The sequence below is a fragment of the Lipophrys pholis genome (genome assembly GCF_963383615.2).
Source record: "Lipophrys pholis genome assembly, chromosome: 18".
Lineage (NCBI taxonomy): Eukaryota > Metazoa > Chordata > Actinopteri > Blenniiformes > Blenniidae > Lipophrys > Lipophrys pholis.
In genome coordinates, this window is record NC_137646.1 from 12,376,760 (window position 1) to 12,520,938 (window position 144,179).

Genomic DNA, 144,179 nt, shown 5'->3' on the forward strand with positions numbered 1-144,179 from the left:
AATTGAATACACAAAGAAGTTACATTGTAGCCTAAGAGCATTTATGTTTAAGATTTATTTATTTTCATTATTGTATTTGCACTTTTTTAAGGACGTATTTTCAACTCAACCAGTCACAGACACTTTGAAGTGGAATTGGGTTCTTCTGATTGATTTAACTGAATACTGGGTTTCATTTAAAAAAGATTTTTATTTGCCACAAAACCCAGGTGAAGTTGTTTAAGTTAACATAAAGAGATACAAGACTGCATTCGTTTTTTGTTGTTGTTATGACTGAATAAAGTTTAAATAACTTCTTAAGTCATTCTGAGAAAAGATTTTATGCAATAAGTGAGTTTTACAATAATTTCTAGCTAAACAAAGCTTCTGCCAATAGTGCTTTTAGCTTCAGACATCTTAGTTGCTCCAAAAATAGACTATTGAGTATGTTTGCAATAGCAATGTAAGTATCGGATTGGGAAAGTATCGGTATCGGCTAATACTCAATTCTGAAAAATCGGATCGGTATCGGGGGTCAAACAGTGTGATCGGGACATCCCTACTAATTACAGTAGAATAATGCTCCCAAGTTGGAACTTGTGGAACCTCGTGTACAGGTAAAATCACGTAAAATGCACATTTTTGAAATGCTGATACATGCTAATGTGTGCGCACCACGACAATAGTATATAGCTGTCATGACTCCGAGCCCATATTCTCTTGGGTAATTTTATAGTTGACTCACCTGTAATAACAATTCAACTTCAATGTCTGTCCATACAAATGTCCATGTACTCGCCATTGTTAATGTTTATTGCTCATTTTACTTTCTAATGAAGCTAAAGAACCGAGGTGGAGAAAGACACGCCATAGCTTTGATTATCGCAAGTACAAAGCCTGTGTAATCATGTAGCACAGCCATGAAGCTTCATTAGCCTTTTGTCAGTGTGGTTGATCGGTGAATTTAAAAAAGAAGGAAAGAAAAACACAGTTTGTAATTAGTTAGCCTGCATCCTTACAGCCACATCCATTGCTGGTATCGTTATCGAGGAAACTTCCTCCGGCAGCCTTGTGGGGTACAACCCTCTCTTTAGCTCAATACTTATTTATGTATGCAGGACAAGTTAATAGGGAGTTCAATTACCGGGGGGGGGGACTCCACCCACTTCCTCTCTCCACCTCCCAAACACACAATCTGCTCCAAGTCACTTCTCCTCCTCCCTTCCTGGTTGCCATTGCAGATATGGAGCAATTATCACCATGATGTATGGCTCCCTTTTGGTATGATCTGCTCTTTGCCCCAGCAAAGCTCCGTCACAGTCCGACCACAAAAGTTCAAGTCACACAGCGCTAAGCTAGCATTTTCTTGATATTTAAATTGCTACCGTCGACGAGACGCATCTCGTTAGCATGATTTCAGACACTTCTGTGATCTGGATTTCACGCCATGAGGTCAAATTCTGCTGGAATTACAAGGACGGAGAAGTGTATGGACCATAAATCAGTTTAGAGGTAGATAAAACTTGTAGACACAAGGCTAACAGAGAAGCTAACGACCAATGCAGCTGCAGCTAAGAATGGATGTCTCGATTCAGCAGACACGTACTTCTCAGCCTTCTGAAGCTTCGTTGTCTTCTGAGTGAAGCTAAAATAAAATAAAAATATTTGATGGGGCATTTCAGGTCTCATCGGTCTCATCGGTTTCTTATCCCTTTCCACATGTTGGTTAGGTATGGTGTTTAAGTGCCCCTTTACAATGATATTTCAATACTTTGAGCCGTTTGTTTGCGCATAAAAGAAGCTACATGTCACCAAATATATATTCATTATATATATATATATAATTTTATATAAAAACTCCGGCAAAAGTGGAGATTTGTAAAAACTGTGTTTGCATGTAGACGGGAGGCGAGTTTAACGTCACAGTATGAGACAGAAGCGTCATCAGCATCACGTGTGTGTCACCTGCGTTTACAGTTTGGCTACCTTGATAACAATGGATGCTGTTATAGCAGAACTTGTTCTTAAGCTTTGTGCAAATGCTTTTGGCTTGTTTGCATTCACAGTCACACATCGTCCAATCTCGCCATCACCATCGAAGGAACAGGAAGTAAATTGTGACCTTCATTATTGTTGTGTTTTTTTCCAGGATTCTGCTTGGCAAGCGTGGCTTTATGCTACACTGCCACCAATAGCTTTGGCAAATTCATAGTAGCTCTTAACAAGGTTTTTATGCAGGTTGGTATAAATGAAATTATTTCTTAAAATCATCTGGTTATTTTTGGAAATGTAGAGGGGGGGCATATAGATTTTTGCAAACACCCGGCTATGTGTTAACGTGGTCACGCTATGTGTTAACGTGGTCACACGTTATGTTAATTTAGAGCTATCAATTAGGGGATCTGTGAAGCTGCCAAGGAAACACGCTGGATCCTCTGTTGTATTGGAAATGAAAGACACCATTAACGGCTGCATTGTCAAGTTGTGAGAACCACACGTGCCACGAACAACCAATCATCTGTGTTGTAGTGGAAAGGAAGGTGTTGATCCCTTGTTGGCCATGATGAAACCGATTACCCTGGCATGTTGGGGGAAACATCTGTTCATGCCACATAGTGCTAAAACTCCCTCTATAGGATATAAATGGATGAGGTTTGACGCCAACGCCCTGACTCCCTGAACGCAGATTCCGACTGCCCTCCCAGTATTCGCTCGCCTGAGGCGGGTCATTTTCCGCTGATCTCAGGACTCCTCTGGGACTTTGGTTTTCTGCTTTATTCCAATATATAGAATGAAAAAACGTAGGTGGGGGGGGGGGGGGGGGGGGGGTGATAATGAAAGTGAATTAGGGTGTAGTGAGTAGTAATGAGCTAAGCAGCTGTTTTTGAACACGGCTCCGTTTGGGGCTGCCAAGTGGAAAAGCACTGCTGCATCAACCTTTCTTCCTCATAAATAGTGATGTACTGCGTGCACACCGCTGCCAAAAAACGGATAACGCCTAATTTTCTGTGACACTCCTGGATATCATTGCTGTCACCAGCTTAAAAAATACTGGTAAATGATATCCCATACAAACCATGGGCATACATTACCTTACGTGACTGCTGCTTATCTCTCAAAACCGTTGGCGTAGCTATTTATTTACTTCCGCATCTATAAACGTCCCACTTCTTTTGTTTCAGGTGAATTAAAAAGCCTATTTGTCAAGCTTCTGGGTATTACACGTGTGTTTACCCAGGCGGCAGCAGCATTAACCTTAGTCCTTGGCCACTGTCTTCGCAGGACGTGTTCAGGCACAACCACCGTTTATGTAGGTCGCGGGCGTTTTGGCAGCGCTCCGAGCCCGATACAAGCAGTGCAGCTGCACACGTGAAAGAGAGGCCACCTTTAAAAGGTTTCAGGATGCAGGCGCATCATACATATGGCATGAGTGAAATGAAAGCTGTTACCTGGCCTGAGCAGGAAGTAGTTTCAGGCAGGTGGTAAGACTGAGGAACGTATCTGCATTGACCTACTGCTCATTTTCTAAAATGGAAGTTATGTATTTGTGTATTCCTCAGAAAGAGCTTGCAGGGCTTTTCACACTACATGCCACACAGTTTTATATCTTTTTTTGGGTGCATGACCATTTCTGATCATTTCGGACATTTTTGTGTTTTGCTAAAACTGTTATAATTGGATGACAAGCATGCAGTAATCATTATAATTTTCAGAATTTTTTAAATCTCTTTTGCAGGATACTAGCAGATTAATTACATGTTTGACAGTTTTTTTTTTTTTTTTTATGATATCCAATGATGTTTTTCTCCCCAGATTATTTAAATGATGAACTGTGATCTATGTAATTTTTGGTCAACAGTTTTACGCTTCCCAAAACATTTTTCTGATATTTTTTACATTTTGTTTTGTTAGAATTATTCATGACCTGAATGTTGTTTTACTTTTTCTAATTCCAACAGATTAAACTAAATGTGTTATATGTGTGTTTCTAGGTTTCTTATGTATGCAAGTACAACTTGTTTTTCTGTAAATTTGGTGTGCATATATTAATAAAATACTGATTTGTTTCTTGATATAGATTTATTTCCAAGATCTCTCTCTCTCTCTCTCTCTCTCTCTCTCTCTCTCTCTCTCTATCTCCATATACATGTATATTTATTTCATATTTTTTGTATGTGTCTGTATCTTGTATATGTTTTTACATATCTGGGATGAATTAATAATAAAGAAACTGCCCAAGTTGGAATACCTTCACAAACACATGTGAAAATGTTCACAGTTAAATATTTAATCAAGGAAATATAAGTACTGTCACGTTCAATTGGTCAATATTTGGTCTTTGGGCACATTTGCACATAGCTGGGTATTTACAACTAAATGAATATTTCCCCCTCTACATTTTGAATTTAAATTGAATTTGAATTTTATTTCAGCCATCTTCACAAAAAAGAAACCATTACAAAACAAATGACACTCAATTGTGAATTTCTTTAGCCGAAAGAGTGTAGGTTGAAGCAAAGCTTATATATATATATATATACCTACCCCATCACAAAAAACAAGGTTCTCTACATAATATAACATAATTTCACATTCAAAAAATAATTTTATCTTTTTACAATATACATTCAATATATACTGTATTTTGCACAAGTATCATACATTTTCAAAACTAATATTATTCACACCAGATCACATAAAAAAAATTAAAAAAAATCTAAATTTACACAAACTCGCATAAAAACCTTGCAAGAGCTGCTCTGGGCATGCCAAACCTATAGGCGGCAGTGTAACAAGAAGCATAAAGCCTCTGCTCCTCCACATAACGGAGCATTTGTGATTGTAAATGCAAACAATCTGAAAGCGTTACACAACCGGAGTTCCTTAGCATCCAGCATCACAGTAGCCAAACTTTAAACACAAGTAGCACAGATATGATACAGATGACGCTTCTGTCGCATATTCTGATGTTAAACAGAGTATTCAGATATAATCAGTTTTAGTTATTTGTAGCTTCGTTTGCGTGTAAAACTAAAAGCATTAAATTATCATGGTCAACTTGCCCTTACAGTGCAATGGTATCCGGTATATGTCTGTGATATCCATCTTAAAGATTAGTACCCTTATCTGCTGGTAGCTTCGAACACTTTTCCACAGTTCTACCTTGGGAAAAAGACGTGTTTAAAGTTTGCAGAGGCTATTTCTTCAGCATCAGATTTCAGTTCTCTTCAAAGGCTGTGCAGTTGGCTGTAACTCAGGACTCATTACTGGACGTTTTAAAACCATTTTGATACATCTTTTCCTCCGTGCTGCTGGGTGGGCGCTCGCTAACTGATTTTTCTTTAAAGTCTTGTCGTAATAGGCATGTTTCAATGATCCTTTGATCTGGTTAATACTTCCGGCAAAAAGAAGCTCTTCATGTAAAAAGAACCGGACTGATTTAAATGTATCTGAAAATGATGCAAACAACAAAAGGAAAACTGCTTTTTTCTGTATAGAAGTTTAGAGTTATAATTTCTCCACCCCTCCTCCAGAAATCAAATACATACATACTTAGGTCTCTAATTGATTCTCATATCCAGCAGTAATAATCGATAAATTGAAATATTTCTAAAGAGCTCTGCCATGCTCTGTCCATAAAACCATTATTCCATACAGGCTGTGGTGCTTCTCTGACACTTGTTGGTTTTATGCGCCTTTTCGTTTGCAGTGCTGCTGTGTTCCTTGGCCTTGGCCCGTGGTGTCCTGTTTGGTTTTGTGTTTCAGCAGAAACTCCCACTGCCACAGCTCTTCTTTTCATCTTGTGTGCTGTTTTTTTTGGTGGGGGGAGAAGCTTGTGGAGAACACGACAAACTGTTGATGTGGTGTTTTCAGGATGTACAAGAACAGCTTTTTTGGACACGTTCAGACAGCTCTCTGCTTGTGGGAGGAAAAAGAAAAATCACAAAAAGTATATTTCACGAGTTAATTCAGTATATTTGACCAGTCACAAGAAGAAAGTCCGATTTTTTTTAGATTGTGTTAGTAGTGTGAGTTCTCCTTTAGTCACTTTAGTCCATGTACACAACGCTTTCAAGAGAAAACTTGGTACAAGATAATCCGATAGTCCGTGTCCTCGCCATTGTTAATGTTTATATTGTTCTCTATACGCAGCCAACAGCACCCACTAAAGGCTGAACATGACAACGCAAAACGTTTCTCAAACAAGGACACACAAAAAAATGTATTTTCATTTGAAATGTCGCGTAAATGGGGCCTTAGAAATTTATAAGAATGTTTCTGTAATTTTAAACAAACAACCAAAATATTCTGTGAACAATGGGTAAGAAAATGAATATTATACCGAAACTTGTCTTGACATTGTATTTTTGTCAGTAACACTTTAATATTGAAAAATAGTTGAATATTTATTGAATACAGTGAATTGAATGTTTATATTTAAAAAAAACAAAAGTGAATAATTATCATGCAAAGACTAAATATAGTCAGTTAAAATATATGAAATTGCTCACAATATGAAAAAAAAAAAAAAAAGACAAATATCTCCAAAGTGAGATGAACACCGACTCACATTGCAAATTGAAAGACTGCTTACAATTTGTTGGATACATGAATGTATTATTATCACAGCACTCCTTTTCACAGAGCAATTTAACCTCTAATTAGCCCGACTGCAGCGCTCATAGTTGCCTCGCCCTGCATTGCCTTGTGGAGGTCAACACAAGAACTAACACAGGGTCGGGATCAATTACAAAAACAAAAGCCTGCAGAGGCACGTCGCCGCTTTAATTACAAGCAGCTAATGGTTAAGAGGCATGCTCATAACTATTACTGAATGCAACCTAATAGACGGTTACACCGTGGTAGACGCACCTATATGCAGTCATAAAGCACATAAATAATTCCTGTGCTGTGATGAAGCTTTTAAGTGAAGCAAAGAGTTCTCCACGCTTTTGGGTCACCCTAATGAGCCATAAGGTGATGTCAGCATTTGATTCTTGACTTTTCCGATTGACTTCCCTTTCAAGCGAAATGCCAGCGATGTATCTGAGTAAAAATACTATGACGTATTACTACGCTAGACGTGGATTGATGTGGCTAAGAGTTGAGCAGAAACATTTTGAAAGTGGAGACTCTACGGTGCCGCGTAATGGGAAAACAAAACTGTACTTAAGGGAGATGAAATGGCACAACCTCCTTAAATGACAAAAACCTCAGCCGTCATATTCAATTTTCACATTTTTACTGATTCCACTTAAGGACTGACATTCATCATTACTAACGATTTTCAGCAATATTTTTGTAGTGAGTCAGGCCTTGGTAGCTAATAGCTTCTATTTTAGTCATCTGTCGCAAACTGCATTAGGAGCTGTCACAGAATGGATGTTGAATGTGCATCTTCGGAGAACAATGCGGTTCAGATCACACGGTTGAAGCTTCAAGTCTTTTTCCGTTCCATCTCCGCATCGAGCAGATCTGAGAGCCGCCGTTTTCATGTGTCAAACTTCATCCGCTCTTCGGTTCACTCTAATGTGTACATCAAAGTCTGCCGCCTCTGAAGACTTGGTTTCACAAGCGTGCAGCTACTATCAGTAAAGACGGTGGAAGGAAAAAAAAACAATAGTTTTTCAGACGTGTGTGATCTGTTCAGATCACTATTGACATGATCTATATTTCTTTATTTCATGCCTTTAAAAATCATTCATTAATCATTTATTTTTTTGACTATATCTTTATTACTGCACGGTACTGCCAGCATCAGTCCTCCATGTGGATAAATAGTATTGATGTGTTTTTACTGCTTTTGATGAAAAAGCTCAATACACCATGGGCTTTGAAAGCTTTTAAAGTTATGTTTAAATAAAGAAGATGTTTAGTTCAAAATTGTTATGGAGTGGCGTTTTGAATAAAATGAGGAATGCTTGAAGGATATCAATAAATGAGACAGGTTGTATAGGCTTAAACGATTATTGGTGAATCAAACCGATCAAAATCAAGTTATTATGTTTACTTCGGGAGAAAAGGGCAAGGGAAGATCAAACCTTCAGGACTACATTGGACATCATCCAACACTTAAAGGAAGCAATAATATCTTGAATATCGCATCTTAATTTGAACTTCTCATTTCCAAACAAGAACACATTTTAATGCTACACATCATCAAGTCATAAATTCATCCTTATTTTGAACTCATCCCAGTTGGATGAAGCTGGAGCTCATCCCAGCTCACATTTTGGGCGGAGTACAAGCAGGTCTCAAGTGCCTCATACATCCCAATGTAGAGTCATCAATCAACCTAACAAGCATGGCTTTGCAACGGGCAAGGAAATGACTATAGAAAACCCGCACAGGCACAGGCAGAACATGTAAACTTCACTATGAGAGGTGGTGACCACAAATCAAACACTGGTATTTAACCGGTGTGCACATGCTAACCACTACACAACCATGCCACTCACAATTGTGGAGCCTCTCCCAGCTTGCACTGGCAGGAGAGTACATAGGGAATACTTTGGACAGATCATCCATCTACTGCTGACCAGCAGGAAGAAACAGACAATGATCCAAACACACAAAACGGGTGAGTGCATGATGAAGTACATGCAAGCTCAGGTAGAAACGTCTCATTAAAAGATATGGCCTGGGTTCGAACCCGAGTCCTCATGTATGAGCTAACCACTGGGCAAGACGAGTACAATGAGAGCATAATAATCTACAAATATCAAGAGATCTATATCATAACGGTTTTCACATGCAAACCACTTTTTAGGAACTCTAAACAAACAATTTCCGCAGCATTGAACGCTGTAACGTCATTACACAACCGTGTTCAGTGGCAAACGGGTCCAAATGGCTCTTTGACTGTCAAAGGTTGCTGATCCCTTTACTAGACCATGCGACCCATTAATGCTTTTCGTCCATTTTGCTAAGTCAGTTAAACCCATTCTTGCATAGTTAAAACATGGAAACTCCATATATAAACGTCCAAACAACATGCTTACCAGCTTTTGCACATCATTTTCTGGACAGCTCCAATTATTTCCCTTTTTTTTTTTTTTTGGTGCAAAGATGTAAAGAAATCCTCATGAGGCATTTACATTTAATTATTACCAAAAATGAACAACTTGAAATATCCAACAACCATGGACCCTTCAGCGTTCATATTATTACAGTCATTAAAATTGGCTTTATGTTTAGTTTTTCATTTTATTCTTATGTATTTTTTATTTTTACATTTTCGTCACCTACTATATACTCTGCACCACAACAAAGGTTTAGAGTTCAAGGTTTTTATTGCACTATTTTACTAGTACGGCCCACTCATGACCAAATTGGGCTGTATGTGAGTGAAACCCCCTGTTCTAGGGTTATTTGACCTCGGGGCGTGTCATTGTCTGACAGTCAGCATCTCTAATATCAAGGAACTCGCCTCTCGCAGATTATCTTGTGGCGTTAAGATATTGTGATGCAGATTTACAAAGAGAAGAACAAACCAAGTGTTGCACTGAAATCATGAAAGACAAGTTAGGGCAGGACAGATAGCGGACTCCTCATTCTAGTTCTTGTTATATTTCCATGTGCATCAGGGGTTTCAGTGTTTTATACGCATATCCAGAAAGAGAAAATCCTGACCTCACTTGTATGCAGGGCCACTGGGGTTCTTATTTGGTGAATAACTGAAACCCTCATTTAAAAATTACAATTTATCTGTGTGTTTTATTCGTTTAAAGGCACTCTTATGTGGCTGTTTCAAAGGATGCATATCCTTCAATATCTTTTCTTTTTGTGTAACTACCCAGTGTCCATGAAGCACATCTTTTGTACTTATGTAGGAGCTTTTTTTTTTTGTCCCATAAATTCCCATCAGCTGTTGCTTTGGGTGACTCACATCCCCATCGCTGCTTCTCCTACCTTCGTCGGAACAGGCTGTCTTTGGCTTATTTCCGCATAAAACCTTGTTTTTGGGGTGATCAAGACGCGCCGCTCTGAGTGGCAGCCGGAGGTTGGAACTGATCAATTGCAGATAAACATTGAAAGAAATGATGGTAAAAAAAAAAAAAAAAAGCCATCTTTTAGATCACAATCACATATTCAACAGAATAATTTAAATCTGCAACTGATCTCAGTCTGTCCTTCTTGTTGGTCCATTTGTTTTGTTACTGGCATAATTTCTGGAGTGTCTTTCTTTTTAAACGGCCTCTGTAGTTTTATCTACCCGATACGGTTGCGTAGATAATGATTTTGGTCTGAAAAACACAGGAAATAGCAGATCTGATAATGAAGCCTTCCTGTCTTCTGAGGACTTGCAAAGGGAGTATGGCACACATTCAAAATGTTTTTCTATCATCACCGTGCTCAATGAGTGGTGATGCACTTGCAGATGTGTCTCTGATACAGCGGTTCACATGAACATGCACAGTCAGGAAGTTTGAAAACCAAAGGCATAAGGCAGTTTTTCCCAGGTCTGTTGATTGTAGAAGGTCTGTTATTATAGTTTCCTCTCATATATAGTCCATCCATCCGTCTCTTTCACTGATTAACCCTGTGCAGGGCTGCAGGGGGCTGGAGCCGACCCCAGCTGACTGTGGAGGAGAGCAGGAGGAAACCCACGCACACACAGGGAGAACATGCAAACTCCACACAGACAACCCAAGCCGGCCCAGCCAGGGGTAGGAGACTTTTAGGATCCTATTTACCTCCACTCCGTGTCCACAATTTGTGCATTATTCTTGAGAGATTTACATATGTTTCTCTCTTTTTTTCAGCTTCTGATGTATACCCACCTTTTAGTTTTTACCTGTCAAAATGGAGCCTATTTTAAATGTTATAGCTATACAGTACATTTCTCTGCTCTAAAACCAGCTAAGCCATGGAGAAAGCTCAATACATCCAAAAGAGAAAAAGCAAATACAGCTATGTTTCTGAGTGAAGAGACATTTGACACCAATCTAACCTCAATGACTCTTGGAAACCAAATCGTTTAGTTAAGCCTCTCATTGAAAATTACATTACATTCTCAAAATCTGTTGAGTTTCTGATCAGTTAAGTAGGCTACATGCATTTTGGTATTTGGAAGTTCGTTTGGTTGTGAGTTGTCTTTGGAGTATGCATTAACGCCTTTTACGTTTTTGTAGGCGAGGCTATCATATTTACTTTAATGTGTCATCACTATATTATTACTGCACTTGATCGCTGCAATATCTAGTGCTGTTGGTCCCAGAATTGTCCACATTTCTACCATTTGGGGGCCTAAACCCCACCATGTATGTGGCATTGTTCGAGGGTACTTCTGCATGTTCCCTCAAACAACATGCAAGATTTATCAAGGAATGTTTGCTCCTTTCCCTATCCAAAACCATGCTTGTAGAGTGAACTATTAAACGTGAATTAACTTAAGCCCACAACAGCCCTTGTAAGTGATGGATGGATAATCTTCATTCCACCAGACTAATCCAGAAAAAAAGTCTTGCTCTTGACCATTTTAACCTAATCTAGGACGACGTTGTTATTCTCCCGATTGTAAAACGTTGCAAAGGAGCACTTGACTAATTGATGATCGTCCATAACTCGTCTCGAACTACACATAAATACATCGATATGAGTGCCACTTTCCATCATTAGAAATGGTTTCTCATTAAAAGATGTGCTCTCTCCCTCTGCAGTGAGCAGGCAGCAGAGCTTTCCTCCAACACAGGCCCGAGCTAGCACGAACAAGAACACCGTTTTGTTAGTGGAGACATCTAAAGTACCTTAAAACCGACTGAAAGGTAGAGCAAAAGACCTTAACATTCCCACCCACGTGTGAGATAAAACGAATAAATACACCGCTGCTCTGGCAGGCGACCATAATGACCCAATTTGCAGTCCTCAAACCAAAGAACAGCTCTGGAAATAAATTAACAGAGTAAATGAATATCTTCATGTTGCCCCTCTCGTTCTTGCTCTCCTCCAACGCCATCGCTCTCTCCTCGATTCCCTCATTGTGTCGCTCTCCTCCTTACCTCCATCAACATTCTCTCCCTCTCTATCCTAGTCTCTCCCTCTTTCTCCATTTCAAAAGGACAAATGTTTCCTGCAGTCACTGTAGCACCGCATTGGTATTCTGCGCTCAATTTAGCCGAAAGCCAGGCAGCAGTATCTGCTTCCAGCAACCACAGAGCAATCTGACACAGAGCGGGCTGAGATAGAAGGGGAGAAAAAGGCTCGAAGAATTAAACGAACTGTGAAATATGAGACAGAGACAGAAGGGGAGAACGAGGAAGGCAGACCTATGTGGCTGTCCGAGTAAAAGTGGCTTCACCCGTTCCGTTATCGGGCCTCCAAACATCCCGTCAATCGTAAGAATTGAAGAAGCACCCTGCTTATGTCGGCGCTAAAGCAGCTGCTTCAGACTGCTCTAAGCTTCCTACTTCAGAAATGACTCCCACAGCTTTGATTTTTATTTTTTTTTCCCTTATCGCCTCAGATCTATCAAAAGCAATACGCCAACCGAAAATACGAGCTAAATATTTTTGTTTGACTCTTTTTTTCTTTTTCTTTTTTTTTGTTCTTCCACAACTGTCAAAGCTTATCTAAGTGCCGCAATAATGCACAACTTCAAACAATCGACATGACTCCTGGCAAAATAATTATCTACCTTTTTGAACGCTGTGTAATTACAAGTCATTTCATCACACGGGGCAGAGTTAGCAAGCTCCCGAGCCTATTGATTATTCCGAAAGTCGCGATGTAATATTAACAACAAGGCGCGGCGGTAATGTAGGATGAAGGGCTTTCTTATTCCTTTCCCCACGCTGCCCCTCCTGTTATAAATGATCAAGACAGAGAAAGCCATTTCTGATGGCTGCATGAGAGGAATAAGAGAACGCATGGACGGGGTGCCGCGATGCAGACAGATGAAAGAAACACGGAGATAAACGCGGGAGGAGTAGCCGGCGTAGGAAGTGCTGACGGCGGGTAAAGGTGAAAGACAGATAAGTGGAGTAGGGGAGTAAGCTTGGAACAGACAGGGGGTAGTGAAGAGAGGTGGAAAGACTCAGATAGCCTTGAGAAAGGGAAGGGTAGCAGGCGAGACGAGGAGGAACAGGGGAGATGGATGAACGTGAAGAAGAGGTAAGGAGGGGAAAAAAAAAAAACATAGATATGGAAATGGGATGTGTCAGTGAAGGAGGGAGCCGCAGGTTTTAGAACAGAACCGAGTTTGACGTGAGCTGACAGCGCAGGAGCGTATCCCAAGAGCAAACCCATCGAGAGCTGGGTGCACGCCGGAGACAATAGGCTCCGAAAGACAGAACACAGATATAAGGAAGCAAAAAATAAAAAAGGAATAAGAAGACAGAAAGGGGAAAAAATGAAGGAAAGCAGGCCCACGCTATGATCGCACGTTTGAAATATTCACCAGCTTTGATGTTAAATATTGTTTTCAAATAAATCCTAGCCACATTCAAAGTAGCACCTGCGACTCTCGCATGACTCACGTAATCCCTCAGAAGTGTCTTTCTCAACAAGTCGACTGTTCAGGCAAAGTAACTTATTCAAAACGTTTTTTTTTTTGTTGTTAAAGGATGGAATACTGAAACTAAATGTCTGCCTCAAGCAGCCTCCGCACAAAGATCCTCAGACGATTCTTCTGAGCCCTCACCAGGCCAGCACCTCCTCTATTAAACATCACGAGAACACAGAGCACCCTCCGCTCGGCTCCAGCCAGGAAGGTCTCTGACCTTTCCGTTGCAGACTGAGAAAAGGTTAAAAATACACAAAAAAGTCAAAATAACATGTTTAAGCTCCTTCACTTCTGAGAACCTTAAATGACCCCAAACGCTGAATATACAGAACAAATATTCGTCCCCTGATGACCAAGACCTCATTTACATAAAAACATGTCTTGTGTGACGGTATGTAAGCTGACTCCTCTATGAAAACATTCAGAACTAAGTTAGACCCTGAAAAAAAAAGCGTATTCCTGAAATGTTTAGGTCTGTTCTAGTAAAAAAAAATAAAAAAATTTAATAAAAGGTGGGAACTTCATATTACTAATGGGATGCACCAACAATTGTGTCTAACAGCCATAGGAAAAAAATTGCCTTCATGAATATAGACTGCTCAGTGTGTGTTCTGGATCAGACAAAGTCCGAGGACAAGTTGTGATGACAGATTAATGTACAATGCCTGAAATCATTTGCTTTCTCATTGTCTGGAGGTACAAATTGGCCAAATCTAGCAGAGATCCTGCTGGTGTTGTGGTTAGTGATGTTTCCTCGGCTGGCTCGCCACAACATTCATTTGCTGAGTAAATTTATTATTATTTTTTATTTAAATCCTGCATCAAAAATGCATCTGTGGCTCTTCTTGTTTAACCCCAGTTTGGACTTGCAGGCTGATCATATCCCACATTGCATTTTTCTTTTTTGCCATTTGTTTTCATTTTTCTATTTTACTTTTGGTCACTCTGTCCCTCAACACAGCTCAATAAGCACACAGTAGCACTTACTGATACTACTTTGGATTCTCTGTATTGGCTGTCAGGCAGCCAAAACACTAACTATGAATTTTCTTTTTAATAGTTCCTTTGATTAAATTATCAAGGGGACCTTTGGAATTGTATGAAAACCATGAAAGCACTAGCAAATTTGGATACATTATATAGAACACGTTAGTTTTTGCTTAATACACAACATAGCAGCAATGTTCTAACCTACCACCGAGAAAACAGTCTGTTGTGTGTGGATTTACGATATTGCCATTATTGTTGTCTTCCTGATCGTCTAACTTACAAGCTTTCTCCCTCCGTTGCAATAAAAAATGTACTTTCAAAATATCAAGCATTATCCACGTTGGAGCTGGTTACCCATTACACTTCTTAATGACAGCAATAAATGAGGTCCAACCAGTCATCCTTCCTCATTAAATAGACTGAGTGCTTTACATAACAAATAAGCGAAATATCTTATTTTTGCAGTTATGAAACTAAGGAGCAACTCCCACGGAAACAACTGAAAAACATTGCATGAAAAATTAGGGGAAAACAGTGTGATGTCCCTTACCTTCCTTGCAGTATTTTCCCTTGAAGCGAGTGTGGGTGCAGTCACAATGAACTTCTCCAGACTGAATAGAGCAAAACCCTCCATTGAAGCATGGGTTCTGTTTGGTGCAGATGTACTCCAGGTTGCTCTGAATGCCCTGGCTGTTTAACAGAGTGGGAGGTATCTCCCCCACCTTCAGATTGGAGATCAATCCCTGGAAGGGTGGCTCGTACTTCACCGTGCTCGACGTCAGCGCCGAGAGACGCACATCCGGAGGGATCCCGCCCACGAACAGGTCACTGACAACCGCCATTTCCTTCCTCTTCGACTTCACTTCAGCGACTTTCGTCTCCCCGTCCACCATGAGCAGGGTCTCCCGAAAGTTGCGAGTGAGCAATACCATGTGCCAGCGGTCATCGTTCACCCGCGTCTCCATGTGCAAAGTGGCCGGCTCGGCGCAGTGGATGGCAAAGCGCAGCTGGAGACGTCCGCCAGCGATCAAAAGCTCCAGGAAGTCACAGTTGCCGCCGTCATCAAGGTAGAGCACCAAGGCTTTGCTGATGTTGGTTTTGAGACTGAAACTCAGCTCTCCTACTGATCCGGCCTCCCAGCGCACATAGCGTGCCCACTGGCCGGGGGCGCCGCCAAATTCCAGCATCTTCACTGTGGTGAGCAGGCTGAGGAGGGTCAGAGGCCACAGGGGCCAACACAGAAATCTTAACCCTCTCGTCATGCTAGAGTGTTCCCTTCTCCGTTTGATTCCTTAAAGGTTTATTTTACCACAGAGCTGAGGCCTGGCTTCACTGTGGGTAAATGATTTGAATGTAAACAACTATCAGTATATACCAGTGAATTGGAAAATGAATAATCCTCACAGGAACCTTATACCAATTTCCCTGGCCAACAAGCAGTTTATCCTCCTCTCTCTGATGCGCTTATTCTTGTCCTTATCCTGACTCTCTCCTTCGTCTCTCCATCAGTTGGTGCCTCCGGGACTGAGGAATAGCGGAGAGTAAAAAAAAAAAGGGGAATATGATAATTTCAACACAGCCGTTCTCTCAAAAGCCTCTTGGTCTATCCTGGACTGAAAATAGAACCTTCGTCTCCAGAATCCAGATCTTGTTGCAATTTCCAGGAAATGTGAGCTGCTGCCAAAAGCTTGGGGGAAAGATTGTGATCTTTCTTCAAGAGGAGTGCAAGCAGAGGAAAATGAGCAAGAGAGGGAGGGCGGCGTGGCGGAGAAGGGTATCAGAGCCTGCTGGTGTCTGCTTGAGCATTCGATGCGTTAATCATTTTCACCATGGACCCATTCTCCTCCTTAAAGCCACCGCACGTGAGACTCACGCAGGTATTGTCTCCATGATGATGCTGCAGGTGTTGACTCTGGAAGAAACAACAAAAGAGAGGCTATTCAGGACAAATATCTGAGAAAAATCACCTCAAGATGATTATTTTGAAAAAAATAAGCTAATGCACAATTACTCTTCCTCTTTCGATATCCACGTTGCCTTGTGTTGCTTTTCCTGCACTTTAGGACACTCTGCACTATTTTCATAATGTGTTTTATACAAAAATGCATTCTGTAGTTCAAAGCTGACACTCCAAAAAGAAAAAAAAAAGATGTTTTGATCGAAGCAATAAAAAAAAAAAAACTCTGAGTTTTCACTGGTCTGAACATCCCAAAAGAACCTCAGCAAAATGAATGTCTTATTTCATCTGCTTGCTCTCAGCAAAGCAATATAACAAACATGAACATGCTTCACATCTTTGTTTTGGCAGGAAACACTGTATTTGAACAAGCGCAGTCTTCTACACATTAAGGACATGGTTATGCAAACACACACGTTATTAAATCAAATATGATTGAGAGTGGAGCGCTTCAGAGTCAACAGCGTTCTGAATAGCTCGCCATGACCTGGGGGCTTGACCTAATCCCTAGCCATTAATTCTTGAGTGAGATTTAATTTCCATCACAGAGAATCTACAATTAAAGCAAGGTTCACCCTTGCTCATACTCCCCTGTGCTATACTGCCCGGCTTCAAAGTGACAACAGCAACGGCGCTGGCATACAAGAGGGGATAGCAGGGAGGGAAGAGAGAAAACATCGAGGAAGAGTCGAGGAAGACAGAGGCTGCATATTCATGATCTCAGAGGGGCAAAGCTTAACGTCGATGGAGAAAGATTAGGGAGGACAGTGGGGGCTGGCAGCTGGGAGAAACAGAAAAGGGAGGAAAAACAAATGATATTGAGGCTATTTTTCTTGAGGCGACGTTCACATTGGTGAGCAAGAAAAATAATGCTGCCTTTCACGGGAATCTCAGGAGGTTATCTGTTCAACATGGGTACCACTGCGCAGACCGGGCTTGGCATTTAAGTGTCTCAGGTTGGGAGGAAACGCATCAGTCCCCAAATATAAGAGCATGTGCGTCTGCCCGTTGACATTTTTAAAAAAACAACAACTATGGAACAAATGTCAACACGCTTGTAGTACCTTCCTCTTTTTAAGTGGTGCGCAGCACCTCAGAAACTGAGTTCTAAAGCAAAGCCATTATGGCAAATTTACCCACTGCCTAATCTGTTAGTGCAATACAGACACAAGATGTTACAAAGACTTTGATGTACTGTTTCTCTTCTACTATCTTGGAGAAATGTCCCTGGTCCTTGAGTTCAGGAGTCAGTCTAAGGGCCTGTTTATACGATGTTTTCAAATGAAAATGCAAAACTTTCCTTGCTTTTTGTGTGCTTGTTTACACATCAATGGTGGCCAGAGCCACTAAAAAATAGCTGGAAATAGCACTCCAGCTTCTTTGTCTGTCCAGACGGATATCCGTGTCCTCCCATTGCTAATGCATATTGTTCTCTACTTGCATGTGCATGTGCATGGAAGAAAGCTGAAATGTCTCTCAACACAATAACCAAATAACATATAAGATTCAAAGGTGTTAATTACATTATTGTACACTCAGCAATGTTGCGCTTCTTTAAGTCCTCCCAGTATTTTATACAATTAGAAAGACATCCCATTAACACCAATGCAAATGTGCTACATCAATAGTTTGCGTGATATGCATTTATCCAGTAGTATGCGAGCAAAATCAAAATGGTGCTAATTTTTTTCACATCAGATCTTATATTTGTTGGTAGAAAGTCGCATTTATTCAAGGTATATCGAGGCATCTTTGTTCTTGATATTGCGATCACAAGCCCAGGTGGACTGAACAGGTAAGAGATCAATGAAGGTCATTTCAAGTAAACAAGAAAAAGGAGACAGCCCTTGTTTGGCAATTCATCACGAAGCTTCATTCACTTTCTCCTCAGCATTTAAACAATCCGATGTGCTTCATGTTTTGAAACTGTTTTGATTAGCTTTAGCTTGAAAGCAATCCAAGCCCTGAAATTAGTCTGTACACCGCTATATTAATTTCAAAATTTCCAGCGGAGATGTGATTTACCGACATGAGTGTCTGACAGTAACAGGAAGGCCGAAATCCTTTGTGTAACACACAATCTTACACGCGAACATGAAACTGTGAAACTGTAGCTTGTGTATGTGAAACTGTTAAAGGCAACAAACAGCCAGATGAAATGTCTTCTCATACGAGGCGGCTGCAAAATGCCTCGAGAAACAATAAAAACTAAGCTGGTTTATTTTGGTCTCACTGCTTACTGAGCCCATCTTTAAACATGATTCCGTCTCGTTTGCACACACGCGAGCGTATCCACATATTCATTAGTGGCAATTCTATGAGGGCGCATGTGTTCGGTCAAATGCACGTGCTGACATGTACACCGAAAGTACTCTACAAAAACTCAATATTAGAGGTAAGTGACAGCGACTTTATGAGCTCCGAAAACAATGACAGCAGTCGATTCAGGCACATGAACAAGCAGGCAGAAATATTCAGGTCAGAAGTATGAATATACATGTCGAAGATTTCATTAAGATAGAAACTACAACATATATGTTAATGAGCAGCACTGAAAATGAAACATGTACATCTACAATCTTCATAGAAAGTCCACTGCTACGGAATGCAAGGACCGACTCCGGGTGCAATAATCAGTTCCAGGAAAGATATCCAATATATTCTCTAAAATCTGAATGTATAGAAGTTTTAACATTTTCTCAAGCCAGAATTACACAGTCGGTGCTTCTGAATAACGTGCTTAAACGTGATGTCAGATATGAACAATATGGTGAAACGGTTACACATGACAATCCATCGGAAAATGACCTGGAAACGACTGAAGGCTGCAGAACCAGAGAAGATCTGGGTAAATCTTGAGTTCGACGCTTTTTAACTCGCATGACGATTAGGAGTTCTCAGTGCTTCCTGTTGAATGATTTCAATATCTGTCTCTCTTTTCTGTCTTGTGTTTTTGTGCACTGTTTGTATTTTGCACTGTTACTTGTGTGTTTTATTTGTATTTATGTTTTCATAGAGTCCCTTCTAGCTTAAGTCACAGCTAGGAACGGGCATTGCAAATTAGCTTTGGCTATGAACGCTATAAATAGTATGTGGCACTGACTTATATTGCATAACTTGCCTTATGCAAATGCAAATGACAATAAATAAAAAATCACTCTAAAATGATTGCGGTATCGTTTTAATAGGGGATTCCATTATATTTTATCCCTGAGACCTCATTTTCAGAACAATTTAAGAATCTTGTTTGGATAACCAATTTCTAGGTGCCTTGATAGGTAAAGGAGGCCAGACTGATCTCTCGCTGCACTCATCACCCTGCTGCATTCACAGAAGTTGTGCTGAGTTCCAATGTGTTTTCTATGCATTGTGTTGCTAGTTATTAGGGGATATTGCAGGGTTTGCCTGATGTTGCTATTAAATCCCAAGGACACTGAGGAAACATAACAAGCCTCGAGAGATAACCCGAGCTCAGAGGATTGTGCTGTGAAGGAGGTTGTGATTGATTTTAGTTGCATGTGCAGCTGTCTGCATCCAGCACAGCGGCTGTCCTTGTGTGACAGTGCAGTGTTCGTGTGGATGCGAGCGTCTATATTTACGCCGACAATGGGGATTATGTTTTTCTCTTCTTTTTTTGGTCACAGTTAGAGTGAACAATGTTTTCTCCACATTACGTTTGGCCACGCAATTGTTTGACTAGATGACACTGTAGCTTCAGTCAATCCAAATAAAACATCTCCTTTGCCCCCCCCCCCCCAACCACGAGCACGATATCCATCTGCCTCGATTCATTCTTGATGAAAAATCCCCCCGACAGTTTGTTGGTTCTCAGAGCATTGGCTGAGCAGCGGCAGCGCTGGGCAACTTGACTGAAAGAGCAATCTGTAAACAGCCTGAAAACACCCTGCCCCGGCTCCTTGTCCAAAGCGAGGCTCTGCAGCCCTCGGGAGGATAACTGCCCGGTCATGTGAGCCACCGCCGAACCATTTCCCTCTCACATGTTCCCACGGGGGAGGCTGGCACGGCCCTGACAGGAAACTCTGCTCCAACTCTTTAAGAGTGGTTGGCTTCATCCACACTGCAGTGGAAAGTGTCCCATTTTTTTAAATATTTTTACTTCCCCACTCGAGACAACGATTGGATGTTTTACAATCGATGAAAACAACAGAGGACACAATTATTTTTTTCGAATGCAGAATCCGAATGGAAATAATACCCAAGCATTACCATGACAGTAGGTTTATGCTCAATAATGAATTGAGACCAATTGATTCATTTTCAAGCTGATTTGAGTCGGGCAAAAGTTATTGCGCTGAGCCAAGAAAAACAAGCTGACTCGACTGTATTTACTGTTGTTTAAGGAAACGACCAGATTAAATGATGACCAGGGGAACTTAGGTACTCTTTGAGGCACTTACATCATTCCTTTGTGCACTATTTCTTGTGTTTCCACTGTGATGGCCTGTGATCACAAAAGTATTGTGCAAGTCGGGCTGATGATGTAGAGAAAAACAAAGAATGTCAATGACACAGCCAGTCCAGTGAGCTGACAATAAAAGACCAGAGTCATGTCAAGTCACTAATAGAGAGGCCAGCATCATCGTTGGACAGATTGCAAACATAGGGAAGGTTCAAAGTGGACCATTTTTAATGGAGCTTTATTGTAAATACAGAAAAGAAGAGTGGCACTTCTCATGCATTTGTTGCTCGTACTTTTGGAAAAGTTCCTGCTTCAACGCACCAGATGTGCATCAGGTGACAAAATTATGTGGATAATCATAACAAATGTGGTTACTTGGATGCATGGATGCATTTCATTAAGCTTCTAAAGACCTGTTATTGTGGGTGGTAGAAGATGGGTTAACCAACATTGGACATATTAGATTTCTGAACTTAAAAAACTTTGAAACATAAATAATTTAATATTTATCATAAATTGCAACAGCTGTCGGGATTTTCATGTATAAATGGAAACATTTTTTCCTTTTCGTCAACTTATTAGCTTAACATTTTAAGTTACATTATCACTAATTTTATAATATCTATTGGTGCTCAATTTAAAGCATTAGCTTTGAATAAAGTCATGAGATTATAAAGTTCAGTAAGAAATTATAACAACATCAGAATTTACTCAGTATTTTGTAGTTGATGTTATTATAATAATTTAAAAAAAAAACCTTCACATTATATATAAAATATTATGTCACAGCTTGGATATGTTTTATGGCTAAGCCCAGCTCTAATCTAGTTTTTGGAAATTTACTGTCTTTACTGTTGAGATCCGGCTTAAAACGTTACATTTTGATAAAGTTGACAATTGAAGCCGGTTCAGGCCATATGGACCATTTTCTGATTTAGCTGCTATAGGTTTCTCTAACATTGTTGCAGCCTGTAGTCTGTCCTCTCTCCTCTCTGTACCTTATTGCAGGAGCTTCCAGCTCCTCTCTGGTGGAGGAACTGGAAGCCCCTGATCTGTGCTTTCTGCCCAACAAAGTCCCGTGTTTGGATTGTTAAACTATTTACTCTCGTTGTCTGTCTTGTTCCTTTTTCTGTTCATATTCCATATTCCCAATTGGAACATCAAGGAGTCCACTTCTGTCTGGTTCTGCCTGTTTGTTCCTGGTAAAAGGGAGTTTTTCTTTTCCAATATTAACTATGCTTACGCATGTGGGTCTGTTTGGTTTTACTTCAAAAAATGTCTTGAGACGACAAACATTTTGTTAAGATACGGGTACGTACTGGATAAATGTAGTACCAGAGAAACTAGAATGGGCACTTGGTAGAGACCATTTCTTTGCCAATGCCATATTTGTCACCATGGAAACCAATGGTTTACAAGGTCATTTGATTCACCACACCACTCATTTCCATCATTTGTCATGGTGGATTGAATTGCTTCATGCTATCACTGTTTGATACAGATGTACACACATTTTACAATTTCCATGTGACCCCCGTCTGACTTTTGACCCCCAACCGTTAACCAGGGTAATACTTTTTTGACCTTTTCATGATCTAGACCTTGACCTTTGACCCAATTGCTCCCAAAATATAAAGGAACCATACTTAGATACAGACCATTCATCCCTAAAAATGTCATGCAATGATAGTTTTTACAAAAAGTTGGTTACATACATACATACATACATACATACATATATACATACTTTGGTTGCCAAATGTAATCCTGACATTATTTCTTGATTCAACAAAAAATGTAAGAAAATTTTATATTCCGAGGGAACTGCATCATTTAAGAGTCTAATGCAAAATCTGGTACTTATAGCTCCCATTCCATTATTTGCTCAACAATGTAGAACAATGCAAGGAGGCCTTTCAGCTTCAATAAACATATTTATGTAAATAAATGTAGAAGCGCCCGCGTTTATCTTTTGCATGAATATTTTATTGTTTGCTAATTGTTTGGTGTACATGTGCTCCTGTGCACTGATTTGTGGCATAAATGTGTGTTTTTTTTAAAGTGTTTCATCCATCCCTTGCAAAGCTGTTGGTCGGCCCTGGGTCTTCAGATTCCCTGCAGACCGGACTACACCTGTTGTGTGGAGCTGAGCCAGGCTTTCATCAGACAATCAAGTAAGGCCTGCTCTGAGTCTGCCGCTGCCCACCAACTGCTCTACAACGAGTTCGCCGTTGTGCATTTTTCATTTTCCGCCTCCTCAGGGGCGACACTTTAGAATTGTAAATATGACAATGAAACAGTTTTCGAGTGGCCTGAAAACGGCTGAAGCGTATGAAATATTTATGCAGTGCAATAATCGAGACCAAAGATAATACAGTCTGTGCAAATATTTACAGGTGAAAACCGTTTTCTTCCGTGCTAATACGTCTGCGTATTTCGCCCGCGAACAGATGCAAACAAGTGGACACACGCAGACACGTGCACGGCATATTGAGGAGCCATTAATCCTGGTCTGTGAGAAGGCTCAGCAGTGTAGCCTCCGTCAGCGTGAGGCTGCTGATACCTCCGCTGTGCTCTAATTAACCAAAGAGGCACGCTGAGACACTTTTAATATCCCTGGTCAAGATGGAAAACAAGAAACCGAAAAAAAAAAAAGGAATGGATGGAGGGGAAACCAAAAATAAACACGGGAAGAGTTACACACAGTCAACATGTTCAACAAAAGAAGTACACTTATTTAGAAGAAAGCTGTATGTAGACTTTTTGCTTAATTCTTGCTCATGGCGATGCAAGAAAGGAGAAACTATTCTCACTGTGTCCCGAGGTACAGCTAGCTTATCAGCCGCCCAAAATATTAGCACATTATTAACAATTGTGTTTGCAAACAATTATACTGTTTTTCTCTTTTAAATGAGGGGTAATTAGCAGTGACAAGGACGTCTTCAAATCCCGAGGGCTGTGGCGCCGCTTCTCCTAAAAACCTACATTTGCTTGACTGGCATCACTGGAACGTAGCCGTAGGATTAACAGAAAGATTTATGACTCAGGGATTGAGGGAAAGAGGAATTACAAAGGCTAAGAATAACGTGGCGGGGAAAAAGAAAGAAAGAAAGAAAAAAAAAAGATCAAGCCTCCGTTTCAGAGAAGAAATGCAGGAGAGTGAACACCTGAAAGCTGACGGGAGGAGGAGGAGGGGGATTCAGCATTGTGATGGCAGCGATGCTAAACGCCGTCTTCCAGTCATGTGGACCGTGCGAGCGAACACAGACGTGAGCAGGCCTCTATATTCGGCATCAGATTACCGCCTTTGATCAGCCTCGTCAGCTGTAAGCCGCGAGTGACTAGCTCTGGCTGTTAGTGCTAACTGCATTTAGCCCTGATGAGGAGATGCTAATGAAACAGATCAAGGGCTTTAGCCTCGCTGTTAGCTCCGTAACAGGCAGATTAAGAATGACTTTAGTGGGAGTCCTCGTCGCTGCTTTTGCTGCGTGACACCTTGACAGGGTGAATCACGGCTAGTAAATGAATTTACTGTTCGAGGATTTGGAGCACGTGCAGTCGTGACAGGTTCGGTGATGTAACAACAGATGACTTCGCATAACGCTAAACTGTAAAACCTGCATACAGTATTCCGATACAGTTTTGCAGTAGTGGGTGTGTCGTCATCAGTGAAACAGTTGCCATGTAGAATTAGGCCCCGTTTACGATACAAGTTTTCAAGTGAGAACGTCTCAGTTTTGGATCTTTGTTTCATAAAAGTTTCGCCTTTACACAGCAACATTGTGACAACGATGTCTGTTAACACAAAAATGGCAGAAACAATCAAAAAATATAGTTCTCATGTAGGGCCACTAGTGAGTGCTGTTGTTTGTTTTTATGTTGAAACCACACACACACACACACACACACACACACATGCTCACAGAAAACGAAACGTGATAAACATTAACAACGACAAGAACGCGGACACTTGTATGCACAGACAACTAAAGTTGGACTGTAACGGTGACGGTCAACTATAAAACTACCAAGCCCCAGGAGAATATGGACTGGGAGTCATGACACTCTGGAGGGAACATTGTTCTTATTCTCCATCTATTTAGCATTTGTAGAATAAGTATTTACTATCGTTGTGGTGTGTATGCACAGCAGCAGCTTTTCAGAAAAGTCCTGTTTCCATGGCGACGGAGTCGGAGCGTTTTTTAAAAAAGATTTGATTTTCAGTGGTTTTAAACGCTGATGTTTTCCATTTTCACTTGAAATCATTGTCCCATAAATGGGGCCTAAAATTGTTACCTTCAGTGATAGCTCGAAGTGAACATGCTGCACATTTTTTTGGATTCAAGCTTGGGTTTTAAACTACAAAAATATCCCTAAATACACAATTTAACATACATAAAAGTCAGCATACTAGTTTCACAATAGTACGTTGACATCCATTCTTTAAAAACTAACAGCTTAATCCACAATTCTATGTTGAATCATTGTTTCTGTCAGTTGCTTTTGTTGTTATTCATACGTTGAGGTTTATCTATTTAATTGAGATTTATTTTCTCTTTCTTTGCTGCCTGTTTACTAAAAAATAGGTTTCTCAGATGAAATAATGTTGCAAAGACGCAAAAAGTGGGTCATAGAGTAATACAAATGTGAAGGTAACATAAGAAAAATGGGTGAAAATAGCGTTATTTGTACAACTCGTGACTAAAGCACTAAGATTAATTTCAAAAACATTATATTTTGCTGAATTGCTTGTTTTGTAAATCAAATGCTTTATCAGTGAGTCAACGTAATCAGTTCAATATAATTACATTACATTTTATCTGTATAATCTTGATGTTTTTTTGTAGAAACTGACTGATCCTCTAAGTGTCTTCCTAATGAAGTGAGTTGATAACTGAGGCTATTTTCAACTAGTCAGATATCAATTAAAGACATTTCCTCAGCGGGAAACATTGCATGGAGACAGCCAGTGACAGCAGAGGCCCGAGGAAGCAGACCTCTCAGCATTAGCGAGTCACTCAGAGGCATCATTACGTTCATAATCAAGTTAACAAAATGGCCGACCGAGGGGGAGAGCAGAGGGGGAGTGGAGGGAGACAGACTGAGCATGATGACATGAAGGAAAAAAAGAAAACCAGAGAGTGGACGTCACTCCTGACACTCAGCTTGCCGCGCTGGCTGAGACGCAATCACACTGACATCCACTCACGGGCCGGCGCCATTAGATCTGCACGCCGTCTGCCAGGTTCATCACACCGACTGCGTAATGTACCAATCGGGGAAACGAAGGGAGACAGAGAGACAGTTTTTTTGCACATGTACTGTGAAATTATGACACGGCTGAGTGCTCATGCTGGCTCTAAATACCTCGTTCACTTGTCCCTGCGTCCCTCCGTGAAGCTTTTCACTGCCCCATGGTGGCCCGCCCTCCCTCTCTCGCTTTGCCCGCCCATTTGTCACCATTACACACCGGTTCTACCTACTTCCACCAGCTCTCAGGGACGGGAGAGCTTGTAAAATGCAGGTGTGTCCAGTGCTGGAAGAGGAAATTCAAATGAATCTGACTTAAGTGCATTTTGAAGCGGGATGAATTGGAGGTTTGTTTGCGCCCCGGGGTTACTTTGTCATGTTATCACTGTTTGTGTGGGAGAGATGGTATGCAACTGCTGGAGAATAGCGAGCAAGCAAAGATACTTTAAATGCTTGGAAGTGTAAACTCGCACATACCAGACGCTACAAGTAATGCACACACGATCCCGGCCAAAGGCCATTCGCTATTTTTTAAATACTATTAAGCTTTTTTCTATTCAGTGGAATTCAGAATGGCCAAGACGACAACAACAACACAACACAATCATTATAAATATACTGAAGAAAGAAACCAACAGATTTCCACATACATACTGTAAATACACACCCCTTTTATTGTGACATCAAACATGATCATGTGAAAAAGGAGCTTGAGGATAACTGAGACTCTTAAAATTTTGAGTTTTTCAAACTTCATATATTCCTATCCTGTTCCCACAAACAAATCCCAGCTTGGCTGTTTTATTTAATCATAATTTCTAGACTGTTTATGATGTCTCGAAAATTCAAAAACTGAGACAGAACAGAGTAATAAACCTTTTTGACCATGTAATCATGAAGCAGTATGACCTTCCTGTTACAGACAAGAGAATGTCACACATTCATAATTTGACCTTCTCAAAGCCTCACAGTAATACTGCCAGAGAACTGCCAGATATTGGAAGCGGAAGTTATCTTGGAAAAAGTGGCACTCAATATTCTGCTATTCAGTTTTTTCGCGGCACACTAAAAAGCTTTGTTTCCAAGTTTGAAACAAACGGTGGTAAAATTACAGAAACTTGTTACAACTCCGAAAGAGTAAACAATAACACATCCACAGAGTCAACGACACATGAATCCTTTTAAATGCATTGAAAGTTTTCCCAACAGACGGCTGGTCATTAACCAAGAACCATATTAAACATGAACTCAAGTTGTTTTAGAAATGATCAAGAAGTTATTTTCTTTTATTTACAAAACATTGCAGAAGAATTTTGAATTGCTTTGTTGTGCTGCCGATGTGTACAGCAAAAAATAATGGACCCATAAAGGAACCCTGTGGGACGCCTTTGTATTGCATACAGTCTATTCATTCAAGCAGCCGGGGCTCTTCTATTAAGACATTTTGCAAACTTTTGGAAGGATATTACATCTTGTAGCGCTAACGTCTTCATGTATAAAGTGGCACTTTAAAGCTGCACGGATGGCGCTTTCAGTGCTTGTTTATCAAGAGTTACATCACGTTTGAAGTTGACATGGGTGGACATCTTTAAGTGCTGTATCCTTGAACTGCTCCTAGTTCACCCACCATAAGTTTCTTTGCATGTGTGAAATGTGAAATGTTTGCTGGGGGTGTTTGAGTATGAGAGCGTGTGTGTGCACCCAGCAGCATGCGTGTAACTGTCTTGGTGCCTGCAGATGTTTTCGGTACGAGGGCTCACTGGCCAGGCCTCAAGACTCTTTCGTTCCAATTAACCAGCCCAGCAGCCTGCAGCTCTGCCGGCCTTATCTTGGAGAAAATAAGGAAAAAAAATGAGATGGCTGAGAGAGAGAAAGAGAGGGAGAGACGAGGGGGGGATGCGCCGCATCAGGACAGGGGAAGACAGAGGGCTAGGCTCAGAAAGGGACGGCAAAAAGGGAGGGACAGCTTGTCTTAGCCAGCTGCCTTTCAACTCCTACCCAGTCACACTCAGACAATCACTTATTTCATCCTTTCTTTATCTTCTCCCCCCATCTTGGCTGGAAACAAAGACCTGCCCACTGTGGTGGCTCGGTGCATAGGTAGGTAGAACTCAGGCTGGCAGGGTGTCTGTTTCAGTAGGAGAACACTGCACTGTCGATACAGTCGACAGGACATTTCAATAGTTTCTGGCAACAAGAGGAAGGAGAGAAGAAACATTATTTCAGCATCAACCACTTATTATACGCAAGTCCCTTGGTGAAATGTCAAACGTTTGATAAAGTAAGGATGACTTTTATTGCAAGGATGGCAAAAGAGGCAAGTTTTATTTATGAAGGTGAGACAGCAACTGTTAAATAATTACTTCAAAAAATAAGATTAAAACTACTCATGGTGATGAGCATTCTGGGTTAAATCCAAAAAATTACACAACAGCAAAAGTGCTGCAATGGGACAAGTAGGGTAGGAAATTACATCAAGCCTTAGGGTGGCCTAAGGGAGTCTCCAGGGAGGACTGATGTTGCTCCAAGTTAATGACAATATCATGAAACCCCGATCGGCAACAATATGTTGTGAATTCCCCTTGTTGTTGCTGTCTCGTGGCTAAAAGGGGGCTGGAATTTGCTCCACCACCGATATCAACCACACAATTTAAAACCTCTTGAGACTTCAAGGACACCTTGAGAATCTCGCTGATGGAGCCCTATTGTTGCCATCTTATGTGCTTGACATTTTTTTTTTTTTTTCAATCTGTCACAATTTTTGCCCCACACATTAAAAACAGACTTAATGCTTTCGATGTTTGAGAGTTTGAACGGTCTCTGTGTGTGTTTGGGTTTTCACCAACACTCCGTTGTCCTCCCACAGTCCAAAGTCATGATGTTAGGTTGAATGGTGACTATAAATTGCATGTGTGTATGTAAGTATATACGCAATTGTTTATCTGATAGTCCCATATTGGGCAAACTGCAATTTGCATGGAGAATACTGGACCTGCTCCAGTTATGTAAGTAAAGTATGGATAGAGGATCAATGAAGATATATAACTTATTAAAAAAGTCTATTGCTTAACTCCCAATCAAATTCCTTCAATTGACCATTGCGGAAATTGTTCTAAACCAAGGCTTATGTGCACAGATTTCCAACTTCATCAATCTCTCTATTAAAGTATCCAGATTGGTATATTTTACCCTGTATTACTCAAGTTGCTTTATTTGTTAAGAACCATTTGTCTTAAAAAGATTTGCATTATTTTGTCGAAAGGCTGCGGAGACTATCCACTGCTGAAGACTAACCAAAACAAAAATTACAGCTTCTACAATTGAGAGTTGGAGCTTTATAATTTGGTCCATAAATCCAGAATGTAGCTGCTGTACTCCAGCACAAACGAGGCAGCAGCCTTCCAGAATTGGTCACTAGGGTCGGTTGTAACTAGTGCATCGGTGAAGAAAAGTTAGCTGTGAAGTTTTAGGGCAGGAGGCCGACAAATGGCAGACTGTGGGTACGACCACAGCACTGTGAACCTTTTGAACTTCGGCGATCGTGTGTGTGTTTGTGTGTGTGTGTGTGTGTGTGAGGGGGGTGTTGGGACTGCTTTAATCTGCCTTACTTGACATTGCACGTCCTTAAATGTGATTATGATGTATCATAGTGCTGCTGCTTACTTTGTCTTAAAAAAAAAAAAAAGAAGTGAACTTTACCAGTTCTTCATTGTTGTGGTACAGAGTCTACGTGGTGAAACTGTCCATATTTTCACAAAACCAAACAATTGGCACTGTAAATTGACCACAATCTCAACATAAAATAAAGCGAAATATCCACAAAACGTTTCCAATAGCTGTTGTACTCTGCACGTTTTTACAAACTCACCCTGACAGCGTGGCTTTGAGGCTAGTTTGCGAGCAACGAGATAGCTATTGTTCATGGCAGAATCACCAATATCTCAGCTCAGATCTCAGTGTTGTTTTATGTCCACTCCTCTTAAGAATTTTTTTCAAATTTTTTACAATTTGCTTGTTGACTTGATCCGTTTTGTCCCACAGGCCTTATGAATTATAGCCATGCTCGATAATCTTGAAAGGCTCCTGATGCTTTGGATAAAGGCAAATAACAATGTTACTAACAGTGAGCCATATTTCAGGAGGACTGAGTTAGTTCCTATTTTCATTATTAAGTATGAAAGCATTGTAAGAAGTGGACAAATTATATATATTTTTTAAAACTTTTACCAGCAGTGGGGGAAAAAAAAGAAATTATCAAACACAGCATTATGTTAACTGCAATTCCATGTTATCGATATTGCCATCATGAGTAATAGACATAATTAAAAGCCAGTGCTGAGTTTTAATTAACCAAAAATAACCGTGTTTTATCTGCCCAAGAAGCACCAAAACCAAAAGCACAGAGAACAAAAGTTTGTGTACATTAAAATTGCAGAGAACTATGAGTACACTGCGTATATGTTGAAAACAGGGATTTTAAAATGTATTTTTAAATTTCCCAGATGGCTGGACCCAGTTAGGGTTGCTGTATATCTTTACACATGTCACTGTCTGTTCATGTTTGCTCTGGAAAAAAAAAAAAAAAAAAACTGAAGTACAGAAGCCACCACTCTGCCACATAACATTCTCCTTAAGCCCAGAGCAAGTGCTGGATTTATGAATATAATATTGAATTCCATCTATTATTTGACGGGGACAGTGAGGAAAAGAGGGGGTTGGGTGGTGTATTCCATAATTCACAGATGAATTATGGATGAATAAGACAGGAGAAATGAGAGGGACAGCAGATAGAAGGCGTGAGATGGAGCCGGGCGAGGGAGGGACACTCAGGCTCCCGTAGCAATTCACAGAGAATTGGCTGGTGGTAAATGACAGTCGATTACCATCTTAAATATACTGTCAGAAAGCAATTTGCTTTGCTCATGCCACAGGCCTGATATTTGCACCTTATTAGGAAGCCGGGCCTATATTTTCAGAACCCAACCTTCCGACCTCCATAAGTTCAAAGCTCCCCATAAGACACCTGTAAAGCAGTTTTTATATTGAAAGCCGCGAATAGAGCTGGGTGATGCTTTAAGAAAGTCCAATTAAAGCACTGACAAAATAGACCCTGTAACAATCCTGTTAAAGTTCCCCTATGGACTGTGAATTTTTTCAAATCCTTACGACACAGCACCTCATTAGCTTTTGTAAGAAGTCCTATCAAACTCCGTTGAATCGGCGGTAACTACCATGATAGATGTCGATACAGTAAAGTCAGGGACTCAAAAATAATTGCCACGGGCTAAAACCAGCTCCCAGAGGCTCCGGATGCAAAGTCTCCGCTTGTAATCATTTAATCAACTTACTTGAGGTAAGAATGACACGACGACGAGACTCGAGCTAAAACAATGGTGGCGCAGCAAACTTCGAAACGTTTACACAAAAATTCGACACACAGGGAGGATTTAAGTTCAGAATTACTTACGTTTCCAACATAACTGGAGAGAGACATTGCAGAAGATTTTAGATGTTTTAACAGATTTGTGGATCTGTGTTGAACTTATTTGAATATAGAAAAATGTAATGAGACACTGCAAAAAAAGTATAATATCATCATCACGTCATTTTCTTTGGAAACTTCAATGATTTCAGGTGTAAAAAAAAAACATCTTTATTGCAGATTATTATGGCACAGCAGTGCAAGAGCTGTGTTTATTAGAAGGGTACTATGGTGAGATTTTACTGGATCACCCCTGAACTGAAATGAGTCTTAGTCCCGAGTGTCGTCCATGCCTGCTGCCTGTGTGAGTGAATGAGGATGACCACACGTGAGGCCACAGTTCTTGAGGCGGTTAATTGGAAAAGAAGAAAACAGGAAGTTTTTACATTTGTGGGAATTCAACGTCGAGTCTCTCTCCAGTGGTATTGTGATGGCAGTCATATTCTGAGGTTTGTTTTGACAATCAACCTGAATTTTTGACATTGTTCGACTAATATTGTATGTCACGCCTTATCTGTAAATCTCTCTCATTGAACAATTCAAGACCACAGGGACCCATATTGTTGCAAATGTTTTTGTCCAGATCCACCCAAAATCAAATCAGAGTTCCCTGGTCATTCGTTCATGAACTGTCATCCTGTCCTGGATGTTCTCTACCTCCATCCATCAGCTTCAGTTCCCCACTACCCTGAAGTGGAAAAAGCTGCATTCCCAACATGCAGGATTAAGTACTCCCGTATTTACAATACTATGTTAGGAAAAAGTAGTTCTGACGACAATCCTTCATCTTCAACATCTTCAGTCTGTCCTGAGTTAAATCAAATGGTGCCAAAGGTAATTTGGAAGGAGATTTAACCCAATTCATCGATGATGTTTGATTGTCTGATTGCTTGATATGACATTACAGAACAAGTATGAACAGGCGTTCAAAGGATGTAGACTTGCTATGATCAGACAGGTTTGCGGGGTTTGAGCTCAACATCAGGAGCATTTCAAACCTGCCTAATAAACCTTCTTTGAAAGATAGCTGCAATTACTTCCACTTCTCTTAACACCTATTGGCCTTGTGATCAATAGCTCAGTCAATCAGAATGACAGAACCTGGGAAACTGTGAAGGCGAAAATCCAAGGTTTTAAAATGAAATAGACATTTCAATATCCTGGCTGAGGCTGACAAAAGGGCTGTATTGTTGAAAACAAATCAGAGAAATCAAAAGACAATGCAGGCGCGGCGGGGACCTTTGGGACCGACACAAGCAATAAACTGGGAGGGCCTGGATGTTCTACTCAACATTCGAGGTTAGCAATTTCCACAGATTTTAAAGTGCCGATATGATTACTAAGAGTCGAGGCCCACCGGTATCTGTAGCAGGTGAGCAATGTGTTTAATTCCGCAGCCCATGTAGACTCGCCGAGCTCATTATTGGCCTCTCAATTCACTCAGTGCACTTCCTATGGTGGCATATTGATCCAGGCAATATGGTTGAAAGCTGTGTCATTACAAAGGACCTTCTGCCTCCAGCTCCTCTTGTATGCAGCCCTTATAGTATCAAGCCTTCCTCTGCCCAGCTCTCTGTTCTCTTTTGAGGAGCTATAAAGGAAGTAACTAAGAATAACCGATGAAAAATGGAGCTGACGCCGCTCTGAAAACATCGATTCAGGTCCCCTTTGGTTCAGCTCTAAATCTGAGGGAGCGGGAACATGCACTGGCATGCGGTGCCGCTTTGTGACTCAGAACAAAAAAAAAAAAGTGGCAAGAATTTGGTTTTGAGAAGATACGAGGTGACACGCAGCTTGGCGTGTGCGCATGCACACGGACACACACACACACAGGGAGCTGTGAGGGGAAAAAAAAAAAAAGGCTCCGGAATATGTATTCACAAGTCTCTGGGCGAAAGTAGGTTAGGCTGACGACAGAGGAGAGGAGACACAGGGGCTTTTTTTTTTTTGGAGAGGTGGGGGGTTAGTTCAGAATAACGGATCAGATTATGTAAGATAATGCTCATTCCCTTGCAGGAAAGTTTGAAATAAAAAAAAGCACAGAAATAAGAGGGAGGACTTTCTTTTTTTTTTTTTTTTTTTTTTTTTTTAGAGCATCCAACCTGAACTCACAAGATAAACTGCATCCTCCTCCCAACAGCCTCTGCGGGGATATTACAGACAGGATAAATTATGACCCCTGGAATAAAATAATATTGCACCGGCTGCCTCGGAGGCCAATTGAAACCACTCAGTGCACGAGGATTTACAATCGAAACTGAGTGGAAAAGCTAAAAGACAGTGGTTTAGCTGATCAATACAAAACGCACCCACCGTGCCCTTGTAAAAAAATCTGCCCGTTGCGGACGAGGAAGATGTTGTCAAAAGATGTTGATGATCACGTTATTACGAGATGGGGTCAATACGTTCACCTATTGATTCGACGTGAACGCAGACGCTGGAGTTATGTGCAGTGCATTGGTAATAAATGCACGTTTGTGCAGCATGCATTAGACGTGCCTGCTTGTCCTCAAATCACCCGATAAGTCAGCAAAGGCTGATTAGTCGATGCATCATTGCAAGGAAAACTAGATGTAGTGGAGGCAGTTACTGGTGCCGAGATTAAACTGTGTAATGATGTGCTAAGAAAGGGAAGTGAATAAAAATAAAAAATGAGTCCATTTTGCCGCACAGGTAATGCTCACTCAGTGGATTACATTTTGCAAGTTGCCGTTATAAACCTCCTGGGTGAAGTCATTTACTGATTCGGCCATTCATTCATTCATTCATTCATTCATTCATTCATTCATTCATTCATTCATTCATTCATTCATAAAATCCATTCAATGTCAAAAAAATATATATATAATACATGAATATTAAAGAAAAAAATCACATTTTAGCTTTAACAAATGAATGGAAATGTTGAATAAAATGAAAAAGTAACAAATAAAAGAAGATATGTCATAAATGTGATGATGAAAAAGTTTACTTCTCAAATAATTCAAAAAGTGAAACTGACTTTAGATTCATTACACATGAAATTATATTTTATGTCAAGCATGCGACACAAAACAACAAATCATCAGAAATGGTTGCTTTTTTTCAACTTCAGGCCCTAAGTGTTATAATCACGATTCAATTACTTTTGTTAATATTTTTGTGTCAGTATGAATGTTATTTATTTGTTTGTTTAGCTACATACAGTACATATGTACGTATTATTCTTATTTTTTCATGTCTATTAATTATTGTAGAATTTAGTTTTTGCCGCACACAGGAGGTTTACTCAGACTCGGAGAAAACAGACACCAGTTGATTGACTGAGAGCAAGGCGGCAGGTCTGAGTAGAACTGTAACTAACTGTCTTTCTGGTCTTTCCTCCGGTTATATAGAAGCAACAACCTCCAGAATAAGATATGTTGTCCATTACAGGACAGACACACAGAGACAGACAACCACACACACTCACAATCACACCGAGGTGAAGTTTAAGGTCCACCGTGTGGCCCGTGTCCGTTTCAACGACACTTAAAATCTAAACGTGCAACTGAAACTCAAACAGTCCCTCCAAGAGATCAATAACAAAAGTGAAATGAAGAAAATTGGAGGCATACCATAAATATCAGCCCTTTGGCAAGGTCCACACGTAGTTTGTTGTGACGCTGTCCCAACTTCAAAACACTAATAAGAGCTTATACTTCATAGTAGGCTTTTGCCTTGGAACCAGAATAAAGCGTTTATACAGTTCCAGGTAAGAGCCAACTGGTTTTAATTCATCATAACTCGATTTGCATTAAACAGCTGAAAAACAAAAGTATACAAAACCAGTTCCTAGTTTTCCTTTTATTCTCTTCATCTCCCCTCAAGGTACTCCTTGTCAGTGCTCTGATAGTCTTTTTTATTTTTTTTGGGAGACTTTACCACTAATGCTGAACTGCTTTTACTGCGTGACTATGGTTCAGTGTTGGAGCTCAAACAGGGAGTACACATGTCATGTTTGAATCCTCTGTATTCCTCACATGAAGTGTCTCTCTGAAAGATTTCCAGGAGGTATTTGGGGGATTTGTGACTTGTTGACTGAGAAAGACTCAGTCAGAAAACACAATGATGAAGGGATACGGGCCTGGTTTGAATTTGGGTTCAGGGGCTTCCCGAGTTGAATTTGTTTTTTTTTTAAGTTTGCGTTATTTTGCTTTGGTTATTTCCAGCCAAATGCTGACCGGGCAACCTGCACACTCTGTAGTGTGCTGGGATACACTCCAGCACTAAGTTAGATGAAGCTGGAATAAAAGATGTAAGGGGCAGATGGAAAATTAGGAATTTGAATCAAAAGCTGTGAAAGCTCTCAGCCAGAAGCTGGTGTAAAGAGCCACTGTGTCAAGTTTTGAAGTGTCAAATTACAATTGTTAGTAGTCCTCAGTGTATCTTCTATTTCCGTGAATGAAAGGACTCCATCACACATCGCTCGCTCAATCTGCCTAAATGTACCCCAGCCTCTCTGCACTCCGTCATGTTCCCGTCAGCCCTCCGAGCGGGTTCTCCTTCTCCAGCTCAACAGCCAACGACTGCTAAGTTCCAACAACAGCAGGAGCTGAGGAAGAAAGAGCCAACTGGGGCATCGGTGAAATGAAACAAGCTCTCGCTTTCATCCTCAACCGTTACCAGGAGAGCAGAGGCGGGAAAACGGAAAGGGGGTGGTGGGGGGTTAGCTAAAAAAGGTGGGAGCAAGTGGAATGAAGCAAATGAGAGTGAAGTAGTGGGAGAGTTAGTGTGACGGAGGGACACACAACAATAATAAAATAGAGGCACCCTGCTACGCCGACGGGATTCGGTGCCTGCACGTCGACGCTGATGGCTTCCCAGATGGCAGGAGGAGGCCAAGTGTGAAGAATGAGGCGAGGTCGGGAAGACTTAAAACAGGGAGTCACAGCAACAATAACCCCGCTTGACGGATAAGCGGCGATGACAGCGGCGGCGCCGGGGAAGAATAGAGGGAAGTCCTCTGGAGAGGCTGCCGAGTACAAGCGTGCCGAGAGCTCTGGGTTCCAGAGTGAAGCGTTGCTGGGCCGAGGACATGACGGCAGGGGCCGTCTGCTGAATGACAATCTGTCTGAGCTCGTGTAGAGCTCCAGTGTACACCTCGTAACACTGCTGTCAAGTACGGTGGGTTTGGGGGTTTCATGGCCATCCATTAAAGTTGGGAATGCACAACACATTCAGGAAACAGGTAGAGGAGACACTGTAATGGCAGCCGCACACCTCTCAGAGAGAATCTGGGCAATTGTGAGAACATCTGTCGCTATTGGCTTAAAATCTGTGGTCCCTTGTCGAACAATAAGAAGAACTTCATGGACAGGGGACGTCTACTGTTACTATGTCACAAGTTGTACCATGGTCAAATAACTACACAGCAAAATACTACATACAACTAAACAATCCAAAAGCAGTGGAATATGACATAATGACAATCAAAGAAGTTGACAGAATGCAACAGAGGTGAAAGCTGTGAGCGCATAAGCTTAGTTTAAACATCGCGTCATCCAGCTCCTCCTCTGACCGCCACATCATGGTGTTGCAATGTCCTTGCATATCCTCACAGCGGACGTCACCATATGTCTTTGGACGTCGAATCTGCGCCAGTGGAGGTCGACATTGTGCAGTGAAACATGTTGTCATATCCAAATTCATGAAATACACTTCACACAGTGTATCAGGTTAACTCATAGGACTGATGGGACATTATAGAGGCCTGGACACAATAAGGTCTTCGTTTTGGAGAAGGCAGTCATAGTGAACCCCTTCCTTTATGCCCCATCAAGGAAGAAAGCATATTTTATAAATCATTTTGGATTCTGTATTTAACTCATCTGATTCATAATAAACCTCAACGGTGAGCTACCACAGTGCGACCTTCTGATCCCGAGTCCACATGTCTAAACTCCAGGCCACCGCTGACCATCACCAATTTAAAAGCATGCTTTTGGATTCAAGGCAAATCTAATGACAATAGGAACATTGCTGTTTAATCTTTGCCAGGTAGCGCAAGTATAATTTAGCCACATACAGTACCTAAAATAAAGTGATGCATTTAAAGATAAATAAATATAAGTACTTCCAGTAAAGACGGGTGAGCCACACATCTGTGTGTGTGTGTGTGTGTGTGTGTGTGTGTGTGTGTGTGTGTGTGTGTGTGTGTGTGTGTGTGTGTGTGTGTGTGTGTTTTTAATACATTTTGATAATTGTACCTATAAGAATGTAGCATCATATGCTAAGGCTGCAAAACAGGTATTTTGAAAAAAATGCATTTCAGATCTATAGACAAGTATTTGTCAATATTAGAAACTTTTAGAAATCTTTTTTAAATCAGAAATGTTTATTATTTTCAACAAGACGATTTGATGCCGAGAAAAGCCTTGAATTTGTCACCTCGATTGTTGACGCGGAGTTAGCGCCAGTGGCGGTATGCGAGTGCTCCATTTAATGTAACCAGGTGTGAGGGACTTGGATGTGAGCCTGGGAATGTTTTCAGAAAAAAACAAACAAACAGAAAAAGACACACAATGCAAAGCATTGTAACGAAGAAACGGAGGAGATAATGGAGAGCGCCCGAACCGTGTTGGGAGCAGGAAGCTAAGAGGAACGGAGCGCGGAGAGAACATCCAATTCAATTTGGAAGCCGTGCCGGCTCAGAGTACAAACACAAAGGCTTCATTACGGGCAGATCCCTGTTGAAGGCTGGAGCTAATTCACCGTCTTCGAGCGCGAGGAGGGAAAACAGCAGGGAAGGAGGGGAGCCCAACACGGCAAAGAGGTGACATGAAGTGAGCAGCAGTCATTCTTCTCCATAGGATAGAGAGTGTTCAATACCAACATCGCCACTAAGAGCATACTAATGTCCCGTTAGAACAGAGCGCTGCCCAGGAGAGTGATGGCTTCCATTATGTGTCCCTACATATGTGAGGACCAGAGGCATGTTATTGCATTCATAAATCTGGTCACACATTAAGTGATCAACATTATAAATAAATAAATGACTGGATGCGCAGTGCAGGGACGGGGGCTAAAAGCAGGCTTATTTACTGATGGTGCAATAGGCTTGTCGGGTGTAGATTTGTTGGGACTTCACCGGCCGCACACCGGCAGTCATTTTCGGTGGTTGTCAGGGCTCAACGCTAACTTATTTTTGCTCACCAGCATCTTTGTCTAGTTGGTCCGCAAAAGTTATCAGTCACTCGACATTGAGCTGCAACTCTTTTATTGTGAAATCAGATTGCCATCTGAAAAAAGTTGATGTTGCACATCCATCCATCTTCTATACCGCTTGTTCCTGTTCAGGGCCATGGGGCTATCCCAGCGACTATGATCGAGGGCAGAATACACCGTGGATAGGTCACCAGTCTATCCAGGCAATGTTGCAAATCATACAGATCAATAATAGCCTTATATTTCTATAAATCTTTCATAAAAAAAATTAAAAAAAACTGCCCCCTGAAGAAATTGTTGTCCTTGTTCTTATTTGCACACCAGATATTCCCCTCTGTCTTGGATAACTTTCATTCACTTAAAAACGGGCAAAGAACTGGCTCCTCCTTTGTTGGCCTTTGCTGGAACACCTGACTGGAAGTGCTTCTGGTTGGATGCAGTTAGTAGAAGAAATCAGAGCATCTGATTGGTCGAGAGACTGACCGTCGATGGCTTATAATTGACTCGTGGTGAGTACATAGACATTCTTATGTGCAGATAACCATGTTGGATTGTTATTACAGTGACTCTCAATGATAAAACTACCACGTTTCGGGAGTTGTGTAAACGGACGACCCAAAACACAACAGGAGTTTTCTTTTTCCATGTTGTTTTAGCTTTTGTGTGTTTTCACAAATTCACAGATGCCAGTGTATCAGGTACAGTTAACTCAAGCTTGTTCCGCCTATATTTTTCAGTCTTTTTAAAACAGTGTTGCCTCATTGGAGTCAAGGGCCTGGGCCATATATGTCTGTTTAGCCTGTTTTCAAAATGCAGTTAAATATTAGCCAGTAAATAAATATACTTAACTATTTGTACATGAACAACTGGACTCTGAAACTGAGAATTTATTCTGACGAATAAAGAAGTCTATTGGTGGTGAAGATGATGGTTCAACAAAGTGTGGTAAATCTTCATCCTCTTACAAATTTAATACAAAGGATTTTCTCTTTCTTACTGAAAATAGAATCGAAGAAATTCATCTAATAATTTGCTCCGACACTTTTCTTCCAGCACACCTTAAGTTGAGCAAATAGTGTTCATTCTCATTTTTAGGGAAATACTTATTAATATTCATTAAGAAAAGATAATTTTTCAAGTAAAATGGATCTTAATAGTAAGTTAAACTCCACCGTTGTTAGAAATCACATGTTTTATTGGGAAAAACATTTGAAATTCTGCTTTAGGTAAAAATAAGGACTTGGCATGACGCAATGCGTGTAGCGTGAGCGGGGTTTGAGGGGCGTCTTCCTCTCACATTCCCAGAACTGCTGGAATGTTGACTGGGAAATACCTTCAACTAGACACCATTTATTTAATGACAATTTGGAAACTCATCTGCTGTTCCTCATTATTCGTCAGATTTTTTATTTTTTATTTTTTTTAATGTAGTCTTCAGGCGTCATTCACGTAACAAGGTTTTTTTTCTCCTCCCCAAATAAACAACCAAGTGTGGTTTCAAAGTAATTATAAACCTCATCAACATGCTTTATCAATTTGTCTATAACGATAATTTTCTGTTCTGATGAGAAAGTGCTTCAGTAATCTGGATGCATTCAGTTTCCTCCTCATTTTCCCCGACAACAAAACAACTAAATATCCACCGGTTGTCGTATTGACAAAATCATTGATCTGCTCACACCAGAGACCGATGTCAGCTGGTGACCAAAGGACTTTGGGGAAGCTGCAATTAGCTGCAAGAATCATTGTTTGCCTGGAGAAACCTCAGTGTCTATATGAGAGGAAACATGAGAAGCCTCTTGGTGAAAGATGAAGGTCAACAGATTTTGACCTTTGACCTTCACGACACTCGTACCCCCACCTGAACCAAGCTGCAAAGCCCCGGAAGTGCAAACTACACAGGGAAGGATTTTGCAATGGACACACATGCACAGTGGAGGTACACACACTCACTCACGCACACACCCAGCACCACGCCAGCGCCAGGGGCAGGAAGAACACCGAGGTCTGCGGTCCCAGGTGTGACGCCTCTTGGCTGGGTGTAAATCACGCGTTGGCCACGGCGACGAAAGACAAAGAAAACAGAGTCGGGGAGAGGCGTCGGCAGAGAGACAGACAGACAGAATAGTGTCAGAGTGGATTAAAAATTCAACGCGTTGTCCTGCTGACGCAACAATGGATGCCCTCATTCGTCGTCTGTCACCTCATCAAACACGTGGGGCAGAGCGGAGGAGGGAGAGGAACAGAGCCGAAAGGCGAGCAGAGTTGCCACTGACGAATCACGAATCACTAGTACATGTGTGAAAATATTGAGAATGATTAAAACGCTTATTATGAATGTTGGAAGTTTAAATGGGATCCGCCGGGTCTGTTCAAACGCAACATAAAGTCCCCCGACACCATAAAAAGCACCATTAAAAAAATTTGATATTTGCAAATCCATACTTGTGACCTTGCAACAACATGACTTAACACCAAGAAGTACGAGCACTAACCCCTCCTTTTGTGAACCTGTTATCACCTCAATCAGTACATCACAGAGAAAACAGACAGTTAGAAGAAAAAGAAAAAAAATCGAGATGACAGGTGACAACATTCCTTTGGGACCGTTTCCTCTGCGACCTTGACAAAAAGGAAGCTATCCTCTGCAGGGTGATGACAAAGCGCTTCCAGAAAGCCGAAAACAAAGGAGCGAAGGCGGATTATAGATGGCTGATGACGGGGATATCCACCCAGGGGCTTTTTAATTGCACGAGGAGGCCACTGCTACAAGTCACCTGTGCTCAGACACGCAATGTTACGAGGTGATAATGACGGGCCTAATAGCACACATTAGATCTCTGCACATGCACCCTCTTTGTTGTCGCATTCTGAAGCTGTGGCATTAACTGGCAGCACTTGAAGTAAGTCAAATCACTTGTGATTTATTCCCATTCATTCTTCAGTAAATATTAACAGAACCTCAAATGCCCCGTTAATGCCCGGAAAGCCCAAACTAACATTGAAGGATAAAAAGAGTTGGAAAAAAAGAACCTCTGCTCCAATTACTTTTCATGTTTTTCCCCAAAAAGCCTATAAAGTACCAATCAATAAATCATCAATGCCTCATAAAGTAATGAGAGCAGAGGCAGCAAAATCTTTTTAAAATTACATTGATTAAAAGTGCATGACACTGTCAATTTCTTAGCATTTTGGGGAGGAAAATCAGGAAGTAATGGAGAATACGAGGCACAGCGTTCAATGAAATGATTTTCAGCTCTTTATTTATCATGTTTCTAAATCAGTTGCTCCATTACCATGCAGATTCCCCTCAAAACAAGATGCGCAAAAAGTGAAAACAAGCTTGACTTTCTTGAGGTTTTATGACTTAAGAACACTGTTGTATTATTTCAAACGTGGCTGACATCGGTAAACATGGACAGGTTGCCACGGAATCACAGGGTATAACACAGATAACCACCCGATGCTTCGAGTTGTTACAGCTAACTATCCAGTCATTCAGACCATCACAGGGAACCCATTAGTTAAAATCATGAGGATCTCCAAGAAGTTCCATTCTAAAAGTCTTTCTCCGATATAGTGAGCATGCTGGGTACTACTGAACCCAGAGCTCAAGTACAGACGAATATGCTGTTTCTTGTTTGTTACGATCTCTCCAGAATCACCATTTTTCCCAACAATAACCAAACACATATGTTAACGAGGGAAGAGCTTTTCTTCCACTGAAGGTCGTAATACTTAGTATTAATCCTGCAAGCTAAATATTCAAACGTCAACAATATCACATGTTTATCCCAAAAACGAACCAACATTATCCGTCTCCCTCATGTTACTCTGTGTTTGAGGTTATCTGAGTGCACAGTCTCACTGGAAATGATTGAAAATGTATCTATTGTACCAAGACATCAAGTACAAAAGGCTTAAAGACAACAGAAATTAGTTGAGGTCACCTCTCGGTGACGCAGGGCAGATTTTGCAAAGACGGAAGGCGCCCAAAGCTTGCTCATCAGTATCAACAGGGATTCCAGCAATTAGATTAAATGCATATCCAGTGTGCAGGTGTTAAACCTCACACACACACACCAAGCTAAAGTTCTGTAAAACGCAACCTTTGGGCTATTAATGAATGCAAAATCAATAACAAAATGCAAAATGTGGCTTAACCTCAATCTATATTTCAGATTTTTGTTCACGGGCTGTGAAACCTAAAAAATAAAATAAATAAAAAAGACAAGCATTTGACTGCTTGTTAATGTGTGAGATTAGATTAGAAACTCATCTCTTGTAAAATTGGCTCTCACTTTCAAACTGTGTCACATCAGAGAACTCTGTGGCCAATGTGCAAATGAGGGAAGCTGAGAAATAAAAGGGAATCTCACTAGTTGCCTGGCCTCTAATGGCACGGGGTGTCTTGCATAACTGATCAAGCGTGTCTTCGGTAATGGGTCCAATGACACCTGTAGGACACTGAGACATTGCAAAGAGCCAGCAGCAGTCAGATTTAAAAGAAGTGGACCATCAGCTCTGAACTATTACAGAGAATGAACATATTGTGCATTATATATACTTGATGAAGACATAGTCACATGTTTGGGTACAGTACAACCAGGTCAACAACCTCAAATGAATGCAAAATGATACGATAGAATACGATACAATACCACATGACACGATATATGATCTGATACAATAAGATGCAGTACGAAACGACACTACACCACACGGCGTGAAATGATAGAACACAAAACATTACGTTTTATATGATCTACCACAGAGTCTGATATGATAACGTACAAAATATGACACTATGTAAAAAGATACATCAAAATATACAAAAGAATTTATATCCACCAAGAGGGAAGCACTATGTAAATGTATGTGCTGCAGTTAAGTATCAATTAACAACCAGCACAATCCAGCGTACTGCCAAATTTACAGTTACACATTTCACTATAACAACTTTTCTCATGAACATAAAACAATTTCAAACCATGCATATAAAAACTGAAATCTGGCTTATTGACAGCTTACTGCACAGCAGCAAGCACAGGTATGGATATATTGATCATATATTTGATATTTGAGCTGTAATGGCAACAACACAAGCACATCTATCACCTGGCCAATGTCAAGTAAATGCTTGATCTATAGTTTACTTGATCTAGTCCTCCCAGATCTACTTGCATATAAGTACTACCCAGCTGTAACAGGGAACCTTTACTCATACTGAAACGCATATATTTTAATTAGATTTGGCCTCATTGCAGATGAACCCTTTAATTCTCTCAATTACCAAGGCCCATTGAATTCAATGAGCCAGATGATCACCAATAAAGCACAATTCTGGAAAAGACAGACTTTGTGGAGCTTTGTTTCAACACATTAGGCCTCACTTTATCGAGAGTTCAACCTTTCAGCAGTTCCTATAATGCTGTGGTACTTTCTACTTCCTTTTAACAATCTACCTCTGAGAGACAATTGCATTCAGTGTTTTTCTTTCTGCAGCAGAAATAATAACTTTCTTGAGTGTGGAAGCTACTCACAATTTTAGACAATGAGGTTTAAAGAAATGGTTAATTTTGGCTAATGTCAATTTGCTATTCTTGATGGCAGCGCCTCTGGATTGGAGCCTCTTGTGGGCCGGTTAGCAGTTGTGGGAAAAGATCATAAAAGTTGGTGTACTTTATGCATCCACGCAAATTGTTCTATTTCAGGAATGAGTTTCTCACAGAGAGGGGAAATCATGAAAACATCCCCAATTAACTAAGAGTGCAATCAGAATATGTGTGGTTACAGCATTTGAGCTGGAACAAAGTGAAGTCATTATCCTCGCTCGATTCATTGTTGACACATTATGTGAAGCGCGGATACAATCTCCAGAGAAGCCGTTTTTGGCTAAATTTGAAATTATCAGCATGCCATCTAAATTCTATTATTCCTTAAGAATATCATTAAAACTATTTAGAAAGACTAAATTACTTTGCTGCATAAAAACTCTCACACTATGTTTGTGAGAGCTTTTTTTTTTGGTGGGGTGGGGTGGGGGGGGGGGGGGGGGGTGTTCAATAATGTTAAGTGACACTGTTAAGCCATTGTGGGATATTGAAATAATTTAGACAATATTCACTGTTCTATAATTGTTAAGGGTTTGCACAGCTGTTAGGGTAAATAGGCAACACCACCGATCAAAGAAGGTCACTGTTGGTAATTAGTTAACCAGATGGTTAGTGGGGATCTGCGATAGCGCTGATCTCCTATTGGATCAGACACCACGTAAAGCCAACACGATACCGATACATCGTGGAGAAGCCTAATGAGTGAGCTTCTGTTCCAAGATAAAGACAGCACAGCGATTTTTCAGATTCTTTATCTTGGCTGTTCAGTCATCGTCTGATCATATCTCCGCCTCCGACAAAACAAGCTTGACTTCCAGCGTGTGGGCCCGTTTATAGTCATATTAGCATCGCTAATCACATGTGAAAAGAAACAAGTAATTATGTCAACCAGCAGGAAATCTAAAGAGAACAATAACACATTGTTGAAATTCGACCCTGAAGCTCAATCCATAAAATAATACATATAGGATATCATGACTATTCTTTTGTTTTACTTCAGGGACCAAATTCAGCATCATTTCGTCTTTAGTGGGCCCGGATGCTAAAATAGTGCCATAATAACCATTAAATATTAAAGTTTTTCTTTGTTGTGGCAAAGAGAATGTCGATATTTTACCCCAAAAAATTAAACAATTACTTCTGGAAATGACTAAAATCTCAACATTAATCTAATTTCATTGATAATGATTTTAATGTCTAAAAGTCTCTCCATCTGTTCCATTATGCATGTTTTTACACACTCATCATGGCTCCGAGGCAGTGTGCTACCTTTCATGGCAGCATCTGTCATATCCCAGCGTTGTGTCGCTACTCTTAAAAAAATCGGTTAAAAAAATAAATCAATGTTTTCTTTGACATTTTGCTTGTTTGGTTTGGTGGGTTGTTTTGGAGCCTCTTGCAGGTTGGTGTTTTGGCTCCCAGGCCTTATGTTTGACACCCCGAGGTTTGAGTATGTGTATGTAAAAATGTTCAGAGTTGAATCTTTTCAAAAACACATGCCAGCTACATCAACTGATGGCTCTCTCGATCCCGCATTCTAAATCTGTGGTTTTCGTCCTGTGGTACCGGACTCCTGTATACAGATTATTTTCTCTGAAGTGAGACATTTTCGAAAATCTCAAGCAACCTTGCCATTCGGAAGTTTGGAAAATCTGAGTACAAAGAGGGGATTCACACCCTTTTCTCGGAAGGCAATCTCGTCAGTTTTCTGGGAAAAACCTGAAACTGAATTGTGTGTTTGTGCAGATTGTCATGAACTGGCATCCTCTCCAGTCTTTTATCCAATGATAGTTTGAAAAGCAAACACCCTGTGCAACCATAACTTCAATAAAGTGTGCGTAGAAGATGGATGGGTCGGTTTGGACTTGTCAACACAAGCCCTGCCTTTGTGTTTTGGTGAGTTTGATTGAAGACAGGACGGCATTCTGCCTGGGCAAAGACACAATGAGAGTGACTTGCTCCACAAGCAAAATAATGAAATTGGTATTTGCAGTGACAGCAGCTATAAACGTATCAACCTACTAGAAATGCCAATATGTCATTTGTCTTTTTGGCTGAATTGTTTTCACAGATATAAATTATTAAACATCAAACTGCCACAAAGTTGTCAGACATTGTATTTCAGTTTGTAATGTGACCTACTTTAATATAAACTGAATGCCGTGTGCACGGCTATATGGGACATTTTATATGAAATAAAAGTTTGTCTACAGTTAGAGGAGGTGGACATGAAGGGCAGACATCGAGGTGAGGGACTGGAAGAGGATGGAAGAGGAGCCCCGGGCATGGGGAGGGACAGAAGATGCGGATGATTAACGACGCCGAGCTGCAGCAGGATGAAAAAGCGCAGGTGCTGTCCAGTTTGCATTGCCGAGGAAACCCAGAGGCAGAGATATATGTTGCCGATGTTGACCCCCAGGCGGGGGATAGACTCTGACAGTGAGGTACCGGCCCTTAGGGGTCTTCCTCTGCTGCAGAGTAACTCCTGGATGACCTTTCAAGAGCAGCACACAGGCATTCAGAGCATACCTCCATTTGTCTTAGATAGATGTGTGCAAATCAGATTCCATTAATAAAAAAGAAAAAACACAGTGTAACTCCTATTCCTTTGAATTAGGATGATCAAGGGCGATATGAGGGTCGACATCACATTCAAGCATAATTACCGCTTGACTTCTTAGTCTTAGCATGTTTGGTGAGAAGCACGTCGAGCAAATCATTTGGGAAGGAGGGAAACACGATTTCATGGAAGCTGTGGCTTCCTCAGAAATCGGAGGGGGAGACGGAGTTGCTCAATCGACTGATCACTGCCTTTGAAGCTGATGGACTTGATTAATTATTAAACAGGATCTTTTAACGAGGTAAAGTGCCTGGACTCGAGGCTATAAACCGGGGGCCATAAAGCTATGTATAGGCTGTCTGCACTGAAGAATAATGCATACTAAAACTGACAATATGCAGCTCTTGAGTGCACCGATCGGCACCTTTGGACATTGGGGTTAGTGCTTGTACCTGCAAATGTTTCATTAACCTTTGACCTTGGAGCGGGCCGGTTACAGAACAAACACATTATTCAAGGGCAAGGCTGATCTTAAATATCCCCCAAGGGCAGAAGCTATATCCAGGAATGTGTGCATGTTTTACTTTTTCTTCACAAGCTATTCAAGGTGTTCTTGATCCACACAAAGCCTCACTGAATAAAAAATAAGTAGAGTTACATAAAGACTAATCATTATCTTGTATGTAAAGTTGTTTCTTTCTGATCTGAGTGTTATTAAATGCAGCAATAATCCACCGTTCTGCTGTCAGTACCAGTTGGCATGACTCTGCATGTCCGCTCCTTCCACAACTGGATTATGCCCACATGCTGTGACATCCTGCGTAACAATAGTACAGTATTCAATAATCTTTTATCTGTATTGCTCTGCATGCCTGTCTTGACTAAACGTCATTCCTTTTTTTCTTTTTTTTGGGGGGGGCAATCTTTTTTCTCTTGATATCTATTCCTATTTCTGGTCATGTCTAAAACACATGAAAGGAGGCCATTCTCAAATATGGACACGAGGCATCACAAAGGGAGTCTGAGTGCAGAATCTTTGTAATTGCTGAACAACAAAAAGTGGTTTGTGTTTGACGTTAATGGCTCAGAGGCGTCAAAAGAACTTAATTAAGGCATTTTCACCTCGTTTTCGGCACTTACTTGCAAGGGAACGGCACAATACTTGACAACACAAAAGCTTGTGAAATAGGGTGTAGTTATCCCTCATTGTGCGTGTGTGCATGTGTGTTTTGCATGATAATGTAATAACAACATGTATGTCATTCACCACTTCATATAGCCGTTCATTTACTTTCATTTGGACATTCTGTGATGATTCATGAGGGTTACTTTAGTGTTCAATTATGGAGTCCCACAGGAGACGGTGTTAAGACTCACTTTTTACTTTATAAATATTTCCTTTGGTAAATATTATCATTTATAGCACAACCGCTTTTGCAGATCTATTTATCTAAGCAAAACCTATCATTCACCCCAGTATGTAGCAATGGCACTTAGACCTGGCTCCATTAGAAGTTTATATATCTGAGCTCTGAATAATTAGCATGTTAAATTATTTGGCCCGAGTCGTCAACAAAGAAAACATAAATTACCTGAGGATTTCTGGAGGATGTTACTCACCCACCCAGCACCACATTTCTATGCAATTGATACTTTAATTATTACAATTTCTTATTATCATGATGTCCAACAAAATAATGTTTCAGTTGATCCAGAAAGAAGCAATAAGACGAATATGTTAACTAGGAGGAGCATGTCTCATGTTGGTTAATCGTCAATATTTTCCTGTAAAGTATAGAATCAAATTTTCAATTATTCTATATACTGTATAGATTTAATATAGGTTTAGGAATTATTCAGTCATGTAATTGTGTGCTTACTCGTGATCCAGACTTTACTGGAGGTTTCTCACGAGTTCTTAATAAGTTTCATAAGAAATGTGTTTCTTTCTTTCTACAAGTGATTTGTACATTAGGAACTTAAGATCACTGTTATAATTGGTGTTATAAGAGTGGAATGAGGATTAATTGAGTTTCCAAAGAGCCTATATAATTTGACCAATACTGAACATGTCTTTAATAGCCTCATAATAAGAAGGCGCACATCTCTTCATCTCATCATTTAACATGCGTCCAACCTTTGATGCCGCAGAAGACTCTTTTCTGATTCCCTCCCAGCAACATAAAGGCACTGCGCTGTTTGTTGGTACTGTTAAGCAATATCTAAGAAATGGCAAAGGTCTCGTCTGACTGAAATGGAGACGACAGTTCACAAGAGGAAGGAACATGGAACGGCAGCTATGTCTGGAGTATGCTAAACAGTGGCACTTTGAAAGCAGCAGGATCCAGGCTGCAAACAGCATGGGGTCTACACACTGTCCACAGCGGAGAATTCAGCACTGCAGACAAAGATTGACCTTGACAAAGTCCACATACACACAGCGGAAGAGCTTGTTTCATTATTATCGTTTCAGCGAACACCACAGAGCCTCTCCTCATCTATTCTCTATGAGTATTAAAGCGGAATAGAAGGACACGGCACAGAGGTTTTAGCATATTTTTGTGCTTGCAGAAATCATGTGACGAGTAGTACAACAAAAGTAATACAATTAAGCTTTTTTCATTCATATTTTACTATTAGTTTGTTATTTCTTCTGCCACATTTTTACAGAAACAGCTCAAGGGAAGACGATGCCTGAAGGAATATCTTCCCACAATTAAAGACATTACATTGTTCTCTCCAAACAATTTTTCTTTTCAGCACACAGCCCTAATTGAAAAAGAAAAAAAACAAACACACAAAAAAAAAAAAAAAACTTGAAAAGTTTCACGTCTGACACGCCATTGGAAGGCAGAAAAGGTCAATGAGGTCACAGCGAAAATGGTCAAACTCGCGCGTCATACTTCATTTACTTTCTTCTCACAGCTCTCTTTACCAACTACGCCTCCACAACAGGCAGCTGAGTTAATTGAGCAAGGGACAGCGAGCAGGTTGAAAGAAAAGATTAGATATAATGAGAGACGAGTCTGTCTGCACAATTACAGCTTTAATTAAAAACCAGGAAGGACGGCGGAGGCATGGAGGCCACAGGCCAATAAATGTAAAGGTTATCTTCCTGGTGGACAAACACCAGGCAAAAATAATCACCACTTTGGAATAAAGTCATTAGTATATGATGGGGTTTGGCAAATATGAATGTACATTGTCTGACCCTATTTTAAAAACACTACATCAAAGCTGCAGGTGCCGGGATATGGATGGTCGCCCTTTCTACATCACCCACTCTCCAGAAAACAGTCTCTTTAGCGCCACGCCGTGATAGATCCTAAAAGTCAACAACAACATCAGCCGCAGCATCATTATCGAACATTCATCCACTTCAGATTCAGAACATTTCAACATGAGCGAGGAGAGGAGATGGTGGGAAGGAAAAGCTCAATTCTAACAGGAAGAAACCTGCAGAACCGGACCCAGAGGCGGGGACTTTCTGCCGTTTCTGTTGGAGTTCGGGGAAACAAGGGTGGGACAGACAGACAGATTGAGGGGAGGGATTCAAACCCTGGTTCAGGTAGTGGGGAGGGATTCTCTGTTCAAGTCAGCAGCTATAAATCCACGCACTGTTAGCGTTGCAGGATGGCTCCGAAAGTACAAAACAAATGAAAAAGCCTCAACATGAATAATCCAAATGCTAAAGCCAATAACATCAATATTAAAGACATTTTAGGCACATTTCAATTCTACAGTTTCTCACTGTAGGTGGTGGTTTTCCTAGTATGCCATAGGACAGGGTTCTCCAAATCCGGGCCTCGAGTTCCTGTGTCCTGCATGTTTTAGGTTTCTCCCAGTTGCAACACACCTGAATGCAATAAGGCCTCATGACTTGGCTTATTAACAAGCTTGACGATGACATCATCATCAGATTGAGGCGTGCTGAAGCTGGGAGAGAGCTAAAACGTGCAGGACACCGGCCCTCGAGGCCCGGAATTGGGGAACACTGCCATAGGCGTTAAAGGGAAACTTAATGGAAACCTGCAACATTTTACCATCTTAAGGTGAATCACAACCACTCTAATGACAAGATGAGCACCATTATATTACTGTGCTGCTCAGTTGTAGTGAGAGAAAACATTACAAGAAAAAATAAAAGCTAAAGGAAGCCCATATTACCGATCCACAAGTCTCCAAGCCTGATGTGCTTCAAAGCTATGGACGAAGCCATTTTCCAGACGACCATGGCACCAAGTGGACATAATCAAATTTGTGATGATATATGCAACAAAACTTTAGGAGGTCAGATCTACTCTCAATTGAAAACCAAATAGAGTGGCTATTCAACAGCACTTGTGATTAGTCAAACCTGAAGTTTTTTCAACGTTTACTTCATGTTAATCGTCAATTAGTCAAACACAAAATCTTTAATGGCTCCTAAATAAGGACGAAACCCTCATCCCTTGTCTCCAATGGTAAGATTTGTAAAATTACCTTTATAATGGAGTAAGAAATCTCTCTACGCCTGACGAAATTAATTCAAACACGTCTTTCGCAACACAGGCTTCCCAATTGAATCGCATTTATTTGTTTGGTCATGTTTGTTGTCAGTGGAGATTAGGCCGATGAATATTCATCTGGGGACAGGTGGTGAGCCACGGGCCAATCAAATGCCAAATCCCTTGCGAGTATTCACATGCATTCTCGGTCAATTCATTCCCAAGTGCGGTAAACCATTTCACACATGATCATGCTGCAGGATAAAGAGGCTGATTTTTAAATTTTTTGTAATTTTGTGTGTGCAGCTGAGCAAGCACAAAGCACTCAGGTCAGCTCCACCACCAGCAATACCTCCACAAGCTCCAACAACTCACAACCAACATGTGGTTTATGACTGCAATGATTGGGGGGTTGGACAGATTATTAATGGGAAATGCTTGACAAGATGACAAGCAGTAAGAAGACAGCAAGTGAGGAAGGCCAGCATACCCGATCTATATTGATGCAATGCTCAATAACCACCCCCCCCCCCCCCCCCCCCCCCACCACCACCACCGCCACCCTATTCAATACATGCGCTTATGTTGTGAATGGCCTTAAAAGCCCTGTCTTAAATCTTTATGAGTGGTGTCCCCATAAACCTCCCCACAAATACATTTCTCGGGGGAGGCTTGCTGGTGCCTCGGACACAGCTTTTATTAAGAGGTGTCCAAACCCCTGAACTTGAAACGGAGAGGAGGCAGAGGACCGTCCTTATAAAATTTTAAATTCGATTTTTATGGAATGAGTTTTCCAATAGTGTTTTCTGGAGATGGCAACAATATGGCAATAAAGGAACCACATTTTTCTGATGTGCAGTGATAGTTACAGACGTATTATTAAACGCATCACCGGTTGCCTCTGATCTAAATTACTTCTAATTCAATCCTTTGAGACAAAGGTTGTATTAAACGTGTGGTATTGCTCATATTCAAAAACATTCTGGCTGATACAAGCCCAACGTCATAGTGATGGAACACACGGATCACATAAAATAAATTGCACTGCAACTGCACTTATCCTGGCAACCAATTGCTTGAGTTGCTGCCCCCTGGGCGAAGAGCACTAAAGGCCACACTCTTGAACAGTTTCACTCCTGTTGTGACAAATGTTTTAAATAAGCACAAATGCTGAACTGTTTCATGCACTGTTTTTATAATATCTATCTATCACTGTGTGTCCAATGCATTTAGTACATGTTGTACGATCGTAGCATGACTGGTGTGTCCGACAGGAGCAGCACAGCAAATGTCGATTACATCAGATTTTATTAGCCCCACATGGGAAAATCCAGTCATTGCAGCAGCTCCACATAGCACAATTATTTAAAGATAGTCAGGATGGTGGTACACAAGAGAATGAACTATGTATACATAAGTAGATATTTAGATAACCATATATTTATATAGACACATGGAAGTACAGGAGACCCAGATGGGGAAAATGCACATAGTGATATTTACAGTATTCAGCAGTGCCAGGACAGTGGTATTGCAGATTCAATTTTTGCCGGACAGTTTCAGTCAATTGAATAAAATCCAACTATGAAGTTTCGGCATCTATGCATGTTTATATTATTATAAAAACTGCAAGATCATTTAGCTTGACCTTGGTTAATTGGTGTAAAATAATGCTGGTGCAAGTTTGCACTGATCCCGTTAGACATTGTAAAATATTTGTCAGTTTCGCTCTGCTTTCTTTCTCTTCCCAGGACTCTTTTCTTTTCCGCCTTAGTTTTATGTTTCTGCGCACAACTCTCTTGGCATACTTTTTTAACTTACCCCCCCCCCCATCCTGATTCATTCTACAGTTGATTGTGACCTCTTATCGGATGTGATTCAATCTCTTGTGATTTTGTGCTCCAGCCTTGTCGTGATTAACACCAATTTTGATTGTTTCTTCAGTGCCTCGTTTCCATGTGTTTTTGTGCATCTTGAAGTCTGATACGGTGCGTTTGTCCATGGCTTCCGGTTTCAACCGGTGTGTTATGTACACCTTTTCCTGACCATCTTTATTTATTTGTTGTTTTTTTTTCAAAGTTTCCTTTAGTGAATCTGACAGTGAAGCCCAAAAATGTAAATAGATTGAAAGATTCTCACTAAAAAATATGGAATGAAAAGACTGTTGGCTCACTAAACCATGATGTTTTTTCATGTGTTGCACTCTGCAATTTTTTTTTTCTGTGAATCACACCTTTTACATAATTTATTAATGGGCAGTCCAAGCTCTCGGTAAGTCCAGATCTACGACCTTCAACTTTTTACTTTAGCTTCCCAAATCTGTATTGTTCTGCCATCAAGGAGCCCCTACTAATCCATAAGATTAGGTGCATTGAGGGCACATTATGTAAATACTTCCATCATTACATGCTTGGTCTCCACAGCTTGTAGTACACTGAGTGGCTGTGACCCTGAGTCACCTCTCTTCGCCCCCCTGCCAGCAATTTGCAAGTATGAGGAAGAGTCCGGCCAAGCGTGTCGCCGAGTCAGGGCGAATGCTATCCACCCACACATAAATAAACTCATTAATAAAATGGCTTCCGTGCTGTCTCGCATGGCATCAAAATGTAAAGTGCTGATTCCAATGTCCCCTTGAGGCCTCTTCATATTCTACTTAATTATTGCCTCAAGAGTTTGTGCCCTCTCTCCTCCGCCCTTGCTCTCTGTCCCTCCCACACGCTCCACAATGCATATTCACACTGACCCACTTTCTGAGACTCCCAAAGACTTCAGATTTCTTCTCCTTAAAAACAACAGCCGCTGGATGAGAGAACGTTCTACTAAAAGGTAGCAGGAGTCTTCATGCTGCAGTACAAATCACTGCATAATCCTGTAATCCTTCACCGGAGAGCTGACGAGGTTAGCCAAGATGGAGGCCCCGGAGTTCAGGAAGTCGTCGTTTTCAATCAAAAGGTCAGCAAGGATCAAGGTTGCGAGGAGGCATCTTGTGTATCCAATAATGATCCTGTGACTTATTATCGGTATTTCTTTCCTGATCTCAAGATTGGTACTCTGCCTGTCCAGTGAAGCACCTTCAACAGCAGACAGGTCTTTAGCTGTGAGATTGAAAACCAATAGTGCTGCATGCAGAGATTTGCTTCAAGACATTAAAAAACAACGGCAATCTAATTACAGCTGAGGACTTTCAAGTAGCAACGGAAGGAAAAACCCAAAGCTGGGGAGGAGACATCGCGATTGGATGGACTATTAATTATCGGGAGCGTGGTAAAGGTAGCCGTGAATGTAAAGTGAGACTTCTCTTGGAGAGATGTCTGGTTCTGGTGAAACAAGTGCTTTCCTATTGAGTGGAAACAGGAAAGTGGAGACTGGAGGGAGGAGAAAAAAAAAAAAATGTTGGTCTCATGCCCAGAATAGCACTACCTCACCCCTCGGTCAGTCTGCACACTAACACCACCGCTTTCATCCACCGAGTTTTGTCTTCTGGTTGTAAGCTCGAAGGAAAACATGAGGGAACAGCTCTCTTTTAGTGTAGTCAATTGTGATGCCAACAGAGTTATGTCTCTCAAAGTTACTTGGCACAAGACAGTAGCGCTTGGAATTCAATCCAATAATGTGTAGTATATAAAAGCAAACAAAACAAAACTTTTTCACCAAACTACAAGTACATACAAGCTGCTCAAAAATCTCAAACTCAATGTTACCACAAAGGCAATGAAGAGAAGAGAGGAAAGAACAGGAAGCAACTTTTCCATTCATCTAACGTGGTAGCGTCGCTGCCCAGCAAGCACTAATGAGCTCGAATCAGCTGGATGCAACCTGGAGATAGTCACTTTAGAGCAGGAGCTTGTTTATCACACTCGGCCAGGGGTTACAGCTAACAGTCGTTTGAAAATGTTAAAAAAAAAAAGGAGACAGGCTGATTTTTCATACATGACACAACTCAACTGTCAATCAGTGAAGACATACACTTGTTTTATTTTCTTTAAATATAATGCAGGTGGTTTACTGAGCCCTTAAAATCTGTCTTAGGCTTGACCTGAAAACACATTTGTTGTTGCGGTTAGGTTTTCCATTTACACGACACGACATAAAAATGCTTTGATTCCGTCTCCATGTAGAGGGAGGAAATGGTGCTATTCCACATGAGCACCGTGGTCGTGGTAAATAGATTTTGCTTGCACACACGCAAGTGGATGGACAATAAAAACAACGGCGGCCTCCAGAGTGTCATGACTCCATTCTCCTGGGACTTGTTAGTTTTATAGTTGAGGCCATCAGAATAACTATTATAGTTTCGACGTCCGTCCATAGGAATGACCGTGTGCTCCCCATTGTTAATGTTTTTAGCTACATGCTCGCAGCATTATTTTCGGCGTTCCTGCCATTTCTGGATAAACGAAATGATGCGTTTCCACTTGAAACACTGTCGTGTAAATGCGGCCTAATCAAGATTTGCATGAAAGTCATATTGTAGTGTTGCTAGAACACAAAAGCTTGTGGACGGAAGGTACTTTATCATTTGTTTTAGCTGTTCTCAGGATAAAGTGGTGGTAAAACAGCTGAGCTGGAAACACACAGCTCAGAGGAAGAGAGGCTGATGGTATTTTAAGCCTTCTGTAACATTCTAAGTACTGAAGAGACAAAGGAAAAGTTCAAGCATGCTGAAGGATTCCCCATCTAGTACAGTAAACGTGTTGTTAATGCAAATTAAATGTGAATGCAGAGGCTAACAGCTGGACTTTGTGCGGGACAGGAAGAGACAGCAGCTCTGCAACATCGACTGAAGAAATTGTCCTGATGGCAACAAGAGATCTGGAATGAAATCACTATATGACTTAAATATAAAAACACAGCTTGTGATGTTAATTCGTGGGTTTTGTTTTATTCATATAGCAGTGCTCTTTCTTATCTTGATCCGACTTTAACAATAGCTTCATTTGTTATTATCATCTTTCCTTTTCTGACCACATGCAGCATTAATGATTTTGTTGTTTTGAGTCAAAGTAAATTTTATTTGTTAGATTTTTTTTTTTTTTTTTTTTTTTTTTCCTTTTTTAATCCTGGTCTGTTGTAATAATGAGTTTTCAAGACAATCGAGCGAAGCACAGCTCCATCTGATTGGCCAAATAAATTCACATGCACAGTACAGGGAAACATAATTGAATCTCGTTTAATTTCAGTCTTTTCCAAATGTAGCAGCATAACAGGAGCATGTTATTTTATATTAGTCATGAAACAAGTTTGTGTTTGGCTTTATCGCTGCCATAAAGCCCATATCATTACAAAAAACCCAAAGCAAAACACAAAAAGTCAACTTTTCTGCAAAGTGGTTGTGCAAAGCCAGCACATTGCACACTCTACCTTTAATTCCTCATTAATAGCTCACATTGGGCATCTAATTAAACGTTATATTGTCTGTGATTTTTACACCTACATGACTCCCAAACATCACGTAGCCCTTGATCACAATATGATTAAAACAGTTTGTCCCTATAAATTAAAGAATAAAAACATTTCTTTACAGCAACTGTGTGAATTAGTCACCAATTCAGATAATAATAGAGTGCTGAGACCTGTTGTTAAGAATGTAACGTTTAATTTTCATAGGGGAAGCAAACATAACTGCAATCAATCCGTGCAAAGGTAGACCGTTTTTTTCATGCAACTTGTAGGAGAAAAAGCAAGATGTAACTTAAAATTTTGGTGTCACCCCTTACTAGTGGAAAGTTCCTAGTTTGACAAGATTGAGGTGAGTGTCTCCTCTTTGAAAGTGGGACCTTTTCCATCTCCCAGCGACTCATTATTGCACCATGAGGTTGTGTCCTTGTCAGTGAGTGCGCTTCGCCCTCTGTGCTCCTTCTGGTTTCCTCACCAATGAATCCACCTGGTTGTCTTCTTGTCAATCTGCCATCTGTCCTCACAATTGTTTTCAGCACCTCATTTCTGTGATCCCATTTTGGTTTTAATTATGATTGAAAAATGCTTTCTGTTCAGACCTGCACCTGCTATTTGAACCCCACCGGTCAACCTTACTTCTGAAAAGAGCAACATTTGTCTTTGGCCGCTTGGTTGCTCGTTTATGGTTTATTGCTGGTCTGACATTAGACTGATGGTCCCATGTTGGTCTGGTGGTCACTTAAAACCAGTCCAATTCTAGTCTGAACGCTGGTTTTGGGGCAATAAACTTTGAATACAAGGTTTTTGGACTAATGAAAACCATGTGAAAGTGTTGAATAGCTGGATAATATGACCCCTTTAAAAGTGCCTACACACTGCGATTTTAAAAGTCTTATACGTTCCCAGCGAGCCACACTGTACAACATGAATCTAATAAACTTTGGGCGCGACATGAAGTTCGCTGTGTGAAGATCGCACGATGAAAACGCAAGCTGAATTGCAGCCCACCATAAACATGAGTCAATGGAATTGCACAAGAATAAAATCTTCATTAGTGTCCGCCATCCCTTTACCAAAAAGAAACCAGTGCCGATAATGCATATCAAGCACATCACAGCCGCAGTTTACGACCACCCCGAATTTCTGACACTGTCAGAAGTGAATTTTATCGCAGGACACTATAACAATGGCCATCCTTAATCCTTAAAATCCTTAAAATAAGAATAAATCAGTTACTCGTCAGGTTACCTTGACGTTCCAGTTACCATAAAAGAAGCTCAGAACATCATTGTGCTGTTACAACCCCTGATTAGCCAGGTGTTGATCGGCAGCTAGTGGCTGATTTTGATAGAGTTCAAACTGCAGGTGGATACATGACAAAATCATTTCACCAGTTGGAGGATTTTGACTGATAATGACAGGTCGGCACAGAAGGTGTTACAGCTGCGTTTTTCACTCATCCGCCTCACAAGTGTGATGGAGTGGATGCACTTCTGTTTTAATCAATCCAGCTGTCGGCACAGGCAGAGGAACCACTTACATCTGAGTTAGGAACACAAACAAGACCCCAACAGGCTTTTACTTAAGTCTGTCTCTTTATTTTTTGTGTGCGTAACGGCCGTGAAGGTGCATTAGGCACCGAGAGATTATGAATCCTGGGTGACCTACAACTCGGCCCAATGTACAGACTGTAGATGGAGGAATTACAGATTGCAAATTGTTGAATGAGTCTCATCAGGTCATTTTTGTTTGTTTTTACAATTGTTATTAAAATAGACATTTTGTTTATAAACTTCTCTATAGTTTGGACTGCTGCAATATTCTAATACAAAATGCTTCATTGCCCTTAATTACAAGTTATGCAATGCGTTGTGTGCACATTATCAAATCTATGTATTAACTCTAGTTGCGTGTACAAAGACCAAATGATTATACTGTATATGTGGTCGCAGTAGAGTTTTTGCCCCAAATCTTCCATTAACAACAATGATGGAGTACACAGCCAACCGATCAAGGACTTACACAGGCTCCACCAGCAATCTGCGAACAGTAAGCATCCTGTTTGTATTCATCTATTGTAAATAAGATTCCTGGAAAACTTTTCATAAAAGGGTCAGTGTGTGCAAGAGAACGCATCCTCAAAGTGATTACTCGTGCTGTCTATTCAATCTTCTGAGCCTGAACGGTAGCTATGGAACTCGACACAAAGGAATCTTCTTCAACTCATTGTATGGACCGTGTGTGCCGATTTATGAGCACGGTGGCTTTAAAGGAAAAGATGTAGACATGAATGGCTCATTGTCAGCTGCCAAACACAGTATGACTTAATGCCAGGCGATTGTACAGCAAGAATAACACTCTCTTTATTCTGTGATGTTGAATTTTAAAAGAGGAATGATATGTGTCACTTATATATTAAAGCCTTTCTTCCAGGCATCTTTGGACAACCGCTTTATTGAATAAGGATAAACGGGCTGAAGTCTAGCACTGCACACAAGCCTGAGTACACCCTCGACAGATTGCTGGACAAACCCACTGCCCGATCAATTGTGCCTGTAGGCAATTAATAAGCGGAAATGATGTGCTTGGATTGATACCTGCGGAAACACCACTCAGGCATTGGAGTAACATGCAAACGAGCCCACAACCAAACTCATTTATGTAATGCAAACCCACTCTTCTTGATGTAAACTGAGAGATCTAAGCTGTGAGCGAGACACGATTCCACCGTGCCACCATTGTATGTCACACAGTCAACAAATAGAAATCCTAATTGATTCCCAGCATTGTTCAAAAACTCATCAAAAAACAACTCCTGTTAACTGCTCAAACCTCGATCCTGTATGTTAAATGTAGTTTATGTGTTTGGTTAAGTAAAGCCTGAGCTCAGCCATGTGTCGAAAAGCTGAAAATATTTCTTCACACACTCGCATGCACAAACACAAAAAAAAACAGGGAGACAAAACATCTCATGCCAAGCATCCACCCACCTGCCCACCCATATACATGCAAAACATGCCATTTGTGCCACACAAACACATCACAGCATGACTGTGTTTGTGCCAAGCGCGCCACTGCGCCGCATGTGTGTTCCAACAGATAATACAGAGGAGGAACAGAAGCCAAACACAGCAGCTGTTCCCCCGCTGAATGCCGAGGGGCTGATAACGGGGAGGCGCCGGGACCTGTGACCCCGAGTGCGCGCTCTCATTCCAGGCTGGGAGAGCATCTGAGGGTTAGCCCTCGCCGGGCATGAATTATTCCACGTCCACGGCTCCCTCAGTACCTGCAGCCGGCTCTGCGGAGTCGGAGTCAAGGGGGCTTTGACTGACAAAGCCTTTGATCCCACAACAGCCACGCACTCTATGATCAACGGCTCTCAGAAGGCGAGAGGACCACAAGTCTCCTGACATTCTCTCCCAATGAGCTCTCCTTTTTTTTCACTCCATCCATCCCTCTCGCTCTCTCTCTCTCTCTCTCTCTCTCTCTCTCTCTCTCTCTCTGTCCAGCTCTCACTTTTGATCTGAACCCTGAACTCCATACATCTATGTGATGCAACAAACTACCAGAGACACACTGAGAAGTCTGCACTTGCATTAATTAGCTGCAGCACCGAGCCACTAAGTCAAAAAGAGAGCTCCGTTACGCATCCAAATCTGCATACCAGGCTCAGTGCTGCTGAGAGCATCCGGAAATCACCTCTTACTGTTATATCTAGAAACATCCACAGCCCCGCTGTTGATAGCGGGCAGGCCTTCAACCTTTGGCCACCACAATCCGACATTGCAAAGCGTCAATTCTTTGCTCGCCCCTGGTGATTCCTTTAATCCGATTATTACATAAACCAAATGTGTGTCCGTCCCTGACACTATAAGGGTTGCTCTTCTTTTTCAAACACACTGTTCTACTGGCGTATCCAAGAGCAGAATATTTTTTACCAGAAATACTGTGAGGAGTCAGGCTGACTTGCTTATAGGTATACACTGAACTCCAGATACCTTTTTTCTTTATTTCGCTAACTCTGCAAAGAGTATTTGTGTTGCGTTCTACAACTAATTGGATTGTTTTCTTAAAATAAAAAAAAAGTAATAAAAAATTTCTATATAAAAAAAACTTATATACTATTACTAACTTATTAGTATTAATACTTATCTTAAGGAAGTTGTGACTCGTGCAAATTAAGTTCATTCTTTGTGTTTGTTTGCAAACCACAGCATTTTTAGCAATTTAACTTTTGCATTTATTTTATACTGCACAAACCATAAATGCACATAATCAATATAAAAAAAGGAATTTTAAAGTACCAGAGTATTACAGGTTTTTGGGGGTTTTTTTGCACTAAAATAGCCACAATCTTCTTGAAGTGGATTGAAATTATATTTTAATCAACTATAATGACTTGACCCTGCGACCCTGAACATGTTAAAGCGGTATAAAAGATGAATAGACTTAAATAATGAATTGAATTCTCCTGCCTGAAGAAAGTTGTGACTTACGTGGCAGCATTTTTTATTCATGGAGTGCACACGTGTTGCACACACAAGATATGCACATATCCTCGGCGGCACATGCGACTTCAAAAGGAGGTAAGCGTGTTAATCACAGTTCAAGAAAATTAATTCAATTCGGAACAATTAGAACACGCAAATCTGTAATGTGCACCTCAGTAGCAGCCATACCAATTATATTTGCATTAATTTTCAATTTATTTATCTATTTTTTGCATCGATGGACATTCACTTTTAATCACCATCTGATAGTGTTGATATCAATAATTAAAATTAGTAGCTATTATTTCTGAGGCAAGCTGCTGTTACTCACCATGAGGTAGAAAACTTTATTATTTATATATAGTTATTGAAATTGGGAAGTGTAATTAGCAAAATGCTTAATTATGTTAATGCTATGAATGTGTTCAGAGCATGAGCACAGTCATTTCCTCTCGGTAGCAGGTTTGGCAGTCGGAGTCAGCACCCAGGTAGCGAGGCTGAGAAACGGGGTCTGGGCGTCGTTAATGGTGCATTAGCATTTCCTCTCTCGCTGCATCGGGATAATAGTGCACCATCAGCTCACCATCCTCCATTTAATTTGTTCTCCTCTTGCATGTTTGCCGTTATAGCCAAAGGGAGGGTTGCGGGAGCTCTGTCACATCCCCGGCCCCAGCTGCATGGCCTGATAGCAGGCAACAGGAAAAGGGCTAGAGGGAGCCGGCGAGAGCTGCCGAAATGAAAACGCTGCCAAGCACAAGGACACAAAGACTAACGGGTGAGTGTGTGGGCATATGCTAGTGGTTTGGACTATTTCTCCAATGCGGAGAAAGTCAAAATTAAGACAAACAAAACAAACACGTCCCCAAACTTCTTCACACGCGTCCAAAAAGTCAAGGATAGGGTGTGCTGCGTTGTTTAACATATCTGCAGCACGTGGGCACAACTCGCCAAGAGTTACACAAGCCAACAGCATCTGGGAAGTTCATCCACCAGGGATGACACGAGGACGGCTTCCAACACAACTCCAGCAAATACTCGACAGACAAGTCAGAATTTATTAGGACCAGGAGCGAAATCTCATGCATGAATAATAAATGACGACATACTGTAGAGCAATTTGGCGTTGGGCTAATGGGATTCTGCATGATGTAATGCTGGAATGCTGCTGCAATAACAACAAAACACACACAAAAATAAAAGTCAGTGAGCACACTCCTGCCCGTGCCTGCGATGCATTTGCGTTGAAAACGTCTGTCACATATAGAACAACGCACGTCTGTGCAGTAAAAGCTTTTCCTAATTGGTTCATCTATATTTGATCACAGGCATGATGGGGCAGGACCTAAAATTACACTTTTCCCTCAAGGTTTTCAGCTAAAAGTCAATAACCACTAGTAAATCTTTACATTAAAGTAAAATTCCTCATGACCTTCACAGCAGACGTGACTCCAGTATGTAGTTATCTTTACTGGCTAACTATCGGCACACGCAGAGATTTATACGCTCATTAACGACATGAACTGCTCATGTTGCACTACAGGAGGATCAATCAAAAAATGTAAAAGATTGATGGAAGCACACAAGGCTAAACTGTGTATTACAGCTAAACCCGGTGAGGAGTCTTAGTAGAGAAATCGTTACATAGATACAAACACATTTCCTCGTTATGCTAATGGGTCCCCTATGGTTCCCTGAATGGCGCCTGACTGTGTGAGGCACGCTGCCCTCCTAACGCTATGACCCAAAAGGCTTCACAATGCAGCGGAACTTAATTATGTCCACGAGGCTACGTGGCACTGGGAGTATGACCTTTATGTACAGCTAGGCTGTTGCAGTAGCAACGTTTCTTCTTTTGTCGTCTCCAAAAGAAAAGCCTTTTCTGTCTGGGAGACAAGAAATAAGTCGCAATTACAATGTCTACAGTCCCAGACTCATTAAAATGTGCAATTCACGAATATGGTGACCTTCCTGACCTTGCTCAACTTAATGAAACTACATTTCGGACTGCTGTGTTGAGAAAATGCAATCTTTGCTGCATTGGTAGAAATCCTGTTAGAAAAAAGATTACAGCACAGCCAGCTCAATAAATAAATAAATTCTGACTTTCTAAATATAGACGTATATTGGTGTTTTTAATTCATCTACGCATGTAACCATTAACCCTTGTATTTACAATACAAATGTCTGTGTGTTGCCATTGTTAATGTTTATAGCATTTAGTTCTCTAGTGCATGTGTGTGGTTTCATCACAAAAACATCCAACAGCACCCACTAGTGGCCCAACATGAAAACTACATTGTTTTAAGAATTTACGTGGAAACGGATGGCGTTTTCAAAACATTGTCGTGTTCATTCAAACCTTTTCCTAAATGAAAATGGAAAAACAAAGCATTTTCAATAGTCGCGTAAACAAGGCCTTAGTCTCAGGAATGTTGACTGTAACTGGCCACATGGTGGTGAAGCGGGTAGTGAACAAGTCATGGGTTTGACTCCTTTACTCAGTTTGCATGTTCTCCATGAGCATGCGGTGGTTTTCTTCAGGTAATCCGGTTTCTTTCCACATTCAACAAGCATTCAGTGTGTGTGGCTAATTAAACATTTTAAATTAGATTAAACCATAAGTTTGACTGCAAGTCTCTGTGTTCTGTGATTGACCCTTCCACCACCCCACCACAATAGCTTTAGAATATAGAAGATTGACAAATGTTGACTGTTATTCAAATGATTTGCTCCACTTGCTCCACACTGAATTAGCTGAAACAGCCACGTCCATCTGCAGCAAAAGGTCAATCCAAGGAGATTCTTCCTGTCAGACTGAGAAACCGCCTTTCAAGTATCGAAAGTATGGGGCTCCGGCTGTTTGAGGCGTACAGTGTTCTAAATCCTCGCTTTTCCCACATTTGAAGAAAGTAAATAGTGGATGCTAAGACAGCATGATCCACAGAGCTGTCACAAGAACGGGAAATAAAGCAAGTTGAAAGAAACTGAAATTACGCCTTAAAACCTTCTTCTGCCTCCATTATGCAAATGCTTGTTCTTTTTGTTCTTTGACATAAACAAGTTGTCTTAAGTCTCCAGTTGGTTGCTGCTAATCCATGGCAAAATAAGAAGGTGCTAAAAGATGATGTAAGAAAAAGTCACCAGTCAGGCCTGAAGGAGTGGGAAAAAATAAATTAATTAAAAAAACAAATCAGGCACAAGGCATTTACACTTACTTGATATATTAATTTGTGGAAGGTCACAGTTTTCTCATCGCAGCAGACAATCTGATGTTTTCATCAGTCACCTTGCCTTTGAGTGATGTTTTTCATTTCTACATGCACTTAAAGTGCAATTAAAAGTGCTTGTATACCTTAGCTGTCCTTTTGCTTTTGTTTCCTGGGTACCCCTCATCCTCTTCAACTATAAGAACTCGGGATGCAACGATACCACTTTTTAAAGTACGAAATCAAGTACTAAACTTTTAAGCTACATGCTGATACAGAGTACCGATACGAGTACTTAATAAACGTCACTAGGCCTAATTCATACTTGATACGGAAATGATATGTGAAGAGCCGCAAACCTCCTCCGCACAGCCTCTGCGTCGATGCTACGCACAACTGTAACATCCTTGAAGGCTCCGGTGTACCACTATGTCTACAGCACACATAGCGCAGTGCGGAGCATCTATCTACACACTGCCCATTGACAATATAGAGACTAAAGAGATTATAGACCGAGGGGCCAAGCTTGATGTTACTGAGGGAATCAGTCATACTGTCATGTTTAGCATGTAGCATAGTGAAGTGAAGCAAAACACTTGTGGACACAGACAAACACAGAAAAGCAAGGATCATCAATCATCAAGAAACATTGGGCTGTGTTTCAGGTTATTTGTGGATTCTTAAAAAATTGGACGACGACCACTCTACCGATTCTTTATATAAACATTTATGATGGAACAAAACCGACACCAACGATTCCATTCAGATCAATGAGTCTTTTAGGATTATCTTCACATCTACAAAGTAGATGTAGATCTGTGATAGATCTGCTCAAAATGTGTCATAATACTAACCTCCTACACAGATATATTCACATCCCCCTCATATCAGCCTATTTTCCTCTTCTTTGATGGTACAATCACCTTCAAGGTAGATGGATATTGACAGCATCAAAGTAGTCCACACATTAATTTTATTAGTCACCCGGCCTAAAGACTTGCCACACATGAAAATGGAAATGATAGGCTCGATTTTGCAGATGAGGAAGGGTCAATTACAGTGTAATGCATAATCCCAGTGGAGTTATTATGCGTATATTGCCAGTGATAAGTCAGGGACGATGTCTGCTTTTTATGACTGCACACCCAGCATCAGCTCAGCAGCAGCATTAGTAGTAAAACTCAGCCCGTCTTGAGAGTGCGTTTCCGCCTCATGGGAAAACGCACAAATCCAGAAAGAACGAGTCCCTAAATGCATAAAAAAAACAACATGAATAATGTATTCGCTTTAAGTACAGTATGTATTTCTGCCTGTGCATGGATACACAGAGACATTTCAAGAAAGAGCTACATGTATTAACTTTTTTTTTTTCTTTTAGAAACTCGGACAATTAAAAAAAGAAAACGAGAGAACAAGGTGAGAAAATGAGGCAGAGATAGACAGAGCACAGGTTGGTGTGCTGATTCAATATGTCCGCGGTCCCCCCTGAGAGAGCTAAGCCTATTAGCTAATAAAGAGGAAGTGGATGAAAACAAGGCAGAGGTGGCCTAATCAGGTTGGCCTGAGGTGTCGAGGCTTAAGTAGCTGCGGCAGGAGACCCCGGAAGATGTAAGCCGAGGACCTTTCTCACAAGTTACTCGCCTTTTACACGCTTCTCCTGAAACTGACACCCACCTGCAAAGTCTGCGCTTTGTGACACCCAAAAGAGATTCAGTTTCAATTATAGCAGCGCTCTGTGATGGGCAATGCTACCTTTATTCAAGCCGGAGCACAGATGAAAGAAACGAGGCCACAGTTACGGATGGGGGAACTAGCCTTACAGCGTGTTCTGAGAGCAGCTGCGGATAAAGTCGCTCAGCTGCTTCCACTTCATCTCCTACTACCTGACATCATTTCACAAGTTTTAATAAGGGATTTAATCGGATTTTTAGGTTTTCCCGGCCCTGTGACGCTAAATTTGAGACAGCAGACATTAAAAAAAAAGGATGGGTGGATGGTTTTCCAGTGATGAAATGTCGTGTAAATTTGGATAAATGACCCAAACCATGAAGTTGGAGTCCTGTAAAACAAAATTTAGACAGTCCCACATGGTATTCCACCAAGTCCTGACACAGTCTGGGATAACAAGACCTGCAATTGTGCAAACCTGCAATCTTTTATGAGAAAAATGGAACAACCTCCAAGTGGAAGTACCCCTGAGATAAAAGTTGTGTGCTTGTCAAGACTTGAGGGCTCAATCGACAAAAGGTTTATGAAAACTGTTGCAAACTGGATATTGTGTGTACACATGGGGAAGCTGATCTACAAATGGCACGCGCTGAGACTTTCACAAGAGACGAGCATTTCACATGCACTAAGGCCATGTTTACACAACCAGTGAAAATACAACCTTTTAAATATGTTCTGACTCTGTCTCCATGGAAACGGGGGAAGATGCATTTCTTCTGAAACTAGACATTTGCACCACGACCAAAGTAAACAGATCTTCTGCACATGCTCAGTAGATGCATAATACGACAACAGTGGCATTCAGAGTGTTATAAATCCCAGTGCATAGTCCAGGGACTTGATAGTTTTATAGATGACAGTCACCGTAATAACAATCCAACTACCGCACTTAGTACAGGATCTGTTAGGCCCAAAGAAAGGTAGAACTAACGGTTTCTACAGATTTACTGGCTACACTTAATAACCCATCTGAATCTTCCACCACAACCCTAAAGGTGCTCGGCTAGAGAGATCTGGTGACTGTGGAGGTCGCCCAAGTCCAGTGAACGCATCGTTGTGTCCAAGGAAGCAGTTTGAGATGAATGGAGCTGAATGGAGCTCTGACATTGTGTCAGAAGATGGTAAACTAACAACTAAAAACAGGATCTGAGGTTGCCCAACAGGAACTGGCACCTGCTCTGATCTTCTGCAGCTGTGGTGCACTGCTTCAAGGTGAATTAAGATAGGCTCTTGTGCAGAACATCAAAGTGGCATCTTCACCTGCTGCTCACTGGATATTTTGTCTCTTTCATACTATTGCCAGGAAAGCCAATTGACTTTTTTTTTTTTTACAAGTAGTTGGAAGATTTGTTAAATACCAACAACTGCATCACATAGTACGTGTGGCTATATTCAAAAGGTCTATTGAGTGATATCAGTAGCTGTTATTAGATTGGATGATTAGTGGTTATGAAGGCTAAACAGCTGATGTGTTTTCATGTTTACTGTCACATGAGGATAAAAAGAAACAAAAAAAGCTTGTGTTACGGACTGAGCAATGGCTTCCACCAAGGAGAGTAAAAGGGTTTGTCTGCTTTTAGATCATCAAAATTAAATAATGTGCCAAAAGGAAATAGAAACAACTAAGGAAATGAATCCATCTTAGTCCTGACAGCCCTGCACAGGCGGCATGTGTGAGTCCCAGGTCTGCAAAGCGAGGTGAAGCAACAGAGACAACACCTGTCAGCAATGGTGTGTGGTGACCAGCCACAATATGCAGCAGACAGAAGCTGCAGGGCGATAGAGAGACTCCCTGACAGTTACATTCACACACACAGACACAATCAAAGATGCATAAAAACAGTCATGGAAACACAAAGTTGTCAGTAAAGGAAAGCCAATTGTTCCTGCACGGGCTGCACACAAACATACATCCAGAGCAGAGAGCGCAGGGACAGCTGAGCGTAACCAATTCTGTCGCGCATGTATTAATACGCTGCCGGGTAGGAAGGCGAATTAGAACTGGCACATACAAGAAAAAAAAAATGGAAGGCACTTTCAAGTCCCTGACAGGAGAAGGCACTCAGGGATCTCTTGCAACACCATACATATTTCAGCAGGAGAAGAAAGACGGGGAGAAAAATAAAAAAAATACAAGGGACAAATGTCATCGTGGAGATTTGGAATACCGTGTCACTGTGACGAAAATGTCCCTGCATACCCCTTCAAGGTAGACCATGGAAAGCATTCAGAGGAAAAAAAAAAAAAAAGATAAAGCCAGGCATGAAATCTGTGAATAACTTAAAAAGGTCGAACTAGGAGGATTAAAGCAATAAAAAGAAAATGCTTTTTTTTTTTTGAAGATTGAGATAATGATTGATTCGCTGTGGTCACTGGAAAAGGAAGCAACCATTAATAATTGACAGAGGTGTCTCCGTGGCAGACGTTTCATGTATTATTTCAAGTGGAATGAAGAACTTTTATATTGGCAGATGGAAATAAATTATTGAGAGGCCGTAACCATCACACTCTCCTTCCATCCCTTGTTTTCCTCCACTCACTGGGACGAGTGGCTGACGGCGTACAGTTTGCTCTGGGAGCGCTGCCTGCTATTGACCTCAGACAAATGCTCTCACAAGCCAGACACCACTAATATAGTCAGATATAAAGGAAAAATGTTTAAAAATTTTAATTTCAGTGCAGAGCATCATGACGCGTCTCAAATGGAAAAACTTTGAGATGTGAGGAAAACAATTGTCGACAGCATGTCTTCCACTGTCCAGTGCTAACGGTGAAAGATGGTGAGACACATGTTGGGTCATCTCAGGTGAGAAACGACGAAACAAGTTGATCTTTTCTGTTTTGTGCACACAGACAAGCGGGTGGTCTGACATAATACTTATATTCCAAATGGAATGCAACAGGAAGTTATCCATCCATCCATCCATCCATCCATCCATCCATCCATCCATCCATCCATCCATCCATCCATCCACACTGACTAATATGACTACACCCAATCAGTAGTTTTGTAATCCTCATGGAGGCAAATTTTCTCTTTCTCTTGATTTATTTCTCCCTGCACAGCACTGGGGAGTCACAGGGATGGTAGACACCCTCAGGCACGAGTGCCACAGTTGGCACGCCGCGGCTTCCTCACTGGCACACTGGAAAAGCCCTATTGTCTCAAATCATCTGCCATAAGTGAAATCAGCTTATTACAGTCACTCAAACAGGATCAATGCTTTTCGTTCTTTGTCCCGACTTCATATTCAACTCCTATTTTCTGGCCTGTTTTGTTGTGGTAGAATTATGTTGCTGTTTACTCATGTCTTTAAAACTTTACTGTGGATGTTTAAGATGTATTGTGTGGCTTTTTGATACATTGATTAAAGTCTCTTTTTTTCATAGTTTGTTCCAGTGCAATATATTTTAAAGAACCTACTTAAAACAGTAATTAATAATGGAATCCTTGCAGATGTTTTCTTATATTTCAACTGATAAAAACGGTATGTTTTGAATAATGGGGGAATGTTTAGTTGTTGTAACCTCAGCATCAACTTGCTTCTCTAAACATATAACACTTTAAATATTTGATGCAACGTAGTCCTTGTTTTTTCTAGATACTGTAGGGAATGCTAATAAATTACACCGACATCGATGTCACTTGTTTGCTATAATGAATGGAGACATGGAGTTCAATATTGATGGAGATATTTTATTTTTCTGGACAAAGGTATTTTCATCCTCTGGCCTCCCCTCACTTAAAAGTCTAGTTCAACCACTGTCCCAGTGCAATCTGTTTTAAATGAGTGTATAAAAGCAATGTTTTTGAAATAGCAGCATCATAAATAAAAAGGAACTCTTTGATAAGGACCTTTCAAACTGCCCCTCCATATTAAAGAGGCTGCAGCAGCATATTGCTCAGTTTATGTTGGATCCAGGCCTATTTTGCAAGTAATATATGCTCAAGATTGCCCTTTACTTTGTATTCAGTCTGAGCCACTCTGCAGTTGCAGCTTTTGTTTTGGTGATGAGTTTTTACTCAAGAGAAAGGCACAAAGTGAGAGAAAGTCACTCCTTTCAAAACAGATTTTTAACTCCAAACTCAGAAGGGTATTTTCTGTTTTCAGGGCAACGACAGGTTAAAAACCCATACATTTTTTTCCCCATTAAATTATTACTTTGGACAGTGCCGAGTCTCCTGGATTGCCTCAAAGAAAAGCTTTTCTACAAATCTCCGATTTTCCAAACACGTGGAGATTCTAGAAAAAGGTTTGTTATGGTTTCCTTTGACATGTGCAAATCTAATTTCGACAACCTCGGAGCTGTCAAAGCCTCGGGCCTCCATGTCTTCTCTGGAACTCACCACCCAGGAGATTGGCAATCACAGGCTTAAGAGAATATAGAAACAAATGCATTTCTCAGAATATCTTTCCTCCTTTAAAATGAAAAAAAGAAAACTCAACTAGTGAGACCAGCCCGAGCTTCTCCAGCTACAGGAAGGATCAAGTCGCCTCATCGTACTTCCCCCGAGGGTTCAACCGCTCATTGTTTCTGGACTGTTTTTGTTGTTCTCTCTTTATTCATCATTGTTTCTCCCCCTGCAGTGTGTTTTGTGGGCCTGAATCATTTGTCACACTACACTGAATATGATAGTGGGAAGGTAAAATGTGATGAAGAAAACATGCCCATGAAGAACTATGAATAATTCAACGTGATGCTTTTTTTGGGGGGTTGATTTGTTCCTTCTCTGCAAAACATTTGTTCTTGTATTTTTCTGGGAGACCGCCGTTGGATTTGGGTGCTGCTTCTGACCTGTTGGGGATGAACACAAAATGTTTGGCGTGGTCTCATGACTTACAAATGGTGTTTCTTTTGGGGGGGAGCCTCAAAAACAGACACAGTCACCAGCACTAAAATAAAACCGCAATCTCTTAATCCTGGAGAACTTACATAATCAAGGAGTCATTAAGTCTTGAATATTTGATATTGAAACTAAGCAATTAATTCACGAGAGAGGGACGTTTTACCATGGGAAGCTGGGACAAAGGGTTTTATTTTTTCAATCTGTATCCCTTTAAAGGTAAAACGCCAAGCATATCCAGGGTGCTTGATGTTTTTTTAATGGCTGTCTTCAAAGACATAGACCAACTGCTTTTGATGGAAGACTTTCTCCATGCTACAAAACTAAAACACAAGACAGGGGAAAGAAAAAACATATTTTAAATATGATTCCATTCACTAGCCACTTTATTCGAAAACACTTGTACAATTTAGTGTGGTCCAGTATCATTCCCTCAAGAAGAAGCCAGATCAGGAGTTCTTAGGCCTGAACGGTAACCCAAAACCTCCCAGACGGGGTCCAGGTGTTTGTTAACCGATGCCTGTGTTCCATCCTCGGGATCCGATGGCCATTGGTGATTCGTGATGAGGATCTCTGGGAGATTACCAACTAGGAAAGAGTGGTGCCATCTTGGAACCCAGAGAGCAAGAAAAAACAGGGTCACACTGAACAGAGTTGGAAATGATCAGTGGAACAGCAACTGTGTCAAACTGGCAGAAGATCGTCAGATTAGCTCAAGATTGTTTTGGAGAGGAGTATTTTTGTGGATGTTCCATCCTCCTCTTGGGAGTGATGGAGGTAAGATAAGAGGAGGTTAAACACCTCTGCCTTAAAATCTGCATTTGCAAAGGTCTTTATGTTCACTTTTGCTGTTAGAGAGGTTTTGATCTCGGTAAGTGGTTGACTTTGTTGTTTACACTGCCCTATTTCTCCCTATTGCCTGATTATTAGCCTCTTAGTCCAAGTCTGTAATCTAAATAATGGGCATAGGTCAATTAAAATCTCCCGCAATATCCAGCAAACCTGCTCAAGTTTACCCTTGTAAAGGCTGATGTGATAGCAGAGCTGTTGTACTGGACCACAAAGGGTTGCAAAAGTGACAAGTCAATAGATATTAACTATCTAAAAATGAAGAAAGCCTACTGTCAGTCTCGCAGACCAGTGGTGGAATTCATTCCTCTTTTTTTTGATTGTTTTGAAATACAAACTTGTAAAAGCAAATACTGCTTCAGCGTTGCTTGCTATTATAGCTCCTTGATGAAAAGATAAGAAGAAAGAAATGCAACAGTTGTCTTCTAAACATGGATAGGATGGTGTAAAGACGATGAATGGTGGGAGTTATATTAGAGACAGTTAAACAGATAAAAGCAATTACTTAAATCATAGATACAAACACATTTCATCTATGTCTTGCTGCCATTTTTGGAGCATGTTTACATTACACAAAAATCTAATTTAAATCAGTTTCAGTTTAATTTAGTTTGATCTAATAATTGAAATAAATTTAATTAAAATTCAGTCAACTGTCAGTCAAATAGATAAATAGAATAAGTGGGAAGAAGTCACTGATAGCTTTTTGAATTAACTAAACAGTTTATAATATAAAATCCATCAGGATAATGGTGTGTTACCAGTAGGGATGCACCAATACCACTTTTTTGGTATGAGTACAATCCTTTAGCTACTTGTTGATTACCGAGTACCGATACAAGTACTGAGTAAATTCCATTAAGTCTAATTTATACACCATACACAAACAACCTCTGCACAGCCTCTGTGGCAGTGCTACGTGCATCTCCAACAGCCTGATGTTGCTGATGGATGACGCCATGTAATACCCGCTGGGTTGTATCTGGGAGTTTTACAAGTACAAATACTCCATGAAAGTATTGGACCCAATTCTGGTATTAGTATCAGTATATCCCTAGTTAACACAGTGGATTTCTATAGTGATACGCGCAGTGAGATCAGCACCACTCTTCACACAGAGAAAGGCCAAAGTACAAAGTACAGGACATAAAACAGACTGCTATACTGGCAGCACGTTGTACAGCATGCCTAAATATGCAGCGTACATCCATTCATGTAGTCTCTGTATCCACTTTGATCTAAAGAGTGAAGGCAGAGGGCTGGAGCTGTCTCAGTTGACTCTGGGACAGGTATCATCTATCTCAAAGTTTTAACCCACTTTACAGTCGATCACATGCTGCAGGCCTGCACCCATTACACAAACAGTAATCACCAACACATGTGTACACAATACACATGTATCTGCTTAGCCAAACAACAAAATGATTCACAGCTCCCGTCCATCTAGTCAACTCTTCACTAACATTAAGCTTTGTTATAGTGTCTAATGGTTCCCTACTGGGCACAGCAGCCTGCAAACACAGGCCGCTGCCTCTAACCGTTGCAAGTATAACGTGTCGGGCCATTTCATCATCTCAGATAAACTCATTTTTATTATTTGGTATCGGGGATAAACGGGGGGCTAGGGGGGGGATTTATTTTCCGACCTCACTGGTTTATCACATAAAAGCGTGTTGTTTTATTGCAGCTGACAATGATAAAATATGTGTTGTAGGTGTTTTGCTATGAGGAACACCTACAGGAGACAATTCTCTCTGCATTTCAGCCTCAAAAATTACATTTCTTAATATTACGAGGGGATTATGATGATGATTATTACCAGGGATCCACCGATAACGATACCAGTACTGGGTATCAGGGCTGATGCTGCATGGAGTACTTTTTAGAGTGCTGGTCAGTAATTCCCCTTTGACACTTATCTGTAACTACAAGAGCTTTTCGAACCTAAAAGAGACAATTCAGGCCGTTTGCACTGAAAGGGTTTACTGCTGTTGTGATGGACAGAAGTTGTTTTGAGTCTTGTCACGCACCCTCAACCACACAGCAGTCAATTCTGCTTGCTGGAGTGTCAGTATTGCTGGAGTGCAGTGGGTCCCAACCTTTTCCCTTGGAACCCCCCTTACAGTACGTCGGAGACATATTACAAGGATGCCAGGGAGCCTTTGAAAGAAAAGCCAATGATACACAGCATGTAAGAAAAGAGTCCGATCGATGGCTTCACAGACATGTAATTCTGTCTGAAATGTGATATTGTAACACATGGGGCCGCTATCGGTCACTTCAGCCTTGAGTTTGTCCTCAGGCTAATGAAATAAAGACTTACCAGGTTAGAAAGGTAATGCGAAACACCATTAAAACGCTCTTGACTTTCAGACAGAGGCTAGACTTTCTCACCACCGCCCCCCAAAGGACAAAAGTGGTACTGCTGAAGCGTTACATAACATACTTAAACATGATCAGTCCAGTAGATGATTTAATCGTGTACTGCCAAGTGGACATTTGCGAGCGATAGACGAACTTTGTGTTTTATGCGATTTTAATCTAGTCTAAGAAAAACATTTAATCTATGTGTGTTATACAGCTGCTGCTTCATTCATTCATACAAATCTGTCTTTGCTGGAGCAGTAGGATCAGCAGGTGAATGAAGCATGGGATGTGGCGAGAGATGTGGGGGGCACTGAAGATAAAGTCAGCCGTGTAACCTGAGTGTCTGGCCAAAGATCCCCCTGGTTTAGGAGGGCAGGGACCAGTCCAGGGGTCCTATTACTCTGCATAGGTAATGTCCCGAGATGATCCCTGCCGGCGCCCTCGGTGGGAGTATAGAAGAGACGTATCCCATTATACTATCTTTCCATTTATTGTAAATCTAGTAAAATAAATGTGTGCCACTGCGTCAGTGAGAAAAGAGTTAGGTTACAACTTTTCTCTGTCCAGTGATAGAACTTTAAACTATACCATTAGTTGCAGATGCCGCAGCACTATTCACACCACCTGCCTGCTGCAGTTACAGCATCACTGACATGACACAGTGAAAACGCCACCAGCCTTACCCAATAATAGTGCACGCTTCAAATCCCAAAAACAAAGTCCCTCCCTCTTTTAAATCATCCACACAAACACACTCAGCCCACACCCTGCAGGGTGAAACATAAAACTGTCTTGCCCCAATAGAGCATGTGCGAAAGTGATAACAAAGACTCCTTTAGCAGGATAATAGAAAGTGGAGTACTTACAAGTGCTTATCTTTCCATCCGTCTGCAGCTTTCACTCTCCCTTGCTGTCTCCTACCCCACCCCACCCCCTCCCCCCAGCGCAGTCCCTGGTCATGTGTACATGTGTGCAGCGATGGGGGGGAAACCTGAGCAGGATCCATTGCACTCACAGACAGGGACGCCACAATCACGGATGTGCGTGCATCCGTTTAGGATGAAATTCATGCAATAACTGGACGCAAGGAAACACCCACACGGGTGAATTTGTTATTTATGAAGTGTCGCCAGTCGATTTGTATCCAGATCATTTTCATTCTCAAATAGTCATTTTGTAACTGAATTAATATCCAATTCCTCAGAAAGAAGGGGTTCAGGGAGTGGTGTTCAACTCATTTTAATTTGTGATTCGCATACAGATCAATTTGATAAACGCCTCTAAATACTGGAAACTCCTCAGTTTTTCTTTAGTTTCAGTGCATACAATACAAGTACATTCAGAAGATATTCTCTTTTAATGGACATTTTATGAACCTATACTAAGCAACATGACATCTCTTAAGAAGAACAGGTGAACTTCTAGCTACGACAGTGTTTCTCTTTGGAGCGATGCAGAACAAAGTTTTCTTTTTGCACAAGGAGGCTTCATCATGCGCGTAAGTCACATCTCTCAAGCAATATGGTTTATAGATTTCAATGCGGTATCAGTGATCTCTTAGGTCCTGCTTACACTACAACTGGTGAAAGCGGCTCCCAAGGTGGACCTTTTTGAAAACACTCCGACTCTGTCTCCATGTAGATGGCAGACGCGTTGCTACTGCGCATGCACACCACAGCTGTAGTAAATAGTTGTTACTAAAGCAAAAACAAAATAGACAAATAGACAAAAATAACAATGTTTGCCTCCAAGAGTGTCATGACTCAATATTCTCCTGGGACTCCTGGCAGTTTAATGGTCGACAATCAACGTAATAGCAATTTAATTTGGTTTTCTATCCATAGAAATGTCTTGCACCCTCCATTGTTAATGTTTATAGTGTATTGTTCTCTGCGTGCATGTGTGTGTGGTTTCAGAACAAAAACAACCAGCACCTACTAGTGGCCAAATATGAAAACTACATCTGATTCAACATTCCTGCCATTTTGTGTAAAACGGACATCGTTTTCAAAACGCTGTCATGTATAAGTAAAAATTTCTGAAACAAAAATAAGAAATAAGAACAAAAAAGATGCATTTCCATATGAAATGTCCTGTAAACAGGATCTTTGAAAACAGCAGTCATTTAGTTTGATAAACTACTATTTCTTTTTTTGAAATTACTTTCATAATGTTCAATCTTATCCTGTGAGCTGAATGTCAGACATCCAGCTCGGTTAGGATGTAGGTTGTAGGTTGTAGGTTGAGAGAGACCTAAAACATGCAGGACAGTGGCCCTCCAGGACCAGCATGAGACACTTCTGTTCAAAACAGTACATTCAATATGACCTGAAAGTGATGGTCACCAGACCTAATATACTGCCTTTAAATCCGCTCTGCAGGCTCAAACACCTTCCTACACCGATCAGGGCTGGAGCCAGAATTTCAGAAATACTCATTGTGAACATGTATGTGTGTGAATCCACTCATAAAACCATTAAGTTCCAATACATTGTTTTAACTATTTTTAATTACATTCACGTCGGAAAAATACCGAGGTCTCGACCTTGGTGTCCTCACTGGTAGCTACGGCCCTGACACCAACGACGACTGCTGTTACTCAATCTCCATTTGGTATATTTTGAGATTCAGCTTCTTGCCCAAGGACATACCAACAGATGGACAAGACGAGATTGGGGATCGAACCGCCCACCTTGGGATTGGAAAACAAACAACTGTAGCAAATGAGCCGCATCCACCCCATGCATGCCCCTGAATCCCTGTTAAAGTGGAACTTGAAGGAAAGAAGCAGCAGGTGGGTAGAAACTGGAGAGGGTCTGTGTGCATCGTGTCAAAGAAGGAGTTGGTCAGTGGAGGACTCGTAAAGACAAAGCTCCTCTCTAACTAGGTTATCGGAATTTTTTCCTCGTCCAGTAGCCTGGTAATGAACCGCTGGTCTTTTATGACTTCCCACAGTGGCGCACGCTTCCTTTTCAGCTGAGCAAGAGCAGAGCGTTCCTTCAATCAGGCGTTCCTGAATGGGACATCCTTATCTTCACAACCAAATAAACAAGAGAGAAGCATTCATATATTCATAAAGTGCGAAAGCGTCCTCACAGTGCTTAAGTGTTAGCGGCAGCAAGCCGGAATTACAAATACACATCCTTTCTTGCTACTGTATTGTGTTACCTTGGTTTTCAAAACGAGAGGGAATATCTCAGCTGAAGACTGTCAGCGGAACGCAGCTGATTGCTCTGACAGAATCTCAGCCACTGTTTCTGTGAAGACACGTTGCCGCTGTGTGTATTCACTGCCGACAGAACAAATTCAGACGTTCTCATCCTATAAATCTCAGGCGAAACCCGAAACAACAACAAAACCACCTCTGTGGTGGATCGCAGCTGATCGGCGCAGATCAGCTCGTCGGTGGTTGACAGATTTAACTAAGAAGGTGTAAAATACACTTTTACACACTCGATCTCATGTTTTGAATCTATAATTCACCAAATACTAGCCCTGCATTGTGAAGATCCCAAGTACTTTGTGGTAAATTGATGTTGAAAGCGGTTGACTGTGATCTGAAATAATCAAAATACACATTTGAGCCTTGCACCTATCAACCAAACTATCTGTTCTCTACTATTAGTCCGTATTACAAGAACAAAGAGCTATACATCCACTCATCCAAGATGGTCTTCTCATCTGTAATGGTCAGTTTGACAAAATTGAGCTGAATTCTAGATTTTATAATCAACAAGGAAAAGCCTGAGATTATTGTGTGAATTACAGATTTCAGCTTGGTAATCACTGAAATTTACCGCTGAGATTCCAATCAAAGGCTCGTCATTATTCTGTACAAGATCCATGTAACCAAGCTGGTATTTATCTTCGAATTAGTAAGTCAGAAATTGTCATATGAACGAAGCTGAGTATTTTGGAATCAAACACATCTTCGATCCCTTTAGGTTTTTCAAAATCTGTGTTTCAAGTAAATCTATATTAGTACCAAAATAATAAGTCCTGATTAAGGTATGGAGTGCAGATGGACTACAAAGGCTGTGATGAAGCTTCTGAGGAAGACATCAGATTGATAGATGAAGTCAATGAGGACTTAACAGAAGAGAAATACTAAGAAGTTGAAATTACATAGAAGCTGACAGTCATAGCTCGTGAATGATACTAAATCCAAGTTGAACATTTGGTTCATCAAACATTAAAACTCCCATTGAAAGCTTTTCTCAGCTTTCCATCCAACTTGGCTTCATTCTGGTCTCCAGAAATTGTGACTTGAGCTCAGTTGGGTCCTGGTTTTTGTAATTGACACACTCTTTACTATTGATGTGAAGAATCATCTTTATGGATAATGAATTTGAAAATGTCTCTTCAGATTGTGGTGAAAGTACCCTGATATCGGTCGATTCCCTCCAACTTCTGCAAACACGACACACACACACACACACACGCTCAGCTCAGCCAGCGCCTCAAAACCTTTCAGGTCAGCAAAGTATTGTAGCAGTGTTGCTTACAGTAGTCCAAACAGTGTTTCTTCACTCTGCTGGTTCGATTGAAAAGACCCTGCACAGCTGAATGGCATTCCACCGCCCTTTTGACATGAGCAGACTACATCGGAGTCAGCAATAAGAAGATCAGATCAATAGCCGGCCTGCAGACCGCTTGTGTGTATGTGTGTGTTATGTACACATGTGCCTTTCTCCTCCATCAATCCACAGCTGGACGGCGGCTTATTCTGCCCCGAGGCTACATCAACTTCAGCGGCTCACTGTGGGAGAAGGGCTCCAAAACCAACATCGATACAGAAGCATGCTGAGACACTCGGAGAATGGCTGATTGAATGAAACCTTAGACCGGTATCTGAGAGCAAAGCCTCTGACAACAACAGCTCAGGCTGTCAGCCTTCCAAACAGATGAAAAGCCCTGACACAAAGCTGCAAGGTTAACAAGAACAGGGGGGGAAAAAGAGGATGATTCACTTTGAATAAATGCTATCATTAATAGCTTTGAGGTGAAAAAGGGCAGACTGCTAATAAATCTAATGCGCCGCAGTGTTTTGAGGGTTGAATATTGTCAACTCCAACGTTTGCTCCACAGAGGACTAATATGTGCTTGCGGGACAGTTTTTCTTAAATGTTTCTGTAGATGGTGCAGTGGTTTGCACTTTTACCACAAAACAAGAATACTTGGGTTTGAGTCTGGACTATGATGTTTCTGTCTGCGTTTCCTTTTAGAACAATCATTATAATTAGGTTATTGTTAATATGGTGTGTGTATGAAGCCACGGAGTGAGCTGGGGTCTATTTCATCCCATCTGAAAAGGTATATCATTTTGTGTATTTTTCTAAAACCATTTTATCCAGGTTTATTTGCTATTTCAATGCGTTTTTCTTTTTCACAACCTTTTTTTTTTTTCAAAAGTTAATCGAATGTATAAATTGATTTACTTTTATTTCACAGTTTTGACGATCACTCTCAATTCATATGTCAATGTTTGTTTATGCGTTTCATGTGTCTTATTGTTTTATCTCTGTGTAAAGCACCTTGAATTGTGTCCACCGGCATTATAAAGTATTTAAAAAAAAATTATAAGATCATTTGTGAATGCATGAATGTAAACATATATGTTATTGGTAACTATTCCAACAGTATAAATGTTTCCTTATGGCACCGAATTCAGCTGTGAAGGTTCATCCCATTATTTATTTTTTTCTTTTACAAGGATTTGAGACTGAGCGCTAGTAGAGGTTTTGATTTCCTTTTTACATGCAACACAGCAATCTGGGTATTCCTTCGCATACATAATAAATACGACTAATAGCAAATTTAGAATGATTATCCTTGCTGGATTATTAAGAATCAGACATCTTGTTCATAACAGACTCAGCATTATGACGTTCTAACATTTTGATGATTTTTTCTTGTCAGTTAAGCATCAGGAATGTCCTTCAATTCCACTTCAACCAGTCGCCCCCATGGTGAAAATCCTGATAGGCGGGAGCTGTGGAAATGTTTAGAAAACCACAATTTGTCCTTAATTCCAGATATCATGTGTCATGTGAAAACCTGGAAATAACTTGGAAACCAGTTCAACCTCCCCAGTGATTGTCGTGGACACAGGGTGTTATGAAACATATCTATGGGTTTGCTTGTCCTGTTTTTGAAACTTTTGTTTATTTATTATGTTTACAGGTTTGTTTTCTGGGAGAGTAGAAGGCTAACCAACAAATCTCTGTAGGTTGGCTGGGGTGGGGGATTTTATTTTCTTCATTTTGGCTGACTCGTACGATTTCTTTGGTCGACCGATTCATTGCTCTTATCCTGATTGTTCCACACACATCTACATTTTTCTGGTTCATTCCTGATTCTTTGTTTCTGTGAAAGCGGATCGTTTTTGTGGTTTTGTTTCAGAAATGTTTACATTGCGCTACATTTACATTCTGTTTACGAACACGAGGCAAGGTTTCGAAAACAATGTCCGCTTACGTGGAAAAGCCAGAAACACTAAAAACAATGTAGTCAGCATGTGGGGCCACTTGTAGATGCTGTTGTTTGTTTTTGTAAGGAAACAACACACACTTGTACAGAGCTATAAATGCTATAAACATCACCACTGATCATTCCTATGGACAGATGATTAAGTCCCAGGACAATATGAAATGGGAGTCATGACACTCTGGAGATGTTGTTTTCCATCTATTCGCACATTCGCAGAAGAACTAATCACTGCCGCCGTGGTGTGAATGCACAGTAGTAAAAGTTTGTATTTCAACGTTCCTCAGAAACACATGGTGAAAGGCTGTAGCCAAATATCAGCGTTATCAGAGTAAGGTTTTACACACACACACACACACCCACACACGCGCATGTGGACATATTAATAAAACATTGTGTTTTTTTATCGAGTCTCCACCTAGGCTCAGATCCAGCAACATTTTAATGCCATCATCGTTTTGCAGATCATACTCATCAAATGAGGGGATTATGGACTAGATCCTATCTCCCTGGTCTCTTGGTCTTCATCCCTTTTGCTTCTTTAAGCAACTGATTGAACCGTTGCCAGCGTCGCTGGAACCATTTCAGCCACAGGAGACCAAGTGCATAACTCCGCTCTGTGCTACACCAACAGAGTCTCCCCGACTGTCTCGATGTGCTGGGGTGGTTTTCAAAAATTGCAGACTGAGTGGGGCCGCTTTGTAGGAAACCTAGATTTAAAATGAAATAAAAATAAAACATCACATTTTCGGCATTTAAGTTTTTTTGATGATTGAATCTCTGTTTGGATGGCAGAGGAAAAAGATAATGACCTTAAAATAAAGACAATTTAAAATTGTTCTCTTGGTTTAATGATAAAACATCCAGGCATACTGAAAATGTTTATGCCCTTTTTGTCTGCTCATTAACCTGTAACTACTTGCTTATTACCAATAAGACCACGGTGATGTTGCATTCTTGTTCAGATCCACCAGTCTATTAATCATCTGTTGTCTTTATCAGACATAAATAACTTTTCCTTGGATATTTTCTGCATAACAGGTGCTCAATTTAGCTTCTCAGTCTGACAGCTCTGCTGCTTCCAAACAGTCAAACCGTTTTGGTGGTGAGGCAATATTTGCTGTCTTTGCTCACCACTTTTCACTAGAAAGCCTCAGTAACCCTAAAGTAAATATTCATGAACCATAAAAGGTTTTAGCGAACAATAATACATCATGTCATCTAGCAATGAGAGTCTTTTCAGTAATTCTGACATGAAATCTGACATATTTTCAACACGGGTGACATGAATATGGTAATGGTGATGTTGGAATTAATGTGACTACCTCACAGAAATAATATTCTAGTGAGTGCAGAGCATTAAAGTCCAACATGAATAATCTAAGCCAATGTGCCCAATTGATAGTAACCAAACAATAAATTCTAAAAGTAAACTGTTGTTTCTGGTCAACAAACAAATGAGTGAACCATCAAAACCAGCATATGAAGAAATAAATCAACCTATGAGCCAATGTTCAGACCATAGTTTAAACCAACCTACACGTCGCATGTAAAAGTAAACCAGCAAACGACAACACCAACAAAGCATGCATGCACACACACTCTGTGGGACACACTGTGTTACATTTAAGAACATTCAATGATCCCAGTTTCCAAAACTGCCAGTGAGTCTCATGAAAACAGTCACAATTAACTATTTATAATCAGCCTGATTAGTGGTACAAATGTGTTTATCATATATGGATAAACAATGATTTAATTATCAACAGAAATAAACAGAAACTCAGAAATACTCCCATAACTACATATCATCTTAAAAAAAAATCACTTCAAGGTTATGAACACACTGGTTTTTAAATGTAAAGAGCAGAGCAGCAGCGGGCCTGAGTGTTCTCAGGAGGCGTTTGGGGACTGTGTTGGACATAGGTCACCTGCCTTTCAGAAGCACTCATAGCGCGTTATACACACTAAACAGAAGGAACTAAAATGGTCTTGATGGCAGAAAAATGTGCCTCGGGTTGCGGCTCGGAAACACCAAAGGAATTCAGCGCAAGCAGCGACACTGTGAGGAATAAAATGTGCCTGATACAATAATACCAGCGTCACATTTCGGAAATAAACCGATTTTTTGGGCTGTTAATCATAACTGGCAATAAAACCTCTTATTATCAGCACAAGACTGTAAATGCAACAATGTGTTATAATCTGAACCATTAGTCGTCTTTCAAAAAAAAAAAAAAAAAAAAAAAGCTCCTGGATCAGATTTGTTTTGGTGAAATATGTAAAAGTACGATGACAAACACAACAAATGGCTGCACACTCAATTCCCAGTGTTTATTCTGTGAATGTAATATTAATGTTAGGCACTTTTGTGGAAACCTGGCAAGGCTGGAAGCACAGTATTCCCCAATCTGCACCATGTTTCAACGGGGAAACCAAACAAAGCAGGCTGAACAACACCACATACCAGCGGCAGGGGCGATCTTATCACCCTCGCAGGGAGGAAAGCTTCTCCGTGCTGGATTCACCTGAGGAAACCCCGCAGGAGGAACCGACACGAGGCAGAGAGCTCCGCGAGGCAGGCGAGCAGGTGCAGCCCGCGTCGACCTGGCCGCCGTCTTTTGTTGCGTCGCTGCCAGCTGACTGCTAACCAGCATCGCAGGGGAATGGCACTGCGAGCGGCCAGTGGGAGGGCGGCCATGCTCAAGTTCACGCAGAGTGACAGCTAATGCCTTTTGAAAAAAGTGGCCACGGTGCCAACTCAGGAGGGAGGAAGCAGTGAAAAGTTCAGTCTTCACAGCTCAGCTTACCGCCCCCCCCCCCCCACGCACACACACACAGAATTTAGCGCTAATCTGACAGCTGCCGTACGTCAAAGGCTCTTCTAGTTTTAACTCTCCCTTTTACAATTTTTATCTTCACCCTCTAAGGGAAGGTCTGAGACTACTAAAAAAAGTCATGAGGTAATATTGTGCTGTAATGCCTCTACTTTGGTGCTAATAACCAAGCAACTATTAGGAAATTAGTTATTCCATCATTTAGTATGTCTTTTATTTTGTTGCAGAGCTGCTGTCTCTCTTTGTCATTTGTTGTTTTTTTGTCTATAATTATAGTTTGGCTTATTGTTGTCACAACATTGTCTGAATGAATTGTACAAATTTTCATTGGTAAAATTAGGTTTATGTACACACATAGATTACTGACTTGTAATCAACAATGTGTGTGATAACTGTGACGCATTAGCATCCTGGATTACGACACACTTTCCTCTAAATACCTCATATAACTTTTGCTTTATTCAGTAAGTGAACCGTTCTTTAACTCCTGCAGCTCCACTACCTTGGGAAATAATAACTGTGATCAAGTAGTCATTTTCGGTAACGCTGCACATGACCGATGCTATTTCAATCTCAACCTGCCAACTGATTGTTGGACAATGTCAACTAATGGGGCAATTTTCAGCGAAGGTTCTTCAGCGCTCAATTCTTGTTATTGATGGAAAACGACTTCTTGGAAGAGGGTGACATTACCAAGTCTTGGGGATAAAAACAGGCTTAAAAACCTTATTGGCTTATAATTAATGACCCAAACGGCCATTGTGATTGAAAGACTATGGTCCGACGCCTGCTGGAGTATAAATAATTAAAGATTGGAGTTTCTGAGTGTTCCAGTTCAGTTCTTGGTAAATCAGATAACGTCAGTGGGAACCGCAGTAACTATCCCGCCGTTCCCTCGGTGCCTGTAGCGCCACACACAGCTCATTACACTGATTGAAAGGTTACCGCAGTTAAACGGCTTTGGTCTTTGCCGTAGCACCTCTGTATGATTGATTCATGGATTGATTGATTTGCGGAGAGTGCTGCCACCGTTTGCAGTGCGAAAATGCTGATGCGGTGCGGTCGCTTGCTCACAGCAGCCGGAACACATTGATTCATCCTCTTGCTTTTGACAAAACAGCAACTTGAGCTCACACCCACGCACGTTAACCATCGGGTGGGGGGTGGGTGGGTGGGTGGGGTGGGACAAACATCAATTGATACGATGCAAATATTCTCCCCGCCGTCTCTCCTGCTGTCTGCTTCCCTTCCTCAGCTCTCGGCCCTTCTCAACCAGCCACCGAGGGACCGCTAACAAGATGTTGCCTATTAGATCCAGGGAATGGTGGAAGTCTTTAACTGTGATGTGTCATCAACATGCCGGCTTTATCGCAGCTTGGTGATTGGAATATTCCCTTCCACTTCGCCAATAGTCGGCTAATTGAGAACCGGGGACTGATGATTAATCATCCCGTCCCTCTGCACTGTTTACCGAGATGATCGCTGCTGATGAGGGGTGATTAAAATTGAACTGCCACTCATGTTCAGGCTCAGTGTGGAGCATTGTGCAGATGTGGTGATGTTGTTACTGTGGTTGCTGTTTGTAAACTACTGCGAGAACTTCATCACGCCAGTCCTGTCCGCGTGAGTAATTTGATGGATAATGCTAAGCTAACCTAAAAATAATGCTTCAGTATCATTTCCTGACAAAGACTGGCGGCCTGCTAATGCTGAAGCAAGTTTCAGATGCTTTTCCTAAAGAATCTTCCCTCAGGCTTATGTTTTCCATATATCAAACTCATATTAGCTGGTTGGCAAAATACAAACCAGTTTGATCTCGACTGCATAAAACAACTCCAGAAAAATCATGATTCCTATAATTTAGAGCAAACAGAAAGAAATGAATGAACAAATGAACCAACAGAGAAAAGAAATGAATGAACCAACAAACGAACCAGTGAACAAGCGGAACAAACCATCCAATTCCTTTTTAGCCAATAAGTTGAGGGCAAATAAGTGTTACTGTTTCTCCTGGTGCGTCTTGGTGAAAAATAATCCCCCAAATCTCCTTTTCTCCGTTTACGGCCTTAAAAATCGCTTGCATCTAAAAATAACATCTAAAAGTGGCTCAACGTTGTGCTTGGTTTGGCAAATCTGATGTAAGATTTGATCTTTGATAGTAATGATGTTGCATCACTCATCTCTCTGCTTTTCTCTCAGTGTGGTGTTGCTGTTCACAGAACAGTGTGATCCTCAGTGAATTAAGTAGAAACAACAGGTATTTATGTTGAAAAACAATTTTTTTTAAAAAACATTTAAGAAACTGTCTTTCCCAATTTTAGCACGGAAGTGGACAACTGTGCTAATACTTCACAGAAGCAACACAATACCATAAGTAAAACAAGTTGCTTTATTAAGTAACTAGTTACTGTTGATGTGCAGCAACAAGTAAAGCAACCCCACACCTTTAAAATGGCAAGCAATTTTAATCCATCACCAATTTGCAGTGACTTGCACGTCATTGAAGTTCACAACATTATGATTATAATTACAATGAACGCGCACATTAATAGGCAAGTGTCCCTCCACACAAATGTTACAGCAGGTGTGACATTTCCATATTTTGTTTTTACAAAAAAATAAATAAATCTCATTTAAGGCAGTCACTTTGTTGTTCTCGCTAAAACCTTGGAATGACAACAAACCAGTTAAAAGTAGTACTTCAGAAGTCAGGTTTTCCTCTAATGCTTTCAGGACCCATGAAAATATGTGTAAATATTGTGAGAGGTTTTCTCATTTCCACAGTCGCATTTAAATCCGGCAGCGAAGGGTGCCCGCCAAGGACACAAATAGGACTTATTGGATTCTAATGGCCGCTCCATCTTCCTCCCATCTGCAGACGGAAACGCGTTGGCCAAAAAGCCGCGAGTCTCGAGGAGAGTGTGGCCTGGCGCGTGTTGTTGGCCATTAGGCGTTTGATGAATGTCCCCGGGACTGACACACAGGGAGGGACACGTCGCCTGAGCGGCGGGCGGCCATAATGATTCGCCGCGGATCATACAAACAGATCAGTCACTGGCCAAAGCAAACAAGTGCCAAAGTATGGGAGGCAACCCAGAAGAGGGGGAAGGACAGCCTGTGCTAACAGCTTATTCAGTTTACTTACATGCATTATTTCAGGATTAGTGTTATACATTTCATTTATTTTTCTTTAGAACTGTGAATCCAAGGCACATACAGGCTTTATTGAGTCACCGCAAAATGGCTGCAACGCATTCGGGCTCCATCATTAACACTTACACAGTCTGTCACAAAAAAAAATAAAAATAAACGGAACAGATGTTTATTGTTATGTGCAATTTATTTCTATTTTATTCAGTAACATTTAGATGCTCTGGCAACAGTAGGCAGGGGTAAACTGAGCTGGGCTGAGTTGAAAAGACAAGCAGAGAGGAGAAAAGCTGGCCGCGCGGATGCAAACATTCGCTGGATGCATCACAATTAAGCCCAGACGCGACGCGCGAGAGTCAAAGTAGCCGCTCAAGCTGATTTCGCCCGGAAAACACAAGACAGCGCTACACACTGGCTCTGTGGGAGAGGAGAGACAACAACAAGGCAGACCAGAGGAGAGAGAGGAGGGGAAGCGAGGAGAGAGGGGGCCGGTTGTTGAGAGGAAGCCAGAGGGACCGGAAAGCACAAGCTTTTTTTATTTATTTTTTTATTTGAATGCTATTTGAATATCAAATGATAGCAATTTTCTCTGCCCATCTCCTGCAGGAATCGCTCGCACAGAGCACTTTTGTGGAAATCCACAGCCACCACTGTGAATGCAGGCCAGACTTCACATGGCTCCGCTCACAATGACTTCCGACATTCTGTCTCGTGAAATGTTGTTTTCCCCCTTCTGTCCATTTCCGAAGCCCCCAAAGCCCCCCCCCCCCCCCTCTAGCCAAGTCACAGATAAACTTCCTTTACAGGTAGTAAAGTAACATTACTGGTTATTTCATTTAAAAAGAAACTACGGGAAGAATAATTGCATTAAACTGCGTACGTACAGGCTCTTGAATAGATGAGTTTAGAAATAATAAATGATAATGAGAAAGGTAACATCTCTTTAACTTCAGCCACCATAAATGTGTTGACAATTCGATAAAAATAATCACCTACTTTGCAATAAGTCTAAAGGGACTCTATTTCAGGGGTGTCAATCATATTTCAGTTCAGAGGCCACACACAGCCCAAATTCACCTGAGTTAAATAGTGCCATAATAACCTTTGTTGAACTTAAACTTAAACTTTTTTTAAAAAAAAAAAAACAAAAAAAAACTTATACAGAGTATACATGATGAAAAGCATGATATTGTCCCATTACCAATTACTACCAATAATGGCTACAATCTCAATGTAAAGCCAATTTTAATTAAACCTTCTGGTGCAAAATACATTGAAATGTTCCAAATAACTTCTTCTATAGTTGTTGCTATGGGAGAAGACTTTGAAGCTTTGAGGCTGATGCTAGTTTGCGAGCTTCCATGGCAGCACCGTTGCCATCTCAGCTCAAGTCTCAGTGTCGTCTTTTGTTTTCGCGACTCTTAAAAAAAATGCTTAAAAAATCTTTTCTTTGAAACTTTTACAAATGACTTGCTTTGACGGGCCAGACTGGAGCCTGTTGCAGGATGGTTTGGGCCCACGGGCCTTATGTTTGGCACCCCTGCTCTATAATATATTATTTATCATAGTCATCATTCAACACTCATGACATACGTTATTACAAACCATTTGGTTCACATTGGTGATTCTTAACCTAATGCTACATGAAGCTAATTATGCTAATGCAATTTCTGGCAGTTGTTAATTCAATATTAATGATGTGCTTTCAACTCCGGTAAACAGCAATTTAATTTGCTTTCTCTTGAGATAATTGTGAAAAACCTATTTTGGAGCCACTAATCACACAGTCAATATTGTGAACGCTAGGCTAATGTTAATGTTAATGAACCCTGTCAGAAGCAAGTTCAGCAAAAACAGTACCAACTTCAGATAATGCTAATGCTCACAGTGAGCAAAATCAGAAGTCCTTGCAGGATGCTGCCAAAAGATAAAAGAATGTAGCGTTAACTAGAAGCAACAGCTTCCAATAAAGCTAACTTTTAGCTCAATGAGCTACTAGCTCAAACGCTATTAAAAGTGGCATCATAGTGATAATGTACCACGTTATTGTAGGTACGTTCTATGTTGGTTACGAAATCTTAAGGCGCCGGAGGAAATATGATAGGGGATCAAAAATAAAACAACAATTCTACCTGAAGCTTCAATGTTTTCAATTTATTATCTTTGAATCAAACTGGAACTCATACGAATAATTAAACACCAAAAGATGATTTTAGCACGTTTCACAATTTTGACCAAATTTCCCCATTTGGGATTAACAGAGTCTGATTTTATCTTGTCTTATTTTATCACCTCCATGTTTAATGGTCCTGGATGTTTTACAGATGACATACAACGCTCCCATTTGCAATCCACAGGTTCTATTAGCCCACTCATGCACGTCTCTTCCATATGAGTGCGCTCTCGCTTGATAACGATCTCAGGCAAGCAATTCGCACGGATAAACGCGCGACCAACAAAACCATCTATCCACGCTAAATTATGCAAAGTGACATCTTACACATGCGTTTGTCTACCATGCCCGGGGGCTTTTAAACGCTTGGCCTCGGCGTGGAAGTGTGTGCACTCTGAAACGCAAGACCACGGCGGCGTCTCGACGCCGTGCTCACAAATGCTCCCGACCCATATATGATTTAATCCTCATTATCCATGCCGACAACCTCCACAGTAACACAGTCTCAAACCGCAGTCTACCAAACCAAATCGGAGGCCATTACAAGTGAAGGTATTACTGCGACCGCATTGTGTGGGGCAGAAATGTCTCTTAAGCGCATTTGGCTCGATCTGCCGCAAGGTTGCGAGGCAGACACAGGCGAGGGAGCAAAGGCAAAGACATGCGATTGCACAGCTTTCCTTTACTCACCCAGAGAGCAGAAAAGATGCCTATAAGGAGAGAAAATGCGGCGGGCCACAGTGAGTTTGATGGATGGGCTGTGCCGTATAATCTCAGAGTGATGTAATGCAGCAAACACAGTTGATCAAAGAGGGTAAAGTGCTGGTATCTCTGAGTAATGGAAAATCTGCATTCATTTTTCTTCAATCCTCAGGTGGCTATGCTAAACTACGCTAAACGGACAGAAAGCTGATTGAAATAAATGAATGCAACCTTAGCGTTTTTTTAAGCTGGAGGCAGCACCTGCGCACACTGCGTTTTTTTTGTTTGTTTTTGTTTTGTTATCAGTTGAAATGACCCATATGACAGTTATTTTATGTAGAAAATATAAAATGTGTGCATTTTGCTTAAATTTGAGACTTACAATTAATCAGTTACTTTAAATTAACTGCCATGATTCTCATCAATTTATGTTTGAGAAGTTTTATATCCTAATTTGAGCCTCTAGTCATGTGAAAGACATTTTAGCGGTCCCTTAGGTTGATCCAAGTTGCCCACTAAAGTCTCTCACTCTCAGGTAGTGAATGGAACATTTTGGTTGCACGCCAAACATCCGGTTGCTGTTGTTTCTACACTCCCTGTACTTCCTAGATGCTCCTCCTCTGCCAGAGAACTGATTACTGATGAGAACTTTGAAGGGCATATGGGACGTCTGTGTTTATCTCCTGCGTCTTTTGCACCTGTATCCCTCCTACACGGGTTTTCTTGTGTTACAGTCTCTATTTCTTTGTGAATGATTAATTCTAATTGATTGTAAGTTGAATGAAACTGCCCAAATTCCCCAACATCAAAGTTCAAACCCCAATCAATTACTTTTGCTTATTCAGCAAATTCCAGCTTTTAACACTTTTTTTTTATTATTATTATTTCATCAAATGTTCGATTGTTCTGGCAAAAGCTTTACAACCTAGTGTAGCTCATCACACGGGTTTAATCTGTACCCCCAACTGGGTAATTGATTTGATCATTCGCACCTTTTCATGCAGATCTCTTGATTTAGGGTATTATTTTGCTTGTTTTCTTTGGTTATGTATATATCGTCTGATATATCGGTGATTGGTGAATACCAAATACAACATTTTAATCTATAACTTCCAGCTTTAACTTAAACTCTATGACTATATTTCAATATATATGCCAATGAAAGTTGGAGTGAATGGTATGTTTTTGTACACATGTATCTTTTTATTAATTTACTGGTTTGTATGTACGTATGTATTTTACCAACTTTCCGCAAAATCTAGTAACCCGAGTTGCATGAATGGTTCATGGATTTTGTCATAATCCAAGGACTAATCTATTAGATTAAGGGGAGCGAACAGATCGTGGGGAGGTAAAGTGGGTATTTACTCTAGTGCTACACTAATAACACCCTTTGCATAACTTTGCAATCCATTGGTTTCCATGGTGACAAATGTGGCGTTGGCGAAGGTATGCGCCCTTCCAGTTGCACATGAGGCATACGGTTGCTCATTTTCTTTGCTTTGTTTTGAAAGAAGAAGTGAAAGAGAAGTTGTCTTGCCGTCATGCAAACCCCCCAAGGCCGGGGTTTTGGAACAGAACATTCCCAGTTGCTCTCGTGCATGCCTCATCTGAAGCAAATACACACAGATTTCTCTGACCTCCTTCCACAAATGACGAGTGAGCGCTGTCGTGTTAGAAGTCAACGTGTCTGCCGACGTTGGGCCAAAAGGCCTGCGCTAATTCAATTATAAAGCCTTCACAAACCAACAGGCAGCTGCTCTGAGAAAGGCATCCACTTCCCTGAGACATCCTTTCCCCATGAACAAGAAACTATTGTGCTTCCTGCCTCCAGGCTAGACGTCATGAATACTCCCTGATATCTGCTCTTGCTCATAAGCAAACACTTTTACTAGCACGCAGTTAAAAATATGAGAACAGCTACTACAATGCCGCAAATAATCCCCGGGGGAGCAATGAAGGATGCAGCGTAACGCATAGACACACACACACACACACACACACACACACACACACACACACACACACACACACACACACACACACACACACCTGAGTAATATGACCGCGAGTCCAGGGAGGAAGCCAATGACGCGTGCAGCCACAGATGATTGACCTTTTTATTCGACACCGTCAGGCATGTTTTATTCAGGATGTCCAGTCATTACGTCACTGATGAGCCACCTCAGTGATGCTGGAAGGTCTGAGGCGCCGAACGTGCCACTGCGAACCTCCGAGGTGGAACTGAATTCAGCTGAAGAACAAACTCACATCTCACTTGTTTATCCATCCACTCATTCTGTGCATCCATCCATCCATCCATCCATCCATCCATCCATCCAACCATCCATCCATTTTATCAGCTGACCACTCGTCATATGCTGGCTATATGATGACAATTTGACAAGTACTGACTTAATAAAGAAAAAACAATATTGAACTCTCCATTGAGAACCAAAAACTATTAGTATTAGTGGTATGTTCTCTGTGCAGGATAGGATTTGCTGGGAGGAACATTTTACATTGCCCTTGTATATATTTCAGAGTTTATGGAAAAACTTTTTAGCAGCACATAGAAATCTGTCAATAACTCTGCATCTCGAGTCTATTCTCATACGTCCTCTGGCAGTGCCACGCTGTCAGCGCATCCTGCTAATTTCATCAGACTCTTTGAACTCGTGCATATTATATGATATATTATATTTATGTAACAAAATGTCTGGGAGGAAAACTTAAAATCAGACCACGCTTCTATTCTCGCTGAACTATGTTTACCAGGGTGAGGCGGGGGGGAGATGGATCTCTTAATTTCAGGCAGGCAAGCAGCCTACAGCGAGCTTTAAACCCAGCACTCCCCCACCCCCGCCCTCATTCCTTCTCCTCTCTGGAGTCTCAGGCGAGCAAAAGGCCCAAAGGGTTGAGAAAGCCACGCTCTGCAGTGAGCAAGAACAATTTTAGCATTTTTACGCCGCACGGGAGGTAAAGGTCTCTGTCTCAGGAGTTTCGTCCCTTGTTTCGTTTCCCTCCCTCCGTCTCTCCTTGCTTTTTTTAGCCCCTCGCCCCCTTGAGCAGGAAGCAGAATATGTGAGTTCCTTCTTGCATTTCTGTCCCTTTTCGTGGGATAATACCTGCCCACATCCTTCTTCCCAACTCATCACATTTTCCACAGACTTTTTTAATACAACAACCTGCTCATGCAACAGTTTCATATGAGAACTCCGGCTCTTTCTTCTTTCTTCATGATATAGGCTGACTCAGTTTCTGTACTGATGTAATATAATCATGCAGATGATGATGGAGTAAATCTACTTTGTTGAAGAAATGCAGTAAGCCAGCATCTTAGAATGGGTTCAGATTGGAAAAGGTTTGTTTGTTGTGACAACGGACAATGCCGTCATACAAACCAATAAATAGCCAAAACACAGCAAAGATTTGCTGTTTTGTTTATTTTCTCTTTTTTTCTCTATTTTATTTTGGAATTCATATGTGCATTAAACACAAAAACACAACACTTAAAAAAAGTAATAATCAATCAACAAAAGTTGGGTAATGTGGGGTAGTTATGTCCTGTTAATCTTAAGTAGTAATTGACTCTCTTTTCTTTCTTACTGTTTTCTCCGTGTTAATGAGCCAATTGTCCCAGTTTCTTGTTGGGATGGACGCTTGTATTTTAAACTTGTATGTGAATTTCTCCATTATGAAAATTTCCTGGATTATTGTCACCCGGTTTTTATAATTTGCTGCCTCCGACGTGAGCCACTTCTTTGTGATGTCTTTCTTGGCTGCTGCCAAGAGAATCTTAAACAGGTATTGGTCCTCCACCTGGTCCCTTTCACGTGTCCCAGATATAAAACTCGCCAGCTTTTTGAGTAACTCGAAGATTTCACAAAGAGCTGAGTGTGTACTCTCCCAGAAAGGCAGTATTTCTGAACAGGATCAGAATCTGTGTGTGTCGCTTGGTTCCATGCGCCTGCATAAACTCAAGTAATGTTGTTCAAGTCTTATTTTTTTTGTATCAAATCATTGAAAGGTGTTCATTTCCCCCTTTTTGGACAATTGTGCATAAGTCAGTTAACCCCTTCCCATCCACTGTTTATATGTCCACTTGTCCTGGTTTCAATTTGTCATCAGAGGTAATCCATTTTAGCACAATTTTAGCAAAAGTTTGTTGCTTTCACTTGAATATGCTTGTAAACAGGTCCTCAGCCTTTTAAATGTAGTCTGGGATGTCGTCTGAACTATTGGGTCCACTCATTATTTGCAGAGATCCGACTGATAATAAGAACAGAAAAGATTTGTCCCCAAAACAGCAGCATTCCCACATGTAATGCATCAAGGTTCCTGCATTGTCAAGATAAATGATCCGTTTCATCAGTCTACATACATGGGGTGACGTTATGGATGTCTGACATCATACTGTGTAAACCTTCCCTTTCCCACTGCATTCAACTCAAAAATCCTGAATTCTGTTTTTAAATTTACTCCTGGAATAAACATTCAACAGCACCGAAAAAACTGCTCAGATTCCCAAAGTGAAATTCAAATGGAAAGCTGCATGAAGCTGAGTGAACTTCCTCTTGCAATTTCAAGCTGGACTTTCTAAATTGACACAAAAATTGAGGTCAACCTTATCCAGACTCTTATAGGTCAAACAATCTGTAACAAAGCTCATAGGATGCTCTCTAAAGGTCACGGTCACTGACGTGGACTCAAACCTACCCGATGTCGAGCTAACCTAATTGCACCGAAACCCCGGTTCTATTTGGTTCCCTCCAGGAAAGAACTGCTGGTGGGGCAATTTTTCCGACATCTCCTTTTCTTAGCTCCGTAAACAAACGCATTAGCCATTCCCAAGGCCTGGGTAAATTCATTAAAGCAGCAGGGAGTGGACTGAGGGGAGTCGGATCACCCGTCCTCGCTCCTGACTGACAGACAAGGTGAGCCAATGTCAAACCACAGGTTGCACTCCGCACCCTCGCTAAAACCTCATTTCCACTCTCCCTCTGTCTGTTTTTGTATTCCGTCTGGTGGAGTCTCACTGTGTTCAGTTAAACACATTTTTCATTCCTCCGCTTCCATTCTGTTCTTTTTTCCCCCCAAATCATTGCCTCAATCCTCAAGTCATTTCCATTCCTTCAACCGTTCCTCACTAATTTCATACCATAATTGTTATCACATTGTTTTTCACCTTCACCTCATTCCTCCACCCTCTCAACTCATCCCGCAGCGACTTGACGTCTCACCGGTAGTGCAGGCTGAAACTGACCGGCTGCACTTTTTGTGTGGAGCTTTTCATTGGCCGTTTTGTTCCACACGCAGAGAGATGGGGTCACATAGCAGAGTGTAACAGGTGTCGAACTATTATATTCTTCATTTTTTAAATACACTTATTCACTAAAAGAAGTCAACTATGCATGTTTAACCCTTTCCGTGACACTCAAATAGTCACAAGGGAAAGAATGTTTCTTTTTTTCAAGGACTTTCTGAAGATTCAAAAGTAACACTGGTATTTGACAATTATTTAACTTACAATCGTTGAGGAAAGTGTCCAAAATCGCACTGAAGTCATGATTTTTAGTTTAAAACTAAATGGAACAGATTCTTTGGGGAATTCTGCTGTCCTACAATGTGATGTGTTTGATGAAAAAAAAGCTATTAATTATGTCCTCAATGTATCTATTGTCATTTGGTTGATGGCTGCTGATTAACCCTCTTTGGGGCAAGTAATCATGTACGGTCAGAACTAACTACCATAAGTTCAAAACACTTACAGATCAGTTGTGAAACACTGTCGTTTTAAGAAAGACTGTAAAAAGTCATCAGAAGCTCTTGAAAAAATATTTTAAAACAACCAAGTGTAAAAAAAAAAAAAATCTTTTTTTTTTTTTTTTTATATTTAAAAAAAAACAAAAGAGGATTAAACATGGCATAATATTTTGTTTTCTACTTTTTACCAGATTTGATAATTTTTTTTCCAAGACTTTATACAGGTGACCTTTTGCACTAACAGGGAATACCAGATGATTTTGGAAGACAAAGATTCAAAATGCATCTTTTGTCATTATATAGGACAGCTGAAGCTCAAACGTCATGTTTTGAAATGCTTTACACTAATTCTTAAAATCTTACAGACGCAGCACCACTTCTGGAATTATCATGAACTCATTAGTTTGGAATAAAACAGAAAGGAGGAAGTTGCACAAAGTTTCACTCGGCGCTTACAATAGCAGGTTTGTAAAGAGCCTGCAGGTGTGCAGCATCAAGAGTTTGTAATTTGACACCAGTAAAATAACTGCAACATGTAAAATAAAATCATACACAAATTACAAAGACGTAATTTGACACCAGCTTTTCTGGAATAAAAAAGGGTCCCCAGTAGTAGTAACCGACGTTACTTTTACATTATTAACATTATTAATTATGAGCTGCCTTTGGTGTAATGTGATTCACATGATATAAAATAGAAATAGAAATCAGTATACTGTGAGAGGAGTCACCTGAAAAATCTGTGCGTGGGAGGAGAGAAAAATACCTGGCTACTTATGCTGACAGAGAATAAGTTCCTCTTCTTTATCATCAGAAGAAATTGACATCCTGCAACTTCAAGGTGACTGACGCCTCACAAAGGAGTGAAACACTGGAGTTAGTTTGGCTTCCCACATCATCAGAACGACGCAGAACATCAGGAGCATAATCATCACTTTAATTGCTCTCGCTTCGCGTCACGATGTTAATGTTGGCAGAGTGTGACTGAAAGGAAGAGGTGAGGCAGTGGGAGGGAGAAGGCAGACTGCACGTCGCCCTCACCTCCTTCACGCCCTCTCTCTGCTCCTGCTTCCCCTTCCTGTCGCGGTGACACTCGGCAGCTGTCGCCGTGCGCCCGAGCCGCGGCTTATCAGGACCATCTGTGGGCATCAGCAACCACATCAGCATCGGGTGACATTACCCCTCCTTTCAGGTCACAGGTGGCGTCTGGAGACATCCACCAGGGCAGCGCATGCACAAAATGTACATAGACTAGTGTGCATTTGAATGCCTCAGTCATACAGCATGCATGCAGACTTTCTGTAAAAGGCACATGTGGCTAACTCTGAAAGCTCCAACTCTGAAATCTTGAGCTATAAGTCTACATAATGTACACTTCAGATTCTCCAATCTGATATAATCAAATTTACTTGAGTTTTTGCGTGGCCACGCACACATGCACGTACCACTGCACTATACTTCTATTACCTCATAAATCAGCCCCATATTTCTTTCACAGGGGAAACGTCCGACGTTGCACACGCCATCGGACCAAATTTATGCACTTCAAAAGAGCTTACATAGATATTCTACCGCTACCTTAAGTGCACTAAGAGGCTTCGGCTTAACATCTCATGACCTCATCACTACATATACACCATGACCTGATGCCAAATAAAGGAGAAAAAAAAAAAAGCCAGTAGCTCAAACATCAAAGGACTCCAGTCAGCATTTCCTGCCCTAAGCCTAGATTATCAAGTCTAGCTTGATTAAAAAAATAGAAAATAACAAGCAATGTGAGGCGCAAGGATAGACAAGGGTGAGGAAGAAAAGAGGAAACCCTGCACAGTCATCAGTAGGAGGTCTGAAGGCTGTAAATCAGACATAATCACAGCATCCCACAAGAGCTGCAAGGCCTTCCCACTAGCTTCACGAGTGTCGATAATTAATAAAAACAGAAGCTTATGCAAGAGGATCAGAAGCACACACACACAAATTAGATTGTGTTTAGAAAGTAGCCGAACTGGGTTGTTTTGACAATAATTTTTGTAGTCTGTAAAAGTGCTATCCAGTTGGTAAACAACAACAGGGCTGATCCAGGCTGAATTTAAGAGAAAAAGGAAAATGGGGGAAGAATGCAGAGAGGGAGAAAGTTCAACACACACCCAGAGAGGCAACACAGACGCACCTCTAATCCATCATAAAAAGCCAGAGCAGCAGTCCTCCTGTAAGAAGCTGCCCAGGGAGCTGCAGCAACAACAAGCTGCACAAAGAGTGCACATCGTGGCTCAAACACACACACAAGCACACTTCTTTTCTCACACACAGAGACAACTCTGCTGGAAAAGTTTGTGCAAGGTGGTGCTGAGGAGAAAAAAATGCAGCTCCTGTGTGTTGGAGGAACAGCAGACAGACAGTGGAGCAAAGAGTTCGGGAGCTGGAGCTGTCCCTGGTGCTGAAACAAACTCCCACTCCCTCTGGAAGCAGAGAGAGGAGGCTGGGGTGTGGCCGAGGATAGGAGCTCTCCCAGGTGCTGAAACAATAGTAAGCCCTCAGAAAGAAGAGGAGGCCAAGAAGAGGAGCTCTCCCTGGTGCTGAAACCTCACTTGCGCCCTGAGAAAACAGAAGAACTCATAGAGAGGAGCTGTCCGAGGTGTTGAAAACACTCACTCCTTCACAAAGGAAGGCCGTGGAGAGGAACTGTCCAAGGTGCTGAAACAAATCTCCCTCCTCCACTGAGAGGACACCGAGGAGAGATGTCCGAGATAACTGCTTCAATTTTCTCCAAAACAGCGATTCTTTCTACCTCTCATGCTAGACCTTCAGCTGCGAAGTAAAACTAAATATTCCTGCTACTGCACTAAAGGGCCCATCAGATTGATATACTGTATAGGCACTACTTTGCAAACATTTTGTGAACACAAAATATTGATTATCTGCATTGTGAAAAACAAACAAATTCTATTTAGATATAACGGTGAAGAAGGAATTTTTGAATGGTTGAATTACTGCAAAGCGGCTCATTCTTCATGTCTCGCCCACTGCCCAAAGTTATTGTCTCCTGTTTGGTTACTATTTTTCTAAAGTTCAGTTTACCGGAGCGGGAGTGCCTCATTAAGTCGGGAATAAATCAGTCCTCTGACAGCAACAAAAAAGTTTTCCTACTGTAAGCAACATTAGCATTAGCTTGCATGCACACAGCCTATGATGTATTTGCAGATACATTTTAGCTTTCCTTTGTGAACAGATGTCTCCATAGTTGTAGTTCATCTCAGAAGACCACTTCAACTAATGCCAGAGTTACCAGGAGCTATGTATTTACATGTAACCTCTTATGTCCATATGTTCAACATATCCTTCAAACTGGACTAGCATTAGCATTAGCATGTGAAATAGTATGTTTCTAATAATTACAACGATCAAGCCTGAAATTTACAATTATTTCTAATCACTGTGTTTGTTACAAGATCACAGATAAAAATTCAGTGTCGGCGACGTTACAGGGGTATATGACTTGTATTGTTTTTGCTAATATTTCCAGGTAAAATTTTTTCACCCAGTTTTGCACATATTGAGCTTGCAGCATGACTCTGCAGAGAGAGCGTCTGTGTTTCTGTGACCTGGCCCCAAATGTGCCCATAACATTACAGAATGTAAAGTGTGGCAAATGACACCCTGATCATCATTTTGAAATACTGATTCATGCTTTTGTCACAACCCGGCTGGACTATTGCAACGCCCTGTACACCGGCATCAGCCAGTCCTTACTGACCCGCCTGCAGCTGGTTCAGAACGCTGCAGCGCGCCTCTTGACTGGCTCACAAAAATATGATCATATTTCACCCGTCCTCTCTTCTCTGCACTGGCTCCCAGTGCAATTTAGAATTGATTTTAAAATTCTGTTATTTGTTTTTAAATGTCTTAATGACCTTGCCCCTCGTTACCTGTCCGACCTGCTTGTGTCGTACTCCCCAGCACGTTCACTCAGGTCAGCTGATCAAGCGTTGCTTTCGGTCCCCCAGACGCATCGCAAACTCAGAGGAGACCGAGCGTTTTCTGTGGTTGGTCCCAAACTGTGGAATGAGCTTCCTCTGTTCATTAGACAGGCTGACTCCCTTCATGTTTTTAAATCACATCTTAAAACACGCATGTTCTCTTTGGCTTTTAACCAGTGTTGAAGTTGACTTTTACTGCTCAAAGTGTATTCTGTGCTGCCACTGTATTGTTGTATTTATAATTGTATTTTTATATTGTTGTACAGCACTTTGGTCAACTGAATTGTTTTTAATAGTGCTTTATAAATACATTGGATTGGATTGGATTGGATCTTTTGAGCACCTTAACTCTGACATCATGGTAAAAGGGGCATAAAAACAGAAAACAGATACAACTTTTTACTCCCACCAACTATTCTCCACAGTTCAAATCCTGTGTGTTAACTGCTGATGCAGCAGAAGAGGAAAAAACCTCTCAGACACTTGATATTCAGCCTGTGTAATAATTCAACGTTTGGAAACTTTGGTGCAGCCAGATTTTCTTCTTTTCTTTTACATCACATAATTTTATCCAGTCACACAGATTGCATAATATTTCAAGGTGAAATATTCATGTTTGATTATTGTTTATTGTCTCTTTGTTGATGAGCCTGCAAGTGGTAATGACAATGACTTTAGGCCCGTTTCCACGGCAATGACTTCAAATTAACAACGTGTTAAATAAAGATGTCAAATAAAACTGAAGTGACGAAGTGATCAGGAACAAGAACATTTTGAAAAAAATGGAACCGCTCCATTGCGTTAGCTTAAGTTCTGCTGGAGTAAAAGCGCACAGGTGTCCAAAAAATGTCACCGCAAGGCGTTATCGGGACACAAGTAGACATACTTTACTTTCCGCTAATACTGCACCCCAGTATTGATTCTGCAAAAACATTTCTATTTAAAAAGTTGGTTTCATGTTCTTCCGAGTTGCAATCATGAAATATGAGTGCAACAGTTTACACTGGACCAATCGATGTCGGGGAGTGTTGTAGCACAATTAATAGTCTAAATTTAATCCATTATTGATATCTACGCTCAGCCGGCTTCTGCCTCCTATTTGTTAGACGCTGTGTTTTACAACTGGAGAGAGAGAGAGAGAGAGAGAGAGAGAGAGAGAGAGAGAGAGAGAGAGAAAGATGTATAAAGCATCGACTCTATTTTGCCAGGAATAATGTTTTAATTCTGAGTGTAACAGATGAGCTCCGAAGCGGCAGAAGTAGATTTAAGACACCTTTATGCAGCAGGGAAGTTCTCGCTGAACTCGAGGTTGGCTGACGAACCCAGCAGTCAGTGTGGGAGAGGAGAAACAATGGCAGGAGAGCTGCTGAATCCGCTTGCCTGGACGCAGCGGTGCAGCTCAGCGGCGGAGCGAGCAGCGCCGAAGGGCGCCAGCAGAGCGCGGCGCACACTGGTACGCTCACCGTCGACGGCCGCGATCAAGTCCTCCGCGACCTCTCCCACGGTGCATCTTGCACCCGTTCAGTTTCTGGTTCGGGTGTGCCGTTAAAGCGGGGAGGCGGGAGGTGGTGATGCACTGCGGAAAGTGCCACAAGCACTTAATGACATCAAGGAAGGTCAGTGAAGTACCCCGAGCTCCAGGCTCCAGATTTGACTGCAGGCAGCGAGGAGGAGAGGCAGAACCAAGGAAAACAATCGAGCAGCGAGATGATTATTTGAAAAGCACTCCTGGAAAGACAGAAACCCAAAATCTATTCCTGTCTTTGGGGGAGACGTAAACATTTTCTCTGCCAGAGACTTATAGTTTCATTGTTGTAAGTTTTACAACATTAGATTGAGAGTAAAGGCTGAATTGTTGCAAGATTTTGAAGAAAAGCAACCTGCTTTCTTATTTCATATTCAGTTGTTGGTGAAAATCAACTACATATGGAAGCAACCTTAGGTCACCTTATGGGGTCAACTTTTTTTTCGTGAGTCCACATGGGGGTTTAAAGGAGTTCACCATGAACTTTTGAATCGAGATCATTGAATTTTGTAGTTGAAGAAAGAACAATGTAGTAAAGATTGAGGAGATTGTGATGCAAACCCTTTTTAGCCTCCTCTCAAAACCATCTGTCTAAAACGTGAACGTTTCTGTCTTCAGACTCTGTTGTGTGAGATGTGACAGCTGAGTCAGGACTTGAGGACTTACACTGCAAATTATTTTGATAATAGATAGATTTAAAATCTTATTTTTAGTGCTGGATTTTCCAGTATGATCTTAAATCTAGATTTAAAAATCATATTTCAAATCTCTTTTCAAGTAAAATTTACTCGCTGCATGGACAGATAGTTTCACTAGTTTTAATTAATTTTATTCTCAAATCTAAGGGTCATATATTATATTTGGACCTCCCGTTTTTGCAGTGTAGCTCTTGTGTGTTGGGCCATGCATTTGTTCAGCGATTTCTCAATTTGATCATTATAAAGGTTTTTGTACTGGTGGCTGCACTGTATGAGTGTTTTACTCAGAAAGAAACCATAGGTACAAAAAGGATGTGTCTGGGGTAAAACTAATATCTATTCATTCTGTCCATCATTAAGAGTCGATCTTGGGTGGTTGGGAGAAAGCTCATCTTGTCTTATTCTGGATTTTTAACAGGTACAAATCAAACCTCCAGTAGTCTCCGTCGTGACAAAAAAGAGGTCCCGGACCAGATGTTTGGAACCACTGTCTTCACTGACAAATGCACACTGTTCACAGAGAGACCTTAAATAACACGGCCTTTATCTGTTCCCTATAATTCCTGCTTTCGCCTTCAGTTCATCCAAAGCCAGCGGTGCAGTTTAGCGGCCGGTCATTTATCAACGCACGCTGCTCAGCTCCTTGATGTAAAGAAAGTGATGCGGCCCCGCTTCCAGCTTCCACACTTTACCTCGCCGCCATCCATTAAGCTCTACAGCTCATTGCCAGCTTCCCCAGTCACCAGGGGAAGCTGGTAACACCAGCCTCTTTAGTAACTCCGTTTTCCAATTTACACCCTCAAACTATGAAGACACATCCAAGCTGAAACTCGACACAATCTCTCATTAATACTAATGCACACAGAAATCATCAACGGGAGAGCGTCGGTTAATAATTAATAGTGGTGATTTAGAAAGCGCTGACGCCATCATTTTACAAAAAAACAAAACTACCAGCACAGATCTCAAGCCTGCCTCTCTGTTTGGAAAGAGTGAGGCCGAGAGGAGAATGGAGACATTAAAGGAGAAAACAACGCGCTCCCTCATCCCTCGCTGACGTTCGCCCCCGGGCCACACAGGTGTGACTAAGTCTTATAGATCCGGAGCTGACGGCAGAGCGGGGCGAGCCAGCGGAGTAGTGGGTAACTGGAGCAAAGTGCGCGGCTTGCAGATACCGGCATCCTCAGAGAAAACGGCTTGGCAGCAGAGTTAGCCTCGGATCGATAGCGCTCTGAAGAAGTTTGATAGGGCTTCGGAGGGGGGCCGACTTCTCAACGCGGCATCTAGTGTTTTGGAAAAATCCTAAAGAGGTCTGCCAGGTTCCTGTGATCTGCCTCTGTCTGTCTTTGCTCTCACTCTCGTCTCGTTTTCCGTGAAAGTATTTTACTCTGATTCTCTGTCAGCCTGGAAGCTATTCCCTGTGATGATACCGGGCTTTCTTCTTACTGTACGACTCTGCTTCTTTTACATTTCAGCACACAGAAAGCGAGAGTTCACGTGAAAACGAGGAAAATGTTCAGATTTCGAGGTCCTTTTTTTTGTTTTTACACAATTGTAACATTATTTTTAAATGTGTGGCTTATGTGTGTTTGCTTGATACCAATAAAACCTGTTTTCCTCTAAACACAGGGTCGGTTGAAAAAAGTGTGTGTGGGGGGATACTGTGTGCAACTGTGTGTAGTTTAGAAAGCTTCATAAAGGTAAAGGACGGAGGAATGACAGTAGATGTAGAAAGAAAATGAATGTGGGGAGACAAAATCAGTGAATATAATGGAAATGGAATTAAAAAGAAGCAGCTCCCTGTCAGAATCATTTTGTAAAGACGTTACTTACAATCCGTTCCTTGAGTGCAGTTGGTTTAATAAGAGTAGTTAATTTTTATGGCTCTCTCAGGGCACATTTCACCCAATTTCCGACATTTTTATTACTTATTTTTGTACCAACAGAGTATTGATATCCTTAACTTTGTAGGTAGTTACATAAAGGAGTTTAAATCGTGGAATTAGGATTAGAGTACCTGCAATAGCTGCTGTGGCTTTATTTTGATTTAGAAAAGAGTGTTGACACAATACTTTGAAAGTTGTCTATCAATATAAAACAAATAGTATTGAAAAAACAGCAGTGAGAGATACTGTTATGAAGTCAAAGGTTGGCTCAAATGTGATTAGTGAGACCTTAATTAATACAACAACAAATAATTATTCCGTCTTCACATCCTTTATTTGAAAAACTGTTCTGTTTGCTGTACTCTTTCCTCTGTGAAGGTCATTTCTCATTGGCGTGATAGTCTACAATAACCTACAGTGAAAATCTAATAATCTAGATAACCTACAGTCAATTTCTTGTTTGTGTTTCACCTCATAAAACTGGATCGCCACTCTTGACTTGTACAATCTGTTCTGGATGGAAGGCTCACACACCGTAATGTAAAAAGTGAGGCAGCGATTTTTGATGAGTCACTTTTCGTGACACAGATTTGTGCGTCATCGACTCGCGCAAGAAAACATCGGAGCGTCTTTCCCATTTTTCCAAGCAGAAAGAAGCTGACAGACCGCCGTGCTGCGACGCGAGGTGAAAATCCCCGCACCGTTCCCAGAGATCTGCTCTGTCCAAACAGGCGCAAGTGTCTCTGCCGCTCACACCGTCTGTGACACGCGAAGCACACTTCCTGTCTCCCACAATCCACAGCTTTCTGTACACCGTCGGCCAATGTCAAATCAACACAGTTATTCCAGGGACTGGCTTGGGGAAGTGGCAGGCACATGTCACCATACATGCCAGTCCGCCAGCGCGAGGGCCAAATGGTGTGTCACACCAGCTTGGAGGAGATGGAAAGCAACCATGGATCCAGGAAGACTTGGTTTGGAAACGGGAGAGAGACACAAACAAAGCGGGAAGGAGGGACAGGGGGGACGGGGGGTTTGGAGACCTGATAGGTGCTAAACCCTCACAATTAGCACCATTTATGGGTGCAGTTGTTCTGATCCCAAAACAATCAAATATAGAATTTCTTTCATGTCTGGGCCATGTTTGGAGAGGCTGCAGCTTAAGATATCTTCAAGCTTTTTTTTAAAAACACTATTATCAATTCCCAGCAGTGAGCATTGGCTGGAATAATGCTTCAGGCCTTGTAAGGACACGAAGCACAGCTGTGACTCATACATGTTGGGATGTGTGTGTTCAACATTCACTCTGCGCCCGATCCAAACTTTATCTCGGAGGTGTTGCAGCAGCCTCTCCTGCCTGCTGGTTGGTTTTCATTGACATCCACTTCAATATGAGGATCCATCAACTCACAGCTGATGTGCAGCAGGTGCAAATTGTGGGAAGGAAAGTATTTAGGCCGCGGCGTTACGTGCCGTTAGACACTTGTCCCGACAATAAAGAGTCACAGTGCAAACAGTCGCTCGTTTTGATAATTTATTTCTCCGTATAGGAGTTATTTATCTTTTTCATGAATGCATGCAATAAACAGCAAAACTATCATTTGAAGCATGCTTCTATGAGGACTTCTTCCATCATATCAAACCTTAAGGACGACGTATTATTGACTCGTGTGTGTGTGTGTGTGTGTGTGTGTGTGTGTGTGTGTGTGTGTGTGTGTGTGTGTGTGTGTGTGTGTGTGTGTGTGTGTGTGTGTGTGTGTGTGTGTGTGTGTGTGTGTGTGTGTGTGTGTGTGTCAGTGGGACTCAATTTATTTCCGGTTGACTGCAGTATTCTCTTTTTTCTTGATTTTATTTCATTTTAGTTAGTCACTGGAGTGAAGCAGGTTCATATGAAGACGTAGATATGTTTTATGGCCTTTCTCAGCACTGTGGGGGTGTCTGGCATTGGGTCTGCTACAACTGTGCACTGTAGGGACTACTGCATCAAATAATGTTGAAATGTTCCTGTTTTTTTTTTTTTCCTATAGAATATTTCCTATAAAGTGTGACTTTCTAGTGTGTTTGACGACTGACGTGGAGGCACGTATCGTTCTGCAGTCACTGTCGTCAACGAGCAGCGGGTCTGGCTGTGAGCCCCTCCTCTGTCCCGAAGCATTCACAGACCTGCGGTTAGTCTGACAGGACCTCCCTCCCCCCTGCAGCAGTCCCAGCTGCAGTCAGACGAGAGGACACCCTCACCACACTGAGTCCACTCTGAGAATGAACCGCGCATGCGCAAAGCCGCCGCTGGTTTACTGAGCGGCAAGTAAATATAAATGTTTTTTCAGTCACACTAAAACAGATCCAATAAATCACTGCATTTGACTCGCACAGTCCTATTTCAATGACAAAAATAAAAACAAAAACACGAGAATCAGCAACAGAACGTTCTTTGTAGTTCTAAACATATTTAGGGCATTTTTTTATTTCCAATTATGCAAATTAGGTGATGACGTCATTTAGCGACTTCTCGCGACTCTGAGGACAGCCAATATTTACTTTCCTTACTAGTTGGCAACACTGCGACGCAGATCTCCTTCAACCAGGAGAAAACATGGAGAGGAAGAAGGTCTAAAGTGGGAGATGATAAACGACAAAATAATACGATTAGTTAATACATCTTCCACTCACCACGTCCTGAATCCACAGAGTCCGCAGCCTCTCGCCTCACAGCCAGAAAGTAAAAAAAAATAATAATTAAAAAAAAAAGTCTCGGTGAAAATCCCGACAGGAGCCTTTCTGTGTGTCGTCTTCATGTTCTCTCAGTGTGTGCTGGTTTTCCTCCGGTACTCCGGTTTACTCCGGTTGTCAAACCAACCTGCACCGTGACTCCCTGAGCTACACCCCCGGCCTCCATCACCTCCTCCTGAGCTACACCCCCGGCCTCCATCACCTCCCCAGAGCACCACGCTGTGTGGCTGCTGAAGACGGTCCATTTGGTGAAGAAATTTCCTGTCTGAGGACTAATGAGGGACTTTTAATAAATGAACTCTGCCGTCAATCTGTCCCATGTAGTGAATGTCTGCTACAATGAGCCGGCAGCATAGACATATGCTAGTAGATTGTTCACTATATGTGTGAGCCCTTAGTTTTCACACAATATAGTAAACGATCTACTTTACACAATCTAGTAAAGGTCTACTACTGTATGTCTATGTATTAAATCATTCTGTGTTGAATATCCATCCATCCATCCATCCATCTTCTCCTGCTTATCCATTTCCGGGTCGTAGGGGTGGCAGTCTGAGCACCGTCACCCAGATCACATCGCACCAATTAAGAACCTTTCCTGCAGGTGGTGAGCCCACGGGAAGGTGGTGCCCGGTGTGGGACACGAACCCACTACCTTGAGACTGTGAGTCTCACGCTCTACCAACTGAGTAAGAATTTATAAGGAATTGGATTGAAAAACCGAATTGGCAATGGCATTGATATTGATAAAATCGTATCAATTCCCACCCCTACATGAGAGTAAAGCATCACCGTTTCCGGCTTACATACTAACAAACCAGACTGAACTGATTCATAGTTAACCTTAACTACACAAACATATCAGCTGTCACCTCCCAGCTTTGGGATTTGAACTTGTGAACGTCCGTTTCTTTTACTGCCTCGACATCACGGCCCAGCAAACCTCTGAAATGCAAATTGTGTTTGCACAATGGGGGGTGTCTAACAGAAGAACCACTTCACAGGTTTCATACTGATTTTTGTGATGATGTTTTGTGTTTTTTATACTTTTGGGTTAGGGGCAGTAGACTGATCCGTCAGCAGGGATTGGAAAGTCTTTTCGATGATTTTTCACTTGCATTGTGGAGGATGCAAACCAGAAGAAGTAGAGATTCCTACTCCAACTTTTATAATTCAACCGCTTTTTATTCATTTTCATTAGCTGTCTTGATTCTGTTGACCCAATAGTAATAACACTTGAATGTAGAGTCGTGTGTATTACTCATGTATTAATAACTGACTTTTATGTGCACTGTAAAGATGATAGATGTAAGTTTCGTTTCCACCATCGGGGAGTTCACAAGATAAACCAGGGATTTTTCAGGAAAAGAACTATAGTTTTGTTGTCCACTACATCTTCATCTTATTTGAAGCTGAAATTTTTATGCTTTTGGACTTTAGTTTGTACTGTGGGGTGATAAAGAGTAACTATTTCACCGGGCAGAGCAGGCCTGTATGCTTTCTGGGCTTCTTACAGCTTCTAAATGTCGCCTGTGTGCTACTGTTTTTATTTATTATTGGTTTTGTTGTTTATTTTTTTACCAGATTATTACTCATTGTTTTTTTTTGTTTTTTTTGTTCCCAGGGTCTGATATTCTGACTCTTTTTGTAAATGGTGACTCACCGTAAACAATGTCGCGCACTGAAGTGTGCTGTGGAGGCGACACACGATTCATATTCTCACATTGTTGTGACTAACAATCTGCAAAACACTGACTTTTCTGCTGAAGTTTCCTTTTACAAAATGTTTCCACCCTCTGTATTTTCTTTTATTATATGCTGTAAGTGGCTTTAAAGCTATTATGTTTAATCCTAACTCACTAGTTACTCTAGTAAAACAAATGACTGCAGGTGGAAATGTGCAATTACTTTTTATCTAGCAGAGGAGAACATTAAAATCACAGTGCATTATTACTGCCTTATATTTGTGATGGAGTTTATCAAACCGGGCCAAGGCATTCCTTTGAAACAGCTTCATTATTTGTAATGTTTAAAATACAGCCCGCAGTGAATTAGACTCTTATATTAGGTGGCGAATAAGTAGGATGCATTTTAAATAGCGCTCTGGCTCATAATCAAAACGCACCAGAGCAGAAACGCACACGAGAGCAGCTCTCCAGCCAGATACAAAGGCCCATAGTCCAAAAGAAAAGGCTGCACTGCATCAGAACAGTCACTCAGCGGGTCTCACTGAAGCCGCCTGGATGGATGGCTGCACTGAAACAGCTGGACTGAGATGGAGGGAGGGATGAATGGTCTCTGACTCTGCTCTCCCTCTTTTTGACTCCCTCCTCCCTCTCTTTACCCCTCGCCGTCGCTCTGATGCCGTCGGCCTTCACGTCTCTGCTTCGCCCCTTTCGGCAGCAGAGGTGACAGATTGGGCAAACAAGAAAAAAACCTAATATAAAGTGAAAGATAGGGATGCACCAATACCCCTTTTAAAGGACGAGTACAAGTACAAACGTTTCGCTACTATCCGAGTCCCGATATTAGTACTTATTAAATGCCATGAAGCCTATTTCATACTTCACATTCAAATAATGTACGACGTCACACTGTACTCACTGTGTTGTATCGAGGAGCTTTTTCCGAGTACGAGTACTCCGGAAAGCATTAACCCCGATACTGGTATGAGTGCATTTCTGCTAAAAACATTAACTAAAAGGCAAAACGTTTGGGAAATGAAGACTTGAGGCGTTCTGATTTCCACTTTGAAAGACAGAAAAGATGTGAAAGAAATACATCAAGCACTAAAATACAAAACAAATCTTGACTATAAAAACGGAGTAAAGCAGAATATAATTGAACTCCAGCGCCTGTTTCGTCCCCTTGTTTCTTCTTTCAATCACAAAACGGTGTCAGCAGTCATCACTCGGCAGTGCCTGTCTATTCCCGGCTCATTACAACTGAGAGAATAGCACCGGGTAATTGTTTGACCCCCGTCTGCTCTACCTGCGTTCCTGGCTGACGAGAGCGCTCCATGCGAGAACTGTGTGGGATGAACGGTGGCCGCTCCCCTCGTTCTGCACCCCGCGGCCCCACACAAACCTAGGGCCATCGTATCGGTGATCAGAGAGGGCCTGATAATGGCGCACCGGCATCACAAAAAAAAAAACAAAAGCAAGCACTAACGTTAAGCAGTGGAACCAGCAGCATCACCACTCTAAAAGGAGTCATTGTGCCCTGCTGGGAACTCTCTCTCCATCTGCAGTGAAGTGGCCATTGTGGTTTGCAGAATAGTCAACCCTCTCCATCGCCCTGTGTGAGTGTGGCCCTCTGGTTGTAGACAGTATCTCAATATCATGACCCCTATCAGCTCACCGAGCGCCCCGCCCGCCGCCCTCTTCATTCAATCTCACAAGTAGGGAACAATCCAGACCTCATTTCAGGCTGTGAAAAGAACGAAAGGGAACGTTCCGAGGGTAAAAATAGCCACGCTTCAGAATAGAGCTGCAGGTGAGGTTGTAAAGCTTGGGAATTTTTAACTTGAGCAGCTCACCTTCGGATATCTGGTATTGATTTGACGGTAGGGGCGGTTGTCTGAAAATGTATTCATTCCTGCAGGACGTACAAAAGCCTCATGGATTTGCGTGAGAGGCATAAAACTGTGCCAGAGTGCGGCAATTCTCTTAAGAGTACTTGGTGTAGAGCAGTGCTTACAGTTTTTCAAGTCGCTCCGGTGAGATTCGCTGGAGAAGGTGGGAGGAGGGGTTCAAAACATAAACAGAGATGCTACAGCGATCGCTCGGAACATGTCTGAGGAGGCTCAACCCCGGTACACATCAGGAAGAAGAATACTGTCATTGAACAATATACACACACTTTGTTACTGTCCTTGAGTGGAAGTTTCAAGTATTTGTCTTTTATCTCACAGCAATTGAATCAAGCAAACCATCTGGGTCATTTCTCTTTCAGGTGGCTTCATCAATCACAAATTCTTCCAGTAATCTGCAAATTTACAAGCTATCGTTTCAAGTTCCTGGACCATTTTCAGGATGTACATTCTAAAATAGTCAGAAATATGTTTATGCAAATTGTCATTCGTCCAGATAGGAGGTCAAAGCATTTCAATCTGGTCCTGAAACCACGTGGACAAGGACTGAAACGTTTCCCAGTTGAACTGATTCAATTACTAAGATTCTAATTTACAGGATATGTCTGTACTTTTTATTTGTACACAGATAGCTGCACTTTTAACACCTCAGACTATAAAACTGTCTCCTTATTCTTTTGTTTACCCACTGCAGAGGTGCTTTTGCACCTTATATTCGAATAAAGTTGCATTTTGGACCAAGTGTGGTTACACAACACAACACAACTGGAGCGAAACTCAGATTTAATGCTGTGTTGATATTGTGTCAAAATATTTAGCTCAATGCATAAAAAGCCAAACTAAATTGTGCAGAATCTATTAAAAAGCATTATGATATTTATAAAACGGGACCCGATTGAGCAGAAGTGATGGAAATGTGTCATTTCCGGTTGGTGTGGAGTTTAACCAAAGCAGGAAAACTAATACTTCTCTTTGTATGAAATTTGCAGGATATTTTGCTCCGCATAAAACACCCTCAAACCAGGTGTGAAAGTGTGGCGGCTTTCATATCAGCGTTATAATGACTGCTCTTTATGTTTTCATTCCGTCTGCTCTGGAGCTTTCGCCTTGTCCAGGTGGGCCACAGCTTCATTTGAATGAGTTCCTACTCCAACACACCTCGGTCAAATTATTGAGGCTGAGCTTGAAGCTTGATGATGAGCCACTCATGACAATAGCGTGTGTGAAAGTAGAAACACCAGGCAGGACTTTGAACCTTTAAATCAGGACCTTCTACTGGAAAGGAACAAAAGAGGCTTAATACGCGCTGACGAGCAGTGGATGGACTGAATTCTCCCAGTGGAGAAATGAACAAATGGCTCCTCGTTCATTAACTTGCGTGTCGTCGCATGAGGCTCAGATTGAGTGATCGATGGCGACGTCCAGCGTTTGCCTCCGAATGTAAAAGTTATTGTGTAGTTGGATGTGCGAGCCTTACGCAAACAAATTGCACGATTATGCAAAACTGGAAATAGTGCGGATGAGTGATATCCCACTGCACGAGGATTAGTTACTAACACCCACTCTTCAATTATGAGCATAAAACTCCTATCAGGGTTTTTTTTTTTGTGTGTGTGTCCCATATCCCTGTTACGTAACATGCTCCACTTTAAAATTGCATCCCTTCACGGCCAACCAGCTCGCACACGCTACTACAGAATGGGGTGGGTGGAGGAGAGAAAGAGTTAAAAACGAGGTTTGATTTTGCTATGCGAAAGGCCGGCGCTGTTATGTACGGAGTCCGAGAGGTGGAAGAACTGTCGTCAAGTCGCAGGTGATAAATCACGAGCGGCGGTGGGAGTACGTCAGCGGGTTTTGTCCGGAACGTGTCCTTCCAAACAGAGGGGGGGGAGGTAGGTGTGATATTTTTAAACCTGAGACGCAGCGGCTGCCTTTGCTCAGGAGTAATTTAGGTTAACCACCTTGCTGGCAGGTGCTAAAGAGACGCAGCGGCAACGTGAATCAGTCCAGAAGGAGTCCGAGAAAAAGGGAGGCCTCTCTGGCCTTTGATAGATGATCCCTGAGTGGGGGTTCTGAAGAACATGAGAAAGACCTACAAATGGTTTATTTATTATTGATTGTTTTCATTTCTCTTAAACAAATTCTACCTAAACTATAGCACCAAGGTTCTTTCTCCAGCATGTTCAAATCTGGCGATATGCAAATCAAGCTCTTACTGGCAGCTACAAAGAGCGTCTTCATTAATTCATTTGCAGAGCCTGCTTTTCAGAGGGTTACTCACATAGGAAGAAAAGGCCAGGATTACAATACTTTCAAGATGTTGAAGGGATAAATGAGTTAAAAAAAAAAAAGGATTTAAATTCTGCTGAATTAATTAATTAATCGATGTTTGAGGTGAAGAAAGTGGTAAATGATTCTCAGCCCCCCCCCCCCCCCCCCCCCCCCCAAAAAAAATAAAACAAAGGAGTGTGCTCAACAGCAAAGCTTTTTTGAAATCAACCAGAGGAGTTCCATGACTAGTTTGCTCCCGCCGTATAGCGAGAGATGCATTGACTTTAAAGTAGTTTGTAATGAATGTACTGCCAGAGCCACTTATGTTAGTCCCAGTCTGGTCACAGATATCCTCCCTGGCCACACAGCAGGGGAAGGGTGTAACGTGATCCAATCAATAGGCCTTGTTCTATCCTCTCTTTTTCCTTTGTGAGCCATTTTTTTCTTCTCTTGCAACTCCATTCATGGAAACACATGAGAGGCTTGTCTTACCTCTTTAAAAAAAAAAGGAAGCTATGAATGTCCCGTCTAATCATGGGCTACAAGGCTAAAAACAAAGGTTGCATGTCCTCCGGCTATTCTTACTTCTTTCAATGATAATGGTTCAGTTGGTAGAGTGGGTTCCAGTTTCGATCCAAAGGTTCTAAACTGGAAAAGTTTCTCCCAGTGTGTGAATCCATCCCATCCAGAGTCGCATCCAACTATTTTGTAAAGGCAAGAATTACTCTGGACAAGTCCACAGTTCATCGTGTGAAAAAAAAATTAATTGTGGGTCGGACCAGAGCATGGTGTGAACAGAACACACAAACCCTGCACAGGAAGGCTTACAACCAGAACCAAACCAACCAGAGCGCCATCCACTACACCACTGTGCAACATGCAGCCAGGGTACACTCAAGAAAATGTCTTAGAAATTGTTCTTCCCTGAAAGAGCCCTGGACTTACCATTGTCATGCTGAATGAGCCACATTGAGACTGTTTGAATGGTAAAACATGAATAAAAGGAATTGGCCATTAATTTCTTCCCTAAACTCCAGTTTTTTGGTATTCCTTCCCATTCGAAAATAATGCATAACTATTAATGAAAGTCAGTTAATACATGACAAAAGAGTGTATTTTGCTTCAAAGTGAAATAGTCACTTTTATGTGTCGGACTCAAACATGTCGTAAAGAATTGGGATAATGATAAATACAGTTGCATAAGTAGATCATGTTATTGCCTTTGTGCATTAGATGATGTCATGGACCATTCTTCATGAATGAACTGTGCATCTTTTGTGAATTAATCACACCTTGTTTTGCGTTCATATTTAAAATTCGATCATTTTGAATTTTTACGAGCCTGAATGCACATCAGCTGGAAACACGATTTACCCAGTTCCGTTAGTCTTGTGCGAGATATCCGTTTTTGGTGTTCGTATCGCAATAACGATACAATTCCACGTATTGTGCCGCCCTCAATGCCTGTACTCAACAGTGTATAGGAAGTAAAAACAAGATTGTCAAATCTTTTTAAGGAATCATTGATAAAGCCATGTCTTTTTGAGAAACAATATTTATGTCTTGAAATATTCACCAGCCGGCGCGTAGGGTTCAAATTGTATTTGTCCATTTGAATGAGGGATGTAAAGGGTTAACCGCTCTTCTTGCCTACTCTTGGGACGGCGTGTGATGGACGAATGGACAGGAAGATGGATGAGGACCGCGCGGCAGAGGAGTGAGTTAATGAGGCAGATTGCTCTCTTCGCCAACGTGCGAGGGATTACAGGGAGATTACCTATTCTGATTCTTTTCTCTTCCAATTTCACTCTCCCGCCGTCTCTTCAGTAGTAAAGTGGAGGGGGTGGGAAAGGCGTAGTGGGGGTGGGGTGGGCGTGGATTGGGATGGAGGTACTTACTTAAGGGTGGGAAAAAAAAAAGTGACAGCTGCTCCAAACGTTGACCTGAGACTGGTCGGGACTCTTGACTAGTGTTGTCACGATACCAACATTTTGGTATTGATACCGATACCACCATGTAGTTCGATACTTTTCGATCTACTTTCCCAAATAAAATAAAAAACACAACAAATGTCATTAGATACAGCCTGTCTTAAGTAGGACCAATGTCTTTAAATGGTAGGTTACTATGCAGTAATCTTTATAACATTAAATGGCTAAAATAAAATATTTTCATACTATATTCTTTGATATCATTTATTATATTATATTTATAATACTAATATTTATAATAGCATAATGTTTTCCCAGAGCTATTTTTTCATGGGTATATAAGTTATTTCCTGTCGTTCTTTGAACTCCTTATGCAGGACTGGGTGTTTGTCCTTCAGGTGTTTAGCCAGGTTAATAGTGTTTCCAGCCTTGGCCAGACATGTTTTCAAACACTGTTTGCACAGTGGTGCTTCTGTGTTGATAGAGACACCGTGCTCATTTCTTTTGAAGCCAAAGTACTTCCATATCGCACTTGGCGCCCCTGTTTTTTCTACAAGTTACGGCCTTGTGGCTGTATCAGCACTCTCTCTCTCTCTCTCTCTCTCTCTCTCTCTCTCTTACTCTCTCTTTCTCTCTCTCTCTCTCTCTCTCTCTCTCAGTGATGCACTCTATTTCTTTTTACGGAGTTTCCACTGGTCGTTTGAGTCAGTTACAATCGCCATGTCATTTGCGCATGTGGATCCAGTATTCTTTACAAAGTACAAGCTCGGTTGGGAGAAGATTGTTTTGAAAATACGTTGTTTTGACTTTTATTTTGAAGTTGTGTAGGTCGAGTATGAAGCGCTTATTCCGTTGCGGTTCTCGGGTCGGAGCGCGGTGCTGTAAAGTGTAGCTGAAAGTCCTACTTTACCCAGTGGGTGGACATGCCTTCACATTTCCACTTGCAATGTATGAGGCGTGTGGAACAAAGATATTACCATTATCACACATACGTCTTTAGATTTTGATTGAGCAAAGTTAGATTGTGATTTTTGGGAGAGGTTTAGCTTCTAAACATTCTGCTGATCTTGCTTCTGTATTAAAACATGAATAAGGTGATGGTTTGGTTTTAGTCAGTCTGTGTCAACTTATGTGTTTGTTCCACAGACTCAATTCTTATTGAGTTTTGCTTAAAATATGTTCTGACGGTTGTTTATTGTATATACCTCATTAAAGTAAAACCGCTGTTGATTTCCATGCTTACTACTTTTGTTATATATTAAACTCTCTGACACGGGTCAATATGCTGTGTTTAAAATGTTGCAATTTAAAAGTATAATTTGTTTTCTACTTAATGTAATGACGTGAAAGTGACAGTGGTAATAAATGTAAAAACTGAAATAAAGTAAAGGTGCACCCAGAAACTACTTAAGTACTGTAAGGAAGGATATGAGACAGAATATTTTAGCAGCTCCCTCATCAAACGCTCCCCCAGACACAAACTCCTACAACCTTGTCTCTACAGAGCACACCTACCTAAAACACTCTCTCACAATAAGCAACAGTGTTTTTTTAACAAGCCAGTCTATGATAGACAAATGGCTCTGTGATTGTGTGCCGACTCCGAACGGTGGCATTTGAGTTGAAAAGCCAGAGATTTGCATTGGCGGAAAGTTGCGCGCAACCTCGTGTCAGAGAGACGAGCGCGAAAACAAAGGGAAGCGCGAGACCTCGGATCCACTTTTTTTTTTTTTTTTTTTTTTTGCCTTCGCTGAATAACAAACAGTAAAAAAAGGTCTGGAGAAATTATTCAAATTGCACAGGAATTTGCAATTATTATAAGTCATCTCAACCCACAAAGGCAACGTTAAGCACCCTTCATGAAGTGCACTGAAAGCTCGGAGAACAAAAGTGGAACTATATATGGAGCCATTTCCTGCCAGAGGTGTCTGCACTCTGTGTATTGTTATAAAAGGGAGTAGGAGCGATTCAGGTATTTCTAAAGCTAAAGTCATTAAAGTAAGCCGAGGGCGGGTTCGTTTATGGGAGCTTTATTTCCCCCCTTCCTTTTTTTGCCAGTTTAGATTTAAAAATGAAAAATTATGTTGAGAAAATAAAAATGCAGCAATTAAAAAAAAAAAAAACACATATATTTGACCCTGTGGTCAAGTGTTGCTGAAGTTCTTTTGAAAACACTTTTAAACTGAAGCACTCAAAGTAATTAAACCAATTAAGTCATGTGAACTACAATTGTGATTTAAAAACTGCAAGAATATGAAGTTAGTGCACTTAAATACCAGAAAACTCGACACCACACTACTATTCCCTGTGTCCTTCGGGGATTGATTGACTGAGGATTTGACTGATTGGTTTTGGTAAATACTTGGAGGATGTGCTAGTCACGTAGGTCAAATCTTCACCTCCTTTTTTCACGCATGCATAAACACAGTTTGTGGGATCAAGTGTCAAGCGTCTGTCATTCCTGAAATAACCAATGTAAGCTTACATCTGTGAACTTCTGTTTTGAGTTCATTGAGCTCAATATTTTTGATGATCTCCTTCAACTTAAAATTTGAATGACCCAATCTAAAAACAGCAGAGATGGACTAGATGCATTTGGTTATGCATTTTATATATATATATACATATTATTTTTTTTTTTAATTTAAGAATACCAATCTGAACAACATCCAGTGTGTGCAGTGTGGATGTGAGGATCCACCATGTGAGGATCTATGGTTAAAATACTGTCTGACTTTCTCATTAGTGGGATAGCTATGATATTCATGATCATTTACGGTCAGTCGGCTCCGTTTTAGAATTGGGCAAAGAATTGTAGCAACTTATCATCAAAACAGTGCAAAAAATGTTGCTCTGAACATAATGATGAGTAAAAATAGCTTCACATCAACTGTAAATAGGTAGAAACAGGGGGAGAGACATTCATGTTACACTATATAACGATGAATTATGTTGACTAGCTTCTTCATTTCATTTCATTACATTTCACTTATTAATCTATTTGAATTGGAGAGTGCACATTGATGAACGAACACACGGTGCTGTAAATATGCCAGGTTTCCATCTGCAGTCTCACGGGGTAAAACCATACCACCAAACACAAACATATATAGTTACTATAATACATGTAAAACGTACCACACACTAAAAAACACATTAAAATACATATATGACATTACCAAATAGACAATACAGCATTTAAAAAAAGCATTACTACATCTATCCCTAAAGTGCTAAAGTCACTGCCTTATCACATCTTAACTGAAGAAGCACCATTGAGATTCATCCTCTTCTGCTTTTAGACACATCGGACCTGAGTTATGTCCTTTAGGTTGATCTCAGCTTCTTTTTCATAAATAATAGACGGCGTGTGTTTGAATGAGCAACACCACCTTCTTCGGTGTGATTCAGCCAGAAAACCACACACACACACACACACACACACACACACACACACACACACACACACACACACACACACACACACACACACACACACACACACAAGCACTCACGCACACGCACTCACGCACACACACACACCTGAATGGAATCAGGTCAGTCAGTCAGTCAGGGCCTGGTTGACTCCCCCTATTCATCAAACTTTGATTAGTTTGATGAATGGGAACATCCTCCATGTGTAGAATATTTCACAAGGTCATAAATATTGAGTACATCTTGTCTTATACACTAATGCCACACACACACACTGCGACATGAGGAAACAGGAGACTTGGGTTGGAACGACTGATCAGCGCGCGCCCCACGCGTGCACACACACACACACACACACACACACACACACACACACACACACACACACACACACACACACACACACACACACACACACACACACACACACTCAGGTATATATTTTGTATGGTGGGGGGCTTCAGTGAAAGTGATTCGTTATAAGAACACACTCCATCCTCTCTCCTCTCTCCACGCGCCCTGATGGCTCCGATTAAACCGTTGCGCTGGGCATATCAACTAAAACCGACCTTATTATAAAACCGGTTTTCCTATTTGTAGGACTTGTTTAAATATGTTTCATATGGGGGGGGGGATTTTGTGGAGAGACGCCGTTACGCGCCCCAGTGGGCGTTTGGCGACACGGTGGCGCAGGAGTCGTAAGCAGTCGCAGTGTGAAAAACAAAAGGAAAAAAAAACCCCAAAAAACAACAACTCCCAAGACTTTAATCCCTTAATATCTACGCACTTTTTCTTTATCCAAGAGTACATTTCCTAACAAATAACCATCTGCTTAAGGAGACTCTGAAATGGCCCTTAAGGCGCATCGGCGAGCGCAAAATCTAATGCAGATGTTCAGTAAAGAAACTATAGCCACCGGTGGTGTTATCTCTTGTCCTTTAAAGGTTTTAAAAGAGGAATATGCTCTATGAAATAATGACAGATCCAGTTAGAAGAATCGGTTCCCTTGCGAGAAAATTCAAACAAATCTCTTCGTCGGAGTGAAGGTGAAGTGTTGAAGAAAGCAGGCGACATTCATTATTAACAGATCACACAGCGCGTCTCTCTTCTCTCTTTAATCCAAGCATTCATCCTGAAACCATACCACGGGGCTTCACGAGTGTCGGAACCTGTGAGAATAAACCTTCTCCGAGTCGTCTGGACGTTGCGTAAACATCTCCAGCCTCAGCGGAACACACAAACTGACTTTCCTGTCCGCCTTGCGCACGCTTTATTTCTCCCTACATCACATTCTGGATTCCCACACACTTTGCTGTCACGCGTGGCTTTCCAAACATACATGTACATCTCTTTCTTTCCTTTTTCCGACCATACAATTCAGCATGTCAGACGCAGAAAAAAAACAAAACAACGAGACATCAAATCCACTCGCCCCTACAAAAAAATAATAAAATTAAAGATCCCAAAATTGACCCATTACGCATCATCTGCTCCCCCTCCTCTACAGAACAAAGCATGCACTGTTGGGCTATTTAACTGTATCCTTTCTAACATTTTGTTTTTCTGCATCCGAAATCACCTGTCACCATTTGGAGAGCCTTTTTAAAGAGGCATAAATCCTTACAGCTGAGGGAAGCGCGCGCGCGCACACACACACACACACATAGGAGCGTTCGGTCACTACAGCAAAAAAGAAGAGAAAAAAGTCCTTACTTGTATTTTGCGGCAATCCTTTCGGTATAATCCTCCAGACTTGAGGAGGTTTGTAAATATCCCTGTGTGAAGCGTGGATGTAGTTCCGCGCTTCTTCTTTTTTTTTTTTTATCCAAAGCGGACTCGAACGCAGGTTTTCTATCCCCCCACCTCTCTCTCCTTCAAGACAGATGTGAACGGTCCTGGCCGTGTAGCTCCACCTGCATCCCCCACTGTCAAGCGCACAGTAAACCAGGAAATGCTACTTCAGAATTGTCCTTTCATATTAAAACTCCAACAGCCGGCGCGCAAAGGACGGTCGTTTTATTGTGAAGAGAGCGCTACGCGCTTTGACGGTGGATGCTGTCGCGCTCTTTGACGGCCCTCCACCTGCATCCAGAGGATGAGGAGACGCGGCGGCGGCAGCAGCATCAGCAGCAGCAGCAACAGGAAGACGAGAAGCCGCCCACAGAGGCACGCCCCGCTCCGGCTGCAGGAGGATACTTCACTCTGCAGGAGGAAGACCGGAGCAAACTGAAAAAACGCATACAACAAGTCCACACCACTCCACAAACTGCTTTCTAGGATTGATTTTTCGTTCATTTCTCGCCCAGCATTGACTTGGAATTTCCCCTTTTTGTGGAAAAAACCCCCCAAACAAACCATTTCTGGTTCATTTCTTGCAGAAAATAACATCTTGAGTAATTTAGAAGATTTAGCAGAGCTTTGATTGAAATTTCCATCCATCCATCTTCTATTCAGTTTAATCCTGTGCAAGGTTGCGACACGTTGGAGCCGGTCCCAGTTTACGAGGGTCGCCAGTCCATCACAGGACAAACAGAAAGACAGACAATCACACACATTCACACCTCGGGTGATTTCGGGCCACCAATTAACCTCCCATGCATGTTTTTGGACTGTGGGAGGAAACTGGAGGAAACCCACACGCACACACAGAGCGAGCGAACCACTGCTCCACCGTGCAGCGATTGGCAGTCTGTGCTCAAGAAGAGGGGCCAAGGGTCCATCACACTGGCAAACTAAATGAATCATGCTATAATTACTTTTTTTTTCTTTCTTTTTTTTGGTGCAGCCACAGTATGGCATTCCAGGGAGCTGATCGGAGTCAAGGGTCATATGCCGAGGGAACCCGTTGGCTGTGGGTTTCAAACCTGTGAACTCCTGATCCCAAGTGTGCGTCTCTATCCTCTGAACGATCCCTGCTCTGATAAAACAAAGCTTCCTAAATTTCACAATGCATACTCATCAACACAAGTTTTTATCCATCCGTGTCAATGACGTGTTTGATCTGGTCGTCTCAACATAAAGTTTTTAAAAACTAAACAAACACTAGGGATACACCAAACCCATTTTTTTTTTTATAGAATGAGTTTAGCTACTTACTGATACTGAGTACTGATACAAGTACTGATTAAATGCCATAAAGTATAATTCATACTCTATAAGAAAACAATATTCGAAGGCGATGCATTGCCAGGAACCACCTCAACACAGCCTCTGTGTCAACGCTGCACACACCTCCGACAGGCTCACAGCCCACAGTACATTACTTAGATAGACGCTACAAACTGCATTATCCGTGCTGCAGACTGGAGACCGAGCTCGCTGTCGGTTGCTACGCACTCCAGCTCATTGTCAGTGAGTCAGTTAGGCTTTATTCATGTTGTAGCATCGCTGGTGTTTGAGCCCTGAAACTGTGCATGTGGCATGTAGCACGGTTGTATCAGAGAGTATGAGTACTCCGGACCGGATACTGGTATTGCAGATATATATTGCAGACCTGAGAGTAGAGGTGGGAAGTAACATTTTATTTAACAAGTCTTTAGTGTCTTTGAAGTTTTTTGCTTACCTTTCTTAAGCTCACTCAATCGTTCCATCCCACGGGAGACATGAAGACGAAATAATACTTCATCCCCAAACCCTGTTCAGACATTTGATTGTGATTCACCTACTAAATCATTATTTATTCAAGCCTTTACAGCTGGTCAATTATGTTTTCTGACTGAGAGATCATGTTATCCCATTAAAACGTTATTAATATGCAGGTTTATAAGAATACAGTTCTGTTCAATCGGTGGATCAATCCCACAATGCTTTGCACTTTGAGATGTGAGGCTGTTTGTGACATTACCACATTGACCAGCTTCACCAGAGTAAAATGGCCATTGTTAGAAATAACATGTACCACATTATGAATATATAAGAGGTGGAAATTCAAAGGAGAACAATCGGTTATTGCACTTTTCATTTCAGCTGGAATGAGCTGTTTAGTCTGATTACAGCCCTGCGGTAGAAGCTGTTTCTGAGTCTGTTTGTCCTGGCCTTTCAGGTCCTCTACCGTCTGCCTGAGGCGAGCAGTTGGAGCATGAATCCAGAATGACGATGTCGGTGAAAAACCTGACGGATCCCAGGACTGTCGTGGCGTACTGCTCCAAATCTTGGAGTTTAACGATCATCCCAATTCAATCAGAATGGGCCAAATGAATCAAATTAGATTATTTGATCCATTCGAAAGAAAAAGTCAACTGAATGTAGAAGTGGCTCACAACATTCTTCTTGGATCCAAATGGTTACTATTGTAAACTCAAGCGACCTTCCCACCACAACCTGGATGTTACAAAAATGAATCTAAAAATGTAAAGAACCTCAGAAAACACTCTATTTGAAATACAATTTCTCTGTTATATTCTGTAACGATGAGTTCCTTTTCTCCACGGATAAACTCTTTGGGTTTACTGACCATCTCCGGGTATTTGGTGGTCTGGTACCAGTTAGTTTTGTGGCCGAAAGGAACCAAATGCTGACTCACGTATTCTAAAAACATTTAAAAAAAATATATGTATATACAATAAAGAAGGGTTTGCCTTGTTACATTTACAGTTTTCCGTCATAGTCTCTTTTGTAGCGTTTCCCTTTTCCCGATTGTGACTGATTGTCACGAACATGGTGGACCCAAAAGCAGACTGACCCAAAGGTTGAGTTCAAATAATAAGGTTTATTATCAAACCAGAGACAACAGGATCCAAAAAGAGCTGAGCACGAGAGAGTCCAAAAACACAGAAGACACAAGGAACGCTAGGAAATCACACGAGGACTGGCTGGATGTCTACATGTGAGCAAGTTAAACGATCTGGCAGTGCACACATGAGGGAAGGAGGATCTTGGAGCACTTAGAGCTCACACTGCAGGGAGATGAGACGCAGTTCTGATTTTTTTTTGCTCACATGTGACCCATATCTGATCTGTGTATTGGCCGTGTGAAAGCTCCAAGTCAAATTTTTTTCCACACTACACTCAGGCCTCGTTCCTCTGTGGTACCAATTCTGATCTTTTTCTACATGCAACTGCTTCGTCATTGACGTGTGACTGACGTCATGGATACACGCAGGAGGAAGCGGCTCCGCCAAAATGTTAAAAGCTGTGCTTTTTTTTCTTCATTGTCCTTATTCTTTCCCTCCTCATGTTCAGATTTTGTCGGCTCATATTTAATAACCATTTGAAAATGAATCTACACGGGCTGACCAGGGTTGCCAGATATGGCGGGTATCCCCTAATTGGGGAGCCAAATTCCATTACCTTTTAACTGTGTTCATTGTGTGCATTTGTGTGTTTATGGCGTGTTCTTTGTTACACACATTCGAGTTTTACGATTTCAACAGAATTTCTACATAGGCTGAGATTTGGGCTGGTTTTTATTGAGTTGTGTGGTTTTTACGTTCTTTTGGGCAGGGCATTATACTCATGCGAAGGGAGGAGACACAGGTGATTCACGTCAGGGTAATTGACACACGACATGAGCAGCAGACACCCAGACAAACGTCACAAACACACACAGACGAGAAGGAGACAAATGATAAGACAGATTTCATGGAGGAACAGAGGGAAAGGGTGACCTTACACTTAGGCCACGTTTACACGTACCTGGGTTTTTTACAAAAACGGACATTTCCCCCCTGTACCTTTAAAAAAAAAAAATAAATCTTCATTTACACATATCTGCACATATACCTGGTTCAGAGCTGCTATGAGCATGCCAAACCTGTAGGGGGCAGTGTAGCAAGAAGCATGAAGCCATGATAGCCAACTGGAATCCGGGAAAAAAAACACCACGTCACAAATCGTAAAGTAAATATCCACCTACCCCCCTTTAGATGCAAACAGAGACACAGATTTGATCCAGATTTCCACTGTGGCCGGAGTTTTCAGGAATCATCGTTTGTGGTGACTCTCTGCGTATATGTGTAAATGCGCCTGTGTAAATTTTTCTGTAAATTCTTAATCTTACTGGAGTCAAATGACCTGATTTGCACAGATACTGTATAAAAACGGTGCTAATTAGCGCGCACTCACAAATAGACCGTGGGTGATAAACTCAGAATCATTACATGACATCACATGCAAATAGAAATATTCAAATTGGAGTTTCGCTGACATTAGGCAGTGTTTACACAAGAACGATCTGCCGGGAATTCAACATTCAATTCAATATTTGTTTGCTTGCATTCACAATGTGGTAATTGGATGGAGTGCTGCACCCCTAACCAGCACAAAATGAAATGTGACACCATGACACGAGTGGTGTTGGTGGAAGAAGTTGTTAAACGTATCGTAGAGTTACAGCAACTTTCCAAAAAGCAATGAAGAAAACTGCATTAACTCCTTATGCAATCTGGGAAATAGAATGAGTATTCAGTATTTATGAAGGCAAGCAGACAAAGGTCCTGTTCACACAATGTTTTCAAGTGTTTTTGTTGTGTTTTAGGTGTCTGTTCACACAACATCTGAAAATGCAACTTTTTGGAAATGGCTTCCAAGGTGGAACTTTTCGAAAATGCTCCGGCTCTGACTCTATAGAAACGAGGGAAAATGCTGCTGCTGCACTTGTACACCACGGGCTTACTAAATAGTCCTTCTGCGCATGCATGACTAGATGGCAAAAAACAACAATGGCAGCCTCCAGAGTGTCACGACTCCCAGTTCATTTTCTCATGGGACTTTGTAGTTTTATTGATGAGAGTCACTACAATAGCAATTCAACTTGGTCATCAGTCTACACAAATGCTTGTGTACTCGTCATTGTTAATGTTAACAGGGTATTGTTCTTTGAGCACACGTATCTGTGTGTATATGACTTCTTTATAAAAAGAAACAAGTGCCCCTACATTAAAACTACAATTCAGAATTTTTCATTATTATTAAGCATTTCTGCCGTTTCCATTTAAACACAAAACTGTTCTGAAACAAAAACACAAAAGCGACGCATTTCACTTGAAACAATGTTGTGTAAATGTTGCATGAATCTAGATTGGCTGTTAATTCGCCCTTCTGTGCATAGCTTATAGTTGTGTTTGTGCGCAATATAATGCTTTCACCCATTTTTATAATCACAAACTTTTATTGGATCACATTGAATAAATTCTATAGGATTGTTTTTTTTATTAACAAGTATCTTTCTTTTATTGAGATACAAGTACATTTGCCACTTCCTCCTACAAAACTTACCACGCAATTTTCTTTTCAATGGCTTTACTTTAAAGTACCTCAAGCCTCTAATAGGTTAACAGTATCAAACCAGACATTCTGGCATATCAGTGGCTGTTTGAGAATGCAAACAACTGCAAAAATCTGTCTTACTCTTTCCAACATTGGCGGCCTACCTCCTCAAACAGTCCTCTAGTATATTATGTAAAACTAAACAGCGGGTCCACCAGCTCCATTTGATCATCCTCATGAAAGAAATACACACAACATTGCATTTTCTTCCACGGATTAGCAAGTTCATTTATGTGCCCTCCTCATGAAAGATGTATGATGTTTCAAATAGATGAATAAACAATATCATATAGATAAAAAATTAGAGAATAGTATTGCAGGTTATAAGCACGATAAGACAAATGTATGCAGACGATTGAATTTGTTAAGGTAACAAAAAGAATATGGGCATATCCTCAGGGAACTCAAGAATCTTAATTAAACTCAAGATAGTTTTGTGAGTGAATATATGAGATCCTCTTAGTCCACTAAAGTAGTTTATGGTCCATTTATTTACAGTATAGAGCGATAGACTAATAAAACAAATCACACTAAAATAACACTAAATGGATGGATGGATGGATATATATAAGACAGAGAGAGAAAGATGTGACCCAAGCCAATAAGTAAATTTAATAATAATAATCATAATAATAACTAAACACAACCTCTGCCAAGTTTGATTCTGATAGAGTGAAGTAGAGCAACATTAGAGAGGTTTTGGTTCAGACTGGTCAGATGGAATCAACAAAATGGCCACTTTGGCACATATTTCTCATGTACCAAACTATATATTTTTCATGTATGTGGCTACTGGTGTCAATTAAATCCAAATACAACAGTTTTGGGTTTTTCCATCTTTAAATCTAACAGATCTCTCTACACTCTGATATGTCTGATATGTGTGTGTGAGTAAAGCTCTTTGTGCTGACACAGGTATGCAGGGCAATATCTCGGCTGATTGACACTGCTATCGAACCGTCAAAGCCAATAGAATTTATTTGTAGTATCCGAATCCCACTCAATAACGGCATTGGCTAAAGACAAGGAAGTGACTGATCTGTGAGCCAATCGAACAACAGCCGCTTGCTCTAGTGGTCACCCCGAACAAAACATCTCCATTTAAGAAAGTTCTACACTGTGAGTAGGACAGAGACGGACAGCAGCTCTGTAGCTCTTTTACTTCATTTCATCATGGTAATCAATCACTAAGGCAATAATGCCACAGATAGTAGCATTACATCGATGCCTGGCCTTATAATGTGTCAACGTTCCTATATTGTATTATTAGAATCAATACTTTTGTTTTAGTTTTTATTGATTTCCGTTCCTGGTGTTACAAATTAGTGGCTATACATCAATCGCTTGGATCAATTCTGTGCATTAGCAGTAATACTTTCTTTTTTTTAATTCTTGGCTGTTGGTATAACATGAGAGGGTTAGGACTTGAAAAAAGGGGAGTTGTTACCTGGGACAGCTTACCTCCTTGGCCTCCTCTCTTCTTTCTGAGGCAGTGGGAGGACTTTCAGCACCATGGATAGCTCCTCACCCCGACCTTCTGAATGAGTGGAGTTTCAGCACCGTGGATAGCTCCTCATCCCGACCTTCTGAATGAGTGGAGTTTCAGCCCACGGACAGCTCCTCTCTTCAGCCCCCTGAATGAGTGGAGTTTCAGCACCACGGACGGCTCATCTCCTCAGCCTCCTGAATGAGTGGAGTTTCAGCACCACGGACAGCTCCTCTCTTACACCTTCTTGATGAGTGGAGTTTCAGCCCCACGGACAGCACCAGGCCCTGAACTCCTCACTCCACACATGACCTGTGTTTCTTTTCTTCAGCACCACCTTGCGCAACCTTTTCAGTATAATTCAGTATTAGTTCAGGAAAATAAGATAATTAAAAACAATAGTTATAAGGCAAACAGTTGCTCACTAAGACGAACAGAAAAAAACGGTTCAAGCTTGTTTAAACTTCAGTGACTGTGACTGTTAATCGGTTCATTAAATGAAAGAAATATTTAAGATAAGCCACCTTAACTACAAAAAGATTGCATTAAATGTGTTTTTATTGATTAAATACAGTATATTTGAAATATACTGTATACTGGACAATATACATTGTATGCTATTGGATCTATACACATAGTGGTTTATATCACATGACCAATTATTATATCTGTTTCACCACTATCATGGTGAGGTGGTTTCCTGAGCTGGCTTTATTGTAACCTATTTTCTGAATCCTACCCCTGTTTCTGGTTTGCAGTATTTATTTGTTCGGTCTTTACGTTTGCCAGATTTCTTATTCCAAAATCCTCCTGTTTTTGCATGACTTGACTCCTGGAGTTATTCTTACTTGACAGCATACAAACTGAAGTGCAATCTATTTTTATTAGTGTGTAATATTGCACTTTACATACAGGAGCAGGGGTCAGACTAAGGTTAGGTAGGTCATAATGATAATATATAATAAATATTTTTGTGGCACTTTTCATACATGAAATGCAGATATAAAACTGCTTTATAACAGAAAATAGAGCAAAACTACATTAGAATTGAATATGTTATAATGAAAATGAAGTATACGTATTTTTTTTAAAGAGAATAAACTTTATTAAAGAGAATAAACAACTAAAGTCTGAAGGAAATGAATGTACGTCAATTGAATGACTCTAAAAGGAATTTTGTGTGTGCGTGTGCACGTCTGTAAATAATATATATTTTGTATAGTCAAGTTTTGACATTGGAAGCACGTGGCGAAAGATACATCTACTGGATGCACTGGGACACATCAGTGATGTAACCTGGTGTCATTGGGTGTTTTCGGTCTTTCAACATCAGACACCTTCGCCCAGGCGACCCGGCCAAGGTTGATCAGACCCCAACCTGTGTCCCAGCAGCATTTTTCCACGGATCTGCCCTCTTAATCCATAGCCACCTTGTGGCTTTTTCTGCAGCTTCCTACTACTCTGCAGGGATATGGAGGCTGTACTGCCGGGAGGGACTGGGCTCTGTGGGGTAAATCCTGGCCTGGCTCCTCCTCATCCTCCTATACTAATAATAAAATTAAATGCATTTAACCTCTGTAAACTCACATTCATGCAGATGCATTTCCAAGCAAGATGATTCAGGCTGATCTGACGGTTCAAGTAAAGTTTCAACAGGTTGCTGAGAACAACAACTTCTTGTTGTTTCTCGCTATCCAAGCTGGAAGGAAATCATTGTTTTTAGGAATGCACAGTTGACTTTTTATACATCTTCCATAATCAACAGCTCCAGTAAGAATCAATTTGATCTTAACCGTAATAAACTAATTGCTGCCAGGACTTTGTTTTTTTTTATTTTGTTTTTTGTGGCTGAAGAAGTGGTCTGTATGTGCTGCCTTGTGTTACTCTTCTCCATTGCTCCGGGCAGCACCTATAGGTGTCACCTGCACGAGTGGGAGCGCTTCATCCGGGCGGAGAACGAGGGTAATTTGAGTCAGGAAGCCTATTTGAAGCAGCGGCTGCATTTTTTCCTCTCTGCTCTCACTTTCTTTTTCCTTCCTTCCGCTCATTATGTCAGACAGTGGGGCTGACAGCACTGCTCATTAGCAGACGTCCGCGGCCTCACCGTACACTGTAGCTCTTTCTTTCCTTGGCAAGAGAGCAGCTGGGTCTGCCCATCATGTCCCACATCATGTCAACGAATTGTCACAGCTTAAGTCTTCATTTCGGCCCGTTATGCTCATCTAGTTGATATATTTGTTCATTGGCCGGAGTCACGTGTATTCCCAAGATCACCACTTTGTTTCATTTGCATAGAGACCTTTGTGTTTTAGGGTACAATGAGTGGAAACAGATTAGATTTAAAAAATATATATAAATCACATCAGTTAAAGTGTATGGATTATTAAAATGGAAACTCGTAAAGCTCATGTTCAGCATAAAGCAGTAAATAAACATTTACCTCTTATGTTACATAAATAGTTTGTAGCTCAAGATGGTGTTGAAGAGTTAATTTCCTGTTGTCTATTCTACTTTCTAATCCAGAAGGAATTCGTGGAGTTAAACAGTGAAAGAGTCTCAATAATAATGTGAAATTGTGCATTCATATAAAGATGACTATAGTACACTGTCTACAAGGATAGATAGGTATTACACACACACACACACACACACACACACACACACACACACACACACACACCCACACACACACACACACACACACACACACACAAAATGATGTTCTTGTACAAAGACATATTCATTGTATAGAAAAATATTTCCTCCTTTATAGACAGATAATTCTCCCTGCATAACCATGCATTTCTAGTTGTTTAAATAAATATGTCTTCCTGAACGCAAAACTTATTTAAATAAGTATTTCCTTTTGTTAAATTTCCTCAGGTATAAGGAACAAACACCCAAAGATATAATGACCTGAAGATTTCTTACTATGGATTGGATTGTTGCGATGAGACAAGATGTAAAAAGTGAAAATGAAGTTTGGCAGCTAAGGTGTACGATATAATATAATTGAAAGCCTTTAAGTGTCAGAACTGTTTTTGACAACTCAGTCTCACTGCAAATTGTGAAATACCTATTTTTGTCCACAGCTCAACAAACATAGTCATATGGCAGATTTGCACAAAATGGCTTTGTTTTGTAATATGGGTACTGTAGGGATTTCTTACCTCATAAGGATCAAGTGGTTAAAGGCCCATTTCTAGAATGAGTTGATGTGAATGCATTGTGCTTTGTAAAAAGGCTGGAGTGGTCAGACGGTGTTCAGTTACATGTGTGATGTTGTCTTTGACGTGATATGTGTAGAATTGCGAGTTAACAAATTAGAAAAACAAAGATTAGCATGCAGACCCTGTATCTGTGTGGCAGAGCTAATGTTGGTTTACAGGTTGATAAGGACTCCTGATATCATTATCAATCGAATTCAGTCACAAGTAATAGAATCAACATAAATGCATGTAGGCAAGCAGTGGAGCACGGTTCTGAGGTTGGCACTCTTCAGCCGGCTCCCGACCCACCACCACCCAACGTCCCTCTACTCCACCATACTCCCTCCATCACCAGCCTCAGTGCCCCCCACCCCTACACTCCACCCCCAGCCCCCACCCGGAACAGTGATTGATTGACAGGTGACAAATTGTGGCATTATCTCACTTTGCATCTGTTTATCTTCATCAGCCTTAACATAATTTGGCTAGAAATGGCATGTTACCAGTAATTAAGCATGTAAAACATCAAATAAAGTGGATTATAATTTCATACACTGGCCCTGCCAGCAAAAACAGTGAAGTCACCACAAATCCAGCTGTGGAAGTGAATACAAGGATCAAACACAATCCACAGCGATAAGCCACACATGCGTATGTCTCCCATCCAGCAGTAATCCTTAGCTCAATGCAGACATGCTTATGTGTATCTATTGTACTTCATATTCAAAGAGACTATTGTTGATGGCTTTTGAACACAATTACTTTCTGTTGATAATTAACAGAAACTGAGAACTAACACCCTGTTTGCACGATGTTTCATGTGAGAATGCATAATATTTGTGGTTTTGTGCAGACAAAATGATATGCTATAAACATTAATTCATACATTTCTAGATATTTTATGTTGCAGGTATTGCTTTTGCACCTCTGCCTTATTTCATGTCTATGTTCTATTACTTTTGTTGTTAGAATACGTAAATAAAATAAAAATAACATTTGAAATCAGGCATGCATGGAAGAAAAGAAGAGTTCACTGGAATGTTGAAGTGGCCACTGTGTCATTGCGGGTATTCAATCAGAAACCAGTTGTGAACGACTGAGCACGCATGTGCAATCGACGCCGATCAATGAGATGTCTTTGGAGTATTTTTCCCAGTCCTTCCCATCAATCCGCACATCAGCACGCTCTGCCTCAAAGGTTCGACCGCATCAGAGGCGAGCAGTGTGTGTCGACAGTCCCAGTCAGTGAAGCTGGAGGTGGGGTGGGGGGGATGTGGGGGGGGTGGCATCAATCACAGGCTTATTGAGCAGTGTTGTGAGAGAATGAAGCTTGTCAAGAGAGTATTGGCACCTCTCAGAATTAATTTCTCAGTGCTGAATATCAGATTGAAAACAGTTGAGGGCCGGTGAAGCAATACCATGACGTGTTACTTTAATTTAAATGTTTCAAAAAAAGACGTTCAAAAGAGATTAGTACTTTTTGATAACTTCATTCATTCATTCAATCATTCATTCATTCAATCTGATTCTCTGGCCTTAGAAATGGATTCTAGATCAGCTTGTCGTATAAATATAACCATTGAGTCAACAAGTCTTTGTTTGCTAATTAGCAAATGCTTGTTTCTAATTTGAAAATATAACAAAGCGGGAAGTCTGGTCGTTGGTTCAGACCTGCCAGTCACAACTGAACGGACAAAAACAACTGGCAGTCCTCCCACAGCCAGCTTCAATAATCAGGCTTAGCAGAAGCTTAAGAGCCCAGCTCATCTGGTCTCAAACAGTCGAGACGCTACTGGAGGAATTCCTGCTGGTTGTTACAAATAATGGGTTGGGAATTATTAACTTTCTTGGATGCAAAGGAGGAAGGAAATCGGATAACCATGAGACAAGGAAGTGGGTGATAGTTATGCCTCCCAGCTAATGCTAAAGATAATTTTGTTTGCAGGACAGAGAGACAGCAGCCCTGGAAACTATTTTTTTTGTACTCTTCCTAGTCACTTATCTGTAAACGGCTGTGACGATGCACTTTGTTTCCAACCATTCATCATTGTAGCGATCGGACAACTCTGATGCTGAAGATAACAGCCGGCTTAATACGCATCACAGGAACTAACAGAAGTTCTGAGAAAGTAATTTTGATGCATTACTTATTAAAAGATTGTGGCTTTGGATTAACATGTCACTGAGTAAGAAACAGACCTACTGAGAGGCAGGTAGATGTGTGCAGTGTGTTATTGAGATGCTGTTAAGAATAACATAGTCACATTACAATGGACTCGCTATCACTGTGTTAAAGAGTGGTTAATGTTGAAGTTAACAATTGACTCAGTCAGCAACACAATGGTTCCCAATACTGGTCCTGGTTTTATAAGATGGCGCATAACGTGAGCAAAATTGCATTTCCATGTAAGGAGGTTAAAGTTGGGATTACCATGAGTGGCATCAAGTGCAAATATGAGCGTTCAAGTTAGGGGTTTGTCTGGATTAGATCCTGATCCAGAACTATCTGCTTGGAAATCTATTGTTTGTGTGCATCCATGAAGTGGCTGAATGGAGTGTTTACCTATAAAAGATCAGAATGAAGTGTTGGGTGTGGAGGTGGAGGAAGTTATGAAACATATTGGAGCATTGGAGCAGATATCATAGCGAAAACAATCCACAAATAAAAGTCTTGGGGACCCACAACACACTATGCCTCTCACCCCAATAACAGCAGCATCGCTGATAGAAGGTGAGACAACCAATAGATACAACACCTAAGTTGTCTTCATTGAGTGTCATTAAATGGAGGATGGATACAACCAAGTGGTGAATGCACTTTACTATTATCTCTAAAACATTTAAATATCTGATGTATCTCAGTATTGTTTCTAATTTTCGTCATATCCGTTTTACTTGCATTGTTCACCATCTACCAACTGTCGTTTTTGGTAGTTCTGTGGTTGTAGTTAATAATTTGCTCATTGGTTGCTCACTAAGTAAGAGACTTTAGCGTAATGCAATGGGTTAAACCCCGTTGTGATACAAGCTCACAAGCCGACATACCAAAAAAACTCACAAAAATTGTCCAAGTGAGTCCTTCCTTCGTAAAGAAGCCCCTCTTTCAAATTCAAAATGTCACCTGACACATTGACGACTCGTATATGAAAACTCTCTTGGATGGGGGCTTCAGTGCTGACTTCAGAGACCTGTCTTGAACAAACCTGCCGCGCTCTGAAGTTACCATCAATCAAATGAGATTCACTTTTATTTGAAAACAATGCAAGTATTCCCACTCAAAGGCGACATGGGAAAATAAATGAAAACATCTCACAGCCGACAGATGTCGACTGAGTGTATGACACACCAAACAGCATCAAATAACCGCCAGAGTGTTATCATGATCGGATTTGAATGCAATCGAGATTTCATGCCTTTTAAATATCAGTATAACTCATTGCATTGCAGTCATATGTCTTCCAGCGCCTGAATTTGATATTCTCCACATATAAAGCTGCTTGATTTGATAAGCTTTCACTCATGAGTAATTCATTTCATTGTTGGAGGACCCTGTGAGGTTGTTGTGTTTTTTTCCCCCTTCTTTCTTTCCATTCCGCTAATTAAAAGTAATTGAATTGAATTGATGGTACCGAGCCCCCGAATCGCAGTGCGACCATCTCGGTCCTGCTCATCCCTGAAATGAGACAAATCAAGTGTGCCGTGTAATCAGACATGGAAGGAAGGGGGAGGAAAAAAAAGAAAAAAAAGTCAGTACACCAAAGAAGTCATCTCCCTTGTTTGTTGTTAGCACATTATCACATTTTTCATCAGATTCACAGAGAATAAGTTGGCATGAAGCACAAGGGGAAAGTTGTTTGAACACGGCTACATTTGATTGGTTCAGATGTAGCTGTGGTTGTTGTTCCCGTAAAAAAAAAGAAAAAAGTGGCTTCCTTGGCTTGAAATGATTTTTGCTCAGAGGCTGGAAACTGTGTGAGGGGATGTTTTTATGTACAAATACAACAATCCAAGCAGGATGTGAACAAAGTGTGGTGCCAGCAGTTATGAATGAAAACAGAGTGAAGAATGAGACAAAGATTGTTTACATGACAAGATTTCAAGTGAAGACGTATGGTTTTTGCGTCTTCATTTCAGAAAAGTTTTGTGGTTCCACATAAACGGCAGAAACGCTGACAACGATGTAGTTAGCCTGTTGGACCACAAGTTGGGGATGTTGATTGTTTTTGTAATGACATGTAATGACAATAACACATGAGGGAAACATGAGGGACAGACACTGCTGGGTGTGTCTGCATCAGACAAACTTGATGATCGGGCAGTGAGACAGCAAGAACTTATAAATAGGGGAAGACACAGGTGATGCACATGAGGGTAATTGTCATAAGGAGGACAAGACAATAGGATATTTTAGGGGATAGGGGAGACACACAGAAGCAGACAAAGACACAGAGACCTGGGGTGCGTCCAAATAGTCCCTCCTATCTCCTTTCCTATCCACTTTTCCTTAACCCCGTGGATGATGTCACGGGGTTAAGGAAAGGTGTTAGGAGGATTCCCTAAGGCGTTAGGGAAAGGCGATTACATTGTTGTGACAATCGGACCGTACTTTCACGAGGTGACATAATAAGTTAGTGACGTCTGCCGTGGTGAAAAGACAAAACATTTCCATAAATGGACTACAAAAACCATATGCGTCTAACCGCTGACATAATCTCAAATGTCTCAAGGCCGCGGTGTGCAGTAACAGTGATTTGACAAAGTTGTGTTTTCCATCGTTTCCACAGAGACAGAGTCAGAGTGTTTTTGGCAAGTTGCACCTTGGGAGCCATTTTGAAAAAGTTGCGTTTTCACTTGAAAATGTTTTTGTGTAAATGGGGCCTTCGTCACTGACCTGGCTTGGCTTACAACTTAATTAACTCAGTTGTGACAAATACAATAAGAAAGTAGCACTTTACAGTAACTATACTATGAAAATTCTCGATAACTGAGCCGGTTGTTGATTCAGCCTTATCTATTCACTCAACTACTTTTTGCCCTGATCATTGATTACTTATAAAAATAATAACACAGAACATTTTAGTGGCATTGTTTTTTATATTGTAGAGAAAAAGGAGTGTAAAGTTGCAAAGCTGCTGAATTCTGCCTCCCGCCATCCGATGGTCTGAAGGATCACAGGTGTTGCGAGAGGGTATCGGCCCCCTGGTCCTGGTTCATGGTCGTGCACTTCCTTTATCCACTGTTTGTGTCTCTTGCCCTTCGAAGTTATGACCCTTCCCTTGTCCCAGTCCATGATATGTTTATTTCTTTTGCAGTGATTGGTGATGGCTGATTTGGAATTTTCTTTTTTCTGCTGTTTCTTTATGTGATCTTGTGAGGCATCCTGCTGTTTCTTCATGACACTGTTTGATGTTCTTTCTTTCTTGTATTAAAAGATCTGCCCGTTTCCCTAATGCATGTTTTGTTACACGAGTTGCATGGGAATTAATATATCATTTGTTGTCCGGGTCTATTTCATCTTTTGGGTGTACTAGTAGCTGTCGGAGTTTTGTGTGTGGTTTTACTGCTGTGCTGATGTTGTTTTTTCAATCTTCGCTGTATGGATTCCCTTATCACTTGGATGGATGGGATGGTGATCACGTTTTTGTTCTTATCTGGTTTTTCTGTGTGTTTTCTTTTTCTTTCTTTTTTCTTCTTTCCTTCATTCTCAACTTGTTGTATTCCTATATTTATGAACCATTTCGTTCTTGATGTGTAAAAACATTCCTGTTTCACTCGTCGTTAAAAAAGAATCTAGAATATATTGCAGAGCTGCTGCCTCTCCTGTTAGTTTTAGCATTAGCTTCACCCAGTGGAAACAAAAACAGTAAAACAAATATTGTATTATAATGCATCATGAAACAGATTTTTGTAGACATTTGTACATTTGAAACAGATTACAAAATCCCTCAATGCCGTTTGCAATTGGACAAGTTTCAGTGTAACATTTTAATACTCATTACATGTTCACACGATTTAAGGGAATTGGTTTACATAATGTTTTGACAGTAGAATGAACATTTAAGTTGAATTACAAACAGTTGAATTTAAATGTTGGGCATAGTTCTTAAAACTATTTTCCTTTTTAAAAGTGGTTGATAACCAATACGAATGGAAGTGAAGTGGTGGATTTATTTAACAATTATCATCACACACTTAAGTAAGCTGAGTGAACTCCCTGATAATTGGTTGTAATGGCGCCTTGTTGAATGAAGATGAGATTACGTCTACTCCATCTCTTAAACTGAACATAACACATGAGATTTCACATGAGTACCCCTGCAGTGGGTTTATGTGATAAGAAGATCACATCAGCCTTTTCACTTTAGTGACGTGATATTAGTCAGCATTGCTGCATCTTCAGCGACCATGCTGGATTACCTTATATGTGAAAAGAAGTGAGTGAATGTATGTTATTATTAATCAAATTGAATGTTGCTCATGTATCATAAAGAGATTAAAATGGCGATTTTCTGGACAAAGAAAGGAAATGTTGGGATATTCTTCGAGGGAGCTCTCCACAAATGTCTGTTTTTGTTTAAAAGAAACCAAAAACAAGTATCCAGCTCTTTCAAGTCCCCTCCTGTGATTTACACCCTTAGGAAGTGCAGTGTTCTGGACTATTATAGTCTAATATTGGAACATATGTGTGGAGATGATTAAATTAGAAAAAAAAAAAGAAACAACCCTGCAAGCTTTCTGATGAACTAAATAATTGATGGTGCAGCATTTATCACCGTTGCCTCCCATCAAATAGCTCCAGGCTCTAATCTAGAACTGGGTTTCTTCCACGTTCTCCCGGTCCCGACTTCCTCCCACAATAGGTACACCCGCTTCTTTGTTTTGGTGATTTATATTGATGTTAGGTGCAATTATGCATAAATCGATGTCAGTCCTGTGTGTTGGACTGGCGATCTGTCCTGGGTAAACCCTGATCTAGGGAAAATTATTCCAGCCCAATTGAGATATAATAGAATGTTTTGTGATGAACTGGATAATGGATGCTTGATATAAAAGTGGTGAGCACTGCTGCTTCCAAGCAAGAAGATTTGTGTCCAACTGTCTCAAGAAATAGTTGCTTAATTGGCCAAAAGAGTGATAGTGTGTCTCGTGTTGAACGTCCTGTGATGGACCCTTGGTCAATATAAACTCCAGCTCCCACAATTCTAACTTGGATAATTGGCAAATAATCATAACTGCATGACATCCTAGGAACCTGATTTTCGAAGTATACAGAATGCGCATCTGTACACTCAGGTTGTGCATTCAGTCCGAGTGCGTTCTCTGCAATGTGAGGGTTTTGCATTAAGTCCTGGTTACATGAGAACAATCTGCTGGGAACTGAATTACGTCAGCGTTCATCTGCGAGCGTCAGAGTCGCATATGTTGGTGGAGGAAGTTATTTATGGCAAAGTTATTGGAGCGTACATTGAATAAATCTGAAAAGGAGAGAAAAGAAAAATCTATATGAGACATGATCTGTCACAAGATGAAAGTTATGATGAAATGAAAATTAGTTGTCTGTCATACAGAAACTGTGCTTCATAAAGATTACCAGGCATTAGTGTGAAGCCAAGTTTAATTCCCACTGTTTTGCTTTAGAGTTCCTTACAGTAGGAGCCTATTACCTCTTTATCGCAGTATCATGTATGAAAGAAGCCATTGTGCTACAGCTGATTGGGAAACAATACCAGTAATATCTGCTGGATACACAATACAAGTTTAATATGAGGAAATGTAAATAAAATGAATGTTTCATTTACTGATAGGTGTTTGTCAGGAAGAAGAAAAATCGCAGCAACCGAAGGACACGTCAATTATCCACTTCAAAGGAAAAAAGAAAATTGTCAAAGCGGCGCTCCATCCGATGGGCTTTTGTTCAGTCTGAACCGCTCCTGTGATACGAATCAGGAGTGTTGAAGGGCATTGTGGGAGAATTGTGCGATCAGCATGTACAGTGTAGGGACAAAGCAGGCGTGCTTCGCTCCCCAAAGGCCTCCTCATGATTAGATGATCAGCCGTGATGACTCCAAACATATTTACCCTACAGAGCCCTCTGGACATGGTCTCTCTGTGAGCGCAACTGACAACATCAGCATATTTACAGATAGCGGTTCCTGCACAGAAGAGGCAGAGGAGGTGAATGTTTGAGGCGCACGTCAGTATTTCTGTTTACTGGCGGGAGGTAAATTGGGAACAAAGGATGGATCGTTACGAGAACAACAGTTGAGATGAACCTGAATGTGTTGTTTTTTAGCTTTGACAGTGTATGCTTGGATCTACATCAGGGTGTCCTTTTCTCCAGAAGGGGCCCCTGCAGTGACTGCTGCTGCTGGAAGCTGAGGGGAACTAGACATGGTGGTGGTGCAGGTGGGAAACGCAGCTATTACCATTATCATGCCTGACTGCGAAGAGTCGACACACATGGTGTGAGGGTAAGCAATTATTCCCCCTCTCCTTTATCGCCCCCTGAGACAGAGAGCGCCAGCCTCTGGTGAACAATGCTGTGTTTGTGAAAACTGAGAAAATCACCACAGAGCTCCACAAGGCATTTCCTGCGAACGTTTGTTCATGCACCAGAGTCAGTTTTAATATTTACACCTTTTAGATGAATCTGCTAGTCTTCTGGGATCCTGAAGTATTACTTTAAGGCCTGCAGCTGTGGTTTAGGATTGTGATATATCAATGAGTTCAAGATCAGTTTAATGGAAATATTGTTAACATTCCAGGGTCATATACTATTTTAGTGGTTAGCAACATCCCTCCTGGTACAAATACCAAAAACCATTATCGGTATTCAGTCTGAATATCTAAATCCATCGTATTGATCTCGTATGGAGTTACAAAAGGCAGTGACGTTCACACTATTTGAGTGCACATATCTGCTCTTCGTGCTTACGTAGATCATAAATGAGCCTTAACATAATGGACAGTTGCTTGAAACACATTGCCGTTGCACATTCAGACTGATTCATTGATTCAGTTAATTCAGAAATCAACCATAAAATCTGACCAGCACTGCAGAGCTTCCTTTTTTTGCTGATGAAGAAGCTCTGATCCAATAGGGACGGACTCCACTAGACCTCTGCGGGTCTGCTCTGCATGTGATGTGCAGATCTTGTGAAGGCCGAGACGTCGTGAGGTGGAATTTCTCTGAGATCAGAGTCTTTTCCCTGTCATTGATTCAATGATTCTCCTGACTTGGACCACTTTTGACACCCGACAAGAGCTGCAGTATAAATGCTCAGACTCAGTCCTCTACTAAGCCTATAATTGCTTACTTTTTTCCCTCCTTCTGATACATCGGCTTTGAGGACAAAATAATTGTGTAACTGATTGCTTCATTTTAATTTTCTTCGTTCCCTTCTCACATCAACCCTGATAGTAAACCGTGGCAATGTACATTTCTCCCACACTGAGTATATGTTCTCACTAAACCTGCTGGGAAATGTCTGACTGCAGCTGCACAAAGTGCCATTATGCTCACATTTGAGTCTGTGAGCGTCTGCAGTCCCAGTATGCACTCACCTGCCACTTCATTAAAAGCCCCTTCTGAGCTCCATAGGGGAGCAAAACACAGTGTATGTATGTAGAGATCTGATGGGGCTCTGAGAGATACAGTATCTTCAGGTCAGAAACAACTCTTTTGCTCACTCTCACTTCCAAGCCTTATCAAGAATGATCAAATGAAGATAAAACATCCAGTGGTTCTTAGGCTGAAAAATGGATTGTTAATAGCAGGTGAAGTCCTGCACATATGCATATTTCTTGGTAGTACTTTAATGCCTGAACAAAATTTCTTCCGAGATTTGTGACCAAGTCCAGTTGAATTGATTCAATTGTGTGTTTCCGACCTGGACTTTAGAAATTAGAAAATGAAATGAGAAATCATATTTATTGTTTCCTATAAAGCTCTTGTTCTGGAGTCTTTGCTTTAGAGAGGAAAAATAAATAATTGTCTTATTTGTGCCAATGATAAATATGGTAAAACTGAGAAAAATAACAAGACACTTAGACCTGTGGATAAGTCATACCTACATGTCAAACAAAAGTACTTTGGACACTTTGTCAGATAGTAGTTTGCTTGTGTGTCATCCCTAGTTTCGTGGTTGTATTTCCTCATGTTTCCTGTTGTTTTGTTTCTTTCTCCCTGTCTGTTTGCTCCACTTTGTGTCCTCCTCTGTACCTCTTCTCCTCCCCTGATTATCCTTGATCTTTGTCTGGCATCTCTTATCAAGTCCTGAAGACCACAGTCCTAGAGCTATGATGCTTATATTATGCGTGTCAAATCAAAGAACTGTGGACCAAAACCTGCCCAATCCAGCCAAACCACCAAGCAAAGTGTGAACTTTTCTCAGAAAACATTGATTTGATTCAAACACATTTCATAAGTTGCTGACACAACCCAACATAACCCCTGAACTAAAATATAAATAGAATATAGAAAAACAATTTGGAGACCAGCGTCCTTGTTTGACAAACTGAAAACATGTCTGAGGTTAAAATTGTGCTGTTTTTGATCTTGTTTTATTCAATAGTAAAACAATAAATACAAGCCGGAAACAAAAGAAATGCTTAAATCCTCTATTTAAACAACGTTCAATGGTAGTGATAGATCAGTGATAAAGGAAGAAATATAAAAACATTTTGAAATACATATTTCTTATTGGAAGGAAACAGTACTAACCAGTGCTTCACCATACTATAGGCAACAGAACCAGTTGAGAAAACATGTGTGTTGTAAATGTTAGAAGGCCATTGAATGATTGTAATCATTGACCGACATCAAGAAGACTGCCATTAGTATATCAGTGAAAGAACAGAGTAGGTCACAAAACGTCTTTGGGTGGAACCATCGTCCTGCCAAGACTCATGTGTCTTTTCCAGTCACTTCCAGTTAAGATCCCTGCCTCCACCTTTAAAAGACTGGACAAACAGACAATACCCTTGTTAATGCTATATTTACTATTTACCGTTAAAACACACATCCAAACACTTTCCAACTGTTGTTAGATTGTGTTGTTGTTAGAGACTGTCTAGATATTAACATGACTTTTCGAGCAGGTACATAAATTAGGCGGTGGGGACATAACAATTGAAATTAAGAAACAAAAACCAGAAAAAAACCAATTCCTAACCCGTGGGTGACATTAACGGTGATTTTTTAATCTTATTTTTTCCCAGCGCTTACTGTACAAATCCAAGATAATTATTACTTGATCAATGTTGCAAGCATCGTGTATATTATCAATATAATATTAATTAGCTTTCGCCATGTTATACGTAATTCACGATGTTTACTAATGTTGCCGTTAAATACTTACCTGTGCCTGAGTAAGAATGTGGTGTGTGTGTGTGTGTGTGTGTGTGTGTGTGTGTGTGTGTGTGTGTGTGTGTGTGTGTGTGTGTGTGTGTGTGTGTGTGTGTGTGTGTGTGTGTGTGTGTGTGTGTGTGTCAGAGTGGTTAATACTGTGAGGACCATCAGTAGAGCCAGGGGGTGACGTAAAGCCCGTCCTCCGTGATGACGGCTCGGGATCCTTCAGCGATGAGCTTCTTCCTCAAGGGAAAAAGCAAGCGGTGGCGGTCCAGGATCTCTTTCGGGAACTGATCGTTGACGCTGAAGTCCGTCCCTTGCAGCTCCCTGCTGCGGCTCTTCACCAGCTCCTTCTCCTTGAAGTGTTCAAACTTGGAGACAATGGTCGAGGGCAAAAGTTGTCCTGGCAGGCCTGACTCGGGCGAACGTGATCTTGTTCACGGCATCAGCATGTAAATAGATATTTACAGTTGAGACATTCCCTTCAGAAACATGACGAATGGGAAAGAATAAGCAAAAAAAAAAAAAAAAAAAAAATTTGAAGAATTGTTCATGTCATTTACAGAGAATGACTCACAAAAAGGGCTTATTATCAAAATATATTAAACACTACAATATGAATCCAATGATAATTATATGGATGTTAAAGAAAGATTGGAACCAGAAGCAAATGTAATAATATCAGATGATGACTTGGAAGAAACATTCAGACCTGGACACAGTCCAACACGGTGTGAGTTTGAGTGGAAAGTGAAGATGCGCTACTTTAATACCCCATCTAGTAATACATCAGAATTGTGCTGGAGGAATTGTGGGATGGTGGGTGACTTCACACACATATTCTGGGATTGCCCAAAGATGATACACTTTTTAAAAGCAGTGAAATGTGAAATAAAAAGAATTCTAGGTATCGAACCACATCTTGACCCAACCCTATACATACTTGGAATATTACCTGATGATCTGATAGACAGAGAAGATAACTCCATACTGAGGATCCTGATCCTGATAGCAAAGAACATGATCACAATCAACAGGCTGAAGCCACCACCCCAGAGGAAACGTGACAAAGCCACAGAGCATAATGCGTTACTTCATTTGAACAAAAAGCCCTTCTTCTTTTTCATAAACCGAGCCAGGCTGCTTGGGTATGGGAGTGTAATCAAAACGAGAATATGCAACTGTGCTTACGATTACTTCTTTATATAAAAAGACGTTTCGAGACATTAGTTGCACATTAAAACGAGACACAAATCACTGAGTAACGATGCTTTATGTTCACTGCCACAGAGACGACCGCTAAATAATGTGGAAACACACAACAACTGAATGACATTGAATGCCACACCACTCCCTCGTTGTTCAAAACTCATGTCCCGCACATACGTGCCGATTGTGCTCCCAGTGTGTTGTGTTCAGTGGGAAACAGGTCCAAATGGCTCTTTGAGTGTTTAAGTTTGCCGACCACTGGTCTATAGATATCATTCAATTGAGAGTAGTAGTAGTCGTAGTAGTGGTAGTAAAGTGGACCTTCACATATTTGCCGTCAACATAGGTCTTAACAACAAATAAGCATCTAAAGTAAGGCGAAGCAAAGTTACATGTATCTGTGCATTTTCAAAAAGCAACCAAGATGGCCTCTTTTATCTCTGATTGCCAGCCTCTCCTTCAATCGCCTGCTTGATCTTTCTCTCCCTTTCTCTTTTCTATTTCTTTCTCTGGGCCATCTCTCACTTAATCTCCCATTCTTTCCCTCTCCACCTTCCATTCAGTTTAATTTGCTTGGCTGGCATGGGAAGTATGCATTTATGTCAGCCAGGCATCCGCAGGGGTAACTGATGGCGCAATAACCATAGGGAAACAATACTCTCAAACAGGAGGGAGTAGGTATCGCTATTGAACCATTAAATAAGGGAACGCTCAATGCTCCGTGTGACTTTCTTGGAGGGAAATGAGTGTCTCTTTCCCCTAAATGACTCCACTGTCTGCAAGCAGGACAGGCCTGGATCAAAGTACAGAATGATGAATTAACTTCTAATTTGCGAGGTTTTGCTGCTGTACCCGACAGCAAAGCCATTTTCGATGGAGGATGAGCGTGACGGTGTGTGGATAGAGTCACCGTGTGACTGCGGCTGATCTATCGAGTGTGGCTCCAGTTTGACATAAAAAAGGAGGACGCATGAATGGATATTGTATGTTTTCAGCCTATGAAAAGCAGATGACATATGCTACAGGTTATGGAATGAACACAGAAGACATTCGGATAGTAAAGTCCATAAAATAAACCCTAAAAAATATAATAATAAAATACAAATAATACAAATACAAAAAGTAATAATAATAATAATAATAATAATAATAATAATAATAATAATAATAATAATAATAATAATAATAATAATGTGGAAACATAAATTTGCTTGAATAATAACCATATTTGGCACATATGTATTAAAAAAAAATTATATTTTAGATGTTAGTGGATCATTGTGTTATGTTCTCATGACGTGGCAGTGTCTTCCAGGGTGGATGGAGATATTTTTTGATGAGGTACAAGGAGTACCAGGAGTTTTATTTCGAGGGCCATCTGAATGTGATCACAATTTAAGCTTTGATTGGCACTTGGACTCCTGAGTAGAATGTTTGTATTAATTTCCTCTTTTTGTTCTTGTTTCAGCTATTTCCTTTGTGAATCGGGTTGAGATGACTTCCTCAACTCAGCTCAACTTCATGTCAATAAGACTTTAAAAGTAACCACAGCGGAAAAGTTCCGCCTTGGGAGGCGTTCCCGAAAAAGTTATCAGTGTCTCTGAGCATCCTTATCATGTAAACAAACACCCAAAATGCAATGAAAGCTTTCACTTGAAATCATTTTAGTGCAAACGGGGCCTGAGTGGGACTGCAGATGGAAATTAGCTCTGAGCAACATCTGGCATATTTACAGCACTGGGTGTCTGCTCATCAATACGCACTGTCCCATTCAAATAAATGAATAAATGACAATGAAAAAGGATGACCCTGAATTGCTGTGATAACCAATGATTTGGCCAGGTGGTGCAATAACAATCTTATTTGTAATGAATGCAGTTACTTACTTTCATTTACATCTCAGAAGCTGAGTTCTCCAATGGATTTCTTGTTTTTGGTCGTTTTGTTTTTGTGCTTCTGACTTCTGCCTAATTACGAACAGGGACAGTATGAAGTACTTAATGCTGTTGATCAGTTGAAAGAGTTTGAATAGCTAATGGAACAAGTTTTTGCAAATGTGCTATTAATTTGTATTTATAATTGTGCAGTCTTAGTTTGGAGTTTGTATAAATTGCTAATTTATTCCTTTTTTGGAGGGCTTCCTGTTTAATATTATGTGTAAAATCACTATATTTAGATGATTAGTGCTGTT

The 144,179-nt window shown here is 41.1% G+C and overlaps 1 protein-coding gene across 1 annotated transcript; it reads right to left on the minus strand.

The window, feature by feature from the left end:
• Window positions 1-13,539: 13,539 nt before the first annotated feature.
• On the minus strand, window positions 13,540-119,402 carry LOC308123695 (neurexin-2-like). The gene is made up of 2 exons (XM_080486316.1): window positions 119,182-119,402; window positions 13,540-16,385 (listed from the first exon to the last, which is right to left on the minus strand). The coding sequence occupies exon 2, from the start codon at window positions 15,733-15,735 to the stop codon at window positions 14,995-14,997; it is 741 nt and encodes a 246-aa protein (XP_080342442.1). The 5' UTR covers window positions 15,736-16,385; window positions 119,182-119,402; the 3' UTR covers window positions 13,540-14,994.
• Window positions 119,403-144,179: the final 24,777 nt, after the last annotated feature.

Coding starts and splice junctions, on each gene's coding strand:
- LOC308123695 (XM_080486316.1), bottom strand. CDS start 15,735: ATGACGAGAGGGTTAAGATTTCTGTGTTGGCCCCTGTGGCCTCTGACC.